General features: G+C 46.2%; 9 protein-coding genes across 18 annotated transcripts in view; 1 reads left to right on the top strand and 8 right to left on the bottom strand.

Annotated features, from left to right (window-relative positions):
- The window catches only part of pex5lb (peroxisomal biogenesis factor 5-like b), a 26,771-nt gene extending 15,270 nt beyond the window's left edge, over positions 1-11,501 (bottom strand). Inside the window, exon 1 of one of the 2 annotated variants that reach the window (XM_085254223.1) lies at positions 11,205-11,501. In XM_085254223.1, coding sequence (XP_085110349.1) covers positions 11,205-11,219 — 15 coding nt within the window. In that variant the 5' untranslated portion in view covers positions 11,220-11,501. The remainder of the gene's footprint in view (positions 1-11,204) is intronic. The other variant, XM_085254222.1, reaches the window with a different exon arrangement.
- A 1,674-nt stretch (positions 11,502-13,175) lies between these two features.
- LOC146552789 (uncharacterized) lies at positions 13,176-25,208 on the top strand. Its single transcript, XM_085254216.1, has 3 exons — positions 13,176-14,425; positions 15,217-15,504; positions 21,182-25,208. The coding sequence occupies exons 1-3, from the start codon at positions 14,254-14,256 to the stop codon at positions 22,630-22,632; spliced, it is 1,911 nt and encodes a 636-aa protein (XP_085110342.1). The 5' UTR covers positions 13,176-14,253; the 3' UTR covers positions 22,633-25,208.
- Positions 25,209-39,643: 14,435 nt separating this feature from the next.
- Positions 39,644-50,292, bottom strand: LOC146552790 (uncharacterized). Its single transcript, XM_085254233.1, has 4 exons — positions 49,532-50,292; positions 49,248-49,480; positions 48,169-48,456; positions 39,644-41,747 (listed from the first exon to the last, which is right to left on the bottom strand). Exons 2-4 carry the CDS (start codon positions 49,417-49,419, stop codon positions 40,546-40,548), a joined length of 1,662 nt encoding a protein of 553 aa, XP_085110359.1. The 5' UTR covers positions 49,420-49,480; positions 49,532-50,292; the 3' UTR covers positions 39,644-40,545.
- Positions 50,293-52,948: 2,656 nt separating this feature from the next.
- Positions 52,949-56,741, bottom strand: LOC146552791 (uncharacterized). Its single transcript, XM_085254355.1, has one exon. It carries the CDS (start codon positions 55,000-55,002, stop codon positions 53,914-53,916), a length of 1,089 nt encoding a protein of 362 aa, XP_085110481.1. The 5' UTR covers positions 55,003-56,741; the 3' UTR covers positions 52,949-53,913.
- A 5,708-nt stretch (positions 56,742-62,449) lies between these two features.
- LOC146552792 (uncharacterized) lies at positions 62,450-70,750 on the bottom strand. Of its 5 annotated transcripts, none has more exons than XM_085254333.1 (2): positions 70,614-70,750; positions 62,450-63,913 (listed from the first exon to the last, which is right to left on the bottom strand). In XM_085254333.1, exon 2 carries the CDS (start codon positions 63,887-63,889, stop codon positions 62,795-62,797), a length of 1,095 nt encoding a protein of 364 aa, XP_085110459.1. In that variant the 5' UTR covers positions 63,890-63,913; positions 70,614-70,750; the 3' UTR covers positions 62,450-62,794. The 5 variants fall into 5 exon arrangements, with proteins under 5 accessions (XP_085110459.1, XP_085110461.1, XP_085110460.1 ...); XM_085254335.1 differs by having other exon boundaries at positions 62,450-63,904; positions 70,614-70,731; XM_085254334.1 differs by having other exon boundaries at positions 62,450-63,910; positions 70,614-70,703.
- Positions 70,751-72,440: 1,690 nt separating this feature from the next.
- LOC146552793 (E3 ubiquitin/ISG15 ligase TRIM25-like) lies at positions 72,441-79,950 on the bottom strand. The gene is made up of 2 exons (XM_085254217.1): positions 76,845-79,950; positions 72,441-76,034 (listed from the first exon to the last, which is right to left on the bottom strand). The coding sequence occupies exon 2, from the start codon at positions 75,936-75,938 to the stop codon at positions 74,028-74,030; it is 1,911 nt and encodes a 636-aa protein (XP_085110343.1). The 5' UTR covers positions 75,939-76,034; positions 76,845-79,950; the 3' UTR covers positions 72,441-74,027.
- Positions 79,951-80,083: 133 nt separating this feature from the next.
- cyp7b1 (cytochrome P450, family 7, subfamily B, polypeptide 1) lies at positions 80,084-99,276 on the bottom strand. 3 transcript variants are annotated; one of them, XM_085254282.1, is made up of 7 exons: positions 99,045-99,276; positions 90,953-91,089; positions 83,768-84,364; positions 83,022-83,228; positions 82,765-82,943; positions 81,838-82,149; positions 80,084-81,742 (listed from the first exon to the last, which is right to left on the bottom strand). In XM_085254282.1, the coding sequence occupies exons 3-6, from the start codon at positions 84,354-84,356 to the stop codon at positions 81,856-81,858; spliced, it is 1,269 nt and encodes a 422-aa protein (XP_085110408.1). In that variant the 5' UTR covers positions 84,357-84,364; positions 90,953-91,089; positions 99,045-99,276; the 3' UTR covers positions 80,084-81,742; positions 81,838-81,855. The 3 variants fall into 3 exon arrangements, with proteins under 3 accessions (XP_085110408.1, XP_085110407.1, XP_085110406.1); XM_085254281.1 differs by lacking the exon at positions 99,045-99,276 and adding an exon at positions 95,909-96,046; XM_085254280.1 differs by lacking the exon at positions 99,045-99,276 and adding an exon at positions 95,909-96,046 and having other exon boundaries at positions 82,765-83,228.
- Positions 99,277-106,571: 7,295 nt separating this feature from the next.
- On the bottom strand, positions 106,572-116,662 carry LOC146552795 (armadillo repeat-containing protein 1-like). 2 transcript variants are annotated; one of them, XM_085254398.1, is made up of 7 exons: positions 116,598-116,662; positions 111,126-111,322; positions 110,731-110,822; positions 110,266-110,455; positions 110,065-110,181; positions 109,811-109,885; positions 106,572-109,267 (listed from the first exon to the last, which is right to left on the bottom strand). In XM_085254398.1, the coding sequence occupies exons 2-7, from the start codon at positions 111,285-111,287 to the stop codon at positions 109,076-109,078; spliced, it is 828 nt and encodes a 275-aa protein (XP_085110524.1). In that variant the 5' UTR covers positions 111,288-111,322; positions 116,598-116,662; the 3' UTR covers positions 106,572-109,075. The 2 variants fall into 2 exon arrangements, with proteins under 2 accessions (XP_085110524.1, XP_085110523.1); XM_085254397.1 differs by lacking the exon at positions 116,598-116,662 and adding an exon at positions 112,534-112,808.
- An 876-nt stretch (positions 116,663-117,538) lies between these two features.
- Positions 117,539-120,485, bottom strand: LOC146552796 (uncharacterized). Of its 2 annotated transcripts, XM_085254384.1 has the most exons (3): positions 120,248-120,485; positions 119,259-120,027; positions 117,539-119,143 (listed from the first exon to the last, which is right to left on the bottom strand). In XM_085254384.1, the coding sequence occupies exons 1-2, from the start codon at positions 120,417-120,419 to the stop codon at positions 119,276-119,278; spliced, it is 924 nt and encodes a 307-aa protein (XP_085110510.1). In that variant the 5' UTR covers positions 120,420-120,485; the 3' UTR covers positions 117,539-119,143; positions 119,259-119,275. The 2 variants fall into 2 exon arrangements, with proteins under 2 accessions (XP_085110510.1, XP_085110509.1); XM_085254383.1 differs by having other exon boundaries at positions 117,539-120,027.
- Between the last annotated feature and the right edge of the window lie 3,486 nt (positions 120,486-123,971).

Below are 123,971 nucleotides of genomic sequence, written 5' to 3' on the forward strand. Positions count from 1 at the left end.
GTGCACGCTGTCCACCTGTACCTGATCTTTCTGCCGCTCGCAGCAGGTCCGTAAATAATTCACATTAAAGTTTATCTGAAGAATTTCTAGAACAATCAATCAATCAATCAATCAATCAAGGCTTTATTCGCCACGTGCAGGTTGCCCTGCAGTGAAATGGGCCCCCCCCCCAACCCTACACACACAACACAGACATCACATGCGGACACAGGTCGGAGATCGGTAACATTACAGAAAAACACTGAAATATACACAACGATGGGAAAGTACAAGAGGAAAAAAAGAGACCTCTACTCATGCTGGGCTCCTGGGAGGACAGCACAAGAACAGGAAACAAAAAACTCCTCTGCACAGAAAGCACATAAATGTCCACAGCACAACATTATGGAGCACGTGACCAGCCACAGGGTCGGGTGGGGGGTGAGGAGTAGGGCTGCCACGATTACGTCGACTATCAGACTAGTCACGACTGATTTAATAGTCGACGCGTCGTTTGAAGCTTTGTAAGATCACAAAAGACGCAGGAATAAGTGGCAGGATTTAAGAGTGTAATAACGGACTGAAACAGAAGATGGCAGCACTGCATGTACAAGGATGCCAGCTGCCGTTAAACCCCGAAGAAGAAGAAGCTGTGTCCCAGAATTCATAGCGCAGCCCAGCTCAGTTTCCAACAATGGCGGCAGCTAGTTAGTTTTAATATTACTCTTATTATTCTTTCTGGGTCACAAAATAAACGTTTAACATATTTTCAGGAGAGAATGTAGCTGTGTAAACCTCAAATATCTGCTCAGTTTATCAGGACACCACATATTTTCAAAAGCGCTCCGACGTTTTCGGAGACGTCTGTTACCCACTAGCTCGATAGCTAGCCGGGGGCTAGGTCACTAGCGCCGTGAGAACACCGGACTCCCGGCAAATCGTTTTCAAACCCACCGCCGTCTTTCGCTACTCAGGTTAAACATGATATATGAGTCACTTAGATAACTTAAAATGTTGTTGTTTGGCTTTTTTAGTATTTTATTTGTTCCTGAGTAAATCTGTTTGGCTGAGATTAAAGTTTTTACACAGCTGAATAAACGTCAAGCAGACAGCTGATCATCAGAAGTGTGAGATGCTGGAGAATATACTCCGGTGTCCTGTTATATTTTAGATAGCAAGGAGTTTATTAAACTTCACCGAAACAATCTGCAAATTTCATTAAAATTTAATAAACTATCATCTTGTCTTTATTTTTAGTTAGCACCTTAAAAGCTTAAAGCTGTAAGCTAATGATAGTTATATAAGAGCAGATGCTGCTGGTGCAATAAGCTGTAGTTTCACGTCCAATGGATGATGATCTGATTAGTCGACTATCACAATAATCGTTTGTGGCGGCCCTAGTGAGGAGTCATCCGAAGCAGCACAGCAGCCATCCTGACCAGTGCTACCATTCCAGTGCGGGCTCAGATCCGCCGTGTTCCCAGGAGGCAACAAGCATCGAAGGCGTTTGGAAGAGGAGGGGGGACGAGTGTGTATCAGTGTGTGTGTGTGTGTCCAGAGTTCAGCTGACACAGTGTCCTTCGCCCTGCCAGGCTCAGTAAACAGTCTTCCAGCCAACCCAGGTGGCCTTGCATGGAATGGGAAGAACAGTCTAAACACAGTCGTTATCAGGGTGTTGTTGTTCGGCTCCAGCCTTGAGACCACAGGTAGATATCTTCAGCATCCTCGATCGACAGTCCCGCCAAGCACACGATCCTCCATGTCTGCCACCCGTCCATCATGTATCCGGCAGGGAAAGTCCCTCCAGGGCACTCGAGCTCTCCCGAGTCCAGACTTCTCGTTAAAGGGTGTCAATAGCATTCAGAGACCAGTTGATCAAATCCATAATTCTCTTTAGGTTTTAGAAACAGACTGTGAGAGAGTGTTCAGGGAAAGTAATACACACGAGACGAGACAAGGACACAAGAACTAAGCAGGGAAGATAAGGGAGAGGAGAAAAGTGCGACGGCCTTCGCCCAGGGCCAAACGAGAGCCATTCTGTTTTATTCTGCAGAGGGAAGTCATACGTAAACGAGATGGCTCTGTGATGTCAAAGGAGCTTGCGAAGAAAAGCGTCTGGACTTCTTTAAGTTGCTCGAAGATGTTTCACCTCTCATCCGAGAAGCTTCTTCAGTTCTAAGGTCAGATGGCGGAGAGTCCCAGATTTAAACCCAGTGGGAGTTTCCCCCCAAAGAGGCTTTAGCTGCTGAAGACAGCTAAGCTCAGCTCTCTCTGACCATCACTCTACTGCACATGGGCAGTAACATCGGGCGTAAATGGAAACGTAACAGACATCCAAAGACATCCAGCTCCCTGAAACCTGGACTAACCTCAGCAAAATACATCTGTGAATAAATATAATTCAGGCACGAGAACCGCGATAAGGTCCGATCCACTAAAACTCTGACCCGGCCCTGAGGAACCTGCAGCTCAGGTACGACAGGTGAGCTGGTTCACCTGCTGCCGTTCAGAGGGAGGAATGGCGAGTCGTGACGAGCGCCAGCGGGCAGAGGAAGGCGAGCTGAGAGCGAAACGCGCCTCTGTGAACTCGGCAGCTGTAATCAATAAAACATCATCTGCAGTTTTATTATTAGAGCCGTGATGGAGGCCGAAAGCAGCAGCGCCCCACCACCACCATCATTAATGGATGACTCGCTTAACACAGACATCACGCTACAGCGAGTGACCGAGGGGCACGCCACGTTCAGAGGTGGCTCCAACATATATGACATCACTCTGAGGTCATGTTTACGTGAGTGGACGCTCTGACTCCAGACTCAGGTGTAGGGCAGCCTCACGCCGCGCTCTAAAGGTACTTGAGATAAGGACACATTTCAAGCGTTACACAGTGATTGGACAGTTTTTGTGATGTCATCCTGCATCAGTGGGACAGTTCCTGCTCTCCAAGAGCTGACAGAGCAGCGGAGCAACTAAAGTAATGGGTAACTTTTTACTGAGGAGTAAATCCATGATGACTCAAAAGAGTAGTTCAGAGAGCATCAGTGATCAGATTATTCAACCAGGAAGGATGTCAGCCGGACTACATGGTTCTACTGTGATTCTACTGTAAAAATAGAAGACACACAGTAGAAACTGAGAACGTATCTGTCTCCATCTCTCTGTTCTCTCTCCCTCACTCTGTGTGTGTGTTGTGGAGATGCTGTCAGACTATAAATAACCTGCTGTTGTGCTGAGCAAACAGTCCTCCATCAGTGCTGCTGCAGCACATCCTCAGTGTGCAGCCAGACTACTGCAGTACTCTGCTGATACTGCAGTACCTATTAGTCACGGGGAGTCTGAGAGCTGCCCTCCATCACACTTTGCGTGTTTTTTTTATGAAACATGGGCCATGAAGCGGCTGTAACAGCTGATCACATAAACAGAAGTCTGCTGTCAGACGGGCGGATGCTGGGGGAGGTGGAGGGGTGATGCCTTTAGTGTCGCTCAGTAAATAAAGCGCAGGTTCAGGCGTGGTGGGGAAACTGTGCCAAGGACGTGAGCTGACCCCAGAGAGATTCAGATCCTCCCGCAGCGCTGCTGCTAATTAATCTTGGATGAGTTTCCCCCCGTGGCTCTCCCAGCTCCAGCCGTACTGTAACTACAGCAGAGGACGCCGAGCGGCAGCCTGCAAACGCGCTCGAGCTCAGGGCAACAAAGAGTCTGGGTGTAAACAACGGCAATGCTCTCAAACACACCGCTGCCCCACCATCTTCAGTGTAAAATCGCTTTGATCTTTCATATTTGCCACGAATTGCCAGGACAGGCAGTCTGCTAGCACCAGCCAGACACCTTTGACATAAACACACATGGTAGTTCTGACAGGTGGGTGGAAAACCCCTCGTCCTCAGACGGACTCACAGGTGCTGCTGATGACCACTGAAACTTTACTGGCCTCGTTTGGTCTTTTCCAAAACACTCTGACCCCGCCCCTGAAGACTGGGCGGTCACTGAGGCGTCAGATATTTCTAGTGTTTAACTGCGTCCCAGCTGTTTGCTTCTGTCTCGCTCAGTGTGCACAGGTGAAGTCGATTCAGAGGAATCACGAACACCTGAGACATGACCTCGTAAACTCCGCCTCACATCTGCAGCACGCCACTCTGCTCAGTGGACCGAAAACCACAATCTCCCAGGAGGCTGTGTGCATGTGTGTTTGTCACTGGGATCAGGCTGAACACTTCCTGCAGCAGCACTGCTGAAGCTTCCCTTTCACCGAAGTTAATGAACAAACGTATGAGACCACACGACCCTGAATGCACCACAGGTGGAGAAACATGGCGGCAGCATCATACAGTCGCTGAGCTCGCTTACTCCATGTTTGAAAGCTGGTTGAAATGGAGCAAAAGCAGAAGTGTGAGGCCTAAAACTCTACTTCAGTGTTAATGAAGGATCCTTTCAGCTCGGAGAGCTCTCACTGAGCTGCAGGACGAAGCTCAGCCCAAATCTGAGACTTGTGGTCTCTCTTGTTGCCTGATATACCGTGCTTCCATGTCTGTTTGCACACATTTCAATGACTCGTTGCACTAATTGCCCATTTTCCCTGCAACATATAAAGCAATGCTCCAGATGTTTGCATAGTACGGTCCGTTAGGTCCTTCTGAGCAGTCTTCACTGTGGAAGTGGAGCCCTGGGAAGCTCTCTGTGATGCTCTTTGATTCTCTCCTTCCTCACATTCACACTGGTAATGAGGGCGGACGTGCCCTTTCTCCAGCCGAGCGCCCTCCCGAGATGTTCACACTCCTCCACAGAGGAGGGGCAGATACTCACTCACAGTGTTCAATGACAGGGAGAGAAACACTGGGTGGGGACGTTTGTGGGGAGGAGAGCCCTCAACCGGGCACCAGCTCCGTCTCCTCGTCCTCACTCTGCAGGCTGAGCTCTGCGTAGCCTCACGTGACCCAGTTCTCCACCTGCTGCAGGTTCTTGTTAGACCGACCCTGGAGCTCTCAGCTTCAGAGCAGAACCAGGACCACCAGCTGCAGGACGGCCGGAGACGGCCCGGGGATGGCAGCGGCTGCCCTTTCAAAATGAAAGCGAATTTTCTGCTAGTCAGTCAGATGAAAAATAATGAAATAAAAATGCTAAAATGTGTCAGCGTGTATAATCCAAACAACTGAAGTGTGATTATGAGTCAGGAAGCTGAGCATCGACCTGTGAAACGTAAGGAAATGATTTTCTGTGCAGCTCAGCATTTTATTGAATTGTATTGTCTGCCTGTTTCTCTGCTGATCGCCCCCTCCGGGATCAGTCTATTTGCTGGTGTTTGAAGGACTTTTTTTCCCTACGTTAAAAACATTATTTAAATATTAACTTATTGGTGCTTCTGTGATGAAAAAGTGTCCTGATTCTGTCTTTAAAGACGGAGTTTCACAGGAGGAACTGGAAGTGAGAGAAACCTCTGGGGTGGCCAGAGCTCTACACGTGGAGCTGAAGCTGTTTGGAAATGATGATGGAGCAGCGAGAGCGGCGGTTTGTCACAGTGCAGTGATTAAATCATAAATCTGCCTGCTCTGCGGCAGCTTTACGACCCTCCACCGATGACAACCTGCACATTGTTTCAGTCCCTGCAGGAGCATCACAGGCAGATTCCCACAGTTCTGCAGGCCGCAGTCTGAGCATAGAAGCCCAGACATCCTCCAGCAGGTGAGTCCCAGCTCTGCCCCGGGGTCAGGACATGAAATGGTCCAGGGGGTGCTCTGGGCAGATGCTGAACCCTCCCTCAACTGGATCCTCTCAGAGCTCCTCTGATCCCGCAGACGCATTTCATTCATTTGACTCTGAATGCTGAGCTGTGACATCCACTTCCACCACTTTCTGATTCACAGACATTTGAGCAACAAAAACATTTCTCTGCAGAAGCATCGGAGAGACCAGTCCAGCACCTCTTATGATCACAATATCTGATTTTCAACACCCCACTTCCTTTTTTACTCTTTTTACATGTGATGCTTTGTTCACAGCAAACGCTGCCTGATTGTCAAGTAAAAATATTTCTCCCACAAACTTTTTCTCCTTGTGCTGAAACGTGTCATTCATTCAGCATTTCACATCACGGTCGCTGACCAGAACTGAAAACCCAAACCACAGCCCTCAGAAGGCCCATCTGCCAGCACAGATGGACATCCATCCAACCAACCGTCCATCAATTCATCCAACCGGTCATCCATCCAACCGTTCACCTATCCATCCATCCATCCATCTGTCCACCCATCCAACCGTTCATCCATCTATCCATCCAACCGTTCATCCATCTATCCATCCATCCATCCATCCATCCATCTGTCCACCCATCCAACCGTTCGTCCACCCATCCAACCGTTCATCCATCTATCCATCCATCCATCCATCCATCCATCCATCCATCCATTCAACCAACCATCCATCCATCTGGTCATCCATCCAACTATCCATCCATCCATCCAACCGTCCATCCATCTGTCCATCTGTCCATCCATCCATCCATCCATCCATTCAACCATTCAACCAACCATCCATCTGGTCATCCATCCAACTATCCATCCATCCATCCATCCATCCATCCATCCATCCATCCATCCATCCAACCGTCCATCCATCTGTCCATCTGTCCATCTATCCATCCATCCATTCATCCATTCAACCAACCATCTATCCAACCGTACATCCATCCATCTGTCCATCCATCCAACCGTCCATCAATTCATCCAACCGGTCATCCATCCAATCTTTCACCTATCCATCCATCCATCTGTCCATCCATCCAACCGTCCATCAATTCATCCAACCGGTCATCCATCCAATCTTTCACCTATCCATCCATCCATCCATCTGTCCATCCATTCATCCATTCAACCAACCATCCATCCATCTGTCCGTCCATCCATCTGGTCATCCATCCAACTATCCATCCATCCATTCATCCATCTATCCATTCATCCATTCAACCAACCATCTATCCAACCGTCCATCCATCCATCTGTCCATCCATCCAACCGTTAATCCATCCATTCAACCAACCATCCATCCATCTGTCCGTCCATCCATCTGGTCATCCATCCAACTATCCATCCATCCATCCATCTGTCCATCTATCCATCCATCCATTCAACCAACCATCTATCCAACCGTCCATCCATCCAACCGTCCATCAATTCATCCAACCGGTCATCCATCTATCCATCCATTCATCCATTCAACCAACCATCTATCCATCCATCTGTTCAACCAACCATCCATCCATCTGTCCGTCCATCCAACTATCCATCCATCCATTCATCCATTCAACCAACCATCTATCCTACCGTCCATCCATCCAACCAACCGTCCATCCAACGGTCCATCAATTCATCCAACCGATCATCCATCCAACCTTTCACCTATCCATCCAACCATTCATCCATCCATCCATCCATCCATTCAACCAACCATCCATCCAGCCTAGGGCTGGGCGATATGACCCAAAATTCATATCTCGATATTTTTTAGCTGGATGGCGATATAAGATATATATCTCGATATATTTTTTTAAAGTCATAAAGTAAGAACAAAAAGAGAGTTCTTAGTCAAAACTGTGTCCCAGATGTCACACAGGCACTTTTATTAACATAGAGCAGATGTACATAAAATTTACTCAAAAATAAATTATGAGCATTTATTAAATAATAATGCTCCATAAATAAAAGAAAACAATGTTGTTTTTGTGCATAACAAAAAGCTCACAAATGTGCAGTCAAAATGTAAACTAAAAGACGCTGAGCACAATAACAAAGACAGATTTCACAGCTGCTCTGTTCCCAACTTGTACTGCGTGACTGACAGCCTGGAGTTTGTAATCCGCTTCGCAACCACGTCTCTTGGTGCCATTTATGGTCCTTATACACAGTAAGGTAATATTACGTTGAAGCACAGTACGTATCACTCCGCGAGGCTCAGCCGTAATGCTCCGACAATCCATCAAGCGGTGCAGCACCGTAGCTTACCAAAGTCGTAATAAAACATTTTTGGACAGATTGCTGAGCGCCGTGTACCACATAAAATCGGTTCGCGGCCATCAAGCACAACCAGAATTCATACATAAGGCGCGCTGTCAACTTTTGAGAAAATGAAAGGATTTTAGTCCGTGCAGCACCTCTGGGCTGCATGGCGTTAGCGTGGTTAGCTCGTTAGCGTGGTTAGCTAGCTAACACGTTGACGCCGTCCAGCCCCACGCACGGGGCGATGCGCAGTAACTCGTTAACGGAGATTTGCCGTGTCCATCTTGTCGCTTCCTGCAGGTGAAGCGATGGGGGAGGAGGGGGAGTTGTGTTCAGTGAAGGAGAGGCGAGGCCGAGTAACGTTGCGTAAAGACGAAAGTGGACGAAAGAGAGGCAAACTTGCGGCTCCGCAAGTATAATTATAATGTAACATAGACTATATCGATATAAAGGATATTGTCACATCTTATATCTCGTATAAAAATATATCGATATTTTTTAAAAACTCGATATATCGCCCAGCTCTAATCCAGCCATCTGTTCAACCAACCAACCGTCCACTAGGGCTGGGCCATATTATACCGTTCACGGTAATACCGGTATAATGTTAGGCAACGATAGGAAAATGAAATATCGCGATAGAATATGAGTAAAACGCGCATGCGCACTGCCTTTGTTTTCATACGCACATGGCCGATTGTTGAGTGAAACAGATGAACCAGAATTGGTTTGTAAAAATGGTGCAACTTCAGTGATGTGGAACTGGTTTGGTGTTTGTCCGTCAGATACACAACAAAGCACATTTTTTTTGCAGAACATGCAAGCGGCCGTTGTTATTGTCGTATTTGTCGGACTAAGATGCTCTTAAAGCTGGGAGTAATCTGGGTCCTAAACTCCGTATCGTTCAGGTCAAACAACACTGCAGCATCACTGAGAGTTAAAAACTGTCTAAATTCTTTCATCTTTAATAAAACGATCAGCATTGCTGCTTTACCAGGTGTAACTATGAAGTTTAACTTCCAGGCATCCATGAAAACAAAATTTATTACATTTAACGGAGTTAGAAGCTAGCAGGAAGCTAGCGGAAGTTAGCTCGCTAGTTTCGCTAGTTACCTAAGGTTCAAGGTTCTTTATTTGTCACATGCATAGTTATACAAGTATAACACACAGTGAAATGTAGCCTGATATAGCATGTTCTGACTGAGAGATTTCTGAAGCATTCAAACGTACAGCTCTGCTATCACGTCCAACATAAATGAAGACAGGAAACTAAACAGCAGTGACGTTTGTAGGGTTACTGAAGTTGGGCTAGCTGGTATACAATGATGTGCTACGTGATCGCTAGCGACACAGCTATGTTAGCATAACATAAACAGTGAAGCTGGAGGATGAACACTAACACTTTTTCCACTCCATAAAAGTTAACGTGAAGGTTCCTCATGGTTGGAGACAAATGCAATCGCATAGCAGGATGCTGTAAACGGACCAAACTTCAGTCAGAACAACTGAGATAATCCATCCACAATACGAGGTTAGTCATTAATATACTGCAACAACATGGGAATAGAGCAGCTGCCAGAGAATTCAACATTAATGAATCAATGGTACAGAAGTGGAGGAAGCAAGAAGAATGAGTTTAATAAAGTTTGATTTATCTGACTGCTTTGTTTCGCTTAATGTGCCTTATAATCCCGTGCACCTTATGGTCCGAAAAATACATATTTGACTTTTTTATTTGGCACACTGCAGGTTAATGTTGCAAAGCAGCTCTTTTTAACTTCAGTGGATATTATACATGGTTATGCTCAGGATATGTCAGCCCATTTCTACTGGAAATGCCTTTTGGTTTAACTTTCAGCAAGGAATTTGCATTTGCACTGTTACATTTTTATAAAGCTTTAATGTACATAAAAACAGCTGCTTGTTTAAGTGAAAATAAATGGAAGGTTGTCTTTTTGCACTAGTAATGTTGTGGAGTTGTATTTTGTCTCGCATCAATTATATCGTCAGTTATATCGTTATCGCAAATTTTCAAATATATATCGTGATAAATATTTTTGGCCATATCGCCCTGCTCTACCGTCCATCCATCTGTCCATCCATCTGTTCAACCAACCAACCAACCATCCATCCATGCATCCATCCATCCATCCAACCAACCAAATATCCATCCATCCATCCGTTCATCTTCTTCTTTTTATCCGGTTCAGGGTGGCTGGATCCTCTCCCAGCTGAACAGATAACCTAACATCCAAACACTTAATCTGCCTTTGTGTTGTTAGGAGGAACCCAGAGAGAACCCACACAGGAACATGGAGAACCCGGTCAGTGCTGTTAAAGCACCACAGCCTGAAATGTCTCTGACAGTCGCTGCTGGAGTTTTTATGATGACACAAAGAGGAAGGTCAGGACTTCACTTCTGTTTGCTGCTGAGTGGATCAAAAACACTCCAGCCTGGTGTGCTCCTGATGCTGATCCAGTGACAACAAACACAAACACAGGTCTCATGCCTCCTCTGCTGCTCACAACAGTGACTCCACTAAAACGACATTTAGACACGCTACACGACGAAAAGCTTCACCAGGTTAGAAGAATGACGGAGGCGGTCGTCAGCAGCTGAACTTTGCCTGATTAGTCACAGCGATGGTTTACAGGACTCTTTTTAATCTTAATAGAACACTAAAGAAACTTTCACACCCTGACAGGTTCAACTCTGGGACTGAGGTCAGTTTCATATTTCAGCTGTGAAGCTGTAATCTCATATGTAACGTTCATATTAAACCTGAACGCTTTGAGACGTTTAACAAACGAAGGAAGACGATGTTTTCTGTGGAGCAGTGAATAACCGTGGATTCTGTTCTCAGATCTTATGGAGCAAAGAGGAAACATCAGAGGTCCAGATCATTCAGGAACACATCGCAGGTTATAATAATGTCAGGTGCAGCATTAAGCTGTTCCATTAAAAATGGAAGAAAGTGATCAATAAAAGTGCTGATGTTCACTTTCTAAACACAGGAAGCAGGCTGATCTGCAAATGTAAAACGCGGAAATATCTGTCACAGCAGAAGCTGCAGTCAGTCAGTTTTATGCAGGGACTTTTACATCCTTTATTTATGCAGATGAAAACTCAGCAGACATAAGAATGATGATGATGATGATGATGATGGTGTGGGGACAACAACACAGAGTCATTTCTTTAAGCCCTCCAGAAACATAAAAACTCAGGTATGAGCTCACCTGGACCTGGTACATGTCTCAGTCCTGCAGCTTTCAGCGGCAGGCAGCTGGAGGCGAAGCCGCCAGCAGTGCACCTACACCCGGTTTCAGTGCGACAGACGGCGCGGTGTCTCTCCGGAGGCTCCCCGCCTGAAAGCTCCGCGTCCGGCTCTGACTCGTCCGAACGCCTCAGGCTCCGGGACGCATCTCACTCCGCTCCGGCCAGGGGAGGGACGAAGGTGGAGCGAGCAGAGCCGAGCCGCTCCGAACAGCTCCGAGGTCAAAGCACACCGGCGAAACACAGCCTCTTCCTGTCAGCGCTTTCACAATAAAAGTCACAGCTTTAAACTTCATTATTTAAACGGGCTTTCTGTTGAATTACTACCAAATTAATGGAAACCACACATTTCGGCACTTTTATTTATGTTATTTTAGTTTTTTCTGTGAAAAGCACTTTGCAAATAAAGATTTTTAGGCATTGAATTCAAAGTGTCAGACCTTTGGTTGAAAAAGCAGATAATTTGGAGGGTAAGCTGTCAGAGATCGGTCTGTGCTCTATGTCCAAACTAAAACACACCTAATCTCTTTGGTGTGTCCCACGGTTACAGGCTCTGTTAGAAACTGAACTCAGATCAGTTTTACATCCACTCCAAGAGACTGAACATCTGTGAGTGTGGGAGTGTTGGACCTATGGCTGTGTGACGCAGAGGAGCAGGAACCTGGATGTTTGATCTGGTTGTCATAATTCCCTGCATGAAGCTTCACACACAAAGTGCATTCTGGGTAAACTTTCAGGGCTCATATCAGCATGTAGGACAGGTGTCTGCTCAGCACAGGTGAGAGCAGATAAAGGTCTCCTTTGTACCTGCGTGTGATGCCAACGTCCAGCCCTCGGTGTCAGAATATTTCCTTTGATATGATCACCACGCAGCTCACAGCTGTTGTTTGTGATAGTTTGTATGAAATAATCAAAAGCCTTCGGTCCTGCAAAGGTTTGTGTGGATGCCGAGCAGCCTGGATCACAGAGGCTCTCAGGATCAAAGATGGATCATTAGATTCAGTTATGATGAAGAGGATGTTTCCTGGATGTTTTCCAGCTTCTGCCTTCAGGATGACAACGTCCCGGCTTGAGCCACGCACCTGAAGTTCAAGCGCTACATGTTTCACTGTGTCGCTTTGCAACACGAATGCATGTTTCACTCAGCAGACTGGAGATCTGCTCATAGACGGCTGCCTCGTCTCACCTTTCCCTGAAGATCCCAGCCTGGGTGTCCACATTTCCATTCTGTGCTCACGTCAAGTCTGTCACCTAGTGAACATCTTAAGCCATCACTCACTGACTCTGTAGCAGAGATCCCTCAGCAGCTCTCAGGTCTCCTGCACTCGCTGTGGTCCTCAGGCATCTGGACGATGGAGAGACTCTATGTCTTAGCTGGCTTGGGACCAGCTCAGTGTCTTCCATCTCTAAGAGTGTGATTACAATGGTACAACTACAGCCTCTCACCTGTGAGAGTCCTCGTGTGGTCCATCAAATTCCTTTTGCGCTGAAAGCCTTCATGTTCAACAAACCTCTGGTTACAGACGTTCCTGTGGTATACCAAAACACTTTTCGAGTGTTTCACAAGGATGTGGCCTCTCACCAGTGAGAGTTCTCAAGTGGCGTTTCCAGGTCTTTTTCAACCTGAAGCTTTTCCCACATGTTTTGAAGGATTTAAACAAGTTTCTTTCTTTGGGCCTGACTCTTGATGGATTTTTGGCAAACATCAGACTCTCTACCTGTGGCAGCATTGCAGGGACTCTCTGACACAGTCCAGCTCTCCACATCATCCTGACGTCTGTCTCGCTTCTTCCTCTTCTTTGGCACTGAGGTCACAGTTTCACTTAACCCTGACTCTTCACACTTGCTGGATTCTTCATCTGTGCTTTCACTTTGAGGAGAGTCATCACAGTGCACTGTGCTCTCCTTCCTCAGCAGCAGTCACCATAAAGGTACCAGGCTCCTCCTTCAGTCCCAGCTGCTCTCCCTCCTGACTGCTGCACAGTTCCTCCTCTTCCTCTTTAATCTGTGGAGCTTCTGGTTCCTCCTGGTCCACACTGGAGCTCCTCTCCTGGTTCCAGAGCTGCTGCTCAGGGAGAACCTCCTCCTCCTCCTCACAGACCTCCTGCTGTGGGACGTCTGGAGCGACGGAAGAAAGAAGTTACTGATGCAACCGCAGAAACATTAACAGGACTTTACAGCATGACTGCATCACTCATGAATGTGGACAGGCACCTGAGTTCACCTGTTTTGTGGTTTAAAAGCCACAAAGACGCTGTGTTTAGAGAAAATGGGTCTCAATTGTTCCCATACTGCTGACACATACGGGATCACTGAGGGTTTTTTCTTCTCCAGCTTTGACAAAAGTCCAGCTGGGATAACCACATTTACTCAGGGTCAGCTTTTCATCCATTTCATTAATAGTAATAAAAATCACACAGCAGTAATACGTCGAAGATCCTGAAGTTTGATCTGATTTCCACCAATGAAGACTCTGAGCACGCCACAAACACATTTAATGAACAGCGTGTGTAATTCCTCATTTATTTTAGACCCACATCAAACAATAAAATAAAGCCGTGTGTTAGTATTCATTCACGTCAGACTCTTTGGTGTTGAGTATATGAATGATCAGTAGTAGAATGGATATGATTCATTATGGATAAAAACCTGAACGAGGCCTTTTCTTTCCATTTTCTCTCCTTTATTATTTGTAACACGCTGTTTATGTATTTATGGCTCAGTTTGGTACATTTAAATAGGTTTTAGGAAGAAAGAAGGACGTTTATTCCAAGCGGAACAAAGTATTTGAACATCCTCCTCCTGCCGGAACTTCAGAGCGGGACATCCGGCGGAAGTAAACATTTTTAAAAGCGGCAGTTTGGTTGTTCCAGCGTGAACTTTTGGAGGCTTTGTGCTGTGTGTGAGCCGCGTGTGTGAGCCGCGTGTGTGAGCTGAGTGTGTGAGCCGCGTGTGTGAGCTGCGTGTGTGAGCCGAGTGTGTGAGCTGAGTGTGTGAGCTGCGGCAGCAACGATGCCTTCAGTTCAGTATCTGAGAGAGTTCATCAACGAGCGACTAACTGCTGCTGCTGAACAAATATTCTTGGAGTTTGAAAAAACGATCGTCCAGTACGAGGAAGAGATCGACCGTCAGCGCAGACTGCTGGATATCACCTGGAAACCCCAAATCAAGCTGCACAGGACAGGTGAGTGTCCCTCTGAGGGAGGATCCTGATCACAGCTCTGCGGGACGTTTCTGATTGTGAGGACTTTTTGGAGATGTGAGCTAACAAAGAGCAAACAGAGGACAGGACTGCGCTGCGCTGCATTCAAACAGCAGGCGCTGAAATCAGCCTGGATTTGAGCTTTTCTCTGACCTGGATCCATCACTCAATCCTGTGAATCGTTTGAAAAACTTTTTGTTTGGCGGTGAAACGTGTGTTTGATGGTGCGTTCAGGTGCACCTTCTAAACTCAGTAATCTAGCCTGAAAAGGTTTTTCCTTGGTTTCCTTTCTTCTTCTGCAGAGCTGTAAAGAGTTCAGTGTTAACGTCATAACAATACGTCTTTTTTATTTCTCCATCAGTGACGTCAGAGTGGTCGCCCGGGCCCTTTGTGATGATGTCACATAAAAGCTAAAGTGGTACACAGCACGTGCACGGTTCCTGTGGTCACATTTACACACGTGTGAGAACAACAAAGTCCACCATGTTGTTGTTCAGAGTCACGGACGCGACTGAAAGAAGTGACACAGAGTTTAATGTGCAGCTCGGCACAGTGACACCTAATATTGAATTTATGAACTGTAGTGGCAGTGCGGTGCTGCTGCTGTGCTGAGGGGGCTTTACCTTCCAGATGTTCGTCTGAATAAATGCAGATCTGAGATCAGTGACTTACAGCTGACTGGACGGCTTTACTCTCACACACGAGCGACGCAGTCATGCTGTAAAGTCCTGTTAATGTTTCTGTGGTTGTGACTTCTTTCTTCTGTCCTCCAGACGTCCCACAGCAGCAGGTCTGTGAGGAGGAGGAGGAGGAGGAGGTTCTCCCTGAGCAGCAGCTCTGGAACCAGGAGAGGAGCTCCAGTGTGGAGCAGGAGGAACCAGAAGCTCCACAGATTAAAGAGGAACAGGAGGAACTGTGCAGCAGTCAGCAGGGAGAGCAGCTGGGACTGAAGGAGGAGCCTGAAGTTCATAATGATCCTGTGCAGTACGAGGAAGAGATGGAGCGTCAGCGCAGACTGCTGGATATCACCTGGAAACCCCAAATCAAGCTGCACAGGACAGGTGAGTGTCCCTCTGAGGGAGGATCCTGATCACAGCTCTGTGGTACGTTTACTTTGAGGCTGCAGGGATGTTTCTGGAGGACAGAAGGTGGATGTGTCTCTGTTTAAACAAACATTCAGCTTTAAACTCACCCGAGGATGCTGCTGTGAGGCAGGGTTGGGGTTTTCCTCTCACACTTCAATTCAATTCAGTTTTATTTCCACAGCGCCAAATCACAACAACAGTCGCCTCAAGGTGTTTTATATTGTAATGTAGACGCTACAATAACACATACAGAGGAAAAACCCAACAATCATATGACCCCCTATGAGCAAGCACTTTGGCGACAGTGGGAAGGAAAAACTCCCTTTTAACAGGAAGAAACCTCCGGCAGAACCAGGCTCAGGGAGGGGCGGGGCCATCTGCTGTGATTGGTTGGGGTGAGAGAAGGAAGACAGGATAAAGACATGCTGTGGAAGCGAGACAGAGGTTAATAACAGATATGATTCAATGCAGAGAGGTCTGTTAACACATAGTGAGTGAGAAAGGTGACTGGAAAGGAAAAACTCAATGCATCATGGGAATCCCCGGCAGCCTACGTCTTGAATCTTGAAATCTAATAATGAATTACAGTCGTCCAGCCTGGAAGTAATAAATGCATGAACTAGTTTTTCAGCGTCACTCTGAGACAGGATATTTCTAACTTTAGAGATGTTGCACAAATGGAAGAAAGCAGTCTTACATATTTGTTTAATATGTATGTGAAAGACTCACAAAGACTCTCATACACCCCCTATATACAGGGAGTGCAGAATTATTAGGCAAGTTGTATTTCTGAGGAATAATTTTATTATTGAACAACAACCATGTTCTCAATGAACCCAAAAAACTCATTAATATCAAAGCTGAATGATTGTGGAAGTAGTTTTTAGTTTGTTTTTAGTTTGAGCTATTTTAGGGGGATATCTGTGTGTGCAGGTGACTATTACTGTGCATAATTATTAGGCAACTTAACAAAAAACAAATATATACCCATTTCAATTATTTATTTTTACCAGTGACACCAATATAACATCTCCACATTCACAAATATACATTTCTGACATTCAAAAACAAAACAAAAACAAATCAGCGACCAATATAGCCACCTTTCTTTGCAAGGACACTCAAAAGCCTGCCATCCATGGATTCTGTCAGTGTTTTGATCTGTTCACCATCAACATTGCGTGCAGCAGCAACCACAGCCTCCCAGACACTGTTCAGAGAGGTGTACTGTTTTCCCTCCTTGTAAATCTCACATTTGATGATGGACCACAGGTTCTCAATGGGGTTCAGATCAGGTGAACAAGGAGGCCATGTCATTAGTTTTTCTTCTTTTATACCCTTTCTTGCCAGCCACGCTGTGGAGTACTTGGACGCGTGTGACGGAGCATTGTCCTGCATGAAAATCATGTTTTTCTTGAAGGATGCAGACTTCTTCCTGTACCACTGCTTGAAGTAGGTGTCTTCCAGAAACTGGCAGTAGGACTGGGAGTTGAGCTTGACTCCATCCTCAACCCGAAAAGGCCCCACAAGCTCATCTTTGATGATACCAGCCCAAACCAGTACTCCACCTCCACCTTGCTGGCGTCTGAGTGGGACTGGAGCTCTCTGCCCTTTACCAATCCAGCCACGGGCCCATCCATCTGGCCCATCAAGACTCACTCTCATTTGATCAGTCCATAAAACCTTAGAAAAACCAGTCTTGAGATATTTCTTGGCCCAGTCTTGACGTTTCAGCTTGTGTGTCTTGTTCAGTGGTGGTCGTCTTTCAGCCTTTCTTACCTTGGCCATGTCTCTGAGTATTGCACACCTTGTGCTTTTGGGCACTCCAGTGATGTTGCAGCTCTGAAATATGGCCAAACTGGTGGCAAGTGGCATCTTGGCAGCTGCACGCTTGACTTTTCTCAGTTCATGGGCAGTTATTTTGCGCCTTGGTTTTTCCACACGCTTCTTGCGACCCTGTTGACTATTTTGAATGAAACGCTTGATTGTTCGATGATCACGCTTCAGAAGCTTTGCAATTTTGAGACTGCTGCATCCCTCTGCAAGATATCTCACTATTTTTGACTTTTCTGAGCCTGTCAAGTCCTTCTTTTGACCCATTTTGCCAAAGGAAAGGACGTTACCTAATAATTATGCACACCTGATATAGGGTGTTGATGTCATTAGACCACACCCCTTCTCATTACAGAGATGCACATCACCTAATATGCTTAATTGGTAGTAGGCTTTCGAGCCTATACAGCTTGGAATATTGATCGATCGATCTCTAACAAAAGAACCAAGGAAGCTAGGCCTGTTCCGTGAGCGTGTCCTTGAATTGAAGCGTGGGTGTGCGATGTAGCCCGACTTTCACTCGGTGTGGCCAATTTATACATGAAGGAAGTGGAAAACAGGGCTCTGTTATCGTACCCTGGAAAACCACCAAGTCGTTGGTTCAGGTATGTGAATGAAGCTCGGGCTGCCACGATTAGTCGACTATCAAAATCGTTGACCATTAATTTAATTTTCGACGCGTCGTTTGAAGCTTTGTAAGATCCTGAAAGACGCAGGAATAAGTAGCAGGATTTAAGAGTGTAATAACGGACTGAAACAGAAGATGGCAGCACTGCATGTACAAGCATGCCAGCTGCCGTTAAACCCCGAAGAAGAAGAAGCTGTGTCCGGTATTGTAGCTGTGTCCAAATTTAAGGGCCGAATCCTTCGGAGGCTGCAATTGTAGACCGATTACGCTACGACGCGACGAAGACTTCTCCTAATGCGGCCGACAAAGGCGTCCTTCCCCAGATTTGACAGATGGGGCAGGTGTATCCTTCGTGGCCCAACCAATCCCAGATTTCATAGCGTGGCCCCAGTGTTAATATTACTCTTATTATTCTTTCTGGGTCACAAAATAAACGTTTAACATATTTTCAGGCGAGAATGTAGCTGTGTAAACCTCAAATATCTGCTCAGTTTATCAAGACACCACATATTTTCAAAAGCGCTCCGACGTTTTCAGAGACGTCTGTTACCCACTAGCTCGATAGCTAGCCGGGGGCTAGGCTAACTAGAGCCGTGAGAACACCGGACTCCCGGCAAATCGTTTTCAAACCCATCGCCGTCTTTCGCTACTCAGGTTAAACAGGATATATGAGTCACTTAGATAACTTGAAAATGTTATTGTTTGGCTTTTTTCAGTATTTTATTTGTTCCTGAGTAAATCGGTTTGGCTGAGATTAAAGTTAAAGTTTTCACTAGAGATGGACCGATCCGATATTACGTATCGGTATCTGTTAGATACTGACGTAAATTACTGGATCGGATATCGGAGAGAAATAAAAAATGTAATCGATCCATTAAATATCACAAAAGCACCTCACAAAACTTGCGACACGGCGTAACTCGGCTCATAATCTTAGGACATCAGAGCAGTGTGCATCACGTGATAGAGCGGCTGTGGCGTGCGAGACCTGTCGCCGGTCTGTTTGAACATTTGTAGCCTCGCTACCAAACCAGCATTTCATCTCTGACAGAGTGATCCCAGAGAGAAGTAAAGCAAGTGTGTAAGTCCATCTCTGAATGTTTGTAAAGCATTCCAGCCTTAAGCTTAACAACCGATATATGGTGCCTCTTCTTGCTGCTACTTCAATCATGAAACTGATCAATGATCAGCTGATCGTCTCTCTTGTTTGTTTTTGGCCCACTTTGCACCAGAAAGAGGAAACCAGCGGCTGAACAACAGCAGCACGTTTAAGCTTGATCAGCTGTTGTTAGAATTTATTTAATATTAAACCCGATTCTTTGATCCCCATGACAGAACAGAGAAAACCCGACTCAGAGTGGTCAAAACATTTATAATTCTTTATCCAATCATCTTCCCTGCACAGCCCAAAGCCAGCTGCAGAATCTCTAACATTACAGGCTAAACATGTCTCATATAGGTGTTATTTTGGTACTTTACACGTCACACACAGTTTCAACACAAACAAATCCTTATATGTTAGTAGTTCCTCTTTTTCTGTCTAGTTTCCTGTATTTATTAATATACTTGTACAGCTGCACACTAACTTCCTGTTTTTCAGTCTGGCTGAACACTTCGTTTGAGTCAAAAGTGGCCTTGCTTTACAAGCCTTCATTATTAAAGTAAATAAAACAATATAATTAGAAAATAAGCACTAAGAATATATGTTTATTCCATAACACTTTGCACACCAGGATCTTTTTCTACAGCTGACGCTGGTAACTGTGCAGGGGCGGATCTAGCAAAGTTTAGCCAGGGGGGCCGATAGGGCATGAACAGGGAAAAGGGGGCACAAAGACATACTTTTCTTTCTTATTCTCATTTAAAATGTCGAGCTTTTAATAAATAATTATCTGAATCTTACAACCAAAGTTTTAATTTGATGTAAAATGTAATGAAGTCCATTACTGTATATAGTGACTGTTAAGTCTAATATACCCTAGTAAGCTATAGTACTTTTTCCTTTGGGAACCATCTGTGCAGTCTGCAGCTCTGTAGAAGAAAGATGTTGAATCTATTTAATTATTCTTGAAAAATTTATTTCTGTGCATTTTTTTTTTCTTTTGCTGGGAGTTTGCAACCCTGTTAGTTAGGTTGCTTAATATTTCTGCTAAGTACTCTTTAAAACACCAGAGTAGGGAGGATGGAGCAGGTTTAAGTTTATTTGATTGATCAGTTTTGCTGAACTATGAAATATTTTGGCTGCAGTGCATTTTTTGCATACAAGTGTAACAGAATAGCTTCAGTGTTGTTTAGTTTGTTTGTGTTAAACTTGAGTATGAACTTATGCAAAATGCAGCAAGATATTAAAAAAACTGTTTTATTGCTTAAATACACTATGTCAGTATCAGGCATAAAAGTGGTATCGTGCCATCTCTACTTTTCACACAGCTGAATAAACGTCAAGCAGAAAACTGATTAAACAGAAGTGTGAGAAGTGCTCGAGAATTTACTCCGGTGTCCTGTTATATTTTAGATAGCAAGGAGCAGACGGCTGAGTTTACTAAACTGCACCGAGACAATCTGCAAATGTTATTAAAAGGTTAATAGAGTATCATCTTGTCTTTATTTTTAGTTAGCACATATCTTAAACACTTCAAGCTGTAAGCTAATGATAGTTATATAAGAGGAGACACATGCTGGTGGATGCATGATCTGATTAGTCGACTAATCGCAAAAATAATCGGTGACTAGCCAACTATCAGAATAATCGTTTGTGCCAGACGAAGGTGACACCTTTGTGAAAATCAAATCTCAGGACGTACCACAATTCACGGATCACATTAACTCGCTGGACCGACACATCAGATTCACCAGGGAGGATATGAAAAGTGGCAGGTTAGCCTTCTTGGACTGTGAGATTTCCATCAGTAATGGGGGACATCTAAAAGCTGACCCTGAGTAAATGTGGTTATCCCAGCTGGACTTTTGTCAAAGCTGGAGAAGAAAAAACCCTCAGTGATCCCGTATGTGTCAGCAGTATGGGAACAATTGAGACCCATTTTCTCTAAACACAGCGTCTTTGTGGCTTTTAAACCACAAAACAGGTGAACTCAGGTGCCTGTCCACATTCATGAGTGATGCAGTCATGCTGTAAAGTCCTGTTAATGTTTCTGCGGTTGCATCAGTAACTTCTTTCTTCTGTCGCTCCAGACGTCCCACAGCAGGAGGTCTGTGAGGAGGAGGTTCTCCCTGAGCAGCAGCTCTGGAACCAGGAGAGGAGCTCCAGTGTGGAGCAGGAGGAACCAGAAGCTCCACAGATTAAAGAGGAAGAGGAGGAACTGTGCAGCAGTCAGGAGGGAGAGCAGCTGGGACTGAAGGAGGAGCCTGGTACCTTTATGGTGACTGCTGCTGAGGAAGGAGAGCACAGTGAACCAGGAGGAGACGGGGAGCAGCTCCTCTGTGATGACTCTCCTCAAAGTGAAAGCACAGATGAAGAATCCAGCAAGTGTGAAGAGTCAGGGTTAAGTGAAACTGTGACCTCAGTGCCAAAGAAGAGGAAGAAGCGAGACAGACGTCAGGATGATGTGGAGAGCTGGACTGTGTCAGAGAGTCCCTGCAATGCTGCCACAGGTAGAGAGTCTGATGTTTGCCAAAAATCCATCAAGAGTCAGGCCCAAAGAAAGAAACCCAACACTGATGTGAAACCCTATCCTTGTGATACATGTGGGAAAAGTTTTAGAGCTAGAAGTACGTGGAAACGTCACCTTGTAACCCACACAGGTGAGAGGCCATATCCCTGTGATACATGTGGGAAAAGTTTCAGACGAAGCAGTAATTTGTATGATCACATGAGAACTCACACAGGTGAGAGGCCATATCCCTGTGATACATGTGGGAAAAGTTTCAGTCGAAGCAGTACTTTGTATATCCACATGAGAACCCACACAGGTGAGAAGCCATATCACTGTGATACATGTGGGAAAAGCTTCAGTCAAAGCAGTAATTTGTATATTCACAAGAAAACTCACACAGGTGAAAAACTGTTTGCTTGTGACACATGTGGCAAAAGCTTCACTGATAGAAGTACCTGGAAATACCACCTTATCACTCACACAGGTGAGAGGCCATATCCCTGTGATACATGTGGGAAAAGTTTTACTCGAAGCAGTCATTTGTATATTCACATGAGAACCCACACAGGTGAAAGGCCATATCCCTGTGATACATGTGGGAAAAGTTTCAGTTCAAGCAGTCGTTTGTATATTCACAGGAGAATCCACACAGGTGAAAAGCTGTTTACGTGTGAAACATGTGGGAAAAGTTTCAGTCGAAGCAGTACTTTGTATATTCACAAGAAAACTCACACAGGTGAGAGGCCGTATACCTGTGATACATGTGGGAAAAGTTTCAGTCGAAGCAGTCATTTGTATATTCACAAGAAAACTCACACAGGGGAGAGGCCGTATACTTGTGATACATGTGGGAAAAGTTTCAGTCGAAGCAGTACTTTGTATATTCACAAGAAAACTCACACAGGTGAGAGGCCGTATACCTGTGATACATGTGGGAAAAGCTTCAGTCAAAAAAGTAGCTTGATGTGTCACAAGAAAACTCACACAGCTGAGAAGCCAGAGGCTCATAAAACATTTCAGTGTGAGTAGGAATTTGATAGACTGCATGAGAACTCTCACAGGTTGTTTTCCAGAAATATCTGTCTTTTATGCTGTATTCCTGTTTGTGGTCACTGTTTTATTTGAGACTCAGAATCCCTCTGGCCTTTTCTGCCTGCTTTAGTCTGTAATGGTCTCTTTAGAGCACGTTGTTTCTTCTCATGCGTTCATTTATTTTTTGATTTCATCCACTTGTTTTGGGGTTTCTTTTCAGCCTTTAGAGGCGATAGTTAAACTTGTTTTTTTTGCAGCAATATGTTAACATCCAGGCATCCATGAAAACCGAATTTATTAAATTTAACAAAGTTAGCCGGGAGTTAGCTCGCTAGCTTCCATCTAAGCATGATATAGCATGTTCTGACTGAGAGATTTCTGAATAAATTCAAACGTACAGCTCTGCTATCACTTCCAACATAAATGAAGACAGTAAACTAAACAGCAGTGACGTTTGTAGGGTTACTGAAGTTGGGCTAGCTGGTATATAATGATGTGCTACGTGATCGCTAGCGACACAGCTATGTTAGCATAACATAAACACAGTGAAGCTGGAGGATGAACGCCAACTTTTTCCACTCCATAAAAGTTAACGTGAGGGTTCCTCATGGTTGGAGACAAATGCAATCGCATGGCAGGATGCTGTAAACGGACCAAACTTCAGTCAGGAGAACAACTGAGATAATCCATCCACAATACGAGGTTAGTCATTAATATACTGCAACAACATGGGAATAGAGCAGCTGTGATAGAATACAGCATTGATGAATCAATGGTACAGAAGTGGAGGAAGCAAGAAGAATGAGCTAAGTAAAGTTTGACTCATCTGACTGTTTTGTTTAGCTTAAAGTGCCTTATAATCCAAAAAATACGGTATGTATAACACATAAAGGTGAACTGAAACTGGAGTCTGTTCCAAAGATGATTAAAACGCTGTACTGTTGTGCATATCCTGGCAGAATTCATGATTTCTTAACCATTTTTCAGACAAGTTTTTCTTTCACTCATGGTTAGTGGTTGGCTGAAGACGTTTATTGTCAAACAACTGTGTTTACTCTTTAAATCACGATCACTACACAAATTACCCAAATGATCCTGATCAAAAGTTTACATACCTGGTGAGTGGGCCTGATGACATACACAGAACTTGACACAAAAGGGTTAGAATGGCTATGAAAGGTAACTGTAGAAAGGACCGTGACCCGATACACTGTTCCCCTGGTTCGGCACATACGTCCACCAGCTGTCTGGCGCTCTCCCGTCTCTGGTCTCCAACCACAATATAAAACTTCATTAGCTTGATCATGTCCACCTGTGTTGTGTCCTGTAGTGACTGTACCATATTGCACCACTAGTGGGTGGTGTCGTGAAATAAGAGTAAAGTGGAGTTGGTAAAATTTTAGAATATAGTTAAGATGGCTAACTGATAACTTGATGAGTCTCCCTATGATGTAAAGTCTGTGCTGAAATCATTAAAGAGCACTATTCCTTGATGAGGACTGGTTCATTACCGGCCGCTGCTACATTTTGGCAGCGAGTAACCCTGCGTGGTTTTTCTGCTTAGTTTTTTGCTGAGTCATCGTGGCTGCAAACGTCCATCCACCGCCGATGTTTTTGCCTTGCCCTGGAGATCCTGCTTTGCCCTTCAACATGTGGATGCGTATGTTCAACAATTATTTGCTTGTGATCAATGCAACAGGGAATGCTTGGCCTGAAGCACGAAGAGCTACTTTACTTCACTGCTTGGGAACAGAGGGACAAAGGATTTTCTACTCACTGCCAAATACAGGTGATACTTTCGCCTCTGCTGTTACTGAACAACACTTTTCAGCCAAGGTGAATGTTGTTGCTGATATCTCTGAACTGAGTTGCTTCTAAATGTGAGTTTGATGACAGGACAGAAGAAATGATCCGTGATCAGCTACATGTGTCTAGCCCCAGCATAAGAGAGACTCTTGCTTGAACCTCATTTGACGCTAACAACGGCCACAAAAAACAAAACCTTTGTACTGTTCAGTTTGTACTGCTGCTCATTCCTGTGCAATATCCCCTCTGCCCCCCCTCACATTCCTATTTAAGATTTTCTTTATTCAATCACTAGTGTGTACATATATTTATATATACACATACATACATATATTTAGTCAGTTAACTGAAAATCTTTTTTCTTTTACTACATCTTATTAATATTTTGCTCTTTACTATTTTTCTATTTATTTTTTATTATTTTATTTTCTTCTACTGTACCATTCTGCTGAGTGACTGTCTTCTGCTCGTTAAAAAATACATTTCATTGCGATGATGACCCTGTGCTAACTTGCATATGACAAATAAAACTGAAACTGAGCTGCTGATTACAGTTCAATAAACCGAGATAACTTCAATAGATTGGTGGCTGTTTTATTCACATCCTGACCGCATGAGGCCACGGTGATAACAACCTCCACCTTCCTTTGAACCTCCTCATTAACAGCAGGTTTCCAACCTTATAAACAGTGTTTGCTCTTTGAACTGTGTCTTTATTTCACATTTCATATACAAGGCTCAGTACTACAGGCGCAAAAAATCGGTGTGCCATGGGTTCCCCAGTTTCACCCATTGTGGCTAATTTGGACATTCAGGAAGTAGCACTGGAGTACTGAAGTGCTCAGCAGCGGTGCTAGTTTCAGTCATTATGCAAATGTTCAGTTTTGTTGGAAGGTTGGGGAAACCTGCAGTCAGCTGAGGCTGAAGAAGTTACTTAGATGAGTTTCTCCAACTGAAAATGTCCAGTTGAACAGAATCTACTTTCTGTGGTAAAATAATCACGGTTTGTTCAGAATTGTCAAAGAGCTCAGGTTGTGTTCACATGCTGCCGAGTCCTCACTGAGCGGCCTCCACAGGTCTGAGTCTCTGCCTGAAAGTGCTGCGCTGGACATTTACCTGGGGTCAGATCTTCCTGCAGACAGACTGAGCCTGCAAGCTTCATAGGATGTTCTCTAAACTTAGTAAGGATTCAGTCTTTTTACATCGGATGAAGAATCATCACCACATCATCCATTTCCCGTCCTACAGCTCACAGTGACACATCACCTATGAAAGCAACAGGTTGGCTAAATATTCATTAATGTTGTGACTCACATTTCATTCCATGAGCTGCTGTTCGTGGTTGAACTGAGAAAAGAAGTAACTGGTGTTAGGATGGTGGAGCGCAGAGGGGGCTTGGAGATGGTGAGTATAACTGGTATTTTGCTTACTTGTAGCTGGAGTGGAGCTTGGCTTTGAGGGAAAGGCGGTGAGTAGCCAGGTAGGTTATTGGTATGAGCTGGCTGACCTGAGCTCTGCTGTGTCCGAGAGACTGAGAGATGGGGGAGGGCAGGCAGGTAAGGATCAGAGAGGTTTCCAGACTGGAGAGATTGTCCTAGAGAAGCTGCAGCTGAAGGTAAGTGGCGTGGAGAGTCCAGGTGAGTGGTGGCACAGGACAACAACTTAAGTGAAGTACAAAGAGCCAATAGCATGGAACATGGAGCCAATTACCAACTTGAGGTAGCTGACAAACTGGCGGTGAAGGAGAGTCAACGCAGAGCTTAAATCCTCAAACTGATTACCCAGAATCAGCTCCAGGTGTGTGGGACTCTACTAAATCTGATGTTGACATAGGGTGAACCTTTCCTGTCTCGTCCTTTGCCTTCTGTACCGTGTTGACGGCCTCTGTGTAACTTATGTTGTGAACTACTTTAACTTGTTTGACCTCCATGGCCTTCTTTCTGACTTCACAACGCCCATAATTCTGTGCTGCCCCCCACAGTTACTGCATTTATCCTGTACACTATCCCCACATTCCTCACACCTGTGTTCACCTCCACACCTGGGGCACCTGTGTTTCCCCTTGCAAACTGCAGCGATGTGCCCATATCTTTGACATTTATAGCACCCGAGGGGCAGGGGAACATATGCTCTAACAGGAAAGCTCATGCATCCTATTTGAACTCTATCTGGCAGGATAGCCTCCTGAATTCCAAAAGTGCTGACACGCTACCAGCCCTCTTCCCATTCATTGTTTTTAATAGTCTTTTACCCTGCTGACCTCACCACCATGAATAAACTGCTTGAGCTTTTCTAGATCCTCCTCTACTGCAATACCTATAATCTAAGAAGCCTTGGATGAACCGGGATGTTTGTCTCCTCCTAAAGAAGGGCATCAAAAAAGCCAAACACCATTACAAAAAGAAGGTAGAAGAACACTTCTCCAACTCCAACCCCGACGCATGTGGCAAGGACTCCAGACCATCACAGACTACAGGACCACCAAACCCTCCCCCGCATCCTCTGATGTCTCCTTCCTCAACGAGCTCAACAACTTTTATGCTCGTTTTGAGCGAGGGAACCCCACAACCAAAGCAGATGTGACGCCAGACCACCAACCTCTAACTCTCTCCCCCACCGATGTAGGAGCGGTGCTGAGCAGGATCAATGTCCACAAGGCTGCAGGCCCTGATGGCATCCCCGGGCGTGTTCTCAGAGCGTGTTCTGGGGAGCTTGCAGGAGTGCTGACAGACATATTCAACCTGTCCTTGGCCCACGCTGTGGTACCGGCCTGCTTCAAATCCACCTCCATCGTCCCGATACCCAAAAACTCCAACCCATCTAGCCTCAGTGATTACCGCCCAGTAGCACTCACCCCCATCAAGAACAACAACAACAACAATCTTTATTTATAGAGCACATTAAAAGCCAGGGGCATGCCAAAGTGCTTTACATAAAACAATAAAATGATTTACACTAAAACATCGGAGTCATATAAGTGTGGGATTATGTTCACAGGTAAAAACCACTAATAGGAATAATCTATAGCACACAGCTATAGCAAAGTAGAACTGTACCATCATACACAGTGATAGAGAACATAGACAACGCAACAATAAAATAATAAAAATAATTAGCACTATAACGTCAGAGTCATATAAGTGTGAGATTATGTTCACAGCTGTACCATCAAACACAGTGATAGAAAACATTGACAGCGCAGGACAACGCAAAACAACCAGACACATTAATAGAATAACTCACAGAAGCGAGGCGAGAATTTAACTAGTAGAAAAAGCAAGTTCAAACAAATATGTTTTAAGCCGTGATTTAAAAGATTGAATAGAATCAGACGCCCGGATGCCAATCGGGAGATTGTTCCACAGCTCAGGTGCAGCTAGAGCAAACGCTCGATCACCTCTAGACTTCAAGCGAGATCTGGGCTGAACCAACAATAACTGTGAGGAAGATCTTAAGGCCCTCGTAGGAAGATATGAATTTAAGAGTTCCTTAAGATAACTTGGCCCTGTGTTATTAGTAATTTTAAAAGTAAACAACAGAATTTTGAATTGAATACGAAATTTCACAGGCAACCAGTGCAGATCAGCAAATCATCACTAAGTGCTTAGAGCAGCTGGTCCTAGCACACTTCAAATCCTGTCTCCCCCCCACCCTGGACCCCCACCAATTCACATACCGCCAGAACAGGAGCACAGAGGATGCAGTCTCCATCGCACTGCACTCTGTCCTCTCACACCTGGACAACAACAACACCTACGCCAGAATGCTGTTTATAGACTTCAGTTCAGCATTCAATACAATCCACCCCTCACAACTCATCAGGAAACTGACAGACCTGGGCATCAGTTCCCTCATCTGCAAATGGTTACTGGACTTCCTGACCAACCGCCCCCAACATGTCCGGCTGGATAACCGCTGCTCATCTACAATCACGATGAACACCGGTGTAGCACAAGGCTGTGTGATGAGCCCTTTCCTCTACTCCCTCTTCACCCACGACTGCAGACCTGCTGATGGTTCCAACACCATCATTAAGTTTGCAGATGACACCACGGTGATTGGCCTCATCAGTGACAACGATGAGACCAGTCTGGTACGGGAACTGCTCTGCCTCGGACCGGAAGGCGTTGCAGAGGGTCGTGAAAACTGCCCAGCGCATCGCCGGAGCACCACTTCCTGCCATAAAAGACATCTACAGGAAGCGGTGTCTGAAAAGGGCTGGGAAAATCATCAAAGACCCCAGTCACCCATCACATGAACTCTTCACCCTCCTGCCCTCTGGGAGGCGCTACAGGAGCCTCCGGACTAAGACCACCAGGTACCGGAACAGCTTCTTCCCCACAGCTGTCAGACTCCTGAACTCTGCCTCCTGACATCTGACCAACGTTAACACATGGACTGAACATACACACACACACACAATGGACAACTGTACCCTCAAACACACAATAATAACATGGACTGAACCACCACTCACAACCACTAGCACTTTATAAGCCTCTGTAGAAACTATCTACACCCTCACTTATCTTAACTGCACTGCTGTATAGCTCAGTGTAAATAATCATTCTGTACAATATGATAATTTTTAATCCTACAACTGTTTATAACCTGCATAGTTCCCATTTCTGTATAACTGTATATCTCAGATTTCTGTATAGTTTTTCATATTTATATCCTGTTCGTAGCCTGTACATAAAGTTCTGCTCAAGATGGAAAGTTTGAATCCACTGGAAGGGCTGAAACTAGTGGGGATGTGGACACCAGTCTCGGTTCATCAGTCTAAGCTGTATATGGCTGCCATGGGACTGGACTCTGAACCCGACACCAGGAAAATTGTGTTGCTGCTCACGGTGGCTGGTCCTCACACCGCTGAAGTCTTCAACACGTTCAAGTTCGAGGAAGTTGGTGACAGAAATAAGCGGTTGAAAAGTTGACCACAGAAGAACACAGTATATGATAGGTACATCTTCTGATCTCAGATGCAGCAACCAGAAGACACTTTTGATTGCTTTGTGACTGATCTGAAGCTTAAAGCACAGTCATGTGATTTTGGGGGGTAAAAAAATTCTGGGGGGGCGCTCGTGTGCAGCTATGGAGTAGACGTGTTTTCTGTGCTCTCCGTGCCTTCTCACTCATAAAGTTGCACTTTAAGTTTATTTCTAGCTGGGTAGTTTTAAAATCTGTTTCGCGGACTGTCGGAGCCGATCTTTTGTCATCATGCCGAAGAAAGATGAGAGCCAGAGGGATACGTCCAAGGCGAGCCAGTCGGCGGCAGGTAATGATGCCATATTAGCGGCTATCGCTAACCATGGAGCTGAGCTTTCCAAAATAACCTCGCTCGTGGACGGGTTGAAGAAGTCGGTTGAGGGCCGTCTCGATGCAATTGATGCAACGCTAACTTCTCTCCAGAAGAAATATCATGAGTCTGAGCGCCGGTTTGAAGACCTTGATGAAGCTATGTCCGCTAACGATAGCCGATTAGCAGCGCTGGAAGCATCGTGCAAAGAGCTACAGGTGGTTAACACTCTCCTCAAAGCTAAAGTCAACGATCTGGAGGGGCGCTCTCGCCGACTCAACGTGAGGATTGCGGGAGTTAAGGAAGGGGATGAGAAAGGCAGCCCTACCGACTTCGTTGCTAACCTACTTCCAGAACTTTTGGGTCGTGAGAACTTCAGCAGGCCGATAAAAATAGACCGAGCCCACCGTAACCTGAGACCGAAGCCACAGCCCAATGAACGGCCACGTGTCATCATCGCTAAAGTCCACAACGACCGTGATGTGTTTGACATACTACGACTCAGCAGGCAAAGGTCTCCTATGCTGTACCGCGGAGACAGAGTTTCCATTTTTCCTGATTACACTGCGGAGGTCTCGGCGCAGCGGCAGGCCTTTGGTGGTGTGAGGAAGCGGCTGATCGACGCCGGTGCTAAGTGCTCTCTTCGCTTTCCCGCAAAGCTCCATGTCGAATATAACAACACATCGAAGACTTTTATGTCGCCGGAGGAAGCTGCACGGTTTGCTGACTCCATTGGCTCTGCAAATGAATAATAATTCACAAGTGACTTACTAATTTCACGACATGTTTACATATTCGCGCATTTTCTGCAGTAATGTTCTCTACCCAGCTATGTTGAATGTTTTGATCCAACATCTTTGTCCTCAGCTGATCAATGCGCAATATAAAGGTTTTTTTGGTTTGCATACTGTGATTTACATACTGTAGAGTTCATCTCTTTCCCGCACTGAAACGGTGTACAGTGCCTATTTTGCCTATTGGGTTTTGCCTCTACAGTATTTGTGTTACGTTGTGATATTGGGAATATGCACATGTTTCTGTATGCTCTGTCTCATTTCTGCATATTTGCAGTTTTGTTGCAACGGTTAAAGTTTTATATCCATCTAGATATTTGAGTTGGATCTTTCGTACTTGGTGCACAATTTTGTTTTTCATGTTTGTTAAATAGATTATATGTGGGGCGCACGGGGCTCCACGGTATTTTCTTTGAGTATTAGTGTTCAGTCAGGCTGGCCCTGGTTCCCGGCTGCCTCCCTGTTGGATATTGGGGGTGTTCCGCTATCTTTTTTTCTGCGGTTTGTGGGGTGGGTGGGGGTGGGAGAGGGGGGGGGGGTCTACTTGTTTCTAAATATGTGTCGTTTTTGTTTTTTGATGTAAGTGCCAGCTCTTTATTTGTCAAACCTCAAAGCCTTCATTTTGTCCTTCCACATCGTCGTACACCATCCACTCACTTAAGATGGGGATGAGCCACATCACTTTTACAACCTGGAATTGTCGGGGTATGGGCAAAGCTCTTAAACGTGGTAAAGTATTTTCGCATTTAAAATCTCTGTCTTCTGATATAATTTTTTTACAGGAGACCCATATCCAACCTTCAGAGCAGAGGCGATTAAGATCGGTATGGGTGTCACAGGTGTACCAGTCCGCCTTTTCTTCCAGGGCGAGAGGGGTTGCCATTCTTGTTCGCAGAACTATTCCTTTTATATTCAAAACTCAGATATGTGATCCAGATGGGAGGTTCATACTTGTTACAGGTACAGTCAACTCCACCCCTGTAGTCCTCTTGAACATCTATGCCCCTAATTTTGACAACCCTGACTTCTTTAGTAAAATATTCAATCTTGTCTCACAATACAATGACCATAATATCATTATCGGTGGTGATTTTAATTGTTATTTCGATCCATTGTTGGATAGGTCTTCTGCGTCCCTGGCCCCAACCTTGAGAGCTGTTTCTGTACTCAATACTCTTACTAAATCTTTGGACTTGGTTGACATTTGGAGGCACCAGCATCCGTTAGAAAAGCAATACTCTTTCTTCTCCCCTGTCCATGGCAGCTTCAGTAGAATTGACTATTTTCTTATTGATTCCAGACTTATTTCGAAAGTGGTTAGTTCCACTTATCACAGTATTTTAGTTTCGGACCACGCACCTCTCTCAACGGTAATTGACTTCAACCTATATACCCCCCAATACAATTGGAAATTTAACCCCTCTTTATATCTAAATGACTCTTTTACGGTTTACCTATCTACTAAAATCGCAGAATTTTTACAATTTAATGATAATGGTGTAGTTTCAGACTCTGTTTTGTGGGAGTCCTTTAAAGTCGTTATTAGAGGCCATATTATTGCTTATCAAGCTTCTCAGAACAGGGACAAACTCAGGCTGCGTACTAATATTGAGGCAGAGCTGTCTGTGTTGGAGGAGAAGTATCGCGATACCGGGGCTGCTGACACACTTAATACCATTCTCAAATTGAAATATGACTACAACCACATGTTGGGGGAGCAGGTCATGAATTGTATTCGTCGATTAAAACAGAAGCATTTTGAGCTTGGTGAAAAGGCTGACAAGGTGCTTTCCAGACAGCTGAAGGGCATTCAAGCTGAAAGGGCGATACACAGAATTCTCTCTGCAACTGGCCAGTTGCTGTCCGATCACAAGCAGATAAATGACAGATTTCGCAGTTTTTATTGTCAGTTATACACATCTAGTACTACGGCCACAGTTGCTGAAATCACTAATTTTCTTAATGCTTTAGACATCCCGACTCTTCCTGAGGCTGCACGGGGCTTACTCGATGCAGACTTTACGCTGGAGGAAATTAGAAATGCAATCTGCTCCTTTCCTAATGGAAAAGCATGTGGTCCGGACGGTTTCGGGATAGAGCTTTATAAGACACATATTGACGTTATCGCTCCCCTGCTACTTCGGATGGTAAATTGCGCAGTGTTAAACGGCTCATTCCCTCATTCTTTCTACGATGCCCATATATGTCTCCTCCTGAAAAAAGACAGAGACGAAACTAATGTTTCTTCCTATCGTCCCCTAAGTCTTCTCAACTCAGACCAAAAGATAATTGCTAAAGTCCTAACCAACCGGTTAAATAAGCACATAGGCTCTATAATTCATCCTGACCAATCGGGTTTTATCCCCAATAGATTCTCTTTTTCTAATACTAGATGTCTCTTAAATGCGATGTACTCAACGACACTGCCCAATTCTGCGGTGATTTCACTCGATGCCCAGCAGGCTTTCGACCAAGTGGAATGGAGTTATTTGTTTGCTACTCTTGAAAAATTTGGTTTTGGGTCGAATTTTTTGAATATGATTAAGTTGCTTTACGCTTGCCCTCGTTCCTCGGTCCTTACCAACCATGAGAGGTCGCTCCCGTTCCTCTTACACCGTGGGACAAGGCAGGGTTGTTGCCTCTCTCCAATGCTTTTTGCTTTAGCTCTTGAGCCGTTGGCCATTGCCATCAGAGCCAATTCCCATATCTCTGGTATAAATTGTGGCACGTCAGAGTACACCATCGGTCTGTATGCAGATGATATCATATTGGCTCTTTCAGATTTAAAGATCTCCCTTCCTCCACTTCTTAAGCTGATTGACAGCTTTGGCCACCTATCAGGGTTCACCATAAATTGGAAGAAGTCTGTTCTTATGCCGCTGTCGTCTGGTCTGGGCCCTGATTTCCTGTCTAGTTTGCCCTTTAAGGTCTCCCAGGATTACTTTTCATACCTGGGTATTAACATCCCTAGGAACTCAAAACTCCTCTTCAGGCTTAATTATTCGGTTCTAACTGATGAGCTCAAGTGTATGATAGATAGGTGGAAACTTCTCCCACTTTCAATGATTGGCCGTATCAATATAATCAAAATGGTTGTGCTCCCTAAATTCATGTACCTATTCCAGAACGTTCCTATTTTTCTCAGGTCTTCCTTTTTCAAAGCATTGGATGCCATTATCATGCCTTTCGTTTGGGCCTACAAGCCCCCCCGCATCTCGAAGTCTCACTTGCAAAAGCCCTCGGACGAGGGTGGTCTGGGCCTTCCAGTTTTCAGACATTATTACTGGGCCTGTAATGCCAGAGCCTGGGTCTTCTGGAATCTGCCTATAGTTGGTGATGCTGTGGGATGCAGGTCCAGCCCTAAATGGCTCGAATTGGAGCTTAGCACTGCTATCGAGCACACTGGAGCATCCTTGCCAGCTATCTTATTTTCAAAATCGGTTATTAAAAGTGCATGTGATGACTTTATTCTTTGCAACTCCGTAAAAATATTGAATCAAATTAAGAGAATCTTGAACCTCCCGGTAGTGTCAACTTTTGCCCCGATCTGCCACAATCCTAGCTTTACGCCTAGTACAATGGATGCTGCTTTCAAACAATGGCCTGTCAAAGGGTTAATTGCTATAAAGGATCTTTATATCGACAATCATTTTGCCTCTTTTGCTCAGCTTCAGACAAAGTACAATCTCCCTACAAGTCATTTTTTTCAGTACTTACAAATTAGGAATTATGTCAAGCAAGCATTCTCAAATTTAGATACCATCCCCATACAGCATGTCTTTTACAATATGATGAACGAACCTCCCACCTCAAAACACTTAATTTCTCGGCTTGTCAACCTTTTTTCTTCGGCAGCCCCCTCTTGCCATATTAAAGAGGCTTGGACAAGGGACACTGGTTTGGTTATCTCTGACGATCTATGGGCTGAAGTGTTAAGTCGGATAAAACTATGCTCTGTTAACGCCCAGCTTCAGTTAATTCAATTTAAGGTTGTCCATAGACTGCACTATTCCAAAACCAAATTGAACAAGATTTTTCCTAACGTTTCCCCCAAATGTGATAAATGTAAACTTGTGGACGGTACTCTTGGGCATCTTTTTTGGTCCTGTTCTACGCTTACAGCCTTTTGGACTAGTATTTTTAGTTTCTATAGCACTGTTTATGATAGGCAACTGTATCCTGACTGTCTTATGGTGATCCTGGGCTGCTCCGGCGACTCCTTGGCACTTCCCTTTGCTGTTCAACAGGCCCTCATGTTTGGTATGGTGATTGCCAAACGTTTGATTCTGGGGGAGTGGAAATCTGCCTCCCCTCCCTGCTTCAAGAGGTGGCTCGAGGAGATGGTCTCCTGTCTATACCTGGAAGAAATTCGGTTCTCTACGTCTGATTCCATGGAGAAGTTCAGGAAGATATGGGGGCCCTTTATAGACCACATTAAGAAGGACAGTCCACGCCCTGGGTCCTGACCACATTGTTTTAACTGCTTTCATTCTGAGCTGTTGCCCATAACTGTTTTTGCATGATTGTTATCAGCTCCTCCTAGCGATCTTTGGATTTGATCTTGTGGATTGGACTCACTAGATTGTGAGTTGTTTGACATGTATACCACTTGCTTTGTTTGCTTCTCTGCTGTTTTTAATAAGTGCTGGCCTTGTACCCTGTTGTGTGGTTTGTTGCTCTGTTTTTTTTGGTTGTTATTGTCTTTATTGTCTGTGTTCTTCTGTCCCGCTGTTTGTGAATGTGTAAAAAAATTTTGAAACTTGCATAAATAAATACATTAAAAAAAAAAAAAAAAAAAAAAATTCTGTGGTCTGTGATCCAATTGTGAATGTGATCCATGACAAACGGACTAGAGAACGGCTGCTCAGACGTGCCGAACCAACTGTGGATGAAGCAGAAAGTGTCATGCAAGTGAGTTAGCTTCGCAGCACGCAAAGGCATTTAATGGAACAAGTGTCACTGCAGTGCACGACAGTGTGAAAATAGCTGTGGTTAAAAAGAAAATGAAGAAGAATGTGTCACCAGCAAAGATAATCCAATGTACTCCTGAATAGGGATGGGTATCGAAACCCGGTTCTTGTTGAGAACCGGTTCCCACTGTTTCAATCCCTTGGAAGTGTTTGCCATTTTTGCAAACGATTCCTTTATCTATTCCAGTCGCCCCGAATGACGTCACCACGTTGCAGAGCGTCATTTACCTGGCAGGAAACACGGCGCGTAAGCGGCTCAAAAGTTTGGTTATACTTTACGAGAACGGATGACAACAGGACAACTTGCAATACTTGCAAGCAGATATTTCATTTAAGGGAGGAAACACTACGAATATGCAAAAGCATTTGCTCACAAAACACGCGATGACCTTAAATGAATGTCGTGTTTTTAATTCTGCTCCGGACTCGTGAATCTCAACCGAGCAGCAGCGGTAACGTTTGCACGTCCTCTGCCGTTAATGCGGCAGGTAAATAATCAACTTAAGCTGGGCAGACACTGTGCGATTTTTTTCAGTCGCGCGATTCAGCTCCTGCTCAAACTGCACGATTGACTCGCAGGGGTTAGAAGTTCATAGGTCATGATGCAGGTCTCACACTATACCGCCCGATGCTCTGATGCGACCTGAGCGCTCACACTGCGCGTCCATAAAATGAAGGTTATAACAGAAATTATGTCGCTCTCTCTGTCTTTCACTCACACAGACACACCACTTTGATAAATTGCTAATGAAAAACATGATCAGCTGTGATTGAGCAGCAGTGTCGATCCAACTATTTTCACGGTTGTTGTGGTCGTGATAATTTTGTGAGGCCACATCGAAAAGGCTCGGATGAGCTTTCCAAAGCTCTACAAGTTGTGCCTCCATTGCTTGTGTCCAGATCACACGCTGCACAGCCGCGCTGCTCCATCTTTTTCACCGACATTTATATGTTTGCACGTGAGCAGTGTGAGAAGCTGCGGTGACACCCTCACGACGGTCGTGAGGATTTCAACCAACCGACCAAGCGATTGATGATCGGGGGCTGGTCTTGAGGTGTAAATCGCTTCTCGTTACCCCACGTATACTACACGTCGTACGATTAAGGCCAAAATCGGGCCGATCACCAAAACGGTCGCACGACTGACAAATCGGCTCAAAATGGGCCAAAAAGCCGCACAGCGTAAGCCCAGCATAACAGTGCATATTATGTTAGCGCGATCTGCCTTATTACAAACCTGCCATTACTGTGCATTTAGTGACCATGATGAGACAGAGTCTGGCTCAGATGCTGGCAGCTCTCGCTGCAGTCTGCCGGCAGCGTCTCCTTTCAGGCAGGATAGACGAATGTCACCGAGCAGAGACTCAGTTTGTGGTCAAAGGCTTGCACCCGTTTGCCACAGCAGATGATTTTCGGTAAGTGAATGTGTTTAATTGTAGGCAGGGACATTACTGGATATTCTTGTGTAATTGCTACAGAATAATTTATGTTACACTTTATTATCGCTACAGAAGAATATTTATTTTATTATTTTACATTTACAATGTTTTTCCTGGGACCCTGTGACGCCCCATTGAAGAGCCGCAGGCTGGATCTCTTAAGATCTCACTGTTGGGTTTGTAAGGCCATGTTACTCCTAAATTTCTATCTTGTTCAAAGAGAAGATATAAAACAAAGTTCTGAGCTAATCGACCTTAGTGTTCTCCTTTTTTAAAGAGAATCGATAAAGAATCGAATCGTTAAACAGAATCGAAAATGGAATCGGAATCGTGAAAATTGTATAAATACCCATCCCTACTCCTGAAAGCCATGTGGTGGCAGACATGAACCCTGACAGTGTCCTGCTTATGGGAAGGAGGTGCAACTTTCTTTGTGGGCACAGTGTCTCCTGGAAATGTAAAAACTGAACACAATAAAGCAGAAGAAAGTGAGAGGCACTCAGGTTATGAAGCATATACTCCCAATAACATTGTTATTTAAGTTATTAGGCTCAGCAACACACCTGTTAACGTCCGTTTGAAACAGTTATCAACATTAACAGACTGAACTGGGCTTAATAACAGGAGTGCATCATTTTAGCAGATTATTCTGGTGAGTATCAGCTGCGCTGGGTTTGTAAATCGGGCCGTCCAGCTGCGGTGCTGATCCGACGCCACTCGTGCCAAAAACCCGGATAAATGTCACTTGATCAAGGAGCAGATGTGCATCAGATGAGATCAGCTGACTGCATGCGCTGTGCACAGCGGTGTGTGCTCTGTGTGTTAACAAGGAAAACGCAGATAAGAAAGTGGTGCACAAAAGCAGAGTAGTGACAGAATCGATGCGCATTACTGATATTTGAAGCATGTGTACCTGCACCTAACACACGGGTACTGTGGAATATAGTTTTACTCACCTAAGGCGCTCGTGCTCTCGTCCACTCCCAGCAACAATTAGCAGCTGTGCGGCGTCTGTGGCGTCGGTGCTCTCATCGCATGCGATGGAGTCAAAATCAAAAGCACAGCTTTGTCAGACAGGTGCAGTTTAATGTTGGCTGACGAGTCTTCAGTGCGTCGCACGACTGGATTTCTGGACACGCTGACGTTGTTGAAGTTCTGCACTTTTTCCACATTATTTCGGTGACTTTAACGAGGCCGTGTTTTATGAGGTCTCCATCTGAAAAAGGCTCGCCATGTCTCGCGATGAGTTGGGCGACCTCATAGCGGCTATCGGAGCCTTTTCCTGGACCTTTCGAGCACGAGATAAATACTGCTGCTGACCCTGCGGGAGAGTTAATGTCTGCTCTGGCTCAGCACCAGTGTCGGATGTACAGGCCTGATGTTTGGCTTCATAATGACGTCGCACATTATCCTCTTTCATAACTGCCACAGTCTCAGTGCAGATCAAACAGACACACTTGAGTTCTTTGAAGAAATCTTCACTCTCCCACCGTGTCTGAAATTTTCTGCACTCACTTTCTACCTTTGGCTTCTTTGGTTCTGACCTGTTTAGTAACTTGGGGTAAATTTCTTCTGTGATTGTCCTTTTTGGTGGAGCAACTGCCTTGATCAACAGTAGCTCCCCTGGTGTTAAAACGAAGAAGTGCAATACACTCATGCAAAAGTTGAAGTGCGGCCTTAATCTATTCTATTTATAAAATTACTTGCAGGCCAACTGCGGCCCACGGGCCGGAGTTTGGACACCCCGGAGTTTAGGTGGACGGCCTTGTCTTGGTAGGTTTACAGTTGTGCCATACTCCTTCCATTTCTGAATGATGGCTTGAACAGTGCTCCGTGGGATGTTCGAGGGTTGGGAAATCTTTTTGTAGCCTAAGCCTGCTTTAAATGTCTCAATAACTTTATCCCTGACCTGTCTGCTGTGTTCTTTGGACTTCATGGTGTTGTTGCTCCCAATATTCTCTTAGACAACCTCTGAGGCCGTCACAGAGCAGCTGTATTTGTACTGACATTAGATTACACACAGGTGCACTCTATTTAGTCATTAGCACTCATCAGGCAACGTCTATGTGCAACTGACTGCACTCAGACCAAAGGGGGCTGAATAATTACACACACCCCACTTTGCAGTTATTTATTTGTAACAAATGTTTGGAGTCATGTATGATTTTCGTTCCACTTCTCACGTGTGCACCACTTTGTGTTGGTCTTTCACCTGGAATTCCAATAAAATTGATTCATATTTGTGGCTGTAATGTGACAAAATGTGGGAAACTTCAAGGGGGCCCAATACTTTTGCAAGCCACTGTACAGTGTCCAGCTGAAAGATGATGCGAAGCCGCTAATCCAGGCTCCACGGAGAGTCCCAGCTCCGCTTAGGGATCGTCTTTAAAAAAAAAAAAAAAAAAAAAAAAGAGCTGGACAGGATGTCACAGTTGCAGCTCATCACAACAAGTGGAAGAACCGAACTCAATGCTGTGCATGGAGAAATGGAACAAAACTAAAGAACTGCGAGTATGCATGGACCCTGGAGATTTAATCTAAGCATAAACAAGAGCACTGCCAGATACCACCACGTGATGAGATTAAAAGTTAAATGGCCAGAGACATATACTTCTTTAAGTTACATGCAACACGGGGTTTCTGCAAATAAAGCTGCGTGAGAAAAGTTAAAAAAAACTGAACTTTTATTTTGTACTTGTAAATCAGATTGTGTAGTTGCGAATTTTGTAACCTTGTAAACCAAAATATGTGTCATACATACATCAGGATGCAGGTTTTTAGGATCACCTCTAAAGGCTGAAACAATAACAAGTGGATGAAATCAAAAAATAAATGAATGCATGAGAAGAAACAACGTGCTCTAAAGAGACCATTACAGACTAAAGCAGGCAGAAAGGGCCAGAGTATTTAGTATTTTAGTATTTATTTATTTATTGTCATTGTCAAGAACAATGAAATTGCGTTTGGGGCTTCCATACAACCCAAAAAAAAGAAGAAAATAATAAATACCCCTTAAAACCCAAGTGTACATATTTAACCCAGTGTGACTCCAATGCAATAAGACAATCCTTAGCAATAATGTTCGTAGAAATTTAGACAAAGACCTGAGAAACATGACAAAATACAACAATGCAACCCATTCAATATTATTGTACTGTGAGATATGATATCAGATATGATAGTTATCTATTTAAGAAAGAGGGGGGGGGGGGGGGGCAGGAGGGGGAAGAGAATAAAGATATGATGCACCAATGCAGACCAGTTCATTGCTATTAAGAAGTTGGATATGGTTATTGTCCGTGAGAGGGGGGCAGAGAGTTCAGGAGCCTCACAGCCTGTGGATACAGGCTGTTGGCCAGTCTGGATGTTCTGGCCTGTATAGACCTGTACCTTCTCCCTGAGGGCAGCAGATGGAAAAGGTGGCGCGCAGGGTGATGTTGGTCCCGCAGGATACTGTGCACCCTCCTCAGACAGCGAGTGGGGAAGATTCTGAGGGATTCTGAGTCTCAAATAAAACAGTGACCACAAACAGGAATACAGCATAAAAGACAGATATTTCTGGAAAACAACCTGTGAGAGTTCTCATGCAGTCTATCAAATTCCTACTCACACTGAAATGTTTTATGAGCCTCTGGCTTCTCAGCTGTGTGAGTTTTCTTGTGACACATCAAGCTACTTTTTTGACTGAAGCTTTTCCCACATGTATCACAGGTATACGGCCTCTCACCTGTGTGAGTTTTCTTGTGAATATACAAAGTACTGCTTCGACTGAAACTTTTCCCACATGTATCACAAGTATACGGCCTCTCCCCTGTGTGAGTTTTCTTGTGAATATACAAAGTACTGCTTCGACTGAAACTTTTCCCACATGTATCACAGGGATATGGCCTCTCACCTGTGTGAGTTCTAAGGTGGCGTTTCCAGGTACTTCTATCACTGAAGCTTTTCCCACAGGTACTACAAGCAAACAGTTTTTCACCTGTGTGGGTTCTCCTGTGATTATACAAATAACTGCTGTGACTGAAGCTTTTCCCACAAGTGTCACATGGATACGGCCTCTCACCTGTGTGGGTTCTCATGTGGATAGATAAATTCATTTTTTTATGGAAACTTTTCCCACACGTATCACAGGGATATGGCCTCTCACCTGTGTGAGTTCTCATGTGATCATACAAGTGACTGCTTCGACTGAAACTTTTCCCACACGTATCACAGGGATATGGCCTCTCACCTGTGTGGGTTCTAAGGTGACGTTTCCACGTACTTCTATCACTGAAACTTTTCCCACATGTATCACAAGGATAGGGTTTCACATCAGTGTTGGGTTTCTTTCTTTGGGCCTGACTCTTGATGGATTTTTGGCAAACATCAGACTCTCTACCTGTGGCAGCATTGCAGGGACTCTCTGACACAGTCCAGCTCTCCACATCATCCTGACGTCTGTCTCGCTTCTTCCTCTTCTTTGGCACTGAGGTCACAGTTTCACTTAACCCTGACTCTTCACACTTGCTGGATTCTTCATCTGTGCTTTCACTTTGAGGAGAGTCATCACAGAGGAGCTGCTCCCCGTCTCCTCCTGGTTCACTGTGCTCTCCTTCCTCAACAACAGTCACCATAAAGGTACCAGGCTCCTCCTTCAGTCCCAGCTGCTCTCCCTCCTGACTGCTGCACAGTTCCTCCTCTTCCTCTTTAATCTGTGAAGGTTCTGGTTCCTCCTGCTCCACACTGGAGCTCCTCTCCTGGTTCCAGAGCTGCTGCTCAGGGAGAACCTCCTCCTCCTCATAGATATGGTGCTGTGGGACGTCTGGAGAGAAAAATCGGATACATGAAAATGGTGAATATATTCATTATGCTATCCATTTTCATAAACACTTCTGCATCACCCAGACAGCATCTCCGCTCCGGGCCTACTGAGTTCTCAATAAGCTCTACAAGGCATTTGATCAACTTCTCATTCTAGGAGCAGTCCTGAAACAGCTACTGCTGACATCACCAGTGAGCTGGGACCAACCTTATCACCATTCTTATCAGCAGTGATGCTCCTAACCCCATCTCCCATCCTCTCCAGTTAGAATGACTGGCCAGTATTGGAATCACGTACACAGCTTTACGATATTTTACATCCTTCCTATCTGACACAAAACAGCTCGTTCACAGCAGAACCGTCAGTGTTGGGACTCCTCTTATTTACAATCTCTCCCTTTACTCTCACAAATATTCCCCACCATTGAGAAGTACAGTTTCAATTTTATGCTGATGACACAACACTTTACATCATCTAAGTAGCTTGGAGAGAAAAGCGTCTGGACTTCTTTAAGTTGCTTAAAGTCGTTTCACCTCTGAACCAGTTTTTGTCAAGCACGACATCCCAGTGTATTTCACACCCAGCAACACACTCCGACAGAAACTGGACAGAAGTCCTAAACAAACTTAACAATGTGGTGTTTGCTGTACAGTGTAGCGAGGAATGCTCAGACCTCTACATTGGAGAGACCAAACAGCCACTTCATAAATGCATGGCACAACACAGAAGAGCCACCTCCACGAGACAAGACTCGGCCGTCCATTTACATTTAAAGGTCAAAGGTCACTCTTTGTAAACTTGTTAAGACTTACAAGACTGCGCTGTGATCGTGGCAGGAGACTTTAACCATGCAAACCTGAAATCTGTCCCGCCTGGATTCATTAAAAACGTTTCTGACGAGGGAAAACAACACACTGGACCAAGTCTGCACCAACATGTGTGGGAAGCGCATCTGTAACCTGAAGGTCGCCGGTTCGATTCCTGGGCTCTCTGGCCGATATATCCTCGGCATAACCATGTATAATATCCACAAAACTTAAAAAAGGTTATACACACAGTACGGTAATATTATGTTGAAGCACAGTACGTATTAGAGATGGCACGATACCACTTTTTTATGTCCGATACCGATACCGATATCATAAATTTGGATATCTGCCGATACCGATATGAATCCGATATAGTGTTTTTTAATCAACAAAACTGTTTTTTAAATATCTTGCTGCATTTTGTATAAGTTCATACTCAAGTTTAAAACAACAACTACACTAAAGCTATTCTGTTATACCTGTATGCAAAAAAAAAATATTTCATAGTTCAGCAATACTGATCAATCTAATAAACTTAGACCTACACCATCCTCCCTATTCTGGTATTTTAAAGAGTACTTAGCGTAAATATTAAGCAACCTAACTAATAGGGTTCCAACTCCCAGCAACAACAAAAATAAATAAATAAAAAATAGGGAACCACCCCTCACGCTCCACCTCATGATGCTTAATCGACGTAATCAACCTTAATTTGATGCAGTGTGAAAAAAAAATGCACAGAAATCAATTATTTTTCAAGAAATATTAAATAGATTCAACATCTTTCTTCAACAAAATTGCAGACTGCACAGATGGTACCTTCCCAAAGGAAAAAGTACTATAGCTTACTAGGGTATATATATTAGACTTAATAGTTACTATATACAGTAATTGACTTCTATTCATTTTACATCAAATTAAAACTTTGGGTGTCAGATAATTATTTATTAAAAGCTAGACATTTTAAATGAGAATAAGAAAGAAAAGTATGTCTTTGTGCCCCCTTTTCCCTGTTCATGCCCTATCGGCCCCCCTGGCTAAACTTTGCTAGATCCGCCCCTGCACAGTTACCAGCCGTCAGCTACGTAGAAAAAGATCCTCGAGTAGAAAGTAATATTAAATACATTCTAACAACAGCTGATCAAGCTTAAACGTGCTGCTGTTGTTCAGCCGCTGGTTTCCTCTTTCTGGTGCAAAGTGGGCCAAAAACAAACAAGAGAGACGATCAGCTGATCATTGATCAGTTTCATGATTGAAGTAGCAGCAGGAGAGGCAGTCGCTCCATATATCGCTCGTTAAGCTTAACGCAGGAATGCTTTACAAACATTCAGAGATGGACTTACACACTTGCTTTACTTCTCTCGGGATAACTTTGTCGGAGATGAAATGCCGGGTTGCTAGCGAAGCTCCACATGCTATCCAGACCACCTACAGGTCCCGCATGCCACAGCCACTCTATCACGTGATGCATACTGCGCCGACGTGCTAACGTTCTGAGGTGAGTTACGGCGTGTTGCAAGTTTTGTGAGGTGCTTTCGTGATATTTAATGGATCGGATTACATTTTTTATTTTTCTCCGATATCCGATCCAGTAATTTAGGTCAGTATCGGACCGATACCGATACGTAATATCGGATCGGTCCATCTCTAGTACGTATCACTCCGCGAGGCTCCGCCTACGATAGCTGTAATGCTCCAACAATCCATCAAGCGGTGCGGCTTCGTAGCTCAGCAAAGTCGTACTGAAACATTTGACAGATTTTCGAGCGCCGTGCACATAAAATCGTTTCGAGGTCAGTAAACACAACCAGAGTTCATACATAAGGCACACGGGATTATAAGGGGCTCTGTCGACTTTCAGAAAAATCAAAGGATTGATTTTAAGTGCGCCGTATTTTCCAAACAACACGGTAATAACGACGGCCCGCTAGCATGCGCTACCAAAAATAGTGCTTTGTTGTATATCTGATGGACGAAAGCCAAACCAGTTCCACACCAGTGAAGCTGCAGCATTCTTACAAACCAGTTCTGGTTCATCGTTTCATTCAATGATCCGCTTTCGCTCTTCTCATTCTGCGTCGCCGCCGTGTGCGTATGTAAACAAAGGCACTACGCATGCGCGTTTTACCCATATTCTATCTCCATGTTTCATTTTCCTATCGTTGCCCAACATTATACTATTACCGTGAACGGTATGATATGGCCCAGCCCTAACCCTAAACCAGTTCTTTATCTGCTTCAACCAACGAAACAGGGACACCATCACCCATCCTGCCGTTACAGAGAGGGACGACGCCCCCATCCAGCTGGAGCAGCATCAGGTCAGAGCCACACTGTGCAGAGTCAACGTGAGGAAGGCAGCTGGTCCTGACGGTGTAGCTGGTAGAGTGCTTGAAGCATGTGCAGACCAACTAGCAGAGGTTTTCACCACCATCTTCAGCCTCTCACTGCTACAGTCTGTAGTACCATCCTGCCTTAAGTCAGCCACCATCGTTTCAGTGGCCAAGAACACAGTGAGCTGCTTGAATGACCATTGTCCACGTGCTTGAGCAGCCATAATTACCAAATGTTTTGAACAGCTCATCATGTCCCACATTAAAGCTGCCATCCCTGCAGACCTCGATCCACACCAGTTTACATACTGGGCAAACAGGTCGACAGAGGACGCCATAATAACAGCTCTTCACACAGCCCTCACCTGGACAGTAGCAACACCTGTGTGAGAATGCTGTTTGTGGACCAGCTCTGCCTTCAACACAGTCCAACCCCACAAACTGGTTAATAAGCAACTCATGACTCAGCAGCTCACTGTGCAGCTGGTTACTGGACTTCCTGCGTGACCCCAGAACATCAGGATGGGAGAGCACACCTCCTCCACCCTCATTCTGAATGTAGGTGTCCCACAGGGGTGTGTCCTCAGTCCCCTCTTATACTCACTTTTCTCCCATAACTGTTCACCAATCCACACCAGTAACACCATTATAAAATTTGCTGACACCACCATCATAGGACTGATCGACAACAGCGATGATTCAGCTACAGAGAGGAGGTTCAGCATCTGAAGCGATGACGACAACAACCTGCATCTGAACACAGCCGAGACCAAGGAGATGGTAATCGACTGAGCACTCCACCCTCTACATTGATGGAGGAGGTGGAAAGTTCCCCGGAGTCCACATCTCGGCCGGCCTCACCTGGTCCACAAACATCTCCCACCAGGTAGGGAAAGCACAACAAAGGCTGTACTTCCTCAGGAAACTACGTCAGGCCCAGTTACCCCAGAGACTGCTAATTAACCCCAACCGCTCCACCATCGAGAGCCTTCTGACCTCCTGCTGCACACTCTGGTTCAACTGCTGCACCATGGAGGGCAAGAGGAAACTGCAGCGGGTGGTGAGGGCAGCAGAGCGGGCAATCGGCACCTCACTGACCCCCCTCAGAGACATTTATACTGGCAGACATCATCATCAAGGACCCCCCCCCCCTTCCCTCTGGTAAACATTACAGGTCCATCAGGTCAAAAACAAACAGACTCAACAGAAGTTTTTACCCACAGGCTGTCAAACATGCCCTACCTCCACCCTGACTGGAGGATAAGTGCACCGCCAACACCCATAAATAAGGTGTAATGTCCATAAATCGTATTTCTATTTATACTTCAATGCAACCAACACCCCTACCTCTTTAAACTGTATTACACACACACACACACACACACACACACACACACACACACACACACACACACACACACACACACACACACACACACACACACACACACACACACACACACACACACACACACGTCTAGAGATGCTTTTTGAGTAAAGGTGTAACTACAGCCAGCTTGAAGGCCTGTGGTACATAGCCGATTATTAGAGATAGGTTGATCATATTTAAAATCGAAGAATTAATTAATGGCAGGACTTCTTTGAGCAGTTTTGTAGGAATGGGGTTTAAAAGACACGTTGATGGTTTGGAGGAAGTAATTATTGAAGTTAACTCAGAAAGATCAATTAGAGAAAAAGAGTCTAACTTAACATCAATGGTACTAAGAGTAGCTGTAGATAATATTACATCTGTGGGATGATTATTGGTAATTTTTTGTGGTTCAGTGGTTGTTGATCAGTCATGAGAATTTGCATAATTAAGATTAATGAACTGACCTCACAGCCCATTGTCCTTCAGTGGGCTGGTTTCAGTCATTATGCAAATGTCCTGTTTATAAGATTGAAACCTGCAGTCAGCTGAGACTGAAGACGTCACCTGATGATGATAAAACGTTTCTCCCACAAAACGCTACGTCCAGATGAACAGAATCAACTCTTAATGACCTTACAGTAGGTCTGCCACGATCAGTCGACTATCAAAATTGTGTACGACTAATTTAATAGTCGATGCGTCGTTGGAAACTCTGTAAGATCCTGAAAGAATCAGGAATAAGTAGGATTTGAAAAACGCAATAACGAACTGAAACAGAAGATGGCAGCACTGCATCTACAAGCTGCCGTTAAATGCCAAGGAAGAAAAAAAAAAAAAAAAAAAGCAGTGTCCAAATTTAGGTGCCGCATCCTTCCGAGGGCGCAATTGTAGACCGATTACTTTCCCTTAGAGATCAATAAAGTATTCTGATTCTGATCACATGACAGCGACGTGACGAAGGCTGTCCAAATTTAGAGACCCCTCCAAATACACCCTTCATTTCCCCAGATTTGAAGGATGGGTCGGGTGTGTCCTTCGTGGCCCAACCTATCCCAGAATTCATAGCGCGGCCCAGCTCAGTTTCCAACAATGGCGGCAGCTAGTTAGTTTTAATGTTACTCTTATTATTCTTTCTGGGTCACAAAATAAACGTTTAACATATTTTCAGGGAGAATGTAGCTGTGTAAACCTCAAATATCTGCTCAGTTTATCAGGACACCGCATTTTCAAAAGCGCTCCGACGTTTTCGGAGACGTCTGTTACCCACTAGCTCGATAGCTAGCCGGGGGCTAGGCTAACTAGCGCCGTGAGAACACCGGACTCCCGGCAAATCGTTTTCAAACCCACCGCCATCTTTCGCTACTCAGGTTAAACATGATATATGAGTCACTTAGATAACTTAAAAATGTTATTGTTTGGCTTTTTCAGTATTTTATTTGTTCCTGAGTAAATCGGTTTGGCTGAGATTAAAGTTATAGTTTTTACACAGCTGAATAAACGTCAAGCAGACAGCTGATTATCAGAAGTGTGAGATGCTCCAGAATTTACTCCGGTGTCCTGTTATATTCCAGTTTGGATTCAGGAGACAGACACTTTCTCTACTTTCAAGATCAGGCTTCAAACTTTTTTTTGCTAAAGCATATAGTTAGGGCTGGACCAGGTGACCCTGAATCCTCCCTTAGTTATGCTGCAAAAAGCCATCAGTCACCATGGTGATGTACCCAGTAAGAAGTGTGAGAGGAAAACCCCAACCCTGCCTCACAGCAGCGTCCTCGGGTGAGTTTAAAGCTGAATGTTTGTTTAAACAGAGACACATCCACCTTCTGTCCTCCAGAAACATCCCTGCAGCCTCAAAGTAAACGTACCACAGAGCTGTGATCAGGATCCTCCCTCAGAGGGACACTCACCTGTCCTGTGCAGCTTGATTTGGGGTTTCCAGGTGATATCCAGCAGTCTGCGCTGACGCTCCATCTCTTCCTCGTACTGCACAGGATCATTATGAACTTCAGGCTCCTCCTTCAGTCCCAGCTGCTCTCCCTGCTGACTGCTGCACAGTTCCTCCTGTTCCTCTTTAATCTGTGGAGCTTCTGGTTCCTCCTGCTCCACACTGGAGCTCCTCTCCTGGTTCCAGAGCTGCTGCTCAGGGAGAACCTCCTCCTCCTCCTCCTCCTCACAGACCTGCTGCTGTGGGACGTCTGGAGGACAGAAGAAAGAAGTCACAACCACAGAAACATTAACAGGACTTTACAGCATGACTGCGTCGCTCGTGTGTGAGAGTAAAGCCGTCCAGTCAGCTGTAAGTCACTGATCTCAGATCTGCATTTATTCAGACGAACATCTGGAAGGTAAAGCCCCCTCAGCACAGCAGCAGCACCGCACTGCCACTACAGTTCATAAATTCAATATTAGGTGTCACTGTGCCGAGCTGCACATTAAACTCTGTGTCACTTCTTTCAGTCGCGTCCGTGACTCTGAACAACAACATGGTGGACTTTGTTGTTCTCACACGTGTGTAAATGTGACCACAGGAACCGTGCACGTGCTGTGTACCACTTTAGCTTTTATGTGACATCATCACAAAGGGCCCGGGCGACCACTCTGACGTCACTGATGGAGAAATAAAAAAGACGTATTGTTATGACGTTAACACTGAACTCTTTACAGCTCTGCAGAAGAAGAAAGGAAACCAAGGAAAAACCTTTTCAGGCTAGATTACTGAGTTTAGAAGGTGCACCTGAACGCACCATCAAACACACGTTTCACCGCCAAACAAAAAGTTTTTCAAACGATTCACAGGATTGAGTGATGGATCCAGGTCAGAGAAAAGCTCAAATCCAGGCTGATTTCAGCGCCTGCTGTTTGAATGCAGCGCAGCGCAGTCCTGTCCTCTGTTTGCTCTTTGTTAGCTCACATCTCCAAAAAGTCCTCACAATCAGAAACGTCCCGCAGAGCTGTGATCAGGATCCTCCCTCAGAGGGACACTCACCTGTCCTGTGCAGCTTGATTTGGGGTTTCCAGGTGATATCCAGCAGTCTGCGCTGACGGTCGATCTCTTCCTCGTACTGGACGATCGTTTTTTCAAACTCCAAGAATATTTGTTCAGCAGCAGCAGTTAGTCGCTCGTTGATGAACTCTCTCAGATACTGAACTGAAGGCATCGTTGCTGCCGCAGCTCACACACTCAGCTCACACACTCGGCTCACACACGCAGCTCACACACTCAGCTCACACACTCGGCTCACACACGCAGCTCACACACGCGGCTCACACACAGCACAAAGCCTCCAAAAGTTCACGCTGGAACAACCAAACTGCCGCTTTTAAAAATGTTTACTTCCGCCGGATGTCCCGCTCTGAAGTTCCGGCAGGAGGAGGATGTTCAAATACTTTGTTCCGCTTGGAATAAACGTCCTTCTTTCTTCCTAAAACCTATTTAAATGTACCAAACTGAGCCATAAATACATAAACAGCGTGTTACAAATAATAAAGGAGAGAAAATGGAAAGAAAAGGCCTCGTTCAGGTTTTTATCCATAATGAATCATATCCATTCTACTACTGATCATTCATATACTCAACACCAAAGAGTCTGACGTGAATGAATACTAACACACGGCTTTATTTTATTGTTTGATGTGGGTCTAAAATAAATGAGGAATTACACACGCTGTTCATTAAATGTGTTTGTGGCATGCTCAGAGTCTTCATTGGTGGAAATCAGATCAAACTTCAGGATCTTCGACGTATTACTGCTGTGTGATTTTTATTACTATTAATGAAATGGATGAAAAGCTGACCCTGAGTAAATGTGGTTATCCCAGCTGGACTTTTGTCAAAGCTGGAGAAGAAAAAACCCTCAGTGATCCCGTATGTGTCAGCAGTATGGGAACAATTGAGACCCATTTTCTCTAAACACAGCGTCTTTGTGGCTTTTAAACCACAAAACAGGTGAACTCAGGTGCCTGTCCACATTCATGAGTGATGCAGTCATGCTGTAAAGTCCTGTTAATGTTTCTGCGGTTGCATCAGTAACTTCTTTCTTCCGTCGCTCCAGACGTCCCACAGCAGGAGGTCTGTGAGGAGGAGGAGGAGGTTCTCCCTGAGCAGCAGCTCTGGAACCAGGAGAGGAGCTCCAGTGTGGAGCAGGAGGAACTAGAACCTGATTTATTGCTATTACTGAAGGTCCGCGGCTCCGAACCGTAGTAAAGGGACCTCTGACTAATACGTCGGGTTCGTGTCGGCTCGTAGCTGAAAATTAGCTTTACTTTGTTGTGTGGGTCAACTTTGCTAGCAGAGACAGAGAGAGGCGTTGAAAGGCTGCTCCAACAGAACTTATTGTTTCAGAGGAAAACACGAACACGGTGTACAGTCGAGTCTTAACAGCTTACTTTCAGCTGGGCTCGTCAGGCTCTCTTCTTGGCTGCAGTGGTTATTATTATATTTACATGCTTCCAGCTCCCGTTTTTGCTCCGTGACAGCTCGTACTTTTCCTTTATCTCCCTCCCTCGCTCACAGACACATAACGAGTATGGCAGTCCATTCTCGCTGCAGCACGGACTACACTGCCCATGAGGCTACATTCTTTAGGGCGATGCCTGTAGCATTCTGCCTATTAGCTTAGCCCAACAACAACAACAAAAAGGCGCTCTGTCACCCAGGAAACACGCAGTCGCAGAGAGAGAGTGTCACCCTGTAACCATGGTAACCGTAACGCTGCCGCCTGGAACAACAGAACGTAGCTGTACACTTCTGTGGAACCAGCTTCCAGTTTGGATTCAGGAGACAGACACTATCTCTACTTTCAAGATTAGGCTTCAAACTTTCCTTTTTGCTAAAGCATATAGTTAGGGCTGGACCAGGTGACCCTGAATCCTCCCTTAGTTATGCTGCAATCCGGTTGTTCAGTGATGACGCGACGAATCCTACTTCCGGGTCTAAAGTAGTCTGCGTTTAATATGGCTTTTGTGTTGTTAACATGTTTAATGTTTTGTATTTTCTTCTATTTGATCTCAAAAAGCTCCTAAAACAGTCAGCGACCACTGTTGACCTCCCTCGGCTTTTATTACCGCTAATCATTTATTTAAGCTCAGTTTTTAAAACCTTAGGATGTAACTACAGCCCAGCCCATGCAGCAGTATATGAATGACTAACCTGGTATTGTGGATGGATTATCTCAGTTGTTCTCCTGGCTGAAGTTTGGTCCTTTTACAGCATCCTGCCATGCGATTACATTTGTTCCTGACCACCGAGAACACTCACGTTAACTTTTATCGAGTGGAAAAAAAGTTAGCTTGTTTATATTATGCTAACATAGCTGTGTCGCTAGCGGTCACATAGCACATCATTATATACCAGCTAGCCCAACTTCAGTAACCCTACAAACGTCACTGCTGTTTAGTTTTCTGTCTTCATTTATGTTGGAAGTGATAACAGAGCTGTACGTTTGAATTTGTTTCCAAAACCCCGCAGTCAGGACATGCTATATTGTATTTAGATAGAAGCTAGCGAGCTAACTCCCTGCTAACTTCTAACTCCGTTAAATGTCATAAATTCCGTTTTCATGGATGCCTGGATGTTAAACTCAATTGTTACACCTGGTAGAGCAGAACGCTGATCATTTTATTAAAGATGAAAGACTTTAGACAGTTTTTCAACTCTCAGTAATGCCATAGCGATCGTTTGATATATGGACCTGCAGCGGAGTTTAGGTCCAGACACGGCTAGTGACGTCAGACTGAACAACCGGATAGACATAGGCTGCCGGGGATTCCCATGATGCATTGAGTTTTTCCTTTCCAGTCACCTTTCTCACTCACTATGTATTAACAGACCTCTCTGCATTGAATCATATCTGTTATTAACCTCTGTCTCGCTTCCACAGCATGTCTTTATCCTGTCTTCCTTCTCTCACCCCAACCAATCACAGCAGATGGCCCCACCCCTCCCTGAGCCTGGTTCTGCCGGAGGTTTCTTCCTGTTAAAAGGGAGTTTTTCCTTCCCACTGTTGCCAAAGTGCTTGCTCATAGGGGGTCATATGATTGTTGGGCTTTTCCTCTGTATTATTGTAGCGTCTACATTACAATATAAAACACCTTGAGACAACTGTTGTTGTGATTTGAAGCTGTGTAAATAAAATTGAATTGAATACATATGGCTAAAAGGATTCAAATGCAGCAAGTATACACGTTTCACATTAATGTAGTCTATAACCTAGTTATTTTCTGTAGCCTGCATAATTAACCTCCTAGGACCTGGCGTCCACATATGTGGACATCACATTTTGGGTTGTGTTGACCAAAATACAAAAGTTTTCTCTATAAGGGCCTGATATCCACTTATGAGGACATTACACTGCCACTGTCCTATCGAGATTTAAAATGAATATCCTCATATGTGGATCTAATTTTTCTCAGAAACGAAAATCAGGTGAAAAAAAAATACATCAGGTAATTCTTTGTTTTAACATTCATCTGGTCTCAATCAGCCCAAATAGCATAAGAAATTAAAAATGCATGCCAGGGAAGAGTTCGGGTCTTAGGAGGTTAAACATCTCAGTTACATAAACATGTCATGTACTGTGTAGCCTTGTTAGAAAAATCACATTGTTACATGTTTACATTTACACAAAATGTCAGAAATCTGCACCTTCATAAACAAAAATTAAACCCAATTTTTCATGATTTGTTAGGTTCTCACTCTGGGGTCCAAAATATAATTGTCTATTTTGACTCCTTTTGGTTTTACATTATTTATATGTCACCTTCAAATGTTCTGACCTTTTTTGGTATCATTCTCTTCAGCTCAACCTCATGGTTCTGAATTTAGTTATTTTTTCATTGACATACTGTGTTAACACAACTGATCTGAAATCATAAAAAACAAAAACAAAATCCTAGCAGTAGTTATATTTTTTACTATAGAAATCACACCCGTTTAGTGAATTATTTTCATAACTTGAAATGCAAATATAAATTGTACATGTTGAAAACGTATGCACAAATTTTGTAAACAACTATTTATATAAAAATGCAATGCAATTTGTGTACAACCATTTAAAAATACTGCTATAACTAAATAAGAGAACAATCAGGTGTCACAATAAGATGGCCCACAAACTGTGCCAGTAAAAAGCCACAAGACAGAGGAGGACACCACAGACCTGAACCCTGCAGGCCTATAAATATAACGCTAAACAGCAAAAACAAACTTCACAACTAATTCTGAACTAGATTTTTCAAAATGAAAAGAAACAGCTCACAGTATAATTTGATAAATCCGTGGCAACAACACACTTCCTCTTTCCTGTAAAAGTTTGCATAGACAATTTCCCAAAAAATAAATAAATTACTACTTAATGAGATGCTTTTCTGTAAGAATCCAAAGGACAGCTTGACACCTCACCATTAGCATGAACTCTATCCTGTTGGCACATGTCATTAACATAATCACAGTGAAGCACAGTCCAAAGGTGCTTTCAGTATGAGGACTGCTTTTCTTTTCTACTTTGAAAAATGTATGCATCAAATAAGAACCTGCTACACGTGAGTCCTTTTCTAGTTTCCCACAACTACAGCGTCTCACCTGAGTGCCCTCTCATGTGGGCAGTAAAAATACCACGATCACTGAAACTTTTCCCACAAGTCTCACAGAAATACTACTTTGAGTGTGTTCTTACGTGGACTAACAAGAGTTCACGAGACCGGAAGCTTTTTCCGCAGAGCTCACAGGGATGCGTTTTCTCGCCTGTGTGGATCCTCATGTGGACAGACAGAATATTTTTCTGAATGAAGCTTTTCCCACATGTTTTGCAAACATACGGCTTCTCACCAGTATGAGTTCTGATGTGTCTTTTAAGTGTGGAGGAGTCAATGAATCTTTTCTCACAGATTTGACAGGGGTAAGGTCTCTCGCCCGTGTGTGTTCTCATGTGGATGTTTAAGTTATTACTTTGACAGAAACCTTTCCCACTAATTGTGCATGAGTACGGCTTCTCGCCCGTGTGAACCCTCATGTGATATTTCAGTGTTAGTGTGTCTCGGAAGGTTTTTTCACATACATTGCAGGGGAACGGTTTCTCCCCTTTGTGGATCTTCATGTGAACAGATAAATGGCAGTTTTGGCTGAATCGTTTCCCACATGTTTTGCATGAATACGGCTTCTCGCCTGTGTGCGTTCTGTAATGTATCTGCATCTGAGATTTTTTCTTGAAAGTTTTTTCACAAACGTAACATTTTACAGACTTCACACCTGTACCTGTGTTACTCTCGCTCTCTGACATAACTGAGCTGTCTGCATTGTTATTCCGATGCTTCTTTTTTGACTCTGACTCTACGGTTTTAGTTGATCTTGCTTCTTTATAATGTTCTGCTCGCTGATCTCTGCTGTTGTTGTTCACAGAACTCTCAAAGAGAAGCTGCTCCCTGTCTCCTTCTGGTTCACTGTGGTCACTTTCCTTATAAGTTTCAGTCACCATAAAGGTATCCGTCTCCTCCTTCAGTCCCAGCTGCTCTCCCTGCTGACTGCTGCACAGTTCCTCCTGTTCCTCTTTAATCTGTGGAGCTTCTGGTTCCTCCTGCTCCACACTGGAGCTCCTCTCCTGGTTCCAGAGCTGCTGCTCAGGGAGAACCTCCTCCTCCTCCTTACAGACAGGCTGCTGTTGGACGTCTGGAGTGTCAACAACAAATGAAAGAAGAGACATGATTAAAAACACAGCAAATAAACTCTGGTTAAAATCATAAACCATAGAATCCCCTGGTAAAATGCATATGTTTACAGCCCGATACAGAAACTGGTTTGGTTGCTACAGATACAACATCCTCCTGTATGGTGGACGATGTTGTTACAACTCACCTGTTTTCATTGGATTAAGGCTTAAATTTTACTAACTCAAGTCGTCTGTACAGAGCTCTTGAGTTGTGCTGTTGGTGTATTTCTAACGCAGAATCAAATCATTTGAATATGGTGACATGTCCACGCTATACAAAGAGAGAAGTACCTGTGGCCAAAAAGCTGAACCTCGGTCTCATTAGACCAAAATGTTTTTGGAAGACTTACTGTATTTTTATGCCAACTGTAGCCGGGCTTGGATATTTTCCTTTGTTCGAAAAGGCTTCCCTCTTTGACACATCCCCCACAGTCCAGACTTATGAAGGGAGACGGCTGTCACTGCTTAACAGAAGTTCTTGCAGCTCCTTCGGTGATGCTGCAGGTCTTGCATCGCCACTGTCGTCCCATATTTTGTCTTCATTGTGTCCCAGGATAAATCTAATGCTGTGGAATTTATTTTCCTTTCTTCTGACTGATGTCTTTCAACAATGAGGTTGCTTTCATGCTTTGTGAGCTCTCTGTAAACTAAGACATTAACCCAAGAAGCCTGAAAGCAGTGACTAAATCAAAGTATTAGTCTAAGTGTGAGCACACTCATGCAACCAGCTTGACCTGACAGATTTGTTGGACTGTACAGGTTAAAGGTCACGTCAAAGGTGGGAAGGTGCTTCCAGGTCCTGTTCCAGGTCTGCCCTGACCTGCTGTTCCAGGGTAACTACTGCTAGCTTAATGAAAGAAGAAACCAAATTAAAAATAAAGTGTCAAACACGCCTGATCACGCGCTCTGATGGACTGATGCAGAGGAGCTGTCACACTCCTCCACGACGCTGTAGAACACCTTAGAGATGCCACGAGAGCTTTGCAGATATTTACTGAGTGTGTAAGCAGCAGCCAGGTGCTCATAACCAGCTTCACAATGAGCTGATCATTGGCAGTGTGAGCCTTGCTATGAAAGCAGATGTTTTGTTGGTCTCGAGCATTCAGGTGTGTGTTAACATGATGCTGAGGAGGAAAGACATCAGCAGTGATCTTAGAAAAGAAACTGCAGCTGCCCATCAACCTGGAAAGGTTATAAGATCATATCAAAATAAACCAAAGTCCATCATTCTGCAGTGCAGAAGATTAATGAAACAGGTCAGAGCATGCAACAGACCCAAGAGCTCATCTCAGACTCTTCAGTTTGCAGGTTTAAGCTTAAACTTCATGACAGTATGACTAAAAAAAAGCAGGGGAAGGCCTCTTCTGTCTAAAGAGAAAGCCTCCTGGAGCAGTATCCTTCAGACAGACAAGACCAAAGTGGAGATGTTTGTCCATAACGCACAAAATCAAACCCAGCATATCAGCAAAAACACCTGAGAGCAGCTGTCAGCACGGTGGAGGAGGGACGATGATCTCAGTGCACCGTGAACTCTTGTCTAAGTGTTCTAGAGTCAGTGTGAGGCCGTCTGTCCCACAGCTGAAGCTCGGACCATCAGCAGCAGCACAAAGATCCAACAGAACGGCTGAAACAGGAACGAATGGAGCAACTACGATGGTTTGGTCAGAGTCCAGAGCTCAACCTGAGTGAGACGCTGTCAGGCTCTCAGGTTTGGATTCTGATGAATGGCTGAGTAACTGGTTTTTATGTTGCTTTGTTTACATATTCCACACTCCGTATTCCAGATGTTGCATCTGTAGATTCCTCGTTTTCATTAAATGATCCTGTTGACAAGATTACAGAGCTCAGCAAAAAAAGGCCTCTATGTCCAGCTGCACTGTTATCTTCAGACAACAATGAAAGTCTTTTTATAAAAGTGAACAAAAAGGCCTCGGCCTCCTGTCTCTGTCTTTCCGTAACATCGATGAGGAGCCCACATTTTCCTCACCACACCACCGATCAGCTGGACAGCTGATTAAGTAGAACATGAGCAGAGAAATAAAAATGGGGAAGAGGTTAAAGTGGATTCAGCAGGAGGGAGAACCCTTGAACCCATCACAGTGCAGCAAACTCAGTTTGATTAGCAGCAGTTTTATGAACAAACACAATGTGACAGATTTAAAAACACGAGGACTTCCATGTGAACGACAACTTCCTCCAGCGAAACTCTGATAAAACATTAATTACTGGTCCCGACCATATGATCTCAGAAATTAGGCAGCATTTCAGCTTCTGTTAAACCAAGCCTTCGAGACCTCGGTGTCGTATTTGACAGCTCGATGTCGCTTGGTCCACAACTGCTTTCATCGTCTAAGGAATATCTCAAAACTCAGGCTAATGGTGTCAAAGGCTGAAGTGCAGATGATTATTAATGCTTTTATTTCTTCCGGTTTGGATTTTTGCAAAGGTCTTTCTACTTGTTTTAGTTCTAACCTTTCAGGCTCCCCAGTGCATATCGGACCTGCTGAAACTGCATTCATCGTCCCGAGCTCTGAGGTCATCAGGTCACAGACTGCTGGTCGCCGCACGCACTCCATTTAAACTCGTGGTGATCGGGCCTTTCAGGCTGTGGAATTCTCTTCTACTGTTTTTACGCTGAAGACATTTTTATATAGACAAGCTTTCAATTAATTTTTATGTTGTATTTGATTGTTTTACATTGTTATTTGTTGTATTTTGATTCCTAGTATTGTGAAGCACTTTATGATTTTTATCTGTGAAAAGCGCTGCATTACAGAAGTGTCGAGCTGCCACTCAGGCAAACAAAAACCAGAGCTACATCATGTTATAATGCAAAAACTTTATTGTTCTAACAATAAACTTTTCTGCCGCGCTTAGCAAACGTAAGCTTATAATACGGTAGGAACATCATGTCAATTCAGACTTTAGAAGCTTCTTCGGTATTTAATCCGGAAAAGGACTGAATTTGATGAATAAAGCGCCAAAATGTCACAGCGTGATAATAAAAGACCCTCGGCTAGCTCCAGAACAAAGCTACTGCTAAAGGCTAATGCTAGCCAAACAGCCGTGTTGGTAAACCAACAACTGCCGTGACTACTCGGCTATTTCACTACCTCTCCCAATAACTGAGGATGTGATGGGCGAGTTTCCACCTCTACCAGTCTCATCCAGCCAGTCTCCGGCGCCAAAGAAAGGCGTTGCGCTCAAAGGAAGATAGCGTGGATGTTGCTGAAACTATCAAAGCTAATAAACGAAAGAATGGATGACCTCGCGTTACAGATTGCCGGAGTCAGAAGAATGGTGGGCTTTGCATGTGAGAAGATAAAAGATGTCAAAGGCAGAGACAAGCTCCAAAGAGGAAGAGCGTATTACACGCCTTATAAAACACTTTATCGACGAGGCTAATACTGAGAATTCCTACAGCACAAAGTGGGAAATTTGAAACAAGTGTTGAGACGGTGTGGGGCAAAAAAAGTCGAGTGCAGCAGCAGAAGAAAATCAGATTGTTCTGTCATATATTGACTCCCACCAGACGAGGTCTCGGAGGAGGACAGATTACGTCTTAGGACCTTTCAATCTAAACTGGATGAGATTTGCGCCAGAAAGCTGAAGGAGCTTTTGTTCGTTCAGGAAAAAGATGGATGGACTTATTACTTTAATTCCCAAACCTAAGAAGGACCTACTTTCTACAGACAACTGGAGACCAACAAGCCTCCTAAATAATGATTATAAAATATTAGCTCTATTGCTAGCTAGAAGAATTAAATATATTTTGGATGATATTGTAGATGAGACACAGTCTGGTTTTATGACAAACAGGCACATCTCCAATAATATTAGACTCGTCTTGGATATTCTGGACTACTCAGCATCTGATGACTCATTGATCCTTGTCCTGGACTTCCATAAAGCCTTTGACTCAACTGAGCATGAGTTTATATTTCTCACACTTCAGAAATGTGGTTTTGGTGATATCTTCTGCAGAGCTATCAAAACTCTGTATTCCAATGCTAATAGCTGTGTTAGAATGAAAAACAGCACCACTTCTCGTTTTAGTCTTAATCGAGGTGTAGGCCGATCAGCGCGGATCTTTTTACTTTGCACCCAAATTCTTGCCTCTCATATTTCGAATAGCCCTGTGAAGGGTATAAACATAGCAGTCAGTTGGCAGATGATACCACAACCTTTCTTTAAAATGCCAACCAGGTGCTGACTGCTTTACATTTACAGGATTTCTCAGAAGGGTCTGGATTGATGCTAAACTTCAATCAATAAATGTCAGTTATTACCTGTCAAAGAGTGTAATGTTCAGAGTCTTTGTAATATAACAGTTAAAAATGAAGCAACATATTTAGGTCTGATGAGCAAAGATAAAAAACAAAACAAAAACAACAGAATTTTACTAAATTTTCCCCAAATTATTAAAAAATCTCAAACCAAGTGAAATCAGTGGTTGCAGAGAGATTTAAGTTTAAAGGGGGAGTATTGCTCTGAAAAGCAGAAGGTCTGTCTCGACTGACTTATGCAGCAATTTCTCTGCATGTGGACGGCAAAACTTGTAAGGATGTTGACCGAATGCTCTTCCACTTCCTCTGGAAAAACGGGACACATTACATCAGCACGAGTGTAGTGATGAATGACGATGAACACAGAGGTTTTGGATTCCCTGCTCTAAACAATACATTAAAGATTAACCAGACAAAGCATTTTCCTAAAAATCAGGTCTCCATCTGGAATTGTATTCCTCACTACATTTTCTCTAAGTTTGGGGGTCTAAGTTTTGTCTTAGGTTGTGATTGTAATATAGATAAGCTTCCAGAAAACCTGTCGACGTTTCACAAACAAGTTCTATTAGCTTGGTCCCTTATATATAAACACAACTTTACTCCCCATACGTGTTTAATCTGGAATAATAGGAACATAGTGCATAAAAATAAATCATTATTTTTTTCTAGGTGGGTTGAGAAACGGATTGTTTTAGTGAAACAGCTGTTTAATCCTAATGAGCAGCTTATGTCTTATCCAGAATTTTTAAACACTTATAAATTTTCAGCCACATCCAAAGAATATGTTGTATTATTTGATGCAATACCTACGGGTATTATAATGCTTTCTACAGGTATTCAACCTTGCATATCATCTGCCTCTCTGAACCCTGTGGGTTCACACACTGGAAGAATCTGTCTGCTAATACGAATATTCCTGCTTTGTTCCAGAGAGCATCTCTTATTGGAATTCCTTTGTCAGTGACATTAACGAGAAAAATTCCTAACAAGTATCTGGGAAAAATTAAAGTGAAATAAGTCTCATTTAAAATACTTCATAAATATTATCCTGCTAATCATTATATGACAAAGGTCAAAGGGGACATAAATATGAACTGTGGATGTTGTGGAAGCCATCCTGAGACTGCGCAGCACCTCTGATCTGTTCACATACAACGTTTTGGACTCCGGGACATTCATCACTGGACATCTCGACAAGGACTTTACTCTGAAACGGGAAAATGTTGGATTTTGTTTATTTCGAAGGCAAAAAAGAAGGTGATATATACTTTACAATAAATTTGTTAGTTATCTTAGCTAAATTTTATTTCCACAAATGCAAATACAGTAGCCAAAACCTAATTTAAACTCTACTATAATGATACTCTCTTACATAAGATTGATTCGTGGATCACTTAATAAAAACGATTTTGTGCTATTTAAAATCATTTGAACGTATGTAACTTCTTAATTCGTGCACATTCTCTGTATACTGTTTTTTAATAAAGGTTTTGGAAAAAAGAAAGAAGAGAAAAAGTCGGACCCGAGAGGAAACCGGAGCCGAGGCTCCACCTGCGCTCACCTGCCGTGATCTCCAGCAGAGCTGTGATCAGGATCCTCCCTCAGAGGGACACTCACCTGTCCTGTGCAGCTTGATTTGGGGTTTCCAGGTGATATCCAGCAGTCTGCGCTGACGGTCGATCTCTTCCTCGTACTGGACGATCGTTTTTTCAAACTCCAAGAATATTTGTTCAGCAGCAGCAGTTAGTCGCTCGTTGATGAACTCTCTCAGATACTGAACTGAAGGCATCGTTGCTGCCGCGGCTCACACACTCAGCTCACACACTCGGCTCACACACTCGGCTCACACTCTCGGCTCACACACTCGGCTCACACTCTCGGCTCACACACTCGGCTCACACACTCGGCTCACACTCTCGGCTCACACACTCGGCTCACACACTCGGCTCACACCGGAGCAAAGCTAACGGTCCAGCCACCGGATGTCCGTCCTCACAGTTCCGGCAGCTCTTCTTCAACTTCCGGTGCATTACCGCCACCTTCTGGATGAGAACAGCTTTTTTGCTCTTAAAACCCTGAAACTACATCACCTGTGTCGCTTTGTAATATTTCTTTTATTCATAATTGAACTCTATTTTTCTGAAAGTCAGATTTGCCTTTCCCGTCTATATTAACCACATTCTAACATTACTTGCTCAGATGATCCTTTTTAGTGTCATATAAACTGTATGACCAAACCTTAGTGCTGAGATTATATCTTCTGCTCTATGACTTCTTCTGGAGTTTAATCTCTTTTCAGACGACAGAAAAACCCAAATGTTCTATTTAAAAGAAAACCATCAGTATTCATACGCTCTGTGATTTATTCCCACAGGCGTTGATTTAGTTCAGCTTTATCATCGCTCCGTCCTGACAGAGCTGTTTATCGAGCTCCGACTAAAGAATAAAAACAGAATTCAAACACAGGACTTAATGGGTACAAACGATCCTGTTTCAGGGTCACATATTAACAGTTGTAGAAAGCTGTTTGCTGCCAACAGGAAAAAGAAGAAAGGATAAATCTGAGAATCTGTTTTTCCTCCAGAGGCTCGTCACAGAAACACGAGACTTTGGAGAAATGTCTGGACCTCCTACGAGGGATCTTCCAGGAATGGTGGCGTTTTCCGGAGCTCTGATTGGTCAGCAGGCACTTTCATACCTGCTGATCTCAAAGCTGTTTGCAGCGTAGGTTACCATGGTGATATGCCCCAGTAAGAAGAAACCAGGGTTAACGCTGGTGACGTGGATTAGAGCTTTAGTGCACAAAAACAACCATAAATAAACTGAGTCGAGTCATTTTGTTGTTGTGGATCAAACAATGACGAGCTTCCAGCTGCTCGTCGCAGCAGGTCAGTCAATGTTTTATTGACTCGAGGGGGCAGAGTTCAGTCAGTGGATGGAGAGCATCCATGTATGTCTGAACTCTGACGGGGTCATTCTAACATGTGAACTTGCTCAATCATTTTCAGTTATGCTCTATTCTGTTTACCCGTCACATAAAACCCCCAGCACATTTAAATTTGTGGCTGTGACGTGTGGAACAGCTCATAGGTCATAATCGTTCAGGGGAGGGCAGCTTCTCTCAGAGTGCGAGGTGAGGGTGAGACCGCTGTGACTGAAACTTTCTCTTATTTCATAAACAGGGCAAAAGAAAAACATGATCACAATTTAGAAGAAACTTTATTTATACAGGTTACTTTAACAACAACCTACACTTTGTTAGTGTCACCTCTACAGTCTGAAATGATACAAAGTTACCGTAAGTATGACACACGAAGGGTAAAATGAAACTGGGAGGATTGCAGCCACGACAGAATCCAGGTCAGGAACCGTGGAGGAGAACATGACAGGAACAGAGCGCGTCGGTACGGTTAGGGTTGGATGGACGAAGCAAAGGAAAACGGCTGCGTGAACGACACGAGCTGACGAGCTCCTTTGCCGTCGGAGCCAAAAGTCGAGGCGGGAGGCAGACGCCAACGCCCCGCTCCGACCTGCAGCTTTCCAGGCTACGACTCCTCACCTGTGTGAGTGTCCAGGTGCTCCAACAAGCTGCGACTAGACGGAAAAGTGGCGCTGCACGCGTCGCAGGGATACAGCTCCTCACCGGCGTGCGTCTTCATGTGCACGGACAGGATGCTTTTCTGACGGAAACTTTTCCCGCAGCTCTTGCATGAGTACGGCTTCTCGCCCGTGTGCGTTCTCATGTGCACGGACAAGATGTTTTTTTGGCGGAAGCTCTTCCCACAGGCTTTGCAGGGATACGGCTTCTCGCCCGTGTGCGTTCGCTCGTGGATCGTCAGATCGCTTTTTTGAGCGAAACCTTTACCGCACGTTGTGCAGGAATACGGCTTCTCGCCCGTGTGAGTGCGCATGTGCACGGACAGAATCTTTTTCTGGCGGAAACTTTTCCCGCAGGCTTTGCAGGAATACGGCTTCTCGCCCGTGTGCGTTCTCATGTGCACCGACAAAGTGCCGCTGAATCGGAAACTCTTCCCACATTCTTCGCAGGTGTGCGGCTTCTCATCGGTGTGCGTTCTCACATGGACCAATAGGTGACCCCTCTGAATAAAACCTTTCCCGCATATTTCACAAGCGTATGGCTTCTCACCTGTGTGAAGCCGCATGTGGCTCAGCAGGTGACTGCTCTGAGTAAAACCTTTCCCGCACGTTTCACAGGAGTACGGCTTCTCGCCCGTGTGGGTTCTCATGTGACCCAACAGGTGAGCCCTCCGAGTGAAACTCTTCTCACATGTTTGGCAAGTATACGGCTTCTCGCCTGAGTGGATTTTCTGGTGTTCCTTTACGTAAGAGTTTTTCTTAAAGGCTTTTCCACAAACATTACATTTAAAAGGCTTTTTACTCGAGTCGGCGTCGCGCTGACTCTCTGACACCGGACAGCTGCCGGGAGCGCCGTCAGAGTGAAGCTGGTGACCGTTAGCCTCTGGTTCACTGTGGTCACTGTCATCAAAAGCAGTCACCAAGAAGGCGTCGGTCTCATCCTTCAGGACGAGCTGCTCATCCTCCTGGCTGGTGCGCACTTCCTCCTGTTCCTCTTTAATGTGTAGAGGCGTCGGCTCCTCCTGGTCCTCACTGGAGTTCATCTTCAGGTCACACAGCTGCTCCTCCTCACAGACAGAGAGACAAACCACGAAAACATTAGTTCAAACTACAAATGACACAACAGTGTCCTCACACACACACACACACGTATAGTTGTTGTCTGAAAATGAAGCATCTTTCTTTCAGTTTCATTGCCACGGGATAAAACAGATTGGTTTTTAATTCAACACGTCGTCTTTTATACATTTCTGGGATTCCCTCATCCTCAGTCAGGTGATCTACGCTACGCTGCTCTTTGTGGACTTCAGCTCATGTCCTGGTCACAGACCGGTGACCAGCTGACGACCCCTCACTGCCTCACTTCTGTGTGATTGCTCCCAGGGTAGACGAGCGGGGCCCCACATCACCCGAGCCTAAACGCTGGCTCCACCCTTTACACCCACATCCACACCCCCACCCAGTCCAGCAATAGCATCATCAATTCTGAGGACGAGACAATCCCAGTGACACAGAGGAGGACCTGACCCGCAGCACAAGCACAGTACTGGTTTAAAAGCTGCTGTGTCCTCCTGTCACTGCAAAGGGAACGCCCGGACATGCTGTGTGGTTGTCCAACAGCACGGAGGAACGCACTCCCAGAACATCTGGAGATATATCGGCCCCGTTTGTGAAAGATGCGTCTCGAGCCGGACGCTTTGTGTTTGGAAGCTGCACATCAGGAACAAGGACAAACACTTTAAAAGACAACAAATCGTGCGAGACGTGGAAATGTCTGGAACATGTGCTGCTTTTGCGTTTCATAGAAAACGCCAAAAACCGTCTAATCAGAGGCGTTTGAAAGCTTTAATGACATCACTCATTTATGAGCTTGACCGTGCGGCACCTTTGAACACTAAAGAACCACGTGGACAATAAAGCGGCCGTATATACACGAGACAGGAAAGCATGTTCCTACAAAACATGTAACATCCGAAACAGAGACGACGATCACACAGCGTGGCGTATTGTGCCGCACGCCATGAATGATGACCTCCACTTGTGTCCCTAATCTAATTGTTTTGCCTTTAACAGAAACAACAACAGATCCCGACCCTCGCCTGTCTGCTTTGGTGGCACTGATGTCACATCCTGTCAGTATCTGGGAGTCGAGCTGGATGAGAAGCTGGAGAGGTCTGCCGGCCGGACGCCGCCTACAGAAAGAGTCTGAGCCGGCTCAGATCCTTCAGTGTGTGCAGCTCTGAAGCTCCCAGCCTGGAGGAGGTGATCAGTGACTCCCAGTTTCAGCAACAGGTTCCTTCAGCCTGGCTGTGTGAGGGAACAGGAGCTCGTTCCTTCTGCTGCTGTCATTCATCCACTGGTGTCAGATCCACACATGTGGAACGGGATTAGTCACACCTCATAGTTATCTATCAATATCTCTGCTTCTACGCTCGTTTTATACGAGCGCTTGTTGTTGGTTATATATTTGTTGCTATGACGACTTAATAAAGTCTCTCTGACTCTGACAGGGTTTCTGGAGTCATGCTCCACCTGGTGGCAGACGGCTGCATGACATGTAGGAGGAATGAAAACAAACAATGGGGGTTTCCTGTTCCGCCCTCTCTCATGACGGCCGCATAGACACACCTCCTCCGATCAAAAACAGAAACATGTCCTGCAAACTGAGATTTAAAACCTGTTTGATGTTAAAAACGCTGAAAGCAGGAAAAATGGAAACGAGAGGAAAAGAAAGAAGAACGTGACGCAGTAAGTGGATGAGGACTGGTGGGCCTGCTATGTGCTGGCAATGCTGAAGACAACATGAGGCAGACATCCCTCCAACCTGCCGGCCAAATACGGAGATTATCTTACAAGAAATTCAAGAATTTCAAAAGGAGAGCAAAACACACAGCTCGAAGATATAAAAGGTAATTTTACCTTAGATGTCTTAGACCAAGAGGAGAATCGGAGAGGTGGAAAACCGGACTGAAGCAGGCGAAAGCAGAGCTCAAATACTGGAGCAGGTGATGAAACATGTGCTCAAAGCTCCAGCCCGACACGATGGAGAACTTATGGGCCAGGAGGAGCCAGGAGAGACAATATTAGGATGTATAATGTCACAGAAAATGAAGAGGGGAGGTTTTGTGGAGAAACTCAGAGAAAACCTGGACAGTCCACCCGACACTGAGCTGCACACAGAGCGCTCACCTCCAAGCCTGCCTCCACTGAAAGACTCAGATCGATGGTGATCACATTTCACACTACGAAACAAAATTCTGCTTAAAGCACGTCTGTGAAGGTTCTCAGTCACGGATTAAGAAAGACATGAAGGCAACAAATTGGAGGATTTATTTCGATCATGATTATCTGACAGCGGTGCTGAATAAACAAAGAATACAACGAAGTGAAGCTGAAGAAAATCAGCTTCAATCTACCACTCAGCTGATGAGGCTACAAAAGACCCTGAAGGACCGAGGATCCCCGGTCAAAGACCCCCCAGTGGATCCTGTGGAGCAGCTGATCCAGCAAGCATGGAGCATCCCGGGAGAGAACACACCCCAGGGCAGCAGCAGAGACAAGCTCCAGGTCTGCTGAAGGAAATCTCCTCATAAGAACCAAAATAATAGTAAAAGGCAGTTACAGGCAAAAGGTGTGTACATCCCACCCTGCAGTACTTTCTCTTTTTACAAGCAGAAGTTGGTGATTAGCCAGTCTAAAGGTGCGTGGAGGTGATCTGAACATACACTTAAACCCCAAACAAACAGCTCCAACAAAACAACCGGTACAAAAGTGAAAGAGCTGATGGAGGACATGGGTTTGATTGGTGCTCCCTATTCCACACTCATCATATATCAGAATAGACCAACGCAGGGACAGATCAAGAGCTATCGAGTCGGACGTGGGAACAGTAGACCTGAGCGAATGCGCCCTGATAAATATTGTAGTCGACTAAAGAGAAACAACATGGAGACTTAGGCCCAGCCTACTTAACGATGCTAATCTTAGGAAAGAATGAAATTCAAAAGTGCATGAAAGAAAATGATAATGGAGAGGTGTCCTCACAGATAAAATGACTGCAGCAGCCTCAAGGAAAAAGAAAGTTCAGCAGGAAAAACGTCACGATTCCCAAAAAGAGCTGGAAAACAGCCGTGCACTGAACCAGAATCTGAATACACTGAAACAAGAAATCAAAAGAACTTCACATACACTCGGGAGACTGAACAGAAGATGCTACTTTGTAGACAAAGACATAAATTATTGGCACAGAAACATCAATATACAAAAAGGAGATCAAGCTGGCTTTCAACATAAACCCAGGATGATACAAGACAACGGCACACAGAGCGGGCTGTGATCCTTGAAGAGGCTTTTGGCTCTGTTAGTTGGCAGTGCTGATACAGAGTACTGCAGAAGGCTGTGCCTCGTCTCCTCTTTGCTGCAACAGAAAAAAATCACAGGTGTTGCAATAAATGTCAATGATGTACGTTTATACTTCAAAACACCCGAGGAGTCCCTGCCTGAGGTAAAGAACTGCCTCAAAAACATTGGTCCAATGACAGGATGTAAACTGAGGTCCTATAATTACAGCCCATGTGAAAAACCCAAACAAGCAGACCCACTGAAATGGAAACAAAATTACAACCATTTATATTAAAGAGACAGGATCACACCTCCGAGCATAAGCTCCACAATAGAAACCATCAAAAGATTTCTGTATGTTTCAGTGCCTCCCACTCAGGATTAATCACAAAGATTTTACTGAACAGGATAAAACGATCTCTAGATTTATATGACAAAACATTAAAAGAGAACAGTGGCTGGGCCCACCGCGTTCAAAAAAATATTGTACTTGAGCAATGATGCACTGGTGGGATCCATCACATGGAACAACAATAACCAATACGCATGTACAGGCAGTGCTGGCAGACAACTCTACAGGGTAAAATGGTGATAAAAGAAAATAAGCTGGAGAAGGATACAAAATATCGAAATGTGTGCATATGATTCAGAATCTACACCAAATCAGATAGATGCTAGGTTTGAAAACTGGATAGAAAAAGGACTCCATATGTGGCGTTGTGAGGGAAGACGAAGTTTCCAAACTTTAAAGCAAACATTTCATTTAGAAAATCGAGACCACTACAGACATCTCCAGCTAAGAAACTTTATACTCGAAACATTAAAGGCCAAAAACCAGCGAGGCCGTTCATCCAACTCTTTCTAAATGCTGAAAGGTCAGAAACTAAGAAATATACAAAAGTCTTCATGATTTCAACAATCACTCAACAACAACTGTGGCCGAGGCAGCACACCACTACCATGCGTGTTGGGACTGTAAGCATATTAATAACTACTGCAGAGACGTTCAGGAAGTGATACAAAACATCTGTAGCACATATTTACTCTTTGATTTCAAATCCATGTTTGTAGGACACTAGGGCTGACACGATTAATCGACTAGTCACGATTACGATCAAAATCGTCCACGACTGATTTAATAGTCGACGCGCCGTTTGAAGCTTTGTAAGATCACAAAAGACGCAGGAATAAGTAGCAGGATTTAAGAGTGTAATAACGGACTGAAACAGAAGATGGCAGCACTGCATGTACAAGGATGCCAGCTGCCGTTAAACCCCGAAGAAGAAGAAGCAGCTGTGTCCCAGAATTCATAGCGCAGCCCAGCTCAGTTTCCAACAATGGCGGCAGCTAGTTAGTTTTAATATTACTCTTATTATTCTTTCTGGGTCACAAAATAAACGTTTAACATATGTTCAGGCGAGAATGTAGCTGTGTAAACCTCAAATATCTGCTCAGTTTATCAGGACACCACATATTTTCAAAAGCGCTCCGACGTTTTCGGAGACGTCTGTTACCCACTAGCTCGATAGCTAGCCGGGGGCAAGGTCACTAGCGCCGTGAGAACACCGGACTCCCGGCACATCGTTTTCAAACCCACCGCCGTCTTTCGCTACTCAGGTTAAACATGATATATGAGTCACTTAGATAACTTAAAATGTTATTGTTTGGCTTTTTTAGTATTTTATTTGTTCCTGAGTAAATCGGTTTGTCTGAGATTAAAGTTTTTACACAGCTGAATAAACGTCAAGCAGACAGCTGATTATCAGAAGTGTGAGATGCTGGAGAATTTACTCCAGTGTCCTGTTATATTTTAGATAGCAAGGAGTTTATTAAACTTCACTGAAACAATCTGCAAATGTCATTAAAATTTAATAAACTATCATCTTGTCTTTATTGTTAGTTAGCACCTTAAACACTTCAAGCTGTAAGCTAATGATAGTTCTATAAGAGCAGATGCTGCTGGTGCAATAAGCTGTACGTTGGATCATCTGATTAGTCGACTATCACAATAATCGTTTGTGGCGGCCCTAGAGGACACACGCCCTCAGACACACAGGGTGTAGATAAATACTTGGTGTGTTGCTGACCAAAAGATGGCCAACACAGGATCCACCAACATTACCCAGCTGGACTCATGTAACGTTACAGATTTATAAGATGGAAAAGATTACTTGACTTTAGAGTATGAGACACGGCTTCGCTGGATATTGCTGATTGTCATGATTGAAGGAATAAATGTTTAAATGTTTTTACTCTGTATAGTAACACGTACTAATGTCACCATGCATGTACGTAGTTACAAACTACATTTATCTGCACGTGTTGTTTTTTTCTGTCCTCACACCTGAGTGAAGGAAAAGTACCTGAAGTGAGTGCACACACCTAGACTACCATGCTCCTCTGTACTTATGAGTCTTAAAACTAAGGAAGCCGTTAAACGAGGTGCATTTCATTTCATTCATAATTTCAATAAACACTTAAAAAAGCAGATAAAAACAATAGGATTAAATAACTGTTACGTATGGTGACAATAGCAACAACGTGTAATAATAAGCAGCAATCAGCCGACAGCCGCGCAGCTCCAACAGCAGCACACCTGATGAACATCACGCAGCACCCACGCAGGTCGTGTTTCTGTCTGAGAGGAGGACGTTTGTGCCATCAGGGAGAACTCTGCTGATAATCTGCTGCGGGGTCCTGAGGACTGAGCCTCAGGTGGAGGCAGGGATTTATCCAGAGCTGCGTGCGAGGCACAGCTGACTGCACGTGAACACGGTTTGCTGTCAGAGCGAGCTCATGGCGTGGTGGTGCTGTACGGTTACACGGCGTTCATAACTCTGGGTTTTTCTTTCCCCAGCATGTGACAGCCTGACAGGCCCACAGTTAAGGATCCAGACACTCATCTGCGCCTGGTTGGAGCTGACCCCACGCCTATAAAACAGGTGGAGGTGGTGTGAGGCGGACTGAGCAGGTGTGCTCAGGTAAGTCGGTAGAGAGCTATTTTAAATCCCTGCTGCCTGAGAGCCCACGGGGCGTGTCCTCGCCCACGGGGCGTGTCCTCGCCCACGCTTTAATGAAGCCCGGGTTTATTTTCACAAACAGAGACAACATGGTGGTGACGTAGTTTGTCCTGTGCACTCATTGGCCGCCCGCGGCTCGCGCTCCAGGTCAGGGAAAGGAGACGGGCTCATCAAACAGACCGACGTCAGGGGCCACGTCCGGAGTTGATCGCGACAGTTTACCACGTGTGTACGCTGCAAATCGATCAGCTGATATTTGATCACGTGGCTGAGCTGTTGGCGACCTTCCAGAGAGCCCAGACGGCGCAGGACGCACGAGACCTTTTGTTCGGTGCGCGCGCGTCTGTGCGCAGACTTAACGTCCCGCAGAGCTGTGATCAGGATCCTCCCTCAGAGGGACACTCACCTGTCCTGTGCAGCTTGATTTGGGGTTTCCAGGTGATATCCAGCAGTCTGCGCTGACGGTCGATCTCTTCCTCGTACTGGACGATCGTTTTTTCAAACTCCAAGAATATTTGTTCAGCAGCAGCAGTTAGTCGCTCGTTGATGAACTCTCTCAGATACTGAACTGAAGGCATCGTTGCTGCCGCAGCTCACACACTCAGCTCACACACAGCACAAAGCCTCCAAAAGTTCACGCTGGAACAACCATACTGCCGCCTTTTCATTGTTTACTTCCACCGGATGTCCCGCTCTGAAGTTCCGGCAGGAGGAGGATGTTCAAATACTTTGTTCCGCTTGGAATAAACGTCCTTCTTTCTTCCTAAAACCTATTTAAATGTACCAAACTGAGCCATAAATACATAAACAGCGTGTTACAAATAATAAAGGAGAGAAAATGGAAAGAAAAGGCCTCGTTCAGGTTTTTATCCATAATGAATCATATCCATTCTACTACTGATCATTCATATACTCAACACCAAAGAGTCTGACGTGAATGAATACTAACACACGGCTTTATTTTATTGTTTGATGTGGGTCTAAAATAAATGAGGAATTAAGTGTGTTTGTGGCGTGCTCAGTCTTCATTAGCGGAAATCATTTGTAAAAAGTTCAAAACATAACGTCTAGATTTGAAAATGCAAACGCACACCTCTTTGTGCCAAAGATAATGAGATGTGATGATGATTAAAGTATGTCCTGTTATGGAAATGTGAAATAAATCCACACAGACACAAACAGGTTTGAGTTAGCTTCACTCAGGGCACAAAGAGCAGCACAGAGCGTGGCAACAAGCTGACAGTCGTGTGTAGAGATGGGCCCAGCACAGCGTCACAGTGCACTCACAATATCTTCTACTGAAGGAGGCAGAGCGCGATGCTGTGGGGCCGTCGTTCAGCAGCTCAGGCTGACACAGAGAAGAGCAGCATCTTCACATATGCAACACATTCTAAGAGTTTTTATGTGTTTTGACTCGGGCACTCCTGAGGCTCTTCTATGACTGCGGGGGCATCGGCCATCTCCTGCGCTCGGGTCTGGGGACAGGACCAGACCGAAGACCGGTGAGGAGGGCAGGCCCTGTGCTGATGCAGTGGTGGAGGCGGTGAGTGAGGAGAATGGCTTCTCAGCTCTGATGGACCACACTTCCTGCCTCACATGCGATGTAGTGACATCAGCGGGCAGCTCCTTGCTGCGTCCATAGTCCACTCTGTACCACTCTGTGAAATAACACTGCACCTCCTGTAAACGATGTAAGGCACGTGATCTGCTGTCTGCCTTTAAAACTCTGCGCACGCAGGTCCTCAGTCATGGAGTTGTGGTAGTCCTGTGGTCTGCTTAGCTTCTCTACAATCACAGCTTCTGTTAACATTCGGCCTGCAGCTGACCTACGACCTCCCTGTGCATAAATGTTACCTTGTTTATATAAGTCTGCTTCAGCTGTGTGCAAATAAAACTCATATAACTCATCTATAGATCATAAGTACTTTGTAACCAATAATTACTGCAAACACTGCTGTGAATTCTCAGAAACACGCGATCATATGAATATACGCCCACAAAGGATTTGTGGTCTGTCTGCAGTTTAAGGAGACGCTGCTCTGATCCAACATCTTCAGCATGGAGGTATAAAAGTATCACGAGTGGAATAATGTAACAAACAGACCAACACGTGACCCGAAGGCTTTACCAGGGTTTGTGTGCCCAGTGTCCCCTAGAGGGCGCTAAAACACAAGCATAAATCTCCACAAACATGAAATAAGTAGCGCCACCAAACAATAAGATACAGACGCTTTAATAAACCAGTGAGGTGCTCAAACAATATCAGACTACCTGCCATAAAAAGGAGAAACTCGGATCCTGTAAGATTCTGTCAAAGCGTGTTGTAATTCTCTTAAATCAAGGAAACACGTGACTTCATGTTTTTACACCGATAGTTGCGCCAGCAGCTCAGTCACATCACTTAACCGCTAAAACCTTTTTTCCAGGAATGCAAGTAAATAACTTTAATGTGTCACTTTAATCAAATAATAATCGGATTTACTTTTTTCAGCTTTTTTGTAAAACTGTGAATTTTACGCTCATGTGTAACAACAATAAAACATCAAAGTGCACAGTGGCAGACGGAGCATGACAGGAATGCTGTGTCATAAACACGGACTGGATGCTGGTCTAGTACATTTGTGGAGCCAGTAGCGGTTCTTGATACGGGCGACACGGGCGGCAGCCCGGGGCGGGATCACGGGCGTCGGCAAAAAAAAAATGCTGCCCATGCTCATGCTGCCCGACATCAGCCAGCGCATAGTGGGAATGTCACAGGCACCGATCGGTTTTCTATCGCCCATTTGCTGGGAGTAAGGGCGCCCCCCCCCCCCGTTTGCGAGGTACGCCTGCTGCGTAGGGAGGAGAGGGCGGGGCGGCGGGGGAGTCTCTGGCTGGAGCAGCATCTAATAACCAACTCGCAAAATAAAACAAAACAACAAACACGAAAACACCAGACATCATGATACAGACTTATAATCTGCACCGATGTTTTTTCTATAGGGAAAAGTGAGCGCGAGAGCCCTCGGTGCGCCTGCGCGCTGCTGAAGTCAAAGTAAACTTTGTCATCTCCGCTACAGACAGTCCAGCATATAGAGACGAGACGACGAGGCTCCAGCTACAGCAGTGCAAGTAAACAAACAATATATATAAGAAAATAAATATGCACTTTAGGACTCGGGGTAAAGGATCAATAACAATTTAAAATTTACAGTTTGATGATTTAAAGTCTCCACACAACCCGTCGAAAGGGGCGGGGCCTGCTGCTTCCAAATAGAGCGTATTTCATTCATAATGATGTAAATCCAAGCTCATTATGGATTCATGATCTGAATCCTGGGTTGTGTGAAATCCCAGAAAAGCACCTTAGACAAAGTGAATCTGTGAACTAAGGTGTAGGTGTGTTAGGTTATGTTGTGGTGATCCTCGGGTTGAGGGATGGGTGTTCAAAATTAAAACCAAGATGGACAAGAAAAGTTCAAAATCATCAGGTGCTCAGTTTAGAAAAAGGAGAAAAGTTGGTTTTAATCACTGAAAGAAAAATAATTAACAAATCAAAATAAAACAAAAGCATTTTGATCAGCCCTATTTCTACTCGATTAACAATAGATAACCATTAGGTGTCACATAAGATAAAGTATCCTTAGTTTTCAGAATTATTAGAGCTCTTTTTTCCTTTTAATTTACTTTGTCCAAACGATTTCTAAATGGCTTGACAGTACGTACAGAAACAGTTCCCGGAGTGGCTTGAAACTTGGAAAAATGGCTTCTTTGGAATGTTAGCTGACTTCTGAAGTGACGGACAGAGACAGAAGAAATGAAGTTCAAGCAGAAAGAAATCCTACAGCAGCTGAACCAACTTGGCAGATCCCGAACAAACCCAGAGTCCGACGTGGAGGGGCTCTGTGAAGGTGGTCTTTACCTTTGCAAGGAGAGTCATGGAGCCGGAGACGCTGTGGAAGGACAGGATACCTGCGCTCTGATCCACGTACACCCCGATCTTGCTGGACTGAGGAACCTGTAGGAACATGGTGGTGCTGTCATGTCTGAACTCGTTACTGTGACACCACAACGCCCACGACTTGTCGTTGAATCCGAATCCACTCTCACTTCCTGTTCTGCTGATGCTCTTGTAGGCGACCGCTATAGCAACAAACTTGCTCCACTTCACCTCCCAGTAACACCGTCCACTCAGAGCTTCTTTGCCGAGGACCTGAAGGCTGTCGAACCTCTCTGGGTGATCAGGGTACGACTGCTCCTTCTTCATGTACGTGACCTTCCTGTTCCCCTCAGACAGTGACAGCCATTTGCTCACTGTATTTGGATCCAGTGTGATTGGACACATATACTGTAAGAATTCGTTTCTGGTCTTGGGCTCTGTCGGCGGTGCAAAAGGTAGCGGCGGCGTCACCAAAGCTGGGTGTAGTGGGGCCAAAGCCGTGGGCTCTGCTGGAGGCACCACATGTTTCAATGAATTTTTGCGTGCTGCTGTTGCCAGAAAAGCTGTTAGATGTGGTGCTGGTGGAAAACGGGGTTGTTTCAAGAAACTCTTGGGCTCTGCTGGTGGAACCACACGTGGTTGTTGGAAGGCTGCTGATTTGACTTCTTCTTCTTTTGTTATGAAGGATGTTGGTGCTGGGACTATATGCGGTTGCTTCCCTGAACCCTCGAGCTCTGCTGGTCTCAGCGGCGCCTCTCCTTGGGTCCAGCCCTGACTCAGAAGGTCTTGGAGTTTGTCTTTGAGCTGCGATACCGCCGCCGTCACCTCCTCAAAGCTCAGAGGAGGGACGTTGACGCCGGTGTGTGTAGATTTGCCGAGTGCTGACAGCGAGTAGAAAGTGAGTAGAAAGCGGTGGTGGTCCTCGGTGTATGAAAGCTGCTTCAGCTCCGAGTCTTTCTTCTTTAACTTGGCGATCTCGTTCTGCAGCTTCTCCTCGAGCTCTTTGACCCGACGCGTTTCTGTTTCCTGCTGGATTCTGATCTGCTGCTGCACTTCGGAGCTTCGTCTCGCGATGAGTTGGGCCAGCTGGCTGAACACCATCTGGCTATTCCTTGCTGCTTCATCGGCAGAAATGTTGATGACCCCCACCTGCTTCTGAAGCACTGTCAGATCTTGCTCCAAGTCTTGGATTCTCTGCTGGATGTTCTGCCGACATGGATCGAGCTCATTCTGCCTCTCGGCCCGCTCTGCTGCCAGTGACACGACGTCGTGGCCTTTGTGTTCGCTGATAGAGCAGAGGTAGCAGATACACTGCTTGTCACTGCGGCAGAAAACTTCCTTCACTTTGTTGTGGAGAGAGCAGATTTTTTCTTGGAGGTTTGCTGAGGCTTCAACCAGTTTGTGGCTCTGAAAGGCCTGAGAATCGTAGTGAGGCTGGAGATGATCGTCGCAGTAGGAGGCCAGACACTGTAGACAGGACTTGGTGGCTCTCTGCTTCCTCCCAGTGCAGAAATCACAGGGCACATCTCCAGGTCCAGCATAGTTGTGATGAACAGGAGGAGCAGCTTGGAGTTCAGTTTTCTTCAGCTCCTCCACCAACTCTGCTAACATGGTGTTTTTGCCCAGCACTGGCCTCGGTATGAAGGTTTTCCTGCACTGGGGACAAGAGTGAACCCCCCTTTGATCCTCTCCATCCCAATGGTTGTTAATGCAGATCATGCAGTAGCTGTGCCCGCAGGGAAGAGTCACCGGATCCTTCAGCAGATCCAGACAGATCGAGCAGCACAACTTTTCTCTGTCCAGTTGAGGCATTTTAATTCTGAGAGACAGCCAAGAGTTTCTCTTCTTCTCAGCAGATTAAAGGCGAGTTCTGATCCGAACCCAAACTTGCGCCAGTCCGTCGCACGTCTGCAAGACACGACAGCAGCAGGAAATATGCGGACAGAAACCAGCTGCTGTGTTTAAGAGCAGGCAGCAGAAAGAAGCTATCAGGTTTAACTTCATTCCAGTCCAAATATGATGCCAACATGCATCACAAGACCACCCCCCTCCTCTTCCAGACACAGTGAGCTTTACTCATATTTGCACATTTGTGCGTGTGCAGTGCAGAGCTGCTGTTAGAAGAACAGAAATCTGATCACTGTAGAGGAGCTGAAAATGAAGCATTCAGTCGATAATAATAATAATAATGATAATAATAAATGATCAGCGTGTAACGCACGAGCCTGGAACAGCTGTGCTGAGAAATCTGACACACAGAACAAGACGTGATTTCTACTTTAATAATGAGTGAATGTGTGCGGCCTGGCTCCGCACCGCTTCCTTCTCCTCAACTTGCCATGACAAGAATTTCATGACACTTGCTGAAAAATGCGAATGCTCGGCTGGGAAACCAGCAGGTCTGCAAACAGATCCAACAGTTTCTTTTAACTCTCCTGAATCTGATTTGCAGATAACAACACACACATCCAACACACAATGGTCGCCTCTCGTCTCTCTTATGTACAGTATTGCTACTATTGCACAACTGACATACAATTCTATTCAATTCTATTGTTTTTCTTCATTTTTGCTGCTCTTATCTTTGTATTGTCCACTTTGTTTCATGTTCAAGCAAATTTCCCTGATACAGGTTTGTCTTATCTTATGTCAGATGTTTACATGCTTACAGTGTAGGAACAGGTTGATGAAAGGGGAAGATAAACCTCCTGTACTCACGAGTATGTGTTTAGTGCAGAGGACAGTATCGTCAGGTGTGCAGGCTGGATCACAGAGCACCCAACCTCTCCTCGCCTCCTCGTAACTCACGAGAACTGTAAATGTGAAATTACAGAACATGCACATGTTGTGTGCCGAGTCACGGAGAGCAGTCTTTGTTTTATTTGAGGATTACCTTCAGACAGGCAGAAGAAAAAGTGCAGTTTGGTGCACACAGAAAGCTGAGAAGCTGCAGAGGAGGAGGAGTTTATCAGGTTCATCTTCATTCCATGAAGTCACGGAGCGAGAAACTGCGACTGACAGCCTGATCTGGGAGTACAAACTCCTCTAAACAGAAAACCAGAAGACCAACGGAGGAAAGCTTTGACATCATTCAGACTCTTTGCTGTGCTTTCCTTGTTTTCCTTCATTGACACGTGCACAGAGGCTGACCGGAGACCAGCCACAGCAAACCCACCTGAATGTACAGAATTCAGGAAGCACAGAACGGTCACAGGCCTCTGGCCTCATACGGGTCGAGCACTCCATGTTGACCTTTAACGGCAGATTCATGTTGGGGAGTTCAGGTTTGATGATACTTTCTTGTAACTTTAATCCAAACAGTGAACTCACGTAGGAGAGCGACCCCCGGAGTCGTCGTTCGCAGAGCGCCTGCAGCCTCGAGTCAGCACGGTGGCACTTATGCTTAACTGATCTGCAGCCTCCTCTGCCAGCGCGATGCAAACTGATGGAAATGCTCAATAAACACACGTGCTGGCTTGAAGGCAGAGTCAGTGAATAAATCCTGAGCTGCAGCTTCGTCCTCGGCCTCCTGCTAGGACTCATTTCTGAGCGTTCACCATGGCAACTGGCTCATACAGAGCAGAGCATCTATTTTAACCCGGCGGAGCCAAGAAATGGCCGACTTCAGCGTTTCTGTCATAGATGAAGCTGCTTCTTTGATCTGGATCTTGAAATCCAGCTCTCAGCTGTGGCTAGCGGCTCTGCGCCTGTGAACCGTGGGTCAGAGGTCACGAGGCTGGACAGACGGGGGTGTCTGTGGCTCCGTCTGCTGTGGCGAGACACAGGAGCAGCTGAGAGGAACTTTGAAACAGACAGCACTGTTCATCTGTGTGTGATTCGGGGCGATTTAGATTCTGTTGTGCATTTAAAAAGCTGCCTGACAACATTCAGTGACTGTGTTCGTCGTGCGAACAGATCCGGACGCATTCAGCAGCCCGCTATGACCCACAGCTAGTCCTAAAGTCATCTCAACCTAAGCTTCACTTAATCTCCAACAAGATGAGTGTGACCAAACCAAATCACTGCGATTACAGCAACATAAATGTTAATCACATGTACAGCTGCTTCCTGGAGCAGAAGCAGGGATCGTGCACGCGGATCCTTCACTGCTTACTCTTGCTCAAATATGTGGTCTGTCTGAGCGGACACGAGGGGATCAGGTTTAACATCATTCCAGGACGAGCAGGACAGTTTAACAAAACAGCAAACATCATCGCTGGAAATGTTCTGTCAAAACAACAAAAGCAGGCCAGCACGTTCCCATCAAGGCCGAGGCCGCGGACGCCGCTCTGACCTGCTGTCAGCTTTGGTCTCAGGGCTGCAGAGAGCCAGCTTTCTTTGGGTTAGCTGCTTTAACCAAACCCCAAAGCCTGTTAACATAATACAAGTCTTTGTTGTCATTGCACAGTCACACCAAGCACAACAATGCAACAACATCAAACTGTCCCATGTCGGCACTACGCACAACTAAACACAACACTGTAACTTGAAGTGCCAGAAAGGTAAGCGCAAAAAAGGATGACTTGATAAACAAATAAAAGAATGAGTGCATGTTTATTATTATTGTTATTGCCCCCAAAAAGTCCAGGGGGGTAGCCAATCAGGTCAGCTGTGAGCATTGATCAGGGCTGTTGTAAAAGCTGTCGTGGAGTCTGTTCGTTCACATATAATCAGTTTTTGTTCTGTTAGCCTAACCCAGAGCTTCAGAGCCATTGGGGGGGGGAGAACCCTTGGAGGACACTGCTAGCATAATGGACAGGTTTGTGATGAGGCGCCCACGCAAACGCAAAGCAGGAGATGAAGCATCGCTGAATATGTTTCTAAACCAACTTCATTCAAAGACTAGAAAATATGATGAAGCAAATCTTCCCTTTGGCTTCACCTGCACAGGTGCTGAGGTAGGTCTCCCTGCAGGATTAGTTTCCCTGCGTCGGGAGCAGCGCTGGGCTCTTCAAATCACGGACAAACAGGATCCCACATTCTTGATCTTTAGTTCACAAACACTTGTTGTAATGACTAACTGCTCCTGACATGTTGGAGATGTTTGCTCTTTATACAGTAAAGTTGCAGCAGGATACAAATAACATCAGGCTGATCCTGCCACGATTTGTTCCCCCTGTCACAGACAAACAGGATCCCACAGCTGTTTATGTTTTTAAACCCATTTTGCATTTTTTGAAAAATGTATTGAGATCAATGTTGAACATTATTACACAGGAAAAAACAACTACATGTAAAATAATGACACCGTGAGCCTCTGCCTTTGTAAATGGAGGGACAGTAACTGCTGTAAAACCTGCAGACAGTCAGATTAACAGTATTTCGTCTCTATCATTCTGCAGTTCATCTCATGTAAACAATAACGTGGCCACAGCGTGACGTGGAAAAGGCACATACCTTTGACGCTGCGTGACGAACTCTGTATTCCTCGTCCACACGGAAACGCAAAAAAGGAGTTTTAAAAATCTGTTTTCTGTGATTCGAAACGCCGTTTACGTGGACGAAACAGCTGCGTGTTCAAAAATACCCGTGTAGGTGCGGACGCAGCGTAAAAGAGTTTATTTTATTACTGCCTGCAGATTACTTGTGTTTGCTTAATTGTTTACTAAATGTTGGAGGTGAGAAATAAACCACAATGGAGCAAAACATGGGCGTGTGGTTGGAGGGTGTGTTTGTGCCTGTGCACGCGGGGGGGCGGGGGCGAACATTTTTGTTGTAAAACAAAGGGGGGCCAGTAAAAACAGTTTGGGAACCACTGCGTCATTAGTGTTCGATGGTGTGCGTCTCCTGGCACTGGGCGTAACTGCTAAATGAATTTCCTGAGTGGAGCTGTAATCATCACCCTGATTAAATCTGTCTGCTCCGTTTAGACCTTCATGGCCAAAGAAAGACGCGAGTTTAGAGAGAAGCTGGTCGTGCTCGGCGTCTGTGCTGCTCAGGTTACATAACACCACGCGACACAGCACGTTACATTTTATTTTAATAATAAAAGACCAAAATCACCTGAAATGCATCAAAATACACATGTACGGGTATTACTGTGGAGTATCAGGCCCTCTGTACACTGGCACACAGTGTCTCGTCCACAGGCTGCAGTACAGGGACGGCTCACCCCCAAATCAACACATTTTAGAGTAATTAGTGCAAAGAAAATAGTTCCTGAATGAAACGCTTGTTAAAAGCTCGGTGTCGGTGCATCTCCTCACATCCCCGTGAGGGAAGAGCAGTCGGACCTACAACACACCTGATTTTGAGGTGAACTGCTCCTTTAACGGCGCCCTGCAGGTCCTCGCACAGTTCATCCACAAGTGGGACAGTTTCACATTAAATCTGTCAGCTGGTTCACTGTGCACTCACACCACAGATCTCAAACATCGTTTTCCACCTGCAGTCTGACGTGCTCAGCGTGCTGACACTAGGTGGCGCTACAGGAACAGCCTCACTGTCCAGGAAGTCCGGTGCAGGGTTATCATCAGCTGTTTTTACACGCTCCTCAGAGGGCCACGCCACCGCTCTGACTAAGAGCGTGCCGTTAACGGCTGACCTCGTTACATGCAGGTGGCACTGACTCGCTGCACCCTGTGGGACAAACACAGGAGGGTCTGACTCCAGGCCTCGAGGGCCGGTGTCTTGCAGATCTCACCCTGGGTCAGCACACCTGAATCACATGATTAGTTCATCACCAGGCCTCTGGAGACCTTCAAGACATGTAAGGAGGTCATCATTTAGTCTGCAGGACGCCGGCCCTCGAGGCCTGGAGTCGGACCCTCCTGATCTGACAAGTTTCCTTCTCAGTCTGCTGACAGCTTTAGGCTACGTCCACACGTATTTTTGAAAACTGAGATTTTCCGTTCTCGTTTAAAAAAATAAAATAAAATAAAATAAAAAAAAACCCGTCCACAGACGCAAAAATGAAGCAAAACACTGCTATGAACATGCCAAAGCAACAGGTGGCGATATATTCCTAACCGTGTTGGCCAATCAGAGGCCTAGAAGCCTGGGTGGGAAAGAGTAAACAAAGACGGGGCATAGAAGCAGAACAGAGTGCTGTTTGTGGAGGCACAGCAACTGTGTAAGCATGTAAACACTGCAGAGAGTAAAATTAACAGCATTTTGTCCACGTCCGCCACTGTAGAAGTTCTCAATCTAACGGTGTTCACAGCCGACTCTGAAGTACGCTGTGGACGCTTGTGTTTACGCAAAGCTAAGCTAACCGCGGCCGGACTTCCTGCACAGTGTGGACTGTTCCTTTAACTTTGAGAGCTGCAGTGTTAATATGAAAGCATGCAAATGCAACACTGTTTACCTGAAGCTCCTGGCTCATACAGTATTTACACCCCAGTGCTACATAAAGGTACATACTGGTAAACAGAACCGAGGCACAGAAAACAAGGACAATAACCACGGTGCAAAAATACGTACTAATTACTTTCGGTCTTCTTTTAAAACTGACGAAGCTTTAAGGCAAAAAATCCGACAGGCTGGAAGCTTCAACCTGTCCAGCGTCTCCACAGCCGTTCATGTGCAGCACGTCTGGTTCTTTCTGGTCTCTCGCTGTCCAGGCTGTGCACAGAAGTGCACGCCGCGAGGTCGGCGCTCACAGGGAACCAGGACGACTGAAAATGAAGCAGAAATTAGAAAAATCTGAGCAGAACGTGATCGAGAATTCTACGAACACCAGGTTGGATATGCCCGTGCAGAGCAGCCTCACCTGCTGGGGGGGTCCCCGTTAGACAGGCCGCAGCCTGTAGCGGAAGCGGACATCTTCAGCTGGTAGCATGACTCCCAGGCCGGCTCTGCTGAGGTCCAAGGTGGCTTTGCTCTGGCCCTCCTCCAACTCCAGGTCCAAGTAAAGCAGGATCACGGACAGGAACTGTTTGATCTCATTGATTGCGAAGAAACGTCCGGGACACTTGGTGGCACCTGAGCCGAAAGGCATGAGGTAATGCTTGAGCTTCTGGCCACGCTTGTAGAAGTTGGTCTTCTTCTGGCCGTTCTGCACGTAGCGGTCGAACCGGAACGTCTGACGGCACAGAGAGAAGAACGACAGCGTGACGAACAACAGTCAAACGTGGCATCCCTTCACTGCAAATGACTGTTACAGCTTCGGCTATAAGCCCTGAGAGGAAGAAACCACCGACTTAATAAACCTGGGCTCAGATGGAGCCCTGCCACAGAATGATGACCTTTCACCCCGTCACTCCTGGGACAGGCTGAGGTGCTGATAAGCTGGAAAGCGGAAGAAAAATGGATGGAAGATGGAGTTTGACTAAAATGCCAACAGATGGCACTATTGTTCCCTGTGCTGCTTTAATAACCCATCATTTCCCCCAACAGCAGATAATCAGTCTGTGTGGATTTCAAAGGTTTCCAGACTTTCCTCTTAATTTGGAGTTGATCACATGACTGGATGAAAACACCTTAAAGTTACACAAAAACCAGAACTGTGATTCTGCAGGGATTCAAGGCTTCAGGGGTAACAGCCCCTCTGAATACAAACGCAAAGAAAGACATGCCACGCTGTCATTTGGATTTTTTAAAGTCTCACCTTAAGGCAGGTATGTAATCAGTTCAAAACAACAAATGCATGTATTAAGGTGCACTGAGTCCTTTTAAGTTGAAAAGTGGTCCAGCGTACCTGTGGGTCCTCGTAGATCTCGGGGTCCAGGTGCATAGCCTGAGGGTACAGGGCAATGATGTCTCCCTTTCTGACGGCCGCCGAGCGCTCGGCATCCAGACGCAGACTGAAGTCCTCCTGAGCCACCCGGATGTTCATGGAGGCCGAGCACAGGCGGAGGCTCTCCTCGATGGCGCTCTCTGTGGAGACAGTCGGGTCAATGATCTTCAGGTTCACATCTCTAAGTGTACGAATGCAGAATCTCTGTGTGCACGTACCCATGTAGAGAAGTTTCTCCAGGTGCGCTGGGGTCAGCATCACATCCTTATCTCTGCTGAATTCCACCCCGCTGAGTCTCAGGACGTCCTCGAGCTCCCGACGGACGAACTGCAGTGCCTCAGGGTGACTCACCAGGTAATACGTGACCCAGAAAATAGCAGGAACCGTGTTCCCCAGAGACGCCCACAGGATGGCAAAGTGATGAGCTGAAAGTCAGCAGGATGCAGAATGTCATCCACAAAAAGCTTCCACGCAGCATTTACACTCAGGTCACAAAAACAATTATTGTCTATATTGTGGGCTGTTGAGCTGCCAGTGGCACTGGTACACTGCACAGGGAGGGAAGAAAGGCCTAAATCCATCAGCAGCTGCAAACACATAAAGCAGGCCGACATTACGCTTCTGCAACAGCCTCCACAAAACCCCCGTCAAGTATTTGGGACTGTGCTTAAAAGCCGAGTCAGTTCAATTTAGATGAACTCTACCATTAAATAAACATCATCATATAGAGCCAAACTTGGTAGAAGCTTGATGATGGAAACCAAAAGCATTTGGTCAAGGTGGGATTTGCTGAGGGACATTTATTAGAAGCGTTCAAAGAAGTGATTCAAAACTTGAAATGACCAAGACAAGTTCGCGCCCACGATGGGTGGATGTTAACCTCCGACCACAGCTGCACATGAGCCACTCGAGGTCTGGGCTGTAGGGCAGCAGAAACATGTTTGCACAGCAGCTAATTATCTACCTGCTTTGTCGAAATCCCTCAGCGTGTCATACTGCTCAAACATCTCGAATCGTGTCCTGATGAACTCTGAAGAATGTGACCAGCAAGACATCTGGTGCGGCAGGAAGTAGTTGATGAGCCTCTCGCGGATCGCCCTAGTCCGTCCCAGCAGCCAGATGGGTATCTGAGCGACGAGGAGCGGAAACATCTTGTCAAACTTGATGAAGTCCGTCTCCAGGACGCTCATCCCGCTGTGGCGGCTGGCGGATGGCGGCTTGCCGTACATGGTGAGAAAGGTCGCCTCGAACATGATCGAGTTGCAGAGCTTGTACATGTAGGCGGTCTTCCAGCTGCTCTCCTGGTCCAGGTAGTCCTGACGAAATACCAGCATCAGGTTACCCATCATGCTCTCTGTCAGGGGCGTGAGGTTATCCCCTTGGAGGAGAATGAAGCCGCGTGTGATCTGCTCCTTCAGGCCGGGGAACTTGCTAGTAACAGGTGGATAGCCAAAGGCAAATGATGCCACCCTGTTGGAGAACTCGTGAAAGTCCAGCTGCCGGCCTTGTTTGATGATGTTGGGATACAGTAAAGGATCCATGATGAAGGTCATGTATTTACCTGTATTTATAAAAGATGCAAACCGTATCAGGTGTTTAATCTCAGACTGGAGCTTTTTAAGATAAAAGGTCAGCAAGTCTATAAAAAGTTGGGACAGAGCAAAAAAAAAAAAAAACAGCTGGAAAGATCAGTGGTCCCGAAGAGAAACAGCTGGAGGAGCCGACTGATCACTTTGAGCATGTGCGTACATATATACACAAGATGGTATTCTCCTTCCTGTATATACAAGCGCGTATATACAGGAAGGAGAATACTATCTTCTAGCTCAAAGAGCAGTGGGAAGAAGTAACGTAGCTCAGCTCAGGCATGCAGCTTCTTCCTGAGTGTACGTAACATGTTCTATTATCATGCTGCCTCAGCCCATCACTGCATTTAAACCACGTCTTTATACACGATTTAACCCAAACACAGACTCACAAAAACCATTCCCAGACGTTCTCACCACGAGCACGTTAAAATCAACCATCTCTGTGGTCCAAAGGATCTTAAATATCAACTGGTAATAGATTACTTTGTGCTCTAAACATTATCTAACTCTAACAGCTCGAACACCAACTAACAAAGCCCTGAAGTTGTAATTATTTTGACTGTAAAAATAAGACATTTGTATGATGAAAATACCCATCTGTGTGTTATAAGAAGTGTCCTGAAAAGATAATTTTATCATTATTTCCTCACAGCTCGACACTAAAATGTCTGCAGAGACAGTTATAATCTTTAATTTGGTCATGACTAGGTGTCTGATATTATCAATCCTAAGAATTTATTCTGCTTTACCATTTCAGCTTTTTCATTTTCTACTTGTGTCTGCGTCCCATCATTCACCTTAATTCTGTCTTATTCATCACCTACATTATTGATAAGTTCCTCAGAATCATTCCCAGAAAAAACATATTAGTATCACAAGTAAATAATATAAAGTTTGACTATTTAGAAACCTTGAACATTGATATGTATAATGACCTGGAAACAGCGCACAGCTTCACTGGCTCGTGGTCACTCAGGTGATTGGGTATAGAAGGAGTGTGTCAAAAGTAGGGCTGCCACAAACGATTATTTTGAGTCGACTAGTCTGCGATTATTTTTGCGATTAGTCGACTAATCAGATCATCATCCATTACAGCTTATTGCACCAGCAGCATCTGCTCTTATATAACTATCATTAGCTTACAGCTTTAAGTGTTTAAGGTGCTAACTAACAATAAAGACAAGATGATAGTTTATTAAATTTTAATGAAATTTGCAGATTGTTTCGGTGAAGTTTAATAAACTCCTTGCTATCTAAAATATAACAGGACACTGGAGTAAATTCTGGAGCATCTCACACTTCTGATAATCAGCTGTCTGCTTGACGTTTATTCAGCTGTGTAAAAACTTTAATCTCAGCCAAACCGATTTACTCAGGAACAAATAAAATACTGAAAAAAGCCAAACAACAACATTTTTAAGTTCTCTAAGTGACTCATATGTTTAACCTGAGTAGCGAAAGATGGCGGTGGGTTTGAAAACGATGTGCCGGGAGTCCAGTGTTCTCACGGCTCTAGTGACCTAGCCCCCGGCTAGCTATCGAGCTAGTGGGTAACAGACGTCTCCGAAAACGTCGGAGCGCTTTTGAAAATATGCGGTGTCTTGATAAACTGAGCAGATATTTGAGGTTTACACAGCTACATTCTCGCCTGAACATATGTTAAACATTTATTTTGTGACCCAGAAAGAATAATAAGAGTAATATTAAAACTAACTAGCTGCCGCCATTGTTGGAAACTGAGCAGTAGTGATGTTCGATTCGTGAACGAATCGTTCAATACTCAAGAATCAATTTACTGACTCGTGAATCATGATTCACAAGCCCAACTGACTCACTGACTCATCCCTGTTGCTGTTAGCAAACTAATTCCATTAGTAGAAATATATCTAGCTTATAATTAAAATTGTGGGGGGGGGGGGGGGGGAACAACAGCCAGTTTCGTAACAAAAGCATTTCTGCTCTGAACTGGAAGAAAAACCCCTGAGTAGAAGCTCACATCAAGAAAATAGCTCCTCCGTTCACAGTAGCATCGTGCTGCTAACATGCTAACATCACATTTGAGCTACTCACCCCCTCCCTCCTGTGCTGAATCAAAGAGCGAGCGAACGAATCACTCAGGACTCACTCACCCCCTCCCTCCTGTGCTGAATCAAAGAGCGAGCGAATCACTCAGGACTCACTAACCCCCTCCCTCCTGTGCTGAATCATAGAGCGAGCGAACGAATCACTCAGGACTCCCTCACCCCCTCCCTCCTGTGCTGAATCAAAGAGCGAACGAATCACTCAGGACTCGCTCACCCCCTCCCTCCTGTGCTGAATCAAAGAGCGAGCGAACGAATCACTCAGGACTCACTCACCCCCTCCCTCCTGTGCTGAATCAAAGAGCGAACGAATCACTCAGGACTCACTCACCCCCTCCCTCCTGTGCTGAATCAAAGAGCGAACGAATCACTCAGGACTCACTAACCCCCTCCCTCCTGTGCTGAATCATAGAGCGAGCGAACGAATCACTCAGGACTCCCTCACCCCCTCCCTCCTGTGCTGAATCAAAGAGCGAACGAATCACTCAGGACTCACTCACCCCCTCCCTCCTGTGCTGAATCAAAGAGCGAGCGAACGAATCACTCAGGACTCACTCACCCCCTCCCTCCTGTGCTGAATCAAAGAGCGAGCGAACGAATCACTCAGGACTCACTAACCCCCTCCCTCCTGTGCTGAATCAAAGAGCGAGCGAATCACTCAGGACTCACTAACCCCCTCCCTCCTGTGCTGAATCAAAGAGCGAGCGAATCACTCAGGACTCACTAACCCCCTCCCTCCTGTGCTGAATCAAAGAGCGAGCAAACGAATCACTCAGGACTCACTAACCCCCTCCCTCCTGTGCTGAATCAAAGAGCGAGCAAACGAATCACTCAGGACTCACTAACCCCCTCCCTCCTGTGCTGAATCAAAGAGCGAGCGAACGAATCACTCAGGACTCACTCACCCCCTCCCTCCTGTGCTGAATCAAAGAGCGAACGAATCACTCAGGACTCACTAACCCCCTCCCTCCTGTGCTGAATCAAAGAGCGAGCGAATCACTCAGGACTCACTCACCCCCTCCCTCCTGTGCTGAATCAAAGAGCGAACGAATCACTCAGGACTCACTAACCCCCTCCCTCCTGTGCTGAATCAAAGAGCGAGCGAATCACTCAGGACTCACTAACCCCCTCCCTCCTGTGCTGAATCATAGAGCGAGCGAACGAATCACTCAGGACTCGCTCACCCCCTCCCTCCTGTGCTGAATCAAAGAGCGAGCGAACGAATCACTCAGGACTCACTCACCCCCTCCCTCCTGTTCTGAATCAAAGAGCGAACGAATCACTCAGGACTCACTAACCCCCTCCCTCCTGTGCTGAATCAAAGAGCGAGCGAACGAATCACTCAGGACTCGCTCACCCCCTCCCTCCTGTGCTGAATCAAAGAGCGAGCGAACGAATCACTCAGGACTCACTCACCCCCTCCCTCCTGTGCTGAATCAAAGAGCGAACGAATCACTCAGGACTCACTAACCCCCTCCCTCCTGTGCTGAATCATAGAGCGAGCGAATCACTCAGGACTCGCTCACCCCCTCCCTCCTGTGCTGAATCAAAGAGCGAGCGAATGAATCACTCAGGACTCACTAACCCCCTCCCTCCTGTGCTGAATCAAAGAGCGAGCGAATCACTCAGGACTCACTCACCCCCTCCCTCCTGTGCTGAATCAAAGAGCGAGCGAATCACTCAGGACTCACTCACCCCCTCCCTCCTGTGCTGAATCAAAGAGCGAACGAATCACTCAGGACTCACTAACCCCCTCCCTCCTGTGCTGAATCAAAGAGCGAGCGAACGAATCACTCAGGACTCACTAACCCCCTCCCTCCTGTGCTGAATCAAAGAGCGAGCGAATCACTCAGGACTCACTCACCCCCTCCCTCCTGTGCTGAATCAAAGAGCGAGCGAATCACTCAGGACTCACTAACCCCCTCCCTCCTGTGCTGAATCAAAGAGCGAGCGAATCACTCAGGACTCACTCACCCCCTCCCTCCTGTGCTGAATCAAAGAGCGAGCGAACGAATCACTCAGGACTCACTCACCCCCTCCCTCCTGTGCTGAATCAAAGAGCGAGCGAACGAATCACTAAGGACTCACTCACCCCCTCCCTCCTGTGCTGAATCATAGAGCGAGCGAACGAATCACTCAGGACTCGCTCACCCCCTCCCTCCTGTGCTGAATCAAAGAGCGAGCGAACGAATCACTCAGGACTCACTCACCCCCTCCCTCCTGTGCTGAATCAAAGAGCGAGCGAATCACTCAGGACTCACTCACCCCCTCCCTCCTGTGCTGAATCAAAGAGCGAGCGAACGAATTACTCAGGACTCACTAACCCCCTCCCTCCTGTGCTGAATCATAGAGCGAGCGAACGAATCACTCAGGACTCACTCACCCCCTCCCTCCTGTGCTGAATCAAAGAGCGAGCGAACGAATCACTAAGGACTCACTCACCCCCTCCCTCCTGTGCTGAATCAAAGAGCGAGCGAACGAATTACTCAGGACTCACTCACCCCCTCCCTCCTGTGCTGAATCAAAGAGCGAGCGAACGAATCACTAAGGACTCACTAACCCCCTCCCTCCTGTGCTGAATCATAGAGCGAGCGAACGAATCACTCAGGACTCGCTCACCCCCTCCCTCCTGTGCTGAATCAAAGAGCGAGCGAACGAATCACTCAGGACTCACTCACCCCCTCCCTCCTGTGCTGAATCAAAGAGCGAGCGAATCACTCAGGACTCACTCACCCCCTCCCTCCTGTGCTGAATCATAGAGCGAGCGAATCACTCAGGACTCACTCACCCCCTCCCTCCTGTGCTGAATCAAAGAGCGAGCGAACGAATTACTCAGGACTCACTAACCCCCTCCCTCCTGTGCTGAATCATAGAGCGAGCGAACGAATCACTCAGGACTCACTCACCCCCTCCCTCCTGTGCTGAATCAAAGAGCGAGCGAACGAATCACTAAGGACTCACTCACCCCCTCCCTCCTGTGCTGAATCATAGAGCGAGCGAACGAATTACTCAGGACTCACTCACCCCCTCCCTCCTGTGCTGAATCAAAGAGCGAACGAATCACTCAGGACTCACTAACCCCCTCCCTCCTGTGCTGAATCAAAGAGCGAGCGAATCACTCAGGACTCACTAACCCCCTCCCTCCTGTGCTGAATCAAAGAGCGAGCGAACGAATTACTCAGGACTCACTCACCCCCTCCCTCCTGTGCTGAATCAAAGAGCGAGCGAACGAATCACTCAGGACTCACTCACCCCCTCCCTCCTGTGCTGAATCATAGAGCGAACGAATCACTCAGGACTCACTAACCCCCTCCCTCCTGTGCTGAATCAAAGAGCGAGCGAATCACTCAGGACTCACTAACCCCCTCCCTCCTGTGCTGAATCAAAGAGCGAGCGAACGAATTACTCAGGACTCACTCACCCCCTCCCTCCTGTGCTGAATCATAGAGCGAACGAATCACTCAGGACTCACTCACCCCCTCCCTCCTGTGCTGAATCAAAGAGCGAGCGAATCACTCAGGACTCACTAACCCCCTCCCTCCTGTGCTGAATCAAAGAGCGAACGAATCACTCACTCCCTCCCTCCCTCCTGGCTCACAGCTGCTTCTTCTTCTTCTTCTTCTTGGTTGGCAACCAATGTTAAGGCGCATTACCGCTCCCTGGCTCACAGCGCAGTGGACATTTAGATGAGAAAATGTATATTTGACACACTTAAGGAAAATACTAATAAAATACAAATAAACAAAATAAATGTTTATTAAGCAATTTTGATAAGAAATTGCTTAATTTTAGAAATGTTTTTGCTCTTTTTTTCTCTATAAAATAGTTGGGGGTTTTTTTTGGGTTTTTTTTAATCATTCATCTTAGCAGTGGGATTTACATGAAAAGGGAAACAAATTAAGTTTGAGTGAAAATGTAAAATTTTTGCACTCTCTGGTCAACTGACTCAGTGAATCAAATGACTCAAAACACCCGATTCACTTTGGTGAGTGACTCATTAACACTCGATTCAGCAAAAAGAATCAAATTTACCATCACTACTGAGCTGGGCGGTGCTATGAATTCTGGTACACAGCTTCTTCTTCTTCGGGGTTTAACGGCAGCTGGCATCCTTGTACATGCAGTGCTGCCATCTTCTGTTTCAGTCCGTTATTACACTCTTAAATCCTGCTACTTATTCCTGCGTCTTTTGGGATCTTACAAAGCTTCAAACGACGCGTCGACTATTAAACTAGCCGTCGACGATTTTGATAGTCGATGTAATCGTGGCAGCCCTAGTCAAAAGCAAAGATGGACACAGGCTCACCCTGTCACCTGCTCCGTAATAATCTGTGCGTCACACTTGTATAATTTACAGGATTTTGATTTTTATGAATGACTGAAGTGCAGCCCTGGACTGTTTTAACGAGTTTGTGCTGCTAACGTGCAGACAGGCCGTCTCTCTTTAATGGGGCTGGTAGGGACGCTGGAAATACCAACCTGCTATCTGGACGGTAAACACATCTCCAAACTTCCTCTTATGTTCTTTCAGAAATTTGTGGGCATCTTTCCCAAACTCCAGAGCTTTTCCAATGAAAGGAATCCAGCCTTTTATTAAAGGGGGCTCATCTTCTCGTCTGCAAGCAACACACAAGAGAAACCACATTATTTCACCTCTGTGAGTTTGACATCAAACAGTTTATCTGGTGTCACACAGCGTGTCTGATCTGAACTTTGAATCCTCCTGTGGACGGAGGCTCAGGTGTTCCTGTTCACTGAGATTGTGAAACTGTAATAAAGGGTAACCTCAGGCAGAAAAACACTCCCTCCTATAAAACACCTTCAGAGTCTGCTGCGGTTATTAAACAGACGTCTGCCTGCTGTGAGCTTCAGGATCTGTTTTCTATCGGCTCGCTGCTGTTCGGTCAGCTCACATGTAAACTTGCTTTTAAACAGAGAATCAGTCAGTGCAGTTTGATTTAATGCAAGGAGCCTAACATGCTGCATCAGCCCGTGTGTGCACTGTGCCCCATTCCCTGGATTAATGGCCGTAATCCTGAGCAGTCCGGTGTTTACCCAGAGCTCTGCCGTGGAAGCCCGAATGTCGTGAAGGCATTTCTCAGGAAACACGAAAACGTGTCCGGGCCAGTCACAATCTGAGCTCGACTTCCTGACCTAACATCAACGGTTTAAGCGCCGAGTCTCCACTTTGATCCGAGTTACAAACCCTAAACGAGCTGCGAGTGCAGAAAGCCAGAAACACTCCACCCAGCTCCACGTTTGGACAGAAAGGTTCAGTTTGATAACACAGCAGGAAACAAACTATCACAACAAGCGTCACATTTACAGGGTTCATGCCTCAACAAGACTCCGATGTTCTGCATAATTAGCAAACAGGGAACGAAACCCTGAATTAATGAGGGACGAGGACACAGAATGACTTCAGCTCTCTGCCAGAGTTTGCAGCCGGATCACCTCGAAGCAGTCGTCGGTCACAGTGATGCTCTGTGTTCACACTACTGATGGACTCGTGTACACAAACAAGCACACACAACGTGACCCCAGAGAAGTGCAACACAAACACAGCATTTCTGAAAGCGATGCAAAGTGAGGCCTTTCTCTCCGAGCTGCTCCCTCCAGGAGTCACATCTTCTGTTCCAGCGTCCTCCTCTGTCACTGCATGTCCTCCTTCGCTACGTCCACAAACCCGAGGCTTTCCTTCACTCATTCCTACATTTACATCTGTCTTAATCACCTTCACCTGACCTTCAGGTAAAAAGGACGCACACAAAGGCAGAAAGTAACGAGATGTAAACAGATGTCTTTAAACGTAGCCAAGGAGTGAAACTAAGACTCCGCACGACTCCCACGGGCCGTGAGAGGAATCGTGACTCCGGGGGAACAAAGAGAAACGCGGCCCTGCCGGGTCCGAGCTGAAGGGCGCCTCACTGCCTCGAGAAAACAACTTGTACAAAGGACCGAGCAGCAGGGTCATTACTGCGCCGCATTCATGCGCAGCGGCTGGAAACGTTCCACCCTTTAACCAATCTGAGGTTCCCGCTGTGAGTTTCCTCCTGAGCTGCTAAGTGTTCCCCTGCACTTCCAGTCTTTGTGCCTCACACTGAGAGGAACTTCCTCCTGGGAGCAAAAGGTCACGGGACACCCTGGAGGCGGCCCAGTTGTCTTCAAACACAGACAGGAAGCCTTTCATTGGGGCCAGACAGCCAAACATCGCCGACACCATCAGTTAATCTGCTCTCATTACGTCATCTGAATACAAAACAACTTTATTTCTATCGCACTTTTAAAACCAAAGGTAAACTAAAGTGCTTCACAACGAGGTTAAAACACAACAGATATCTGAATCAGACCAGAGAACCGGGTGTGAGTCTCTCCCGGTAGCTGGTTGGGTGTAAAGTATGAGTGCATCTGCAGAACGAGTCACCTGACCAACAGCCGGTGTGTGTGCACTAACGTGCGGCCAAACCTAACGAAGCCGTGTCTGCACATGCTCAAACATCAGCCTCCCACCTCCAGTCACTCCCTGCAGAGAGATCCCTGCGTGCCTTTCTATCCCACGCTGTGCCACGTGACCACACCGTCCGTCTCATCCAGGTGAAACCCGTGAAGCCGGGTTACTGATATTTCAGAGACATCGTCCCGTTTCATGTGCTCAGTTTAGATGAACCTGCAGCAGCTGTGTCAGACTGCAAAGTGTGGAAACTGAGGAATGACGCGCTGTGTGTCGGTCCAGACACCGAGTGTCCGCTGTGAGACGCCGAGTGTGTCAGAGACCAAGACGTGGAGGCGATCGGCGCTCTGAGAACGACCGCGGGGACAAAGAGTTCAAGAATGCAAGACAGAAATATTTGGAACATCCCACCAGATGGACATCAGCGCTCCCACTCAGCTGTGGGAATCCAGCATAAGGATCCAGAACAGGACAGAGCTGGACGGAGCGTGCAGTCTGAGGAGGCACTGTCCTGGAACAGCAGAGTTTGAAGCCTGAGCGTTTAAGTCCTTACAGTCGTTCGAAATGCTCGGAAACTCTGGATGTGCAACCACAAATCTGCTGCGAGAAGAAAGAAACCAGAGAAATCTGCCTTCAGAGTTTCTGTCGATGCTGCAGGATTCTCAGGGTTAGCCGCTCGCTTCAAACGCTGAGTGAACGACGTCACTCGTGAGCCGAGGGCGTCTTCAAACACCCCACACTGTTCTGGAGTCAGCTTCACACCAGGCGCATCAATCAGATGCTCCTCGAATGATTCGGTGCCGACCAAATTCATCCAAACGTGGCTCAGAGATCTCACCTGTCCCACCTGCAAAAGCATTCGTCTATACTGCGCTGGAGCCGAGCACAAGCCGAAGGGAAGCCAGCCGTTCCCAAAACGTGTGATAAAGGCTGTGAGTGGCGTGCTGCTGTCCTCCATGATGGTCCGCCTTGCACCAGCGCTGAGAACCATGCGCTCCTGCTCAGGACGCTGAGCATGTGTTGAGCAGGAGGGATGGGATGACGTCCCGCTGCATCAGAGACGGGATGCATCCCATTTCATTCTCATCTTTGGAAAAAGCAGCCGTCTCACCTGCTGATCTGGGGTCAGCTGAAACAGGTGGCTCCCATAAATCACGGCTGCATTTCTCCCCCTCACCGTACGCTCCTTCCCTCCAGCGGCAGGAGTCAACTTACTTAACCAGTGATCGCTGTCTACAGGGCAAACAGCTGTAACTCGCTGCAGTCGCCCGGCGCGGCGCGAAGGATGAGGGTGATGTCATGGTTCCTGCTGGAGGTGGGAATCACCATACATCCCACGATACGATGTTATCACAATACTTAACGCACGATACGATATTATCACAATATTTAACGCACGATACGATGTTATTGCAATATTTAACGCACGATACGATATTATTGCAATTTTTAAAAATATTTTGCGATATTCAGATTCTGTCCATAAAGTTAAACTTTATCAATATTCATTTTATCTAATATCAAAGTCTCACACTCAGTCTTTCTCTCATTTCAGTTTTATTGTTGACAAACTGAACGGTTTGTATTACAGTCTAGTCCCACTGAACTGAAAACATCTGGTACAATTACAGCTATTTATAAAAACTATGCAATATGAAAACTATGCAGCCCCTTCAGCAACTGAAGAATTTGAAAGTAAATTAAAACAAAATATAATTTTACATTAAATAAAAAAGTTTTAAACTTAATTAAAATAAAACATGTCTTAAATTAAAATAAGTAAACGGTCATGTTTATTGCTGCCATAAGAAAAGTTAAACACATTTGGACAGTGTCAGGATTGTTGCTCAGAAAAAGGATCAACATGCTCTGAAGTCAGAGCACAAAAACCTTTTTTGTAACAAAACATCGATTTCTGCTGTCCCTGTATCGATACATTATTAGCAAACAAAATATCACGATACTACACAGTATCGATTTTTCCCCCACCCCTAGTTCCTGCCATTAGTAACTGGGATGACCACGCTGGACCGATTTCCCCTCTGCAGGGCGATGACGGTTTGCCCCTCTGGTAATGCTGACACGTCCTCACACCCTCACTGCAGGAGTTTTGCGGCCCTCGGGTTTCTCCACCTCAGCTGATTGTTTTGCTCTTCTGTGGTTCATTAACTTTCACTGATTTGCTGCCTGTATTTTTCTTTTGCATTGATCGTCTCTCTGATCTGCTTCATTCATCTTATCGATGAGTCTGTCACCCGAGGATCATCGAGATGAAGCTCGATACCCGAAAGCTCAGTGCTGACAGACCTGAAGTCCTTCTGCACGAGTTCTGGGCTCTTCATCAGACCCGGAGTCTCCCGAGGGGAGCAGAAGCCTCTCCTTCAGCTACAGTTGTCCTGAGGAGGAGGTTTTGAGGAGATTCACGGCTGACCAGCCTGCGATACTGGGGTAGGGGCAGGTCACCATCCACCTGAAGCTGCCTCTAAGACTCAAACTAAGACTTCAGCGCAGCTCCTGTAGCGTCTCTGTGATGCACCGGGTCTGTGCGTGAGTCTGAGCTTCTCCCCACTTTGACCTCTGGTCGTCTCTCACTCAGTGACCTCATCCTCCATCTCTTTGTTTCCTTTCGTGTGCGTGTTGATCTTCTTCCACTTCCTGTGGCAGCATCGATCTCAACACACTTCCATCATGTGCCCGAGTCTGGAACGGGACAACGAGCACTTCCGTCCCGCAGTGACCCCAGGCTACCCCACCCTTTGCTTCGCTGCTGGGAAACATTACAGTCGGACTAGCAGTGAACGTGACCCGGGTCAAAACTACAGAACAAACACGAAAACATCGTTCATGAAAAATGTTACAATGCCGATAATCACCGACACGTTTCAGAGCCAACCAGGAGCTCCGCGTGCAACAACTTTTCTCATCAACACAGACACGAAAAATCAGAGCCGAGCCGAGCCGGACAGAGATGCGGGCGGACTCACCTCGTCCTGCCGCGCAGGACCAGCAGGAGCAGCGGCAGGAGCAGGCCGAGCACCAGCAGCAGCAGCGGGGACATGATCCTACCTCTCTCCGGGACTCACACCGGAGCGCTACTCTGCGGGAGCGCGCACACACACAGATACACGCGCACATCACCGGAAGCTTTCAAAATAAAACACACCAACTTCAGTTTGTTTTTATCGATCATATGGATGCCACATGTAAATGGTAAATGGCCTGTATTTGTATAGCACTTTTACTAGTCCCTAAGGACCCCAAAGCGCTTCACACATCCAGTCATCCACACACTGGTGATGGCAGCTACATTGTAGCCACAGCCACCCTGGGGCGCACTGACAGAGGCGAGGCTGCCGGACACTGGTGCCACCGGGCCCTCTGACCACCACCAGTAGGCAACGGGTGAAGTGTCTTGCCCAAGGACACAACGACCGAGACTGTCCAAGCCGGGGCTCGAACCGGCAACCTTCCGATTACAAGGCGAACTCCCAACTCTTGAGCCACGATCGCCCCATGTGACACACAGAATACAAAGTTATAAGAACAAAGATAAAAACGAGGCCGCGAAGACTCAAATCTCCTTCACTGAGTGCGTGTTCTTCGTGGATGTGGGGTTGGAGTGGAAGCTCGCTGTCAGCTGGGACAGTTGCAGTCCACGCCTGTGAAAACGGAGACCACCAACACTGTTAGGGACCGTGAAAAGAGCTCAGGCAGCTTTCTCTCTAATCACATCACCGTGTCTGATGAAGGGATGAAGGCAGATCAGGGTGTTTCCTTTCATGAGACCAAAATATACCTGACCTAATAAATACGTCTCTGGGAAGTAAAACGAGTTTCATGGCTGTCACAACACTGCAGAGCGTTGTGTGTGTCGTCCTGTTCTGTCTTATCTTGTTTATTTGTGCATTTGTTTGCACATTGCACTTTACGTAGTCCTGTGTTTGTGTGTTACATGTCTGGTTGAAATGACAATAAAATCTGTCGATTCATTTCAATGAGAGTTTGTTTGTGGCAGAGACCAGCTAAGAGAACAACAGCATCCATTATTAACCAAACTTTGGATTTGCAGACTCAGCAGGTTTTGTTTTTCCACACAGTTAATCCAGGAAAGGCTTTAAAGTCATGCAGAAGTCAGACGGCCGAGTCCGCACCGCCTGCACCAACACACCGAGTTACATCCTGAGAGGACAGAAAACTGGCTTTCATGAAGTGATGCTTCTCAGCCGGGGAAAGCGCCACAGTGTTACTGATGATCGGTAACAGTCAAAGAAGTTCCTGTAAAATTAGCTGAAGTGCAATAAGAATACTTGTGACATAAAAACCAAAAACAATCATTTTAAGTGTTCTGTGAGTCTGTGTGCTCGGGCAGACTGTAACAGGAAGCAGGCCGAGCCAATCGAAACCAGATATTTGGAGGTACATTCATGGCTTTTCTGTCTCTGTATGAAGCACTGCCGTGTACCTGATAAAACACCGCCTCTCCTGAAAGCCTAGGAAACAAGCACTGCAAACAGCCGAGTGTGTGCGTGTGTGTTGTGCTGACATGAAAACTACTATCTAGGAACAGGAAGGAGACAGAACACGAGCTGAGGCGCTGCTCTGGTTCTGCAGCGTGACATAATGTAAGTGTAAACCTGCTCAGTGCACACTCACAGAGTCAAAGTCCACTCACAGAGGAAGCAGCGAGTCCCTGCTGTGTACCTTCTGCCTGCCAGACACGCGAGCTGTGCTCCACCCGCCAGCGGAGAAGAACAAAGGCCACGACTTCATGAAACTGCTGCACCGAGTATCAACAGGAGGACGTGTTTTTGCAGGGCACAAAAGAGAGACTGCAGTTTGGTGAAAGAGCCTCTGTAATATCTCTGATCTCAGATAACGTAGCTTTACAAATCATGGCTCTTACACCTGTGTTTGCGCAGGTAAATGTGTTTTAGATGAGTCCAGCGTGCAAAGGCAGCCCTCCCTGTATATGCAGGAGAAACCGGTCAGATGACCTGTGAGCACAGCTCCATAATTCAATTAACCTCTTAAGAGCCAAGTCTACCTGATCTCCTGCCTTTTGCCCCTGGAGGGAGGGGGGGCGTTGGGGCTTAAGAGGTTAAAGGGAAGTTGCAGAAGTCCAAAATCTCCTCAGCTGGAGACAAAAATTACATTTATTCCCCAAAATCAAGTTTTGAGCTCTACGGACTGAGAAATTCTGACATTAGAGAGAAACCACCAATCAGAACAGACGATGCACAACGAACACTTAGAGAAGAATTTCCTTTTAACAGGAAGAACTTTGTTGGAACATGTTTCTGCAGTGAACTTTGCCGCTGGGATTCGCTCACAGATTTCACCTGTTGACTCTAAATCTGGACACTGTTCCCTGTTTTTTAGTTTGGAGCGTCTCAGTACTGGACAGCCTGGATGACCGAACAGGTTTCAGCTTTTAAGTCTGTGAAGCCAAACTGAAGGCAGGCTTTTGTTGGTCCTGAACTGATGCTCGACGATCACTCCAGAAGGAAACTGAATCAGGAGCAGAGCGCCGATGCTGAATGTCTCTGAACATCCACTTTAGACATTCTCATCTCGACTGTTTCCCACCAAGTCTGTCAGCGACGAGTGTGGAGAGAAATCATCTCAATCTGAGAGTGAAGGCATCCCAGCGTGATGGGTGACCAGTGCCGGCTTGTGTAAAGAGACATTGCTCAAACATTTCTGAGACAGAAACACGCTTTAACGTGTCTCTGGCATTAGCGGCTCATGTGTTTGGAGATCGGCCGCTCCTCTTTACAGATCAGGAACTTTGCCACCTGAAATAAAAACATTAACGATCAGTGAAACAGCTGTTCTTAAATGTTTCTGTTATTATCGTTTTATTTTGTCGTCTAACCAGGGTCAGGTCTGTAAGTGAGCCGTGGCCACAAGCAGCACATGTTTGTCTATCAGCGTTAATGAAACACAAAGACAATAACAGTTAGTGGGAAATCGATAAAATTCCAGACGTGTTGACACATGAGCGAAACCCGACGTGGAAGCTTAACTCACATCAGTGAAACCGCTGATAAGAGCCTGTGTGAAGCTGCCAGCACAAACACAAGCAGTCATGTCACGCTGGTCCTGTGCAGAGACCGTTACCTGTAAACTCACGTTGCATGTCCTCTGATTACACCAACATTTGTTTCTTCTGCTCTGCACGGCTTTTATTTTGGAGGCGAACGCCGAGTTCTGCACTAGATGTGCTCGTCCTCACGCGGACAAACTGTCCCACAGCTGCTTCACAACAGATCCAGAATATGTCTGTTAAGTTACAGCACGTCAGCGATGACCTGCAGAAACACACAGTGCCAGCGTGGGCGCACGGACTCAAACCCTCGGCTCGCCGGGCCTCTGGGCTGGGATCGGGGTTCACGCTGTGATTGTCTGACCTGATTCTGCTGAGTGAAAGTGTGCGAGCAGCGGGTTGAGTTCAGTGCACGTGTATGTGCAGCCAACAGCCTGCAGTGTTAGAGGGATGACCCCTGTGGGCCGACACGAGGCGACAGCAGGAAGGAAAAACTCCCTTCCAACAGGAAGTTAAGAACCCGGATCAGGGTTGGGTTGTGAGAAAGGAGAGCATAAGGAAAGAGGACGTTTCCTCCTGTGCCATCAATGTGCAGGAAGTTACAGCTGTTCAGCCTTCAAAATAAAAGCCCAAATACTCTCAGCAACAGTTTTCAATTTGTTCGGTTATTTTTGAAACAGAAACGTTTGTATGGAGGTCAGAAGGAGTTTAATGTGTAGCCAGTGCTTTGTGCTGCATTTTTCTGAAGACTGTATATAAAAGATGGACATAACCACGACACAACATTCCTTGATGTTAGGATTTGTTGGAAAGCGACCTCCCAGATGTTTTTCTGTGAAGCGTCTTCTATTCTTTCTGAAACCGTTACGCTCAGAGGCGGGCTGAGGTCTCCAGTTGGAGCCTCGTCAGGCGTTTATTGAGATGCGTTAAACGTCGTGGGGCTGGAGCTCTGTCAGGACTCACTGAATAGATGCAGGACTTCAGCTCTCTGCTTGAGCAACAGTGTGAGAAAAAAAACTCTGTGAGCTTCAACATCACATCTGATGTAATCCGAGCGTTCCCGCAGGAGGCCGGCTCTTGTTGGGAAAGCAGCCGTCTGGTTCTCATTAACGGCTCCGAGCTTCACGTAGACTTCCACAAAATTGGATTACACTGAAAAGACGTCACTGATGTCTTCGTGTGGCTCTCAGCACAGTCATCGTTAACTATGTGAGGACGATGAATCATGACACTGTGTCAGGAAATGAACGAGGATCCAATTGCAGGCACTCATTGAATGTGGTTTATTGTAGAACAAAAGTGGAAATGGCAAAACGGAACAAAACTAATCTGTACTGAGACAAACTAAACTACTGAACAGCAAACATACACACAAAGGTACATGATGGTGACAGCAGGGAAACCACACAGCAGATACGCAGACGGCCCAACGACTACAACAACAGAAGACACGGCTTAAATACACTCAGAGAACAGGGACATTACACACAGGTCGGGAACACAGCTGCAAGTAACTGACAAGACGAGACAAGGAAGGCAAACTGAATACACACATAAGACACGGACTTTCACAATAAAACAGGAAACAAGAAACCATCACACAAGGACGCAGACTCGACACAGAGGCAGACAGAATATAACACATGGACCTCAAACTATGCTAAACATGAGACACAACCGAAGAACAAATCCTTAAACACAAAAACCAGAAACAGAACCAGCAGAGCACACGAGCATCAGAAAACAAACCGAAACACAAGAAACGACCCAGAACCGTGACACCGTCACAGGAAGCTCCTGCTCAGGTTCTCGGCTGGAATGAGTCTTTGATGAGTCAGCGTTTGCTCGGCGTCACAGACTTTCAGGCTGAAGGCTTAAAGTCAACACAGTCCTGTGAATAAAGAAGTCTGTGTGACTGTACGCTCGATCGCAGCTCGAACGCTCAGAGGAGGAAACTGGATGATTAAACACCCGCGTCCGTTACTCTCACATCCTCCCTCTGACCTGTCAATACTTTAGCCCCACCCTGCAGTACTGTGCAAAAGTCTCGCGCCACTCCTCATCTTTAAAAAGGAGCCAGACAGTGCTCTTCATCAGCAGTTGGCTGCATTTTCACAGCAGCTTTTTTTATTGAGCCATTAACTCTGACCTGAGGTTCAAGCAAAGAAAGCTGTGGCTGTAGCCCAGAGCAGGAATCTGCCAATCAGAAGGTTGGTAGCTCGATTCCTGGGATATCTGATCCTCGAATGTCCGAAAACCAGTAAAGCTCCACCAGCAAACCTCCACCAGTAAAGCTCCACCAGCAAACCTCCAACAGTAAAGCTCCACCAGCAAACCTCCACCTGCAAACCTCCAACAGTAAAGCTCCACCAGCAAAGCTCCACCTGCAAACCTCCACCAGCAAACCTCCACCAGCAAAGCTCCAACAGTAAAGCTCCACCAGCAAAGCTCCAACAGTAAAGCTCCACCAGCAAAGCTCCAACAGTAAAGCTCCACCAGCAAACCTCCACCAGCAAACCTCCAACAGTAAAGCTCCACCAGCAAACCTCCACCAGCAAACCTCCAACAGTAAACCTCCACCAGCAAAGCTCCACCAGCAAACCTCCAACAGTAAACCTCCACCAGCAAAGCTCCAACAGTAAAGCTCCACCAGCAAACCTCCACCAGCAAACCTCCACCAGTAAAGCTCCACCAGCAAACCTCCAACATTAAAGCTCCACCAGCAAAGCTCCACCAGTAAACCTCCACCAGCAAACCTCCACCAGCAAAGCTCCAACAGTAAAGCTCCACCAGTAAAGCTCCACCAGCAAAGCTCCAACAGTAAAGCTCCACCAGCAAAGCTCCACCAGTAAAGCTCCACCAGCAAACCTCCACCAGCAAACCTCCACCAGTAAACCTCCAACAGTAAAGCTCCACCAGTAAACCTCCACCAGCAAACCTCCACCAGTAAAGCTCCACCAGCAAACCTCCAAACCTCCTTTTGTTCTGCCCGTTGTGCAGCTGCAGTAAGAGGATCTTACGTGGTCAGTACACACAAACAAAACAGTGAAGAAGGTGCAGCAGCGCCTCTTCTTTCTCAGGAGACTGAAAAGATTTGGCATGAGCCCCCGCATCCTCAGGACCTTCTATCACTGTGCCATTGAGAGCATCCTCACTGGATGCATCACCACCTGGTATGGCAACAGCACCGCCTACAACCGCAAAGCTCTCCAGCGAGTAGTGCGGTGCTCTGAACGGATAATTGGAGGTGAGCTTCCCTCCCTCCAAGACATCTACAGGAAGCGGTGCCTGAGGAAAGCGGGGAGGATCATCAAGGACTCCAGTCACCCCAGCCATAAACTGTTCAGACTGCTTCCATCAGGAAGGAGGTTCTGCAGCATCCGGTCCCGAACCAGCAGACTGAGAGACAGCTTCTTCCACCAGGCCATCAGACTGCTGAACACGTCATAGACACCTCAGCTTCACTACTGGAACTTCAACATTATGCACTCCATACTGTACAGTAACGCCACTGTTTTGCACATGTCTCACTCTGTATATTTTATATATTCTATTATTATTATTATTATTTTTTTTTTTTTTACTATTTAATTTGTAAAAATGTGTATACACACACACACACACACACACACACACACACACACACACACACACACACACACACACACACACACGTAGGAAAATATTTAGTATACACATCCAGAAATGCATATACTATTATATATTGTACATATATTTATTAGTTTCAGGTTGGCCATTCTTGTATTTTGCTCGTTTGTGTTGTTGTGTTTGCACATCTCTGTTGCTTGTGGAGCTCGCACACAAGAATTTCACTCACATGTGCTGTACCAGTGTGCACAGCACATGTGAGTGACAATAAAAGTGATTTGATTTGATTTGAGCTGGGACTCTCCAACCTCTAGGAAGGGAACGGGCACTGAAATAAGGGATTATGGGTTATGACCACGATCTGCAGAAGAGCATCTCTGAGCCTTGAAGCAGGCGGGCTACAGCAGCAGGAGACCACGTCAGTGTCACTGCTGTCAGTGAGAACAGGAACCTGAGGCTACAGCTCACAGACTCGCACAACTGGACAACACAAGGTGGGAAAGCGCTTCCTGGTCTGAGGAGCCTCGGTTGGCCTGTTTCAGTGTTCAGGCTGCTGCTGATTGGAGCTTCTTCTGAAGCTCGAATTAAACAGGATGGTGAGTTCACTGCACTCAGACGGCCTCCGCAGCCACAGATCTCAGTCCTGCAGAGCCGTTTGGGATGTGGGGGAACGGGAGAGTTGCATCAAGGATGCACCAGCTGTGTCATGATGTCGTGATGATATCATGTCAACAGGGACCAAAATCTGTGAGGAACATCTGAGCCATGAAGAATGAAACCAGCTCTGAGCTTCACCCTGACACTAGCAAGGTGTACCTAATAAAGTGACCAGCGTATTACTGTAGGGTCTGTACTTTACAATAAGCACCTTGAGACAGCAGTTAATGCTAAGTAAATCAAACTGAAGTGAGATTGGAGCGCTGCAGTACTCTCATGGCACTTAGACCCCACAGTGTACGATAAACTCAGTGTTTGTTTGACGCTGTGGGCGTCAGGCCCAAAATCTCTGCTGGAAAATAAACCAAAGCACACGGAGTGCTGAGGGTCATTTACCAGAAATAACACAAATGATATGCACTCATGAAGTTATGACAAATATTTGTAAATACAGCTGATAAACTTTCACAATAACTGCAGCAGCCGGTCCCGCAGTCAGCGTGTTAGTCTCTCCCTCACAGTGAATGCTGCCCATCAACCCATCAGGAGCTGAGTTCATTGTTTACGATGGGACCGCTGGAGAACAGCTGCATGTTTATTTGAATGTGCAGGTGAGACTGCAGGAGATACTGTTCTCTGCTGTTCTCAGAGGACGACACGCTCACTGAAGGGAAAGCAAACGCAGGCAGTGCAGCAGCAGCAGAACGCTGAGGTTTGCACGCTGCTGGTAAAAACAGATTTCCAGATGAGACACGGTGAACACTTCAGCTGAGTGGAAATATCCCACAAAAGTCTCTCTGCAGGCTCGTGTCAGGGTGAGCAGTGAGATTATTTTAGGACAGTAAGAGGAGCGTGTTGTGTGCTGCAGAACATTCAGTGCTGGCTGACAAACTTTAAAATGCATTCAGATTGCTGATGAACGATTTGGACGCGGTTCAGAAAGAGTTCAACGAGCCAAAGACACCAGGACGGCGACCCTCGCCGACCCTCTCGCCTGCTGCTGCTGCGTCTGTGCCTCTGAGCTGTCCACAGCATGTGTGGTGTTTTCGATTGTGTAACTCTGTGTGAGCTCATCGCGCTCGTGTTTTTGGACGCAGCACGGCCGGGCCTCCTCTGCGTGAACTGCAGTAACCTTTCAGCAGCACGAACAACAGCAGCTTTTCTTTTTCTGCACAGAGCTTAACAAAAGCTTCCTCTCAGCGGACGAGTCAAAGCCGCATTGAGCCAGAACACTCAGAGAAGCCGCCGCCCCTCTCTGAGCCCACTGCAGGTGGCGCCGACGACCTGCAGGCAGAGACGTGTCGACTCGTCTCATTTGCCTCTTCTCACTTTTGGATCTTTCTTACATTTGGAGCACAGCAAACCAACCCCACGCCTCACACCAGTACTGGGCCCACAGTGGGCTCTGCTCCCTCATCCAGAGCTGATTTTTCCTGACATTCCCCCGGCGTTCATGCCTCCTCCCACACCCTAAGCAGGGATCTTTGCTTCAGTGAGACAAGTCATCACTAATCAGAATGAAAAAAAACAAACAGGTTATTCTGATTCAGAAAATGGAATCTGGCCTGAAGACATGCCCTTCCTCCCTTCCTCCCTTCCTTCCTTCCTTCCTTTTCTCCTTTCATGGAGGTGTTGGATCAGTCCTTCCTCTGCCTCACACCTGATATTGTAATAAGACCTGTTCTGTGTTTCATCATCTCCACAGCAGACATGCTTCCCTTTTATTGCCTGATTATAAACCATGTGCCAGCAAACATGCCTGTGCAGGCCCACAGACGGCAACCCACACCGATCCCACAGAGGACCCAGGTGGGTGTGCCCACACTGCCCCACGGCAGCTTTGCTCCTCTGGGTCCTTATTCATGTTTTCTGTGGGAAAGCCCTGCATGGGCATGTTTTCCAGGTGACTGGCCCACAGCAGGTGTGGAAACAGGAACAGTGACAAACTCAGGCAGACTTTTGTGTTTCTGGATCGTTACCACAGAAAATCCCATTGTGAAATCTGTGAATCCTGAAACGGTGGAGTGGAGAAGATCAGCCCACTCACATCTTCACAGGTATATTCAAGCCGGTCGGCCGTCCTCCCAGTGCCACAGAAACCCTCAGTCAGCTCAGGCAATGACCTTCGACCTGTAGCACTTACATGCTTTATAAGGTAGAGACTGATCAAGGATCACATCACCTCAGCTCTTCAATCGGCTCCACGAGGATGCCTTATCCACCGAGGATGCCTTATCCACCGAGGATGCCTTATCCACCGAGGATGCCTTATCCACCGCACCGGAACAGCTCAGCTCAGCATGTAACACCACATCTCCCAGCAGCTGGTAAACAGACGGGGGCCCACTCAGGATGAACCCACCCCTTCAAAACTGGATCCATGACTTCCTGACAAGCACACCTCACTTTGTGCGGGACACAGGGACTCCACTTCCTGCCATTGAGGATGTCCACAAGAAGAGATGTCTACGCAGAGCACGCATCATTCTCAGGGACGCCTCTCATCCTGCCAATAAACTCTTCCAGCTCCGCCCCTCCAGGAGGCGCTACAGGACCCTTCAGACTAAAACCAGCAGGTTTAGGAAGATCTTCTTCCCCACAGCTGTCACCCCACTGAACCTTTCCATCCACACCCCCCTATCCCCCCCAGTGACCATGATGTCATTCATTCTCAACATTCACCACACGCTCACATTGGTTACTGACATAGTCTCTGTTACACTGCCCACACTGTTAGTCCAGAGAGCCACGCTCCCACTGATGCACTCACAGCACTCTGTAGATGTTCACCTCACACTGCGACATCTGTATAAATGTAACACATCTGTATATCCTGTATAACAATATCCTCCTGAGCACCGGGCCGCCTCAGGGCTGAGTCTTGAGCCCTTAAACGTTCAATGTTTGGTACAAATCACATCATTAAGCACAGACGCACAACAGCATCTGCTTTTTAAGGAGGCACACCCGAGTCCTCAGCACGTTCTACAGACGCTCCACTGACAGTGCTGACGGGCAGCATCTGTGCGCGTGCGCCCCGAGGAGAGCGGCGAGGTCGCCGAGAGGACCAGTGGGGCCACGGCGTCATCTGTTGAGAGCCCGACCACGGCCTGCTCTCACAGGAAACCTCTTTCCAACCGCCATCAGACTGCTGAACGAAGCAGCGGCCACTCTCGAGGTTACTACACAATCTGTCAACAAAACGTTTCAGTGCGATCATAATTTATCCGTTTGGATATTTACCACTGTGTTTATGACATTTGAGGCCCGTGTGTGTTTTTGTGTGAGCAGTGCTGAGTGACAACACAACGAATCCGAAACATCAAACAGCGAGCGCGAGGTTCACCAGTTTTTATTCAGCAGTCACCACACAGACCGTTTCTACGGCAACACACATCACGATGAACACACGATGAAGAAAATGCACGAGTTTCAGCGAAGAAAACAAAAACATGACGTCAACACAACATCGAAGAAAAGCTTTTATTTCTGACACATGTGAAACTTCACACTTTGACCTGAGCAGAGGAAACAAGAGCAGAGCGCACGGGTGGAGAAGAGCGCGCACGGGTGGAGAACAGCTCACCCATGTGCGCTGGGTGTTGTTTTAAAGATGCTTCGGTCACATGACCTGTAATAACGCTGTAAAACGCCGCAGTGCTCAGAGCTCGGCTTTAACACGAGCGTTTAGCGAGGCGGCAGAACCGTGATGTCACACAACACATCAGTCAAGAACCTGGAGGCGGGGCGTCGCCCTCCTCGGGAAGAGGCGGCTTCAGCGGTCCCGTGGTTACCATCAGAGCGGGACATCCTCAGGAACCCGAGGGTTGGAGCTCGACGCTCTGTGGAGGCTCTACGACGGGGCGTTTTATACAGCGTTTCCATGGAAACGCCAATGACATCACCGATGCGTTTACCTGCTGTCCTAGATTCAGCCGACACCGCGTTTGGATTCAACAGGCTACTCTGAATGTGATTGGACCGTGCGTTCTGTGGGTGGAGTCGTGAGCACACCTGGCAGGTACACAATTAACACAGAATGAGACGACAGCAGAAATCTGTATATGGAGGTCAAAGGTCACTTCCACTGCCAATCAAATCAGTTTGTTTCACTCTGAAATATCAACAATGAAGCTTCTGATTGGCCGCTGAGCGGAAACCACAGCGTGAGCGAGCGTTCAGGGGAAACAGGAAATGATGTCAGACTGTCAAAAGTTCTGCAAATTTCACTCCAATCGACTGTGCTTTGATTCTTTAACGAGCTCGTTAAAGCTCCTTGGACCTGATGCTCGGAGCGAGCGGTCACTGGATCGTGCTCCTGTTCCCCGCGTCGTCCACAGAGTAACACGCACGCCGTTTACACTCAGCAGCCTCACATTAAACCATGTTTAATAAAAAAAAAGGTGGTGATTCCAACCCTTTGGTCTCCGAAGTGAAACAAAAGCAGGTAACATGTCTCCATAAACACGACGGTGGTCGGCAATCAAACCTGTGACCTTTCAGTTTCTCTGATCGGCCTGCAGCTTTTAAACTGACGCTCTCTGCTAAACGTGACGGCAGCGGGCGGCGTGATGGTGGACATGAGTGCAGAAAGGCTCGTGCATGTCATCACAGCCGGAGCAAGGACCCAGGCACCGTGTCGGACCGCCTGTTTGAATAACTGCAAACGTTCCTGTCCTGATTTGGAGGTGGTTGGGTGTGTGGGGACGACACACACACACACACACACACACACACACACACACACACACACACACACACACCCCAGTCTGGAATCATCAGGTCACCTCCTGTTCATCAGCTGAACACATTTAAAAGCTGGATTCTTTTCAGGCGACTGCTGCCGTCTCCACACGTTCTTCCACTCCACGAGGACCACAGGTCAAACGTGGTTGGTCAGTGGAACTTGCACAACAGTGGACAGCAGGAACATGAAGTCCTCTGAGCTCTCAGTGAAGCTGTGAGCTGTCTGCCCACAGGGACACGAGTCAGGAGTTTTATAGCTGAAGTTAGCCAAGGTACGTGACGGTTCCCGTGGAAACCCCGAGGGCTGACTGATGGAGCAGCAGCTTCATTTTTTTTACCTGTGCAAACCCCCGCAGCTCCAACCTGTGCTTCTGACCCTGCAGGTCAGTAAACGCCTCTGCAGCAGAGGGTTAAAGCGGCCGCGTGCTCCTCTAATGACGCAGCCATGATCTGCTCCGTGTCCCCAGCACGCGGCACAAAGCCCTGAGGGGTCTCAGCTGACTGAGCTGTGGTTATGTCCTTCCTCACGTTAACACATCTGCCACATATGAGCGGGACAGTCGTTCACCTCTGACCCCGACACGCGGCTCACGTTACGAGCCCGCGCTCAGACATTACAGGAAACGCTCGGCCCGGCGCAGTGTTTAACCACCTCTTCTTCTCTCGCTCGTGTTGGTCGATCTCTGCAGCCCCAAAGGAAGCAGCAGGAAGTTTGTGATCAGAGAAACTGAAAGGCACGGCTCGCCGCCGCCGCTCCAACACGTCAAACGGCACGAGGGCGAATAAATAATAAACAGTATAAAGGAGGAGGAGTCTCGTTTGTTCTGACTCGGCGTTTGTTCACTTCCTGTCTGTTAAGACATTTTGGTTTGTAACACAAGGACTGGTTCACGGAGAGGACGTCGCCACGTGCAGGTCAGACTGAGCGTGGGACCCCAGGAGGAAACGGTTTCCACGGCAACATTTCACACTTTGCGTCGTCTCTCCAGCTAAACATCCTGATTTGGCAGCTGTGAGTTTTTGTTCTGAGACGAGGACGAATGTCCGACGGGGGGAGGCGGGGCCGCGGGGCAGCGCCGACCCTTCCGCCCGGTCACCAGTAGAAGGAGCGGGACAGGAAGTTGGCGGCGGCTCCGAGCCAGCTGTTTCCGTCCTGCCCCGATCCCACTCGGCTCACCGCCTTGTCGGGCTCCTGAGATGGGCTCTCCTCCTCCGGCAGGTAGTCCGGCAGGTCCACGTTCTGCTCCACCTCCACAGAGCCGTCCTCCGGGAACGGGATCAGGACCTGCACACACGGACGGGAACGCACACGTTAGACGCGCTGCGATAGGCTGCACACCTGTTCTTTAAGCATGACCCCGCCCCTTGGTTTTTGTGCGTCTTCCTGTCAGTGAACTCGTGCCCGTCATCTTGCCACGCTCACAAACATGAGCTACACCCACTCCCACTGATCCCACTTTGATGGTGTTATCAGCCGGGTGTAGTAAACCCGGCTGGTGCTCCACCTGTGGGAGGCCCACAGTGGGTGCAAACTGGGTGTTACTGTGTGAGCAGGAAATGTTGTAACGTGAAGTCTTTGATGCAGCAGGCCTGAGTGGGCACTCCACAGTGACAGCCGGCTGAGCGAGCACATTTCTAACTACCAGGTGTGAGTGTGTCTCTGCTGCCCCCTGCTGGCCACACAGTGTCTCAGCTCTTTAAAGCCCACAGCTGACAGCACTGCTCCACCTTCTCTTCTGGTGCTTTTAGGTGCAACGTCAGAGCGAACGACGAAGCTGCGAGCACGAGAGCAAGCGTGACGTGCCAACGAGCTGAGAGCCAAACTGACCTCGTCTCCGTCTTCTCCTTTCACCACCTGCAGCGCCTTCATCACCTCGGTGGCGGCGATCGCGGACGCCAGAGCCTGAACACAAAAACACCGTCAGTCATTCACAGACGACCTCCTGAAACTCACATTTCAGCAGCTGATTCACAGAAAATGACAGAAAAACTTCAACAAAGGAACAAAAGCAGATTTCAGGAGGAAGCTGTGATCACGTGATTATACAGCGAGAACCACGAGGGGGCGTGGTCTGGTCTGACCTCGGCCGTCAGGTCCGAGCGGATGCGGACGATGCACCTCTTCGCGGCCATCTGGAAGGTGAAGCTGATCACGCCTTTGATCTTCAGCAGCGCCTCCTCACACATACTCCTCCGACTCTGCAGGGTCACAAAACAAAACGCTCATGACTCCTCCCACCGCCCACGCCAAGGGAATCATTACTGAGTGAAAGGCGCGCTGACCGAGTCGTCCAGGCCGTCGATGTGGAGGACGACGGTCTTGGCTCTCTTGTTGCTTGAGCCCAGGAAGAACTGGGCTTTACGGCGGCTGCTGACGGGCTCCTCGGCCGGTTCGGAGTCGGCGCTGCCGGACGCCTGCAGGAGCTCGTAGATCTCAGACGCCAGCAGCTTCGTCTCGCCGGGCGTGGTCGACCTGGATGGAAAGAGCAGAGCTGTGGAACCTCGTTTTCCCAGCAGCAGGAGCGTCAGCGCTCTGCTCACAGCGCTGCAAGTACGAGCGGGTGAGCAGGTTGGTCTCTACGTACACGTCACTGATATCGACGAGATAAAGCGCCACGATCAGCAGCGACTCACGACATTCCTTCTTCCTTTATTCTCCTCTAAACTTGTTTCTTAGAGCTCACAGCAAACAGGAAGTCACTTTGCTACTGTGCTTGCAGAAACCTGGATCAGCTCCATCAGACTCACTTCTGCATGACGTTCTGGAGGCTCAGCATCATCCCCAGCTCCGCCCTCAGCTTCTCCCGGTTGGCTCGACATTCTGCCAGGTAACGGATCGCCTGGAAGGACACCCGGAAAGAGTCAGAAACTGAATCAGAGAGACGGCTTCCCACACCAAACTCTATTCAAATATCGTCTGATTTAAAATAACAGATTCTGTTGCTGTTCGAGGCGTTTCAGCGCCGACGACCAGCAGCCTCCAACTCGTTCTGATGTTTGGGTTCAGACACCTGGAGCAGATCTTTGCACACAACAGGTGTTACATCAAGCTGAGCTGATCCGGGTGTCTGAAATCCTCATGTAAGCTCCGCCCTCTCTCTATTGGACAGAGTCTATGTGTTTCCACTGGACTGTGAGCTCACCAGCAGGGCGGAGTAGACCACCTGAGGGTTGGGGTGGTCCAGGAACAGGATGAGTCCGGGCAGGCAGCCCTGGTCCTGGACGATGGCCCTGCGGTTCATGGGGTCGGCGGCCAGGTCCCTCAGCTGGTTGACCACGGCCAGCGCGTCCGGCTCGGCGGTCATGGCTGCTGCCGTTCACTCGCCCATAAAAGAAGCAGCTGAGGGGCGAGCAGAGTAAGGTATTCTACGTCATTTATTTTCCTCTCACGACCTCTGAGAAACCCCAGACCATGAATATCACGGGAAACAGAAAACGTGTTTCCTTCACACACATTTTACTGTATTCACAGCCTGACAACAGCCTCTAAGAGCTTTACATCAGAAGGTAAACAGCATGACCTGGTGACCTCAGGATCAGAGGCAGCACGGGGGCGAGGAGATACGAGGACCGTAGTCAGACAGTTTTTATTAGACCCTGTGTCAGATTAAGTATTTTTAATCATCACAGAGGGCGTGGGACCGATTCAGGAAGGTCAGTGCAGGTGTTGCACTACGAACCAGAGCTGTACCCATCAAAGCCGCCGAGCTGTGAGAAACTAGCAATGTTTCCTCTGTTTCTATTCTAGTTCACCTGGTCTTCATTTTCACATCTACGTTAACTGGACGCTTTGTCACATCGCGCTCTAGTTTTCAGTTTAGTTGTAGTTAAGCTTGGTGCTGCTGGGGTGTTGGACAGCACAGTCCCATCAGCAGGAGGTAAGCCTTAGACCCTCGCTCTTGTTTGGAAACGACCCGGCCCCTCTCGTTTCCTCTCATCCTGCTCTGCAGCCGGTGATGGCTGTCCTGGTTCTGCAGCAGTGGGTGGAGAGGATGCTGGAGATGAAGCTCATCTGTGGGAGGACTCGTAGGAGACGCAGCTGGATGCAGGTGTCTGTAATAACCCGTCAGAGCGTTCAGCAGAGATATTAATGAGAGCACATCTGAGGCTGTAGAGGCCGGAGGGCTGTTTCCTGCTGGTGTCCGGCCTCCAGCTGATAAACTCATGTTGGATCTAAAGCTTCATGAACAGACACAGGAACGTCTTCCTTAGAGGAGCCTCGCTGATGATGATGAAGAGAAATGCTTGCTGCTCGATAAACGCTCTGATATATTTGATTCTGACAGCTGTCAGACTGAAGTCTGGATGGACCCACCTGTCCTACCTCTCTGTATTTCATGTCAGTTGTTAATGTGCTGCCGAACCGACCGGAAACCTCCCCCGTGTCTGCCGTTTCTCCGTTATTGCGTCTTTGATCGTGTTTCTTTCTACAGAAGCCGGAAGAAGCTAAATCAGCTGATTCTCGCGCTAACTTTGGAGCCGGCCTGCGGTCGCGGCTCAGCGCGGGTCTCAGGCGCTGTGTTCGGCTGCCCGAGCCCCGGGAGCACTCACCTCTCTGACGGACACCGAGCGCCGGCTAGCGGCTAACTGGTCGCGTGGGCTGTCCGGTCGGCCTCTCCTCCGGCAGCCTCGCGCGGTGGTGACGAATCCGCACCTCTTCGGGGTTCGCGTGCGCGCGGATTTTCAGTCTCCGGCGCCGTTAACGACTCGAGGAAAACACCGTGAACCGAAGCAGCAATGCTTCCTGCTGAACGCCACCCGGCCGTCCACGGCGCAACATCAAAGCCTGCGATTGGCTGAGCCGAGACCACCTGATCGCGCCGACCAATGAGCTGCTTTGTTCCTACAGCTAATGGCGCCGCGCCCTGAAGGAACCGGAAATTGACGCAGGATCAGCTGGAGACAAAAACGTCACATTTATCTGAGTTTTAAAAAGTGGATTTAAAACACTTCCATGAGCTCATTTCCTGTTTTCACCTGTGGCACTATCTCACCTGCACATTTCTATCACGTGTTGGAGAAACTGTGGCCGCATCGTTTCCGGTGGACGTAGTAAAGCAGTTTAGCTTCCTGTTGTGAACACTGGAGGTGCGCAGAGCTGGCTCCGAGTGAGATGCTCACAGGAGGAAGCATATCCTGCCCGGTGACATTAATTTGGTGGCAGTTTCTTCCAGAGTAAACATGTTTGCCTGGAAGCTCTCCTGGACCCGTGCGGGATGAAAATGAAGTGATCGGAGCTCCTGTGACTCCGAAGATTTAGCTTCGTGAAATGTTTCAAGTTTCTGTACAAAATAAATCAGCTGATCCTGAGGAGCTCAGCTCAGAGTTGACTCATAGACAAACACGTTTTATTAAAGCAAACATCAACCACTGTTTGACGTCAGACTTCAGGTAGCAGGTAAATGTGGAGCCAGTTACAGATCTGCAGGTGACGCTTTGTTGCTGCTTTGTCTTCATTGAACCCACAAACCTTCACAAATGCAAATACAGTAACAAAGAGCCTAATTTTAAACATTACTATAATGATGTTTTATGTTACATAAAATTGATTAGTGGATCACTTAACAAAAAGGCTGTGAAAACTATTACTGTTTGTAGTAATTACAAATTATTTGAATGTTTGTAATTCTTTGTATTACACCCCCTGGCATATGTTAATTTTGTTCTGATTGTATACATGTTCTGTATACTGTTTCTTAATAAAGTTTAATATTTTGAAAAACAAAACAAAACAAAAAATCCACACACCGTCAGACAGCCACGATCGTTCTGCATTTCCAGAGAAAATGAGTCATTGCGAGCTTTTACCGCGTGATTCTGGGTGACATGACGCGCACATGAATGCGGACTGCGGAGGTTTTCTCCTCAACCTGATTTTTTAAATCCCTGCATTAATATTTTCTTTGGACTTCGCTTTTAAACACACTAAAACAAATGTGTGCGAATTGAGGAAGTGACGAAGCACGTGACTGTGGCAGAGTGCACGTGTCAGCGTTCAGTGCTGTCTAGCAGAGGGCAGCAGAGGGCCACGCACAGGTGCCCAACAGCCTTTGTTTATGTCACTAGAACAAAAACACCCAAACAGGCACCAGGTGACAGCTGCCCTCACTGCTGTATCTGCTTCGTCTACATTTTTATTAGGGAGGAAACATTTTCAAAATTGAAAATACGATCGAGGGCTGTTTTTCCAGCTGCTTCAGTCCAGCAGGTGGAGACAAAGCCAAAGACTGTAGTGCAAAGATGAGAGGAGAGCGTGAGGAGCTGCTGCAGCGTTCTGCTGTAAAACCAGCCCCTGACCTGCACACACCGCTGCTGATGACCCCCAGAATAAACTGTAAGGTTTGTGTGTGACTGTGAGGGTGGAGGGGGCGGTGGTGCAGAAGGAGTCCGATTGAGCTGACTGAGCGAGGAACAGCTGCCGTGCTGCGAGGCCCACAGTGACAGCAAAGCCACAGTCGCTGCACAAAAAGCTTGTCAGGAAGGAGACGCACAAACAGCTGGTGCTGAACACGCTGCAGCTCTTCATCTGCTCCAGCAGGTCCAAACACATCTAGTACAACTCCAGCTTCACTACAAGCACGCCTCCCTTCATACTGCACGAAAAGCACATTCTAGCCGCAGGTCGTCGAGTCTGCAGGATCCCCCGCTGCACCGCGAGGCCTAGACTGTGATTTCAGAATCATCAGAATCGTGTTTATTGGCCAAGTATATGTGCAGACACATACAGGGAATTTGGTTCCGGTAGATGGTGGCTCTCAAGCACAGCAATGTAAATCACACACACACACACACACACACACACACACACACACACACACACACACACACACACACACACACTGTGTAAATCAACTATAAATAACGAATCTAAACTTGTATACATAAAATACAGAAATGAATGAGGTGGAGTGAATACTACAAAATGTACATAAGGTGCAGCTGCAGTCTGGCAGTGGGAGCAGTGTGACAGGTCAACTGTTAAGAAGGGACTTGTTGAGGTTGCAGCAGCTTCATTTACAGATTACTCAAACAAGCCGGCAGCTACGGTTATTTAACGATAATATTAAGAACTCTGCAGACGGTCGGAACAGCGAATGAGCTCGTGCGCACAAGCCTGAATACACCGGGAGGGTTGCATCAGGCAGACGTTTGACCCAGGATAACAACAACTGTCTCCATGGAAACTGTGCTACTGCTGGCCAAAGGGGGTGGGACTGTGAGATGATTAATGTTATCAGTGTGCACGCCTCACAGGTTGGAGACAAGAAGAACAGGAAGTGTGAAGTAAGGGGCGATCGTGGCTCAAGAGTTGGGCGTTTGTCTTGTAATCAGAAGGTTGCCGGTTCGAGCCCAGGCTCCGAGAGTCTCAGTCGTTGTGTCCTTGGGCGAGACACTTCACCCGTTGCCTACTGGTGGTGGTCAGAGGGCCCGGTGGTGCCAGCCTCTGTCAGTGCGCCCCAGGGCGGCTGTGGCTACAACGTAGCTGCCATCACCAGTGTGTGAATGTGTGGATGATTGTGTATAGTCTAAAGTGCTTTGGGGTCCTTAGGACCAAGTAAAGCACTATGCAAATACAGACAGACCAAGTAAGTGGGACAGAGTGGAGATTGGAGCAGAAAAGAGTGGAAGGTCTTTGGTGTGTCTGTGGACAGAGGAAAGAGGAGAATGAGGAAGAACAATGAGCAGGCAGGAGTAACGGCAGGACAGGTGTGCAGCAAACACAGGAAAGGATGTGCAGCAGCTTTAAGGACACAGGTGGAAATGTACTCATGAATGAAGAGAGGCTGCTGAGAAGGTGAAGGAGCATTTAAGGAGCTCATGAATGTAGAAAATAAAAGAGGAGGATGGAGGACAGTCAACGAATCAGGAAGTGCAGAGGATTGTCTCCCCAAGACAAGAACTAACAGACTTAAAAACTCCTTTGTCCCACACGCCATCAGACTGTTTAACTCCTCTCTGGAGGGGAGAGGGAGGGGAAACAGGAGGAAAAAGGAGGGAACAACTAAGCTGTAGTGCCTCTTCACCTCACTGTACAATACCTTGTGCAATACTTTTTGTAAATAGTCAACAGTGCAATAGACTCAATACTTGAAATGTGCAATTCACTTGTATTTTTATTTTTTTTATTCCTATTTATTCTATTTATCCCCTTTGTATATTTTATTTATATTTGTCTCTGTATTTATATATGTGTGTATATATATATATATATATATATATATATATATATATATCTATCAATTCTCTTTTTGTAACTGTAACTTCGGTCGTTGCTGTGCTTTTCTTTGGAAGTCGAATTTCCCAGAGGAACCCACCCGAGGGATTAATAAAGTTCTATCTTATCTTATCTTAGGAAGGAGGAAGCGAGGGCAGCTGAGGATGAAGAGTGGAAGTAACTACAGAGAGTTAAACCACCATGAAGATATGGGAAAGAGCTGCTGTAGGTTAAGGGAGGTGATGGAGAAGTTCAGAGAAGGTGGATCAGAGAAAACAGATGATTGGCTGCTGAGAGAGGAGCTGTGGTCCTGCATGAGGGAGTCAGGAGGAGGACATGTATGAGGACAGAGACGGTGAATCTGCAAGGAGCAGAGGAAGTGAAGGTAGAGTTTAAATACCTCGGGTCAACCGTCCACAGCAGCAGAGGACAGAGATGTACAGTAAGTGCTCCATCCTCCCTCCTCACAGGGATTCAACTGCTGCTCACAGTCTGTGAACCAGGAGGAAGAGGAAGTGAGAGAAGTGAGACTCAAAGAGGAGACAGAGGGTGACATCATCCAGTAGGCGGGGCTCTCCTTCTGCACTGTGTTCAACCATTGTGTCAATAATAAGTGCTGCTGTGAAGAGAACAATTCTCAGACTGAATGTTGAACATCAGCTAGTTTCTCCTGTTGATTTAAACCTTGTTGTACAGATGGAACATTGGCTGTGGATTATTCTTGCTGCTCTTTTCTTTGGTGAGATACAAACATCAACATGTTTCCTCTGCTTAAATAAATGTGTGAGTCTGATTAATGGTGAGTTTTTAATCATGTTTATTGATCCATCTCTTCCTCTGCATGTTCTGTTCTTCCTCAGAGTGTAAAGGAGAAGACAAAGTGATCCAGGAACAAGGAGATGTCATTGCTGCTGAAGGAGACACAGTTACACTTGGATGTAGATATGAAACAACAAGAACAGGCCCCACTTTGTTCTGGTATAAACAAGAAGTGAACAGTTACCCGAAGTATATGCTGAAATCTTTCTCAGAAACAACAGAAAAATCTGAAGAGTTCAACAACGACAGATTTGATGCTGAACTCAACAAGACATCAGTTCCTCTGAAGATCCAGAAGCTTCAGCTGTCTGACTCTGCTGTGTACTACTGTGCTCTGCAGCCCACAGTGACAGGAAACAGCAAAACTCTGTACAAAAACCTTTGGAGCAAAGACAACAGAATACTCCACAACATCCACTAGAGGGAGCCACACACTGTTAAACCTCTGATTCTTGTGTCATTGGACTGATGACAAAGACAACAGAGAAATGAAGCAGTAAAGATCAGAGACAGAGACAGAGCTGCTGTGGAAGGAAACTTTATTTATAAAGATCCTTTCACATCGACACGTCAAACAGCTCGTACAGTTTGTTAGTGTCAGCTCTAAAGACGGAAACGTTTAAAAAGATGTGAACTGAAAACAAAGCATGCTTGAAACACAAAGTTCAACATCTGAGTTCAATCCAAAAATCACTGAGGACACAAACCAAACATCTTCCACTAAACGTTCAGGTGCAAACAGAGTGATGGAGGTAAAGAAGAAAACCTCGATGCAGGCGGAAGATCAGAGCTGCATCTTTGTCATATTTACACTGTTGCCTCTGATTCTACTGAAGCAGAGACGTCATCGAACATGTTTTCTTCCAGAGTCTCAAAGAAATCCTACAAAACAGCTTTTATAGAAAACAGAGTGTTTAAAGCAGCTGCGAGGTTATCATCTATAATCTGTCTGAGCCTGCAGGTCCCCGATCGCCGTGGCGATGGTGGAGAGCCACGAGGCGGCGCTTCAGTCCCTGCTGACTGTGCTCAGTCACAGTCAGGGGGGTGCGCCCTCTCCTTTTTCAAATATCACTGAAATATCGAAGGTCACCTCAGCCCGTTTCATTTTCTCATGAAAGTTGGTTTCCTTGGAGACCACCTGGGCAACGTGGCGCGCGCCGCTGCCCGAGGAGGCGGGAGCAGCTCAGCCGCCTCTCATCACTCCAATAAAACTGCAGTTATGTATTCAGTGACACGTTATTTAGCTTTCACTGTGCGGTCTATTTTCATTTTTACTTCAGTCAACTAAAATTTTAGCTCAGCTCGAGTTTCTGCAGTTGAGGAAATGTTAGAACAGCCCTGCATGAACCCTTCAGGTCACCAACTGTCACACTCGTCAAACCCAGTAACATGAATTAAAGCCACGAGTGTTTCAACATGTCTGTGAAGGTTCTCGGTCATCCAGGTCATCCTAGTCTAAGAAAAGCGCCGGGACGCCTTTAAGACGTTTCATCCGAGAAGCCCAGTGGGAGTTTCCCCCCAAGAGGGACAATGACCCCCTGATGATAGTCCACCTAATCACATGGGCCATGGCGTGAAAGCGGGTGTGGGTCCCAATCAGCCAGGGTTTCAGGTGAGCTCACTGTGAAACCTGGCCCACCTTATCATGTGACTTCCTGAGGTCAGATGGCCCAGGATGTGAGTGGGCGTTAAGGCGTCTGGGGAGGGATCTCAAAACTGGATTATAGATGGCAGACAGTTGGTGTGGTAAGCCCCGCCCTCTGTCCTCTCTGTCCAAAATGTGAACATTGGCATCCTCAGAGAGTGACCTTTGACCTTTAGCTGCAGGTATACTGATGAGTCTTGTCCTGTAGGGCTTAAATCCGTGACTCTCCACCAGTTGCTCTTAGAACTGAAGAAGCTTCTCGGATTAAACGTCTTCAAGGCAACTTAAAGACGTCCAAAGGTTTCCTTTCAAAGCTCCTCAGATCAACGTTTAAACAGCTGCGTGTCGAACATCAGTGAAACGTCAGCACAGCTGCACAGTCGCCTCTCAGAAGAACAGCTTCACTTCCATCTCTTCATCATATCACAACTCACCACCTCTCATTCATACTAACAGAGTTCCAAGACTCGACGTGATGTTGTCTAGAAGAAGAAAAGTAAATTAATACATGAGCACGCCTCCCCCAAGTCAAACTGATCATGTGACCAACCTCACCGAGCGACTCCAACAAACTGAGTCTAAAAAGTGTGTTTGAACCTGAATGCATTCTTGGACTACGACTTCTCCCCCGTGTGAGTCTTCATGTGGCGTAACATGTGATTGCTCCGTGCGAACGTTTTCCCGCATGTTTTACAGGAATACGGCTTCTCGCCTGTGTGGATCCTCATGTGGACGTACAGATTCCCGCTCTGACTGAAGGTCTTTCCACACGTCAGGCAGGAGTACGACTTCTCCTTAGTGTGGATTATCATGTGGCGCAGCATGGTGCTCTTTTGAGTAAAGCTTCTCTGACATATTTTACAGGAATGCGGTTTCTCTCCTGTGTGGATTTTGCGATGCTCTTTGACTTGGCATTTTTTCTTGAAGGCTCTTCCACAAACATCACACTTTAAAGTCTTTTTACCTGCGTCAGAGTTCTTCTGACGCGCTAACATGCGAGCGTGTGCAGGATTGTTACAGTGAATTCGATATATAATTCTAGTCGGTCCCGAGTCTGCACTCCTGCCTCCTTCCTGATCCTGGCTCTCAGCTCCAGCAGAGCTGTGACAGAGGAGCTGCTCCTCGTCTCCTCCTGGTTCACTGTGCTCTCCTTCCTCAGCAGCAGCAGTCACCATGAAGGTATCCGTCTCCTCCTTCAGTCCCAGCTGCTCTCCCTCCTGACTGCTGCACAGTTCCTCCTGTTCCTCTTTAATCTGTGGAGCTTCTGGTTCCTCCTGCTCCACACTGGAGCTCCTCTCCTGGTTCCAGAGCTGCTGCTCAGGGAGAACCTCCTCCTCCTCCTTACAGACATGTTCCTGTGGGACGTCTGGTGGACAGAAACATAAATATGGCTCCTTTTAATCAGTAACGAGGCTCTGCAGTAAAAGCTAACTGGACTGGTTCCTGTGTCCTCTACCCGACACGCCGTCAAACAGCAGTTAGCTGCTGTGACAGCGGCCACATGCTGCTCACAGCGGAGGTTATAACTGTGTCAAACAGGGACTCCGTGATTTAAAGGCAGGTTTTAGATGAAGACACAGACTCACCTGCTGTGTGCAGCTTGATTTGGGGTTTCCAGGTGATATCCAGCAGTCTGCGCTGACGGTCGATCTCTTCCTCGTACTGGACGATCGTTTTTTCAAACTCCAAGAATATTTGTTCAGCAGCAGCAGTTAGTCGCTCGTTGATGAACTCTCTCAGATACTGAACTGAAGGCATCGTTGCTGCCGCAGCTCACACACAGCACACTCTCTGCTCACAAAACGGGGCTTCCGCCTCTTCTTTGTATACTTCCGCCTGGTGTCACACAGTCAAGTTCCGGCAGAAGAGCGCACTGAGCTTTGTTCCGCCTCTGCAGCTCCTTGCGCCTGCAGATTTGAGATCGGACGTGTTCTTCATGAGCAAAATACAGAAATACACACGAACAGAGTCATGAAACAATTCTAAAACAAAACAGAAAGTAAAAAACATTATTATGTAATAACATAAATGAAAAACATGTTAACAGTTGAGCAAACCTGACACACACATGGTCTTGATGGAGTCCATCTGTTACCACGATTATTAATCAAACCTAAGATCAACCATGAAATCTATGAAACGTGTTTGAGGCCCTGAAGGTCTCCAACATTCAGTTTTTCTCATTAAGTTATTGATGAAGAAATGTTTGTAATTTGAGCTCATGAAATGCTTTTCTTAAATGTAGACTTAGTATAAACGTTTGAATGTAACCTTATAAACAGTCTGCCAACTCTGAACCTGATCTGTCCCAACCTCAAACTGTTCAGTCAACTTAATCTGATTTATAGCATCAAATCACAACAGCTGTTTTTAGGCACTTTATATTGTAAAGTCAAGACAATAATACAGAGAAAACTCAACAATCAGATGACCCACTGTGGGAAAGCACTTTGGTGACAGTGGGTTTGATGTGAGAGGAGGAAGACAGGACAAAAGAAGCGAAGAAGAAACACTCAGTGCATCATGGGAATGCCGAGGAGAATATATTATATTAGTACATTATGTGGTCTGAGTTTGTGTGAGAGTGATCCCAGTGATGAGGGTTACTCAGGCCCGGACTGGTGGTTGGTTCCAGATTTGGAACGTCCAAACCTCGCTTAACAGATAATCACACTTATGGACACGTTCTCTCCATATCAGACTGCCTTATCAACGGAGGGAAATGTACTAGACTGTGTGTGAAGCAGGCAGCGTTGGACCCAAACACAGACGCGTCGGGCAGGCAAAAAGTAAACTCAAAAGCAGCTTTACTGCTGAACACAAGGATTACAACATTAACTAATGTGGGACTACAAAACAAACCAGGCAGATTGCAGGACACACGGAGGACGGAGACGCTGACATGAATACACAGAAGGACAACGAGGACGTGAGAAGACACGAGGAACAGCTGACGTGAATTATTAACATGACGCCACAGGAGAAACATGGGCTGTGTCCCAATTCAGGATCTGCACGCTTGAAGTACGCGCACTACGCGTACTACGTACGGTGCGTACTATGAGTACGAGAAGTGCGGAAGTGAGAGGCGTGTGAAATGGGACGGTCTAGCCTGCGTCGCGCTGTTCCGGTTGCCTAGCAACCATGATACTAACCGCGAGAAACGTTACAGCTTTGTGTGACAGAAACGAAGGAGAAACATGTTTTGTTGGTCATTCATTTTTGTCATGACATCACTTTGATTAGCTGAGTATCTGAGGCTGAGACCACAGGACTGTAAATGTGTGTGTGTGTGTGTGTGTGTGTGTGTGTGTGTGTGTGTGTGTGTGTGTGTGTGTGTGTATTACAGCAGTGAGCTTGAACTTGAAAGATTCAAGTTGCAGTTATTTATATTTCCTATCACCTTAAATCTTCACTCAAAAGTGTATGTACATATGTCTTATACATAAGACACAAATATTGTTCCTTCAGTATGTTGGCATTACTAAATTTGGCTCATTGCTTACATACATGTGTAGAAAGCAAATGTACGAGCTGTGATAACTGTGTCTGATAGAATGAAGAGTAGACTGATATATGAAATATTCCTTTATTGGGTGAGAAAATCAGACCATGTCATAACTGCTGTAAGTCACACAGAATAGACATCAGAGCTTTAAACAGGCTGACGTCTGCTAAATGGGTCAAACTGGCAGAAAGTCTACAAACACATAACATCCTTATAGAATATGATGTAACACTATAGATCAACTTAGCTCTTATGACTGACTTTAATTATCCATAAATCATCACAGTCTCTGTAAGATTAAGGTCGACTATATATATCTGTAGAGGCTTTAAAACCAAGTTAGTACAAACATCACTAACGTCACATGACTTTGCCGACATGTGGTCAACAGTAATGTTTAAATGTTCTTCATTATTAAACATTTGAACATCATATTCAGTACTTACTTTTAAAAGTTTACTCTTCAGCCGTATTATTCGGCAAAACTATCCACACCCGCCGCCGCGCTATGAATTGTGGGATATATGGGCCCATGAAGTGTCCACCGGACCACGCTTCAAATTTGGGGGTGATTCTGGGAAGATGGCGGAGTGAGCGGTCCAACTTGAGGGCTCCGAGGCTTTTCCTGAAAAGAACCTTCTTTATGTTTTGACTGCAGTCAAGTAAACCGGAGTTAGAAGCAGACTAGTTACTGTATCCTTCATCTCTAGAACTCAAAACCTTCCTCCCTGTGTTTCTCTCTGTCTTTCTCAATACTTTCCATACTTCCTAGTACGCGCCGTACGTAGTACACAAACTGCGCGGACTAGGAAGCGTGCGGTCGCTGGATTGGGACATGACGCCATGACGGGGAAACAGGATGGAACACAAAGAGGGAAACGAGACACAAGGACTCACACAAGCACACAGAGGGAATCTAACAATCAAAATCTGAACAACAACCCAGGCACTATAGTATAAACTCCAGACTAACAGAGTGGATTTGTTAGGACATACACTCAACAAAAATATAAACGCAACACCTTTGTTACTGCTCCCATTCCCCATGGGATGGACGTAGAGACCTAAAATTCATTCCAGATACACAATATAACCATCCCTCCCAAACAGTGGTCACAAATCAGTCCAAATGTGTGGTAGTGGGCACATCTGCTATATTGAGATAATCCATCCCACCTCACAGGTGTGCCACATCAGGATGCTGATCTGACATCATGAGTAGTGTAGATCCAGTTTTACTGGATCTCAGTGCAGCATTTGATACAGTTGACCACAACATATTACTCAAACGACTGGAGAACTGGACAGGTCTTTCAGGAACTGTACTAAACTGGTTCAAAACATACTTAGAAAACAGGAAATACTTTGTATCAATAGGTAACTTCACATCCGAGCAGACAAGTATCACATGTGGAGTTCCCCAAGGTTCCATCTTGGGACCCCTTCTGTTTAACATTTACATGCTCCCACTGGCACAGATTATAAAGAACAACAAAATAAACTACCACAGCTATGCAGATGACACACAAATATATATCACAATGTCACCAGGAGACCGAGGCCCTGTACAGGCTCTTGGTAAATGCATTGAGGAAATCAATGACTGGTTGTGCCACAATTTTCTCCAGCTAAACAAAAACAAAACTGAGGTAATAGTCTTTGGCGCCAAAGAAAAACGATTACAGGTCACCAGAGAACTTCAATCTATACATCTAAAAACCACAAACCAGGCGAGAAATGTGGGTGTAGTGATGGATGCAGACCTAAACTTAGAAAAACACATTAAGACAATAACAAAGTCA

The sequence above is a fragment of the Mchenga conophoros genome, linkage group LG18 (genome assembly GCF_057382185.1).
Source record: "Mchenga conophoros isolate Kocher_MC1m ecotype Shallow Benthic linkage group LG18, M_conophoros_male_GT1.1, whole genome shotgun sequence".
NCBI classification, from domain to species: domain Eukaryota; kingdom Metazoa; phylum Chordata; class Actinopteri; order Cichliformes; family Cichlidae; genus Mchenga; species Mchenga conophoros.

Excerpts from the sequence above, each read along its gene's own strand:
- LOC146552791 (XM_085254355.1), bottom strand. The coding sequence starts at position 55,002 with ATGGTTTATGATTTTAACCAGAGTTTATTTGCTGTGTTTTTAATCATG.
- LOC146552789 (XM_085254216.1), top strand. The coding sequence starts at position 14,254 with ATGCCTTCAGTTCAGTATCTGAGAGAGTTCATCAACGAGCGACTAACT. Across the intron at positions 14,426-15,216 it reads AATCAAGCTGCACAGGACAG|ACGTCCCACAGCAGCAGGTC; the intron begins GTGAGTGTCCCT and ends TCTGTCCTCCAG. Across the intron at positions 15,505-21,181 it reads AATCAAGCTGCACAGGACAG|ACGTCCCACAGCAGGAGGTC; the intron begins GTGAGTGTCCCT and ends CTGTCGCTCCAG.
- LOC146552795 (XM_085254398.1), bottom strand. The coding sequence starts at position 111,287 with ATGACCGCCGAGCCGGACGCGCTGGCCGTGGTCAACCAGCTGAGGGAC. Across the intron at positions 110,823-111,125 it reads TGGTCTACTCCGCCCTGCTG|GCGATCCGTTACCTGGCAGA; the intron begins GTGAGCTCACAG and ends GTGTCCTTCCAG. Across the intron at positions 110,182-110,265 it reads TCGACGGCCTGGACGACTCG|AGTCGGAGGAGTATGTGTGA; the intron begins GTCAGCGCGCCT and ends GTGACCCTGCAG.
- cyp7b1 (XM_085254280.1), bottom strand. The coding sequence starts at position 95,982 with ATGTCCCCGCTGCTGCTGCTGGTGCTCGGCCTGCTCCTGCCGCTGCTC. Across the intron at positions 84,365-90,952 it reads GTTTACCGTCCAGATAGCAG|GTAAATACATGACCTTCATC; the intron begins GTTGGTATTTCC and ends TTATAAATACAG. Across the intron at positions 83,229-83,767 it reads GAGGGATTTCGACAAAGCAG|CTCATCACTTTGCCATCCTG; the intron begins GTAGATAATTAG and ends GCTGACTTTCAG.
- LOC146552793 (XM_085254217.1), bottom strand. The coding sequence starts at position 75,938 with ATGCCTCAACTGGACAGAGAAAAGTTGTGCTGCTCGATCTGTCTGGAT.
- LOC146552790 (XM_085254233.1), bottom strand. The coding sequence starts at position 49,419 with ATGCCTTCAGTTCAGTATCTGAGAGAGTTCATCAACGAGCGACTAACT. Across the intron at positions 48,457-49,247 it reads AATCAAGCTGCACAGGACAG|ACGTCCCACAGCAGCAGGTC; the intron begins GTGAGTGTCCCT and ends TCTGTCCTCCAG. Across the intron at positions 41,748-48,168 it reads AATCAAGCTGCACAGGACAG|ACGTCCCACAGCACCATATC; the intron begins GTGAGTGTCCCT and ends TTTTCTCTCCAG.
- LOC146552792 (XM_085254331.1), bottom strand. The coding sequence starts at position 69,849 with ATGGCACAAACGTCCTCCTCTCAGACAGAAACACGACCTGCGTGGGTG. Across the intron at positions 63,914-69,783 it reads TGCTGCGTGATGTTCATCAG|GAGGAGCAGCTGTGTGACCT; the intron begins GTGTGCTGCTGT and ends TCTGTCTGTGAG.
- LOC146552796 (XM_085254384.1), bottom strand. The coding sequence starts at position 120,419 with ATGCCTTCAGTTCAGTATCTGAGAGAGTTCATCAACGAGCGACTAACT. Across the intron at positions 120,028-120,247 it reads AATCAAGCTGCACACAGCAG|ACGTCCCACAGGAACATGTC; the intron begins GTGAGTCTGTGT and ends TCTGTCCACCAG.